The sequence below is a fragment of the Streptopelia decaocto genome (genome assembly GCF_964273445.1).
Source record: "Streptopelia decaocto genome assembly, chromosome: 5".
In the NCBI taxonomy this organism is placed as follows: domain Eukaryota; kingdom Metazoa; phylum Chordata; class Aves; order Columbiformes; family Columbidae; genus Streptopelia; species Streptopelia decaocto.
Window position 1 is genome coordinate 2,968,346 of NC_138659.1, and position 139,578 is coordinate 3,107,923.

The 139,578-nt window shown below is 49.2% G+C and overlaps 7 protein-coding genes across 12 annotated transcripts; 4 read left to right on the top strand and 3 right to left on the bottom strand.

Moving 5' to 3' along the window:
- Positions 1-19,998: 19,998 nt before the first annotated feature.
- On the top strand, positions 19,999-30,233 carry FAAH (fatty acid amide hydrolase). Of its 2 annotated transcripts, none has more exons than XM_082053223.1 (15): positions 19,999-20,260; positions 21,486-21,599; positions 22,322-22,465; positions 22,782-22,915; positions 23,953-24,159; positions 24,581-24,621; positions 25,421-25,545; positions 25,779-25,904; positions 27,065-27,162; positions 27,541-27,640; positions 27,930-27,970; positions 28,623-28,662; positions 29,235-29,343; positions 29,658-29,803; positions 29,895-30,233. In XM_082053223.1, exons 1-15 carry the CDS (start codon positions 20,093-20,095, stop codon positions 30,021-30,023), a joined length of 1,722 nt encoding a protein of 573 aa, XP_081909349.1. In that variant the 5' UTR covers positions 19,999-20,092; the 3' UTR covers positions 30,024-30,233. The 2 variants fall into 2 exon arrangements, with proteins under 2 accessions (XP_081909349.1, XP_081909350.1); XM_082053224.1 differs by lacking the exon at positions 19,999-20,260 and adding an exon at positions 20,668-20,775.
- A 2,569-nt stretch (positions 30,234-32,802) lies between these two features.
- On the top strand, positions 32,803-44,023 carry LOC309439986 (vitamin D3 hydroxylase-associated protein; the record flags this gene model as incomplete). Its single annotated transcript, XM_082053225.1, has 15 exons — positions 32,803-33,027; positions 33,983-34,096; positions 34,511-34,654; positions 34,986-35,119; positions 35,445-35,651; positions 36,170-36,210; positions 36,658-36,782; positions 37,542-37,667; positions 38,435-38,532; positions 39,153-39,252; positions 39,823-39,866; positions 40,492-40,531; positions 42,643-42,751; positions 43,607-43,752; positions 43,895-44,023. The coding sequence occupies exons 1-15, from the start codon at positions 32,818-32,820 to the stop codon at positions 44,021-44,023; spliced, it is 1,767 nt and encodes a 588-aa protein (XP_081909351.1). The 5' UTR covers positions 32,803-32,817.
- Positions 44,024-48,297: 4,274 nt separating this feature from the next.
- Positions 48,298-59,076, top strand: LOC309439984 (vitamin D3 hydroxylase-associated protein-like). 3 transcript variants are annotated; one of them, XM_082053220.1, is made up of 15 exons: positions 48,298-48,642; positions 49,994-50,107; positions 50,412-50,555; positions 51,475-51,608; positions 51,993-52,199; positions 52,439-52,479; positions 52,706-52,830; positions 53,466-53,591; positions 54,635-54,729; positions 54,904-55,003; positions 56,067-56,110; positions 56,528-56,567; positions 57,039-57,147; positions 57,497-57,642; positions 58,243-59,076. In XM_082053220.1, exons 1-15 carry the CDS (start codon positions 48,433-48,435, stop codon positions 58,366-58,368), a joined length of 1,761 nt encoding a protein of 586 aa, XP_081909346.1. In that variant the 5' UTR covers positions 48,298-48,432; the 3' UTR covers positions 58,369-59,076. The 3 variants fall into 3 exon arrangements, with proteins under 3 accessions (XP_081909346.1, XP_081909348.1, XP_081909347.1); XM_082053222.1 differs by lacking the exon at positions 58,243-59,076 and having other exon boundaries at positions 57,259-57,501; XM_082053221.1 differs by lacking the exons at positions 54,635-54,729; positions 54,904-55,003.
- A 324-nt stretch (positions 59,077-59,400) lies between these two features.
- Positions 59,401-63,174, bottom strand: NSUN4 (NOP2/Sun RNA methyltransferase 4). The gene is made up of 6 exons (XM_082052857.1): positions 63,071-63,174; positions 62,005-62,408; positions 61,693-61,847; positions 61,379-61,533; positions 60,596-60,720; positions 59,401-59,823 (listed from the first exon to the last, which is right to left on the bottom strand). The coding sequence occupies exons 1-6, from the start codon at positions 63,170-63,172 to the stop codon at positions 59,550-59,552; spliced, it is 1,215 nt and encodes a 404-aa protein (XP_081908983.1). The 5' UTR covers positions 63,173-63,174; the 3' UTR covers positions 59,401-59,549.
- Positions 63,175-64,260: 1,086 nt separating this feature from the next.
- UQCRH (ubiquinol-cytochrome c reductase hinge protein) lies at positions 64,261-65,921 on the bottom strand. Its single transcript, XM_082053226.1, has 4 exons — positions 65,787-65,921; positions 65,656-65,679; positions 65,241-65,402; positions 64,261-64,524 (listed from the first exon to the last, which is right to left on the bottom strand). The coding sequence occupies exons 1-4, from the start codon at positions 65,826-65,828 to the stop codon at positions 64,492-64,494; spliced, it is 261 nt and encodes an 86-aa protein (XP_081909352.1). The 5' UTR covers positions 65,829-65,921; the 3' UTR covers positions 64,261-64,491.
- Positions 65,922-66,055: 134 nt separating this feature from the next.
- On the top strand, positions 66,056-75,860 carry LRRC41 (leucine rich repeat containing 41). The gene is given in 11 exon segments (XM_082053216.1): positions 66,056-66,235; positions 66,238-66,336; positions 66,417-66,503; positions 67,060-67,130; positions 68,427-69,576; positions 69,997-70,242; positions 71,425-71,589; positions 71,927-72,025; positions 72,509-72,631; positions 73,512-73,587; positions 74,943-75,860. Coding segments are annotated over 11 exon segments (2,400 nt in total). The 5' UTR covers positions 66,056-66,186; the 3' UTR covers positions 75,178-75,860.
- On the bottom strand, positions 75,443-95,318 carry RAD54L (RAD54 like). Of its 3 annotated transcripts, XM_082053218.1 has the most exons (19): positions 95,238-95,318; positions 95,072-95,149; positions 93,926-94,045; positions 93,122-93,182; positions 91,269-91,404; positions 90,443-90,512; positions 87,787-88,075; positions 87,188-87,312; positions 85,230-85,380; positions 83,314-83,440; positions 81,148-81,222; positions 80,587-80,717; positions 80,370-80,480; positions 80,105-80,228; positions 79,711-79,789; positions 79,430-79,609; positions 77,887-78,050; positions 76,556-76,760; positions 75,443-76,154 (listed from the first exon to the last, which is right to left on the bottom strand). In XM_082053218.1, the coding sequence occupies exons 1-18, from the start codon at positions 95,238-95,240 to the stop codon at positions 76,559-76,561; spliced, it is 2,226 nt and encodes a 741-aa protein (XP_081909344.1). In that variant the 5' UTR covers positions 95,241-95,318; the 3' UTR covers positions 75,443-76,154; positions 76,556-76,558. The 3 variants fall into 3 exon arrangements, with proteins under 3 accessions (XP_081909344.1, XP_081909343.1, XP_081909345.1); XM_082053217.1 differs by having other exon boundaries at positions 75,443-76,760; XM_082053219.1 differs by lacking the exons at positions 93,122-93,182; positions 93,926-94,045; positions 95,072-95,149; positions 95,238-95,318 and having other exon boundaries at positions 75,443-76,760; positions 91,226-91,279.
- Between the last annotated feature and the right edge of the window lie 44,260 nt (positions 95,319-139,578).

The following is a 139,578-nucleotide window of genomic DNA, read 5'->3' on the forward strand; positions in this document are numbered from 1 at the left end:
CAGTGGAGACCACCAAAGATGAAACTCTTCCCCCGAGAGATTATCAGCCCTAGACAGACCCACATGTGGAATTAAGGATGTATTTATTGCTGTGTCAGGAGGAGAAGCCTCACAGCTTCCTGAAGACCAGCCCTCTCCCCCCAATGTATTTGCTTCACCTCCCCATAACAGGTACCTTACAGGACCAAAAAAAACCCAGAGATCCACTCTGAAACATGAGATATCTCGCAAACCCTCAATAACATCTTAATTTCCTCTCGTGCTCTCTGTGCTGGAGACAATTACTCAGGCAGGAATGTTTCTGAATTAAGACAAAAAATATTACATTAGTGGGGAACAATGGAGGGGAGACCTGATGGAGCAGAAGAAGTGAATTAGTTTTGCCTTTGGAGACACCCACAGAGAAAAGAAAGGTGTCTTAGCTGTCTCAGAGTAATTCCTCTTTGCATGGAGCTCCTCTAACCGGCTTAAACAAAGAGAGATGAGAGATGTGCTTTTGATTTCAGCCCCGTTTCCCCAATTTTGTTTGTTTGCTTTGCTTCCACCTGCGTTTTCAAGTCCCTCCACCTCCCAGGACGTTTTCAGGGCTCTGTTACCTGCAGGAATGTGTCACGTCTCCATCAGGTCTCAGCACAAGAGTCAGGGCTGGGGGGGTGTCCACATCTGCCCATGTTCCTGCAGCTTTTAGCGAGGATGAGAGGGGAAAGGAAATAAGAGTGTCAACCAAGATGGAGCTCTCGCATTTTCAGAACTGGAAATTTAAGGACAAATTAACCTAGGGTACCCAAAAGTGGCAGAGAGGGATGCAGGGGGGAATGGGAAAGCAGGGAAAGGAGAAGAACTTTCACACAGGGAATCTGGAAGGGCTGAAATCCCAAGTAACCAGAATTTTATCTAAATGCTTGTTAGGTCCAAACAGATTATCTCATATTTTTCCTCATTTCACTAAATTTTTAACTCAAAAAAAAGGAAAATATAAAGTTTCTTTTATCACTAAGAAAATCTTGCTAGAGGACCATTTCTTATTTCTTTTCCCAACAATACCTGAAAAAATCACTGCAGTCCAGCCAAAAACAACAACAACAAAAAAAAAAAACAGAAAAACAAAAACAACCAAAAAAACCACCCTTATTTTCATTCACATTTACTTGAAAAAAATGTTGAAGTTAAGCCCTCAAAGCCTGAATTGGGACTTCAGTGCAGCCCCTCCAGTTGGCCTTTAAAACCCCGCTCTTTGGCACATCTCGGGGGGAATGAAGGGCTCCGATCTGCCGAACTTTCAGGCTGTCAGGCTGAACAAAAGCGAGCACGGCTCTTTTTCTTGAGGATGAAGTAGAACACACACCAGCCAGGACGTCTTGTACATTGAAAAATTCCTGTGCTGTCACGCTTAACTAATAAATCGTCCAGCTATGTAAACAGGGCCAGAGATGCTATTTATTTATTTGTTTAAAAGGGGGGCGCGCGGGGAGAAAGCGGCTTGTCTGCGGGTTGCTTGCCAAATGCTTGTCAAGTGGTGGTGGGAAGGAAAAATCAACACCAAAGGAGTTTAAAGACAAAATATTAAGAGCTCCAAATTGGGTGAAAATTGCTTTCTGACAGATATCACCTATTGCAAACAAGACAGAAATACAAGTAATCTTGTAAAATGAAAGCCAAGGACAGACTTGTACCTGCCTTAGATGAATAAGTATCCCATTATCTTGAAGAATGAGGGCCCCGGGCTGTGATTATGCTGCTATTGTATTCTAAACAGCGTGGTTTGTCAAATGGAATAAATCCTACCAAAATCAAATAAAAAAAGGGACCTAATTTAAAGCCCAGTGCAAAATTTATTATTTTGTTTAATGTCACCCTCTCGCTGTTACTGATTATTGGGCAAAGAGCACCATGTTTAAGCATGTGTTTAGAGTCGCCTGTCCCCATCGTGTGTTCCCAGCTGTCACCCTGACTGTCACCCAGTGCCGCCAAGCTGTTTGCTGCTGCCACTAGACACTGCTAAGCTCACCTGCCTTAGCCTAGGTGACCACAGGACAGGCCAGCATCATGGGCAAAGAAATTCAGTATTTGGGTTTTATTTGGATGAGTCTAACGGTGACTTGGAGTGACACAACGAAGAGCACTTTGCACAATAGTGGCAGTGCCAAAGCAACCAGGAGCCAATGGCAGACGGTTGCATCGTAAATTTATGAGGTAGAAGAATATTTCTCACTAATCTTTTCTTTTATGAATCTGGCATAACAGCCTATCTCCCATAAATGCTTGAAAAGGTTTCTCCTCTTTCAAAGGTACCATCCATCGTTGTGTGATGTTTTAACCTTGGTTTAAAAAAGTGATTAAAAAGGCTAAACAGATTATATAGATTATTAAGTGTTCTAGCATAAACACTTGGCATTGCTTTGACATGGCTTTGAAGGCGCTCTAAGTTCCTCAGCTGTGAAAGGAAGCTGATGATACTGCTTTTAACCAGCATCATCTACTCATCCTGTTTCCACTTGTAAAAACCCTTGAGTTATGTAAAAAACACTGACCAAGACCAGAATGGGAGGAGGAATATGTGAGTGATACAGTTGGGCATTGACCACCAAGCATCTTTTGCCTAAACAAGCCCTCATGATCCTCCATTCTGTTCTCTTAACTCTGTCTCTTTGTGCTCGCCTTGAATGAGGAGCGACTGTTCATATCCTGGTACTTTAACTGATTGAGGTTTATTGGAAACATGAGTTTTAATTGCAAAAATACAGCAGTTTTTCAGCTCCTTGAGACAGGAGCTCTTGTGGGGTGCAAGTAGATGGTCCTCACACAACAAGGATCGATGGTAGTGGGGAGTGACATGACCAAGTCCAGGAGTAATGGCAGGAATGATGGATTCAAAGAGCCAAAAAAAGGGCACATTTTATTTAGGCAAAGTTCCAATTGAAATCAATAAGAACGACAAGATGTAACCTTGTAGTTTGACTTGAAAGCATTATTTGTAAGCACTGTGAAAAACAGAGTGATTTAAAAAATCTATTTTACATCATTTTTTTGTGGGCTATTTAACTTTCCTGAACCCTATTGCTTTTGGACATGGCAATGTCATTCACTCCCTGTTTCACGCAAGTTCCACAGTATCGCAAATCACAAGCATCAAGAAAGTTACTCGTGGGTCCCTAAAATAATTAATGAGATTCTGTCATGTGGATAGAGGACTCCTTGACTGCAGCGTCTGGCTGTCAAATTTCTGTAAACCACAAGGGAGAAATGTATCTAAAAGCTGAGATGCTTTCGTATTCACAGGGTATCAGGATCGGGGGTTTAACCCCTTTGGTTTCATGCCCCTCACTCTCCAAATATTGCAGACTCTGGGGAAACTGTTTGTCTTGCTGAATTGCTGTTGCTTCTGCTGAGCGCTTGTTAGTCAACAGGTCTCCTGACAATTTATTCCTGATACTTTAAAACAGTGAAGGGCTATGGAAAAATGCAAACCCTCATTATAGAATAGCTGCATGTAGTCATGATCCAGAAAGCTGATTTGTTCCTTTCTCCAGCTATTTTGATTAGCTCAAAACTATATTACCTGCAAGGCTTCCTTTTCCAACACTAAACAGAAATGATGGCAAGGTTTGCTTTGTGTGAAAAACATTCCATGCCCACATAGTCTAAATGCATTAGTCAAAGGAAACCCAAATTTCCTTTAATGAATCTGAGTATCTCACCAGAAACAATTCTTTCTGATGAAATAGGTACATGGGTGCATCTGGTGCGTCCCATGTTGGGAAAGGTGAGGACACTGGCCCCTTCAAAATCTTCACTATTATAAGGTCCTAAACTGTAAAAAAACAAGACACAAGCATCTTACAGGTGGAAACACCAAAAGCCTATATGCCCTTAGCTTTCTGAAATGAGCACAAATCTATTTCCCAGGGGAATTTAATACTATTTGATTACGTTGCCCAGGCAAGCTCAGTGTGTTTGTGGTTCTGTTTATACAAAAGTAGCTTCAAAAGTTTCCAAAATTTCTTCTCTTTCAGAAGCACTTTTTCCTCTCTTGGTTTTCAAAATACACCCTTTTTTTTCCCCCCCTCCTTATTTCCAAATTCTTCTGCTTTTCTCGAACTTCTGTTTCCTATCATCTGGAACATTCAGAAGCAAACCCCAAATATTTCCAATTAAGTTCCCACCAGAATGCAAATCCCATTTAAAAAAAGGGAGAAAAATTAAAAACAATAACAACAACAAGAATGTCCAGTGAAAGCCATGAAATCCCATGAAAAAAAACAAAACAAAACAAATCAAATCAAGAAAATGAGCTTGGGACTTTCAAAAGAGAATCGTCTCCCCCTAATGTAGAGGTTTGCACCTTAAAATCCTCCAGACACTTCAGCATTAACCACCATCGCCTTTTTTATTATTATTATTATTTTTCCCAAGCAACGGGGCTTGCGAGAACCCACCTCCCCATTCAGGGCCACGATTGTCCTCTCCCTGCCCGGCTGAAAGGCCCGTGCGGAGGGGAGGGAAGGAGGAGAGAAGAATCCAAAGGCATTCTGGCACCCCGGCCCGATAAGAAACTTTAGCCCTATTCAGCAGTTGACAACCGCTTGTAGAATATGATCTTAATCCTGTTTCTAACATTCTTTCGCCCTTCGGCCGCCCTATTCCAGGCTGTATTCTTCTACCAGTCGCTTTAGCAAATCCCCCAAATAGAATTACTATGGGGGAGATGAACATCAAAGGGAAATTCAAGAAATCTACAGTAGGTTCACACAGGAGGGGAAAGAGGGGCAGGTGGGGGCCGGTGACAAGGGCTGGCTCTCCCCTTGCCCTGTGTCCTTTTCTGGTGGCATTCCTAAGGGCTGGCTCTCTGCAGAGCAGCCCCACAAACCTGCTCGGCAGCCTGGGGTTTTTTAGTATTTAGTTTTTATCCTGCTTGAGGCTTTTCTTTTCTTGGAAGGATGAGAGCCTGGTGGTGCAAAGTGCTGTATGTAGCTCTTGTGTGTGAAAATAAGCCTTTCCTCAGAGACATGCATCACCTAACTGGAGAAGATGGAAGTAGGAGAAGGAGAGGACATTTTCCCGGTAGGAAGCAGAAACAGGGAGACACCGAGGGACTTTCACAGAATCACAGAATGTCAGGGGTTGGAAGGGACCTGGAAAGCTCATCCAGTGCAATCCCCCCATGGAGCAGGAACACCCAGATGAGGTTACACAGGAAGGTGTCCAGGCGGGTTGGAATGTCTGCAGAGAAGGAGACTCCACAACCCCCCTGGGCAGCCTGGGCCAGGTTCTGCCACCCTCACCATGAAGAAGTTTCTTCTCAAATTTAAGTGGAACCTTTTGTGTTCCAGTTTGAACCCATTACCCCTTGTCCTATCATTGGTTGTCACCGAGAAGAGCCTGGCTCCATCATTACAAACATTAATGAGGTCGCCCCTCAGTCTCCTCTTGTCCAGCTCCAGAGCCCCAGCTCCCTCAGCCTTTCCTCACACGGGAGATGCTCCACTCCCTTCAGCATCTTGGTGGCTGCGCTGGACTCTCTCCAGCAGTTCCCTGTCCTGCTGGAACTGAGGGGCCACAACTGGACACAATATTCCAGGTGTGGTCTCCCCAGGGCAGAGTAGAGGGGCAGGAGAACCTCTCTGACCTACTGACCACCCCCTTCTAACCCACCCCAGGTACCATTGGCTTCCTGGCCACAAGGGCCCAGTGCTGGCTCATGGTCATCCTGCTGTCCCCAGGACCCCCAGGTCCCTTTCCCCTACAGTGCTCTCTCTTTCCCAGCAGCACACAAGAAGTCTGCTGTAGAAATTAAATGAGTGAACGTGATTTGGCAGCTCCCAGTAATTCCCATCAGAAGCAGAAGCCTTCAGAACTCAGAGACATGTAAGTCCTATGGCCTGCCCTAAAACAGCGCCATGTGCTGCATCACCAGGGATAAGGAAAAGGTAGGATTCTGAGGACAATGTTGCTGTCTCCATCCTGTCCCACTTCCGTCCTCTAGAAACCAGGGACTGGCTTTCTGCTTACTGTACAGTTAATGAAGAAGGATGAGTTCCTACCAACCCAAACTTCAGGTGCTGTCTAGCATGACCAAGGTGAGGTATGGACCAGATGTGCTCCAAAGACCCCTCCCAATCCAAATTATTGCTCTACATATTATGATTCAAGAGGACAAGAAGACTCAGAAAATTTGGATCATTAAAGAGACTTCATATAATCGGGAGAGATAAGTTATCCCCAGAACTGCAGAAGCATCCCTTAACTAACTCTTCCAGGATCACCATCTTCCATGCTGGCTCTGGTTCCCAGTTATGTTCACCCTAGCTCCATCAACACCTTCTTCCTAGCCTTTGCTAGCACCTGCAATTGACAGCTGCTCCAAGAAGTGCACAAAGGTGATGGAGTCAAACTTTTCTTGTATAAGACGATGGTATAACAAGGGACAAAAACCACCAGATGCAGCTTGGGAGGTTAGGAGTGAACATTAGGAATTCCTGGCTGTGACAGTTGTACAGACCTGAGACAGGACACCAGAGATGGGGGATCTCCGTGCTTGGATGACTTCAAAACTTGGCTAGACACAGCCATGGTCAACCTGATCTAGTGTTGGTGACGGCCTTGCTCTGGGTAGGAGGTTGGTCTGAAGAGCCCAGAGATGCTCCAGCGCCATCCAAGCAAGTTCCTCAGTTGCCTGTGGGCCAAATGTTTAAAAAGCAGTTTTATTCTGAAAAAAAAAAAAAAAGAAGTTGTTGCAAGAGCACTACTGTGAGTAAAAATCTGATCATCTATACAAGAATAGAGAGACCTAAAAATAGAGCTCCCACCACCCACACTAAAGGATTAATTTCATTTAAGAAACAGAGCAGACTTGACCTTGAGCAAGTCAAAGATGCCCATCTCACTGCTGTCTCCACTGCCCTATTATGTGTGGTTTGGAGAAAAGGCTTCGCATTCTTGGTTTGTCAAAGGAGGCTGCACATCATTGTATGTTCATTGATGCTCTAGATTCACAGCTCTTCAGATTGAAGCCAAACCTCAAGAACCCAGCTGGATTGCAATGGATCATGAGAGTATGAGCTATAGCAGAGTCTTTACAGTTCTCCCCTCTTGCACTTACATGTCAAAAAATGTTTTAGTCAATGCAGAAAAACCTTCGGATATAGCACACTGATGAAGACAGCCATGTTATATTGGTTATTTTGCTTTCTTTTAACTCATTTTGTGGTTTTAGCATCTCACCACCGCAGAGAAAGCTGCGTGGAGGGAGGAGACACATTCCACGTTTTCATAACACTCAACAACAGGCAAAAATCACCAACGAGTGTGCCATTTTCTGCCTACACAACTGCTGTCACAGATTTTCAGTGTAGCTGCTTGATTTAAGCCATATGATACTCATGAGGTACTTCTACAACCATGGAAGACTCCGATAGAGCCCATAGGACCTGGGGATGCACCTTCTCTCTGCTCATCTCTGGTTAGACCTGAGATGGAAAATTGTGTCTGGTTTTGAGCACCACTTCAAGAAATATGTGTATTAGCTGGAGAGAATCCAGAGAAAAACAATGAGAAAAACCGGAATACAGCATCCATAAAGAAAAATTAAGACGATTGATGTTGTGTAACCTGGAGAGAGAAAAGCAAAGGGAGCTTCAGATATATACCTGCTTTAACTACAGAAAGGGCTGTTATAGAGCAGGAACAAGTCCCTTCACTGTGTTGTCAGAAAACAGGGCAAGCCCAAGGCTTCAAAATACATATTTTTTTAATTTTGCTGATCAGAGTATATCTGAGGTTTTATATCCTATGAGAAGTTCCTCCGTCTCGTGTCTCTTTGGGATACATGCTCTCTCTCACGCCATCTGATATGTTGGGAACAGTTATCTACTTCTCACACTCTGTGCGGCCTGGGGAGTCAGTGATTGCTGGACTGGTCCCCAAACCTCCATTCCAGCTTCATAACCTAGTTTTTCACCCTGCACAACACAAACCAAAGGATTTTGGTGAATTAACTCCCCCTTGAAACCAGGAAACCGTCTGCTGGTGCAAAGTCTGCCAACAAGGAGGTACCCCCCAGCTCACCTTCAGCAAGCAGTTACTGTGGTTAATTACCCTCACAGTCCATGTTAATCTCGCTATGAGATCCTAAGGCTCCTACCTCCTTCTCAGGTTGCTTGAGATTTCACCGCTGATTGCTGATGGCATCCATAGTCCTGCTGGTTATGAAAAGCTCAGCTAGATCAGTTGCACAGGGAGGCTTAAGTGTTTCCAAGACCATAATGAAAATTCCTTTCTGCAGAAACTGTGACCCAGACATGAAACCCAACCCTCAGCAGGAGACTTCTAATTTCACAGGAGACAAAAGCCAAGCACACTGAAAAAAATTGTCACTCTCTTGGAGAATGGGGATTTATCATTCAGGTGCGAAGCGCTCCATCAGCCTCCACACATTGGTTTACTTAGGGATGTTTTTCTTAGGATTTATTTTAAATCAGCAGAATGGGTTTGGGAGCAGTTTGTGTCTGACATGTCTGGACAATGGAACAACCAAAATGTTGAGCGGTTTTCAGCATCCAAGGCTCCTTTCCTGGGGACTTTTCTGAAAGTGTTTATTTGGATTTGAGGACTAGTTTGTTGAAGATTTGGGAGATGGGGCACTCACCTAGATGGTGTCACTAGGCAGAGAAAATATCCGAGGGGAGCACATCCTATCCAGAGAGATGGGGTATTCAGCCACCTCAACCATCAGCTCTATGTGTTGTTTATCTAATGGCAACTGCATTCACCAGCGACTGTTCTATATGTCCTAGAAGCACCTCCATGCCTGGCTTGATGTCAGGATGAACAAGCCCAGCACTAAAACTTCCACCACATGGAAAAGAGTAAAGATATTTGGGTATAAATTGTTATATTTTTCATCCATGGCAATGTTAGCTCTGGTTTACATTTAAGTAGAAAAATATGCCACCAAAGTCTGTGCCTAAAGTAAAAAATACCTTGTAGAAACCCCCACATTCACTCCCATGAGCTCAACAGACAGGAGGAGAAACCAGAAAAGGTGTGACATGGTACAGTCCCTGAATTGACACCGCAGCTTTGTGTTTTAGAGGCCCAATTCACTTTTCTTCCATGTGTTTGCCTAGTGACCTCTCCAATATACCCCTTCTCAAGTGGGGCAAAAGCAAGAACACGTCTGTATTCAAAGTGCTATAGAAAGAGATCATTGCAAAATTGGCTTCTGGGTGGACTCTGCTTCTCATTTATTTCTTCTGGGCCTGTCCACGCTTCCTCCCTATGCAGCTTGCAAAATTTCAGTTCATTCTTTGAAAAATCCCAATTAAATGGCTTTTCAATCAGTTCGATGGCAAGTGCTCTTGCCAGAAGTGCAGCACACCCATGAAATCAGGAATTTCCTGCAGGACAGCTACTTCCCGAAAATAAATTTGGATTTTCTCTTGGAAAATGATCAGTTCAAAACCAGAACTATTCAGCCTTGTAGCCAACAGTTTCCTTTTTATTTCTTCCAGAATTTGGAGTAGATTCCCTCCCCCTGAAATTTTGTTCTCAACAAAGTATTTCATGGATAAAAAGCAAACCAAAAGCACTCTGCCCTGGCTCAGAGTTCAAACAGGCGGGAATTTTCGCACAGCCCAGACCTGGGGCTTGGAAAGGCTCTGGCTTCTTGGCAAAGCCTGTTCAGTAAAGCAGTTCAGAGTGCCCACGTTTGTCCAAGGCACATTCCAACTAGTTTAGCGCTGGGGAGGTGCGACGGATGCACTCAACGCCCCTTGCGACAGGAGGCTAACCCAGTTCAAATGATTTCTAATATAGATCTGCTGAGGTTTTCCTTTGTAGTAAATAACTATTTTTTGTTAGCGACAGCTACCGAGAGACATACTTTCAGGGTTGGTTCTTTCCCCCTTTCTCAGCTTCTGGAGGATCAAGTCATGATTTTATGTGCATCATGTTTTTTCCCTCATTTGACACTCACCAGTCCAGAGGATCACTGTGATTTATTTCAGCAACAAGGGCGCGCCCGGTGTTTATTCACCCAACCAGATTGCTGCAAGACAGAAGAACTGGGCTGTGCTCCCCCCTGCTCCTAATGCTGAGAGATTAGATGGGGAAGCCAGATAGCCTGGCTCTGGCAGCCAGCAAATGAGCAACCCTAAATACCTTCCTAGACCCAGTGACCGTAAGTCCTTGGCGGTGACTGGTCCTTGTGGGATAATGCCAGGAATAGGCATATTAAGCACATGAATGTTAAGTCCTAATTCATCTCTTTAATGTTGTACAGTAGCAGGACTGTACCCCCCCGCTGTGGTGTAATTTCACGCTGAGGAGTCTGATGGGGCTTCCTGCAGACTGATCCTTTATGGATCAGAAAATTCACTTTCTCTTTGTGTTAGAGGGCCCAGAGATTATCTTATTAACTACCTCCATGCCAGCACAGATTAAACACTGGACTCTGCCTCTTCCGAGGACTTTTTTTAATGTTTCTTTCCCCCTCCCATCAGTTCACATTACAGAGGTGAGGAACATCCAAACCTGAACCCTCTACCAGCAGGTCCCACACTTCTGTGAGCAGATGGGCTATTTTGCATTTTCTTAGCTCAAGGGCAACACTGGCCTTGCTTGAACCCTACGTCAGTGTAAACAGCTTGGTGCATCCACATTAGGGCTCCTGTATCCCCTCTCCGAATTCTTCTCTCCTTTCCTTCCCCCAAAAGAGGTGACATGAAGCTCCTTCAGAGTGATACCCTGAAGGTACCCCCAGCCCCAGAGCTGCTAGCTCAGCTGCAGGAGTGGGTCCACCTTGTGGGCAGGACCTGGCAAACTGGAGGAAGGGCTTCTTGCCTTCGACCTTCTCCATCCACCAGATTCCCGCCCTGAGTCCACACACCTCCAGACCACGCCATGGGGACAGCAAGATGTGGCCGTGACTGGTTAGGATGTTCCTGTAGCCTCTACAGGTGTCAGGCACTGCACACAGGTCAGGGAGGGGCTGCAAGAGAGAAGGCAGAAACCCAAATATGTTCTCCGATGCTCCTCACAATGGGGGATTTTCCAATCTGAGGAGACAAAAGCCTTCTGCTTTCACCACTACACCATGTCTCCCTCTCTGAATGATGCCAGAGGGCCACCCTGTAACCATGTCTCAGCATGTAACAGGGGATGATAGTTTATAATCTCATTTTCTGGGCTGGCTGCCCCTCTGGTGCCCCTCATGCTCCATGTAAATCATCTGAAGTTCATTTTCTTTGGCTTGCAGGGCTGTTCTTCCCTCATCTGCTTCTAACAGGCTCCTGGCTAAGCAAGGAGCGAATTGGTGAAGAGAGTCCCAGGAAAGTCCCACAAAAACAATTGCAATTCAGTCTTGATTGGACAAAATGCTGCAGCCAGGGCCAGGCTCCCATTCACACACAGTTTTGGCAGATTGGGAACAGCTCCAGCATGCCCCCATCTCCCATTCAGTGAGTATGCACCTCCCTGTCCATCGGTACCATTTCCTGAATTGGGATTGTCCCATCCCTTTGTTGCTTCACCCGACACACTTAAAAAAAGCAGTTCAACACAGCCCTCGGTGGATTTCAATTATTTTTAGGGTATTTCTCATATCTGCTCATGTTCTGCAGAGCTACAGACCCAGTGGCATGTTTCGATGCCACCAACAGCCTTTTTACAGCTAATGAAAAATAACCTGCTTTTTATCTGCAGAAAATAGCATCGCCTGGGTCTTACCATGGCAAATTATTTAATGGCTCCCCAAGCATTAAATAGTCTTTACCTGTCTATAAGGCTGTATAAATCTCTTTCCAGCTGCTATTCTGTCATGTTGGTGAACACCCTGACTTGCAAAGCAGAGCCATACGCTACAGCCATCACTATCCCATCCCTCCAAGCAGGGATTCAGCGTGGCCCCTCGCAGCGCTGGAGGCAGAGGGGGTCACAAGCCCACTCCCATGTCCCCAGCTCTTCTCCACCAGCGCAGGTCACCTGTCCCCTGGAAGGATGCAGGACAGCAGGATTCTGGCTTAGGGAGAGAAGTGCTGCTTGAGGACACAGCAGCATCGCAGCGAGATTGCAGGACAGAGGCAGGAGCTGAGCCTGCAGCCCACTTCTGCTGGGAAACAGTGAAGCACAGAAAACACCAGGCCCCCAAACCTCAGAGCATCTGGCTCCCTGTTGTTTGCAGAGGAGGAAAAGCCCTGATCCCCTTTGCAGCTGCCTCAGTCAGTGTCACAGTGGCACACTCAGAAAAAAGGGACCTGCCAGAGGGGAATTGCTAAGTCAGGAGCTGTTTTTAAGAGTTTGATCATTAACAGGGTGGTTGGGTTTTCTTTTCTAATGCAGGGAGAACAGGGAAGGATTTGTTGTTTTAATTGCAGTATTATTCTTGCTCTTATTTTATCTTTCCATAAGGGAAGAAACAAACCCCTCTGTTCTACCCCAGCTCCACTTCAGGTACAGCAATATGGCAAATGGACAGCAATTAGAAACCTCTGCTCAAATTCTCCAGGAGAAACAACTATTCTGTGTTTTTTTTCTCCAAACAACCTGTTTAAGGTCCTGGCAACCTGGGCCATGCATACGCTGGTTGGGAAGCACAGCTTGCAGCCCTGGGCCAGGCTCTCCAGGCACGGTAGCTGAGCTAAAGCCATCAACAGCAGAGAGAGCTGCAGGTTATGGGTGAAGCAAACCAGAGAGGCAGCTCCACCAAGGACGTGTTAGAGTGACCTGGTGGGTGCAGAGCTGCTCATTTGCTGTAGGACTGGAGCAAAAGCCGTCAGAGAGCTTCCACCTTTCTGCATGGCAGGAGTGGAGCTGCAGGTCCCTGTGCGGCTGCTGCCCAGGCAGCCATGGGCAGAGTTCGGGGGACAAGGTGGGAAGGCAGCATCCCTGTGGCACGGCCCTGGCAGCTCCTTCAGCCCGCAAAGGGGAAGATTTTCAGCCTGAATAAATGCAAAGCCCCCTCTTCTGCCTAGCACAGTGGGTTTCCCTGAGATTCGGCCCATGCCTTAAGGACGGACCCTTTCCAATCCGCGAGCCGCCAGATCCTGAAGCAGAAGGGAGGACTGTTTGTTTAGACCTATGTGGGTTAGGCAGCTCAGGCTTTATTCTTGCACTTTGATAGGTTCCTTAAATGAAAATCCAATAACATTTTAAGCAGAACGAGTTCCCATGAAAGTCATTTCTAAATCGCCTGGCTGATCCTACCTGTCGGCTGGATTCTCCATCCCCACTGGCCTAAGCCTGGTGTAACATCACTGGTTCCAGTGGCTTTACTCCCGGGAGCTGAGTCTGGCCCCACCGCAGAGAGCACCCGCTGTCTCCTGCCTTTAATGAACATGTAAATAGACGGGAGGCTTCGGAGCAGAGTAGCCCTGCAGTCAGAAAGTTCTCCAAAGCAGCTCGGGAGAAATAATACTTTATTCCTGGCGGTGCAAATAAGTGATAGGGACTGGCTAAGAAGGGTTCATGCAAATACTCCCGAATTAAGCTCCGTCTGAAGTTAGAAAGGAAAAATGATAAACACACCCGGCTTTAAAACTGCAAAATATGCTTTGCAGGCATGAAACCGGAGGAGTAACAAAACTATCTGACATCATATTAAACAGCAAAGCATTTATTCTCAGGGCTGCAGTTACCTAAAACCAGAGTCCCATTAAAGAGTCCTAACTATTATTTACACTTCTAAATCTTAAAACCATTAACAAAAGCCACTTAATTCAATTACTTTCCCTGGGCGCTGATGTTATTACATTATTGTCATGAAGCCGAGTTTGGCTCCGGTTTTCTCTTTTTTTCTTCTTGTAGATTCATTCTTCTTTTCTCCATGACAAGTGACTCCCTCCAACCTCCCCATCTTCCTCTCCCCCGATGTCATTGTGTAGAACTAATGGGGTAAACTGAAATGGTATCTGTCCTCATTGACAGGTTTATGAGAATTTAATAAAGCGTGGCGCGGATAAAATGAGATATTACAAGGCCACACAAAGCTGATTGACTTCTCCACGTCAGCATTTTTATTTGGTTATTTATTTATTTCTCTTCAACGCAGGGGTGATCTCACCAGTCCTCCGGTGGTGCCAGCCTGGGAGAGACGAGAGGGGGTGTGAAATCGTGGGTGACGGGAGGGACCGATTGATCCATCGGCTTGTTTGCTGTGAGCATGTGCCATGATGCTTGATGACAGACAGGGATCCCCAACACTGCCTCTGCATTCACGCCCCTCGTACCTCCGCAGTGTTGGGGTGACCCCACCAGCAACAGCTTGCCCACAGGTGAGGGGTCCCCACTGCTTCTACATCGGGGGTTTTGAACCATGGACAAACTACTGGTTGTGCAGGATGCTGCACAGACACTTGGCATGGACAGGGTAGCAGGTGCATCGGTGATGCACAAGTTGTGTGTCCCTATAGGGGTGACATCGGCAGTGATGTTAAAACAGCCCCCTCATAGCCCACCTGGTGGACCCACCCCAGACCACAGGGAGCTTTACACCGATCAACACAGCAAACACAACCTGCAGTAGGGCCCAGGAGGTCTTCAAGAAGAAGGATGCCAGCAACCAGCTCCCACAAGGCGTGGGATGGCTTTGTGCCTCAGTTTCCCCTCCTGCGTGATGCCCATCCTGCTTGTGTAAATGTAAATTGCAGGTCAGCCAGGGGCCTGCACAGTTCAAACCTTCCCTCTGGGAAAACCGAAGTGTGTATTTAAGTGTGTTTGCTCCCATCCCACTGCAAACAGGGAGAGTGTGAAACCTGGGCTGTGCAGTAACTGTCTGTCTCCCTCTTCTGGCTTGCTGAGAAAGCAAAGCTCACTCTCAAAACTCAGGATCTATGTGGTTTTTTACAGGCAAGACAAATCACAGTACCAGTGGCCAAGGAGGTCAGATTCAGCCCAGTCACACTCAGAGATGCACAAGGGCTCAGGACCCTGCTGCAACTCAGGATCCCACTTAAATTGTGACCCCTAACCAGGCAATAATATTGCTTTGGGGGAAGACAGTCAGGATTAAACCTGGGGCTGCCCCTATTAGCCTCAAAACCTGGCCTGCTGGGCTTCAAACCCAAATAATACAAATTGTTTTCCTGTCTCTGCAACATGTAGATAGGGTAGAGATGCCCTTGAGCATTGGAAAGCACAGGCAGCCTGCCAGGTTTGAGGCACGGTCCTGGGCACCACAACCACCCCTGGCAGCAGAAGAGCTGCAGGTCTCCTAAACACTGATGGTTTCCAGGATCAAGCCCAGCTGGGATGTCCTCCTCAGTAAAATCAACCCAGGCCAGATGGACCAACAGCAAAACTCTCATCAATTTGTAAGAGCCATTAAAACCACCTGAAATCTAAGCACTGCTCCCAACAAAATCTCAGGTACTACCACGACCCAAAGAGCCGGAAGAGGGCTTTCTGCTTCGTTCAACGTTCCTTGAAAGTTCAGAGTATATATCGCAGGGTTTTAGGGTGCAAAAGCCTCTGAGCGGGAGATTTCTGCGAGTCGAGCAGCTCAATCCTGCTCTCTGGTGGCTCATACCTGAAAGGCCAAACGCATCCAGCAAAGTTACCTTCTCAGAGCACTGAGATCTCCACCGCACCTTGCCCCGTGTTCCCTCATGGGCTGGAAAGGGTTTGTGCTCCTCTTTCTTAACTAATTGAGCTCTAAATAGAGCTCAGAAAGCAGCTGTGCACAAGAAGGTGGAGATTGTGAAAGGTTTCAAGATTCTCTGCTTGAGCAGAGCATGGGTTCATTGGTGGAGGGGGACCGTGGGCTCCATAAAGGGGCTGCAACCCACCTCCCCTCTAAGTTCTTTGCATTGTAGGAAACATCCTGCTGCTCTGTACAGTGTGCTCACAACCCCTGCCACAGCTTCTCCTGGGCTGCCCCAGTCTGTAAACATCCCCCCAATATCACATCTCTCTGCTAAAGGCCCACAAGGTGTGGAGCAGCCAGTGAGTCTCTTCTAGATTTCCTCACCTTGTCCTCACTGAGATGCACCCAGTGTCCCAACCCCAGAATGGCAGGCTCACTTAAAGCACAGGGCGCAGCAGATGTCCCTTGAGGACACCTCCTGTGTCATTCCCACCACCACCGGTGGTGTCCCAGGGCTGGGCAATCAGTGCCTGTGACACCAGGAATGTTTTATCAATTCAACACACCATGAGGCAGCATCCTGTAAAGCCTGGGCTTGTCCCTTGCTATTCTGAGGAACATTTAAACATCTTCTCCATGCTGGCTTCATGCTGTAAAGATCTAAACACAGAGATGACCCCCTACTCTTTGCTCTGTAATGCACAATAAAGACAAATAGGGCACCAAACTTGTCCCCCCCTCACCAGCTTTGCTGCCCTGGCTCCCCAAGCCCCAGAGCTGCTCAGTGTGTAAATGTATGTAAATCTTTGGCACTACCCACAATAGCCCCCACATCCCCTGCTCTCCTTCTCTGAGAGGCTGGAGTAATTACAGTGCAGCAGGGCCAGCACGAGGCATTTCTGCTGATGAATGCACTCAATCTAAGCACAGTTTTATGTATCATTAATTCCTTTAGCATTCAAAAAAAAATAACTTTTTTGATGGCAGATAATACTGTAATCACTCACAATTGCCAATACAATTATCTTCATTCAGCTGTGTAAAACAACTACAGAAGTAATTTTAGCCATTTAAATTTTCTTTCTCTCCTTTTTTTTTTTTTTTTCTGTCTCCTTATTTTTTAATGTTCACATGAAATGCAAAGCTGTTTAGACTTTGGTTGCTGTAACACAGGCACTACTAGAGATGAGTTCCCACACCCCCATTTGTATAGAGAGGAGGTTTTCAAGCCTGATCCCAGTGCTTACAAGGTGCACTATTCATTTAAGGGGTCTTCAGCAATCTTAGGGGGTCTGCCAAAGGTCCTCCACACGCTGGGGACCCCACTGCTGTGACCTCTTCAACTTTTCCTTACTCTCCATCAAGATACCACACAATATCTGCCAGGTGCACAAGGAGCAAAAAGAGCTTGCGCAAGTGTAAGTTGCACATGGTCCACTTCCAGGTCATCTCCTCCTCCACTTTGCTGGTGTAGGAAATACGTGAGCACTCCCTAATCTGCTCAGAGCAGAGTCTACAAAGCTGGCACAAACTATATGTTCAATCTGCTTGCAGTAACTCAGATACTCCAGCTTGAAGCAGATTTGGGACCGACCAGCCCTCCCACTGGCAGAGCTCTGGAGCATAATCAGTGAGGAAAACAAGCACCTTCTACAAGCAGAGGTGACTACAAAGGGAACAACAAAGGTGCCACCAAGTGAACAACTTGGCTGAAACATGCCATCTTCTCGCAGGGCCAAAAGGAATCACTCCAACATGCACTACCTCTTAACTGAGCTGCTGGACAACCACCCCCAGAGTCTCTATATAGCGCTCAGCTTGGACAAATTTTCTCTTCATCGGGTCCTTCGTGGCCCAGGTGAGCAGTAGTAGGGCTGCTGTGGAGCTGCACACCAGGATGGAGACAGAGCAGGGGTTAAAGTCCAGCTCTGAGAGGAGCTGCCTCCTCTTCTTGCAGATCACGTTGAAGAATCCCACTCAAGAGCCAGGAACCTGCAAGGAGAGGAGAAGTGGAGCAAGATGCTGTAAATGAAGCTTGGATCCTCTTCCAGAGGGCCAGATCCTGGGAGAGGGGTGAGCGGCAGCTGGTGACAGGGACAAGTAGTTAACCTCCAGGAAGCAATCTAAAGCAGTAGGGTGAAATGGAGAAACAGAAGTGTAGAAATTCCCAGGTGAACAGCGAACAATTGCTTATTGCCTCTTCTGAAATAAGGGGCAGCAAATGAAATCAGCTGAGGGCAGCAAACAGGAGATGTCACTTCCCTGTAGAACATGGATAAACTGTGGATCTCCTTGCTGCAGGACATTGTGAGTGCCAGAATCGGATTGCTTCACACCAAAAATATTTGTGTGAGCACACAACTATTAGTCACTGAAACCTAATCTCTGCCTTGAGAAGCCGCAGCTCTCAGGATGCCAGGAGACAGCATTAAGGAAAACATTGCTGTGTGTTTGCCAGGCTCTTGGCATCTGCTCTGGTGTCAGAAGAACATGGGGTAGCTAGTCCTTCAACCCAAGCCGGTCCGGCTCATTCCGTGTGACGTGTCATGGCTGGAAGAAGATTATGGCTTTCTGCCTCTGCTAACCACAGGGTTACAGCATCTCTGGGGTGTGGTGGTACCCACCCAGCTGCAGCTCTGTGGACACACAGGGGTGTGAGCAATGGGAAAGGAAGATTAACAGATCCAGCTGATCCTTTCACTTGCCCTCAGCCACAGGCTCCAGCCCTGCCAGGCAGTGCAGGGGCAGGTTCCCCCCTCATTTCCAGCACCCCAAGAATCGAGCCTGCTTTGCTGCAATGTATGGGCAGCCGTGTGGACATAACAGCAGAAAATCTCCACTTGCTCATCTGGCAAGGACAAGCCAGTGTCCCAAAGCCTGTGCTGGAGCCCCCCTGTCCCATTTCTGCTGGCAGCTGGGTCACAGCAGAGAACTACTTCATTTTGGGGGTTCCCATGTGCTGGGTTAACCTCCCAGAGCTGGCTGGCCCCTGCAGAGACCCTGCCTGATGCCTCAACCTCATTTATTCTCCCCCAGAAGAGGTGATAGTTGGGGTCTGCAGCAGCAGCTCCTGGAGGTGCAGGTGCTCCAGGCACAAAGCTCATATTTTGGTTTCTTCCCTTTGACAAGCTGAACTGCAGAAGTTGAAAATTGTTTCTGCATGAGACATCTCAAGCAGGGTTTAAACTAGGGGGAAGAGAGTTCAAGAAGTAATTTTCTCTTCCACGAGAACTAGTTTTTAACTTCTGTTTCTCCAAAGTTCACCACCTTTCTTGTTCTCTCCTTAAAAGACTTCAGGTGTCCCTGGTTTTACTGCCTGCAGAGAAACACCCTTGTTTTGACATTGTGCTGCCGTGGGGTGAGACCAGTGCAGGTGAGGAGAGTGTGAAGGCTACAGCAAGAGAAAGAAGGAAGGAGGAGATCAGGGATGACACCATCTCCTTTCACGAACCTTGATCTTACAGAGCAAGAAGCCACAAGCCACAAGTTAAGTGGGGGCTGGGTATTTCCAGGGCTTCAAAACCCTTCAGCAAAGACAGTCCCATGAACAGTGCTCCGGGAAAGCCGGGCTCTGGCACAAGCCGCTCTGGTCCTGCCAGAGGAGCCCTGACGGCCTGGAGGTTGAAGTAAAGTCAGTGGCCTCAGTGAAAACACCAGGAAAATCAGGTCTGGGGGCATGTAACTCTTCATCACGTTTTCTAGCTCAGCATCTGCCAGGGACAGCTCGGGCACAGCTTGTCCTGCTGGGAGGTAAGGAGAGGCAGAAGACATCCTAAATCATTCCCAACAGGTTTTCCACAACCTTAGGGGCAGTATTGAAGCTGGCGATCTTGAAATATTTGCTCATGAACTTTTGCAAGTGGTGAAGGGTTTTTAAGGACAGACCCCGTGTGGAGCTGGTGACAAGTTATCTTGGAGTTTCCCTCACGACTGCGTGCAAGGGTCCAACGAGCACTCCTGCCTGAGCAGGGATGCCAGATTTCCATCGCTGGAAGCAGCAGCACATCGCAAAGCACAGGCACAGCCATGCTCTGCCAGTGATGAACTGGACTCTGCTGGGCACAGGCTGGGGCATTTAATGTTTCTTTTTCCCACGCAGCTGCTCAGCCTCAGGAAATGCAAAGGAGCCGGGTATCTCTGGGGCTCCCCCCGCTGCCTCTTTGATGCTCCTAGCCAAGCCTACCCCCAGAGACGCTGAAAAATTACGGGGAGATCAAAGCCTCAATTACAGAACAGCACAGCAACATAAACAAACCTTATCAAAGAGGGACCACCCAGCACGGAGAGAGCTGAGCTTTCATTCAAGAGTTTTTCCTGCTCTCAACTCTCCTCCTCCCCACCCGCGCTGCTGCTCGTAAAGCAGCAAAAGGGTTAAATCTATTTCCAGAGAGCCCAGCCCTCTCCCGCCCAGGAATCCTCCCCAGGTTTTGCCTCCCATCAGCGAGCGGTTGCCCTTGAACCCGGCCGGGAGCGGACGCGGGAGGAGCGGGGCGGCCGGTCGCAGCCAGCCCGGCCATGCGGGTCCCGCTGCCCGCCCTGCTGTGCTGCTCGGCCGCCAGCCTGCTGCTGCTGCTGCGATGGCGGCGGCGGAGGGGGCTCTGGAAGAAGGTGAAGCAGGCTCAGCAGAGGCAGGAGCGGAGCTTGGTGCAGATGCAGATGGCCGTGCAACGCTTTCGGGAGCAGGTGGGTGCGATAAGCCGCGCTGCTCCCTTCCATCCCCCCGGGGATGGGGGAGCCGGCTCCGCCCGGTCATGGCCTCACTCACCCCGGCCCCTTCCCTTAGCGTAGCCCCGGGGAGATCGGCCGTGCAGCTCCTGCGGGCAGGGGGGTGTCTGCCTGCAAGGGGCAGCTGCTGCGCTGCCAGGCGGCGTCCCAGCTCCTAATATGGAGTTATAGGGATTTAGTTTGTTTTGGGTTTGTTGGCTTGTTTTCCTTTCTAAATCTATATATACATGCACACCCTCCCCCCCCGCCCCCCCAGCAATGCTGCCATCCCCTCTGTAGCGGGGATGGGGAGGAAATAGGAAACGCCTCCGGTGCGGCGGGGCAGAACGGGCAGCGGCGCAGGCGCCAGCCAACAGTAACCGGCAGGGAGGGGAGGAAAAATCGCGACTCCCCGTCCCGAAGCTTCCCGGCCTCTTTTGCCGTGGTTGGAGGCTCAGCCTGGCTGCTGAGGAGGCGCTAGGAAAAGGCAAGAGGTAACGTGCCATCAGCCGAGGCCAAAGTGCAGCCGCCCGCTCCGAGGACGGTGTCCCCGGGGGTGGGGTGCGATGCCACATGTGCCGACCGTGTGGAACCCCCTGCGATATTTGTCAGGCTGCTCGACCTGTGGCTGGAGTGGACTCGCTTGGGTCAGAGTCCAGCTTGGGGGATGAGGTTTGAAGCTTTTATCATTATGTTTGGCAAGTGATGGGGAAATCTCTGCTGGCCAAAAAGAATGATGTGTCTGCTGTCAGCCAAGGGTCTCCCTGTTTTGTGTGCTTCTCTGCAGGATGCTTTGGTGATGCCAGAAGAAGACCTGGTGCCAGGTCCAGTTTAGTTTCTTGCTGAAGCAATGCCTGTAACGATGTTGCCAATTCTCACTGTAATTCAGCAAAGAGCATTACACCAAGCAGTTGCCCCAGGCCTGGCCAAGACCTGTCTGAACTAGGCTGGGCAAAACAGCAGGTGCTTGGTGAAATCAGTCTGGCCAAGAAGGCAAGACTTTAGAAAGCCTGGGTTACTACTGGCCCTGCAGGTTTTACCCCATGCTCACTGGTATCAGGGTATGAGCAGAACTGCGGTCTTGAGGCAGATCTTGCATTTGGTCACCAAATGTCAGGTATTTTTAGAGTGGGTGCCAAAGGGAGAGGAATTGCCCACCAGCTGAGGTAGGGGTGTCTCATTGCCTGTTCAACCTTTCCCTTAGCATCCTTCCGTGAAAATGGTCCCCATTCTCTCTCTGCCTTTGCCGGAGCTCTCCAAGAAACTCCGGGATGGCTCCCTCCCTCCGGACCACGTCTTCTACGCCTACGTGGGCAAGGTGAGGACTGAGGGTGGTGGGGCAGCATCTCATCAATGGTGGGACTGGCTTTCTGGGGAGAAGCTCAATACAAGGTTCAAATGCTGGTTCAAATGTTGCTGAGCTGTCACTGCTCGCTGGCTAGGGCTGGGCCTTTCTGTGCATTTCTGTGAGCAAGAAGAGAGCTGGTTGCCTGGCTGCCATGGCTCTTGGATTGGTTTGGAACAGAGGGGAGCAGCAAGCTCAGCATCTGGAGAGCCCATATTTTCTTAGGGGAGCCTATACCTTCCCAGGGGCAGGTATAACTATAGGGAAGTTGCCGAGTGCTGCTGTTGTCTCCCCTCCATCTCCAAATGGGTTGGTAAATCTCGAAGACTCAGTGTCCGCTTCCATTCTCTGCTGCTGCCAAAGTGCCCTGATGGCCTCCTGGCTTCATGTTTTAGCGTTATCATTTTATACCACCCCAGAAGCTCAGTCAAGAGAACAGGTTCTGCTATTCTACTGGGCTCAGTGCCTCACTCCATTATGGACCAGTCGGTGCTGTGGCCTCCCTGTGTCCAGACAATGTTTTGGAGTTTGATATGAAAATGTCTTGGAAAGGAACAGGAAGAGCTGCCCTGATACTGACTGCCCAGATGGGGAGGTGGAAAAGGGGAAGAGGCAGGTGTCCTTTGCAAAGCAGATAGCTGTTGTGCGACGCTGCAGGCTGTGTCTCACCTGCGTGCTTACCTGCTTTCCCCAAGGCCCTCCAAATGGCTACAGAAACCAACTGCATCACAGAGTATCTGCAGGAAAGCGAGACCCAGATCCAGAAAGCGAAGCAGACGGAGAAGCTGGGTTTGCTCTATGGGGTGCCTGTCAGCATCAAAGACTCCATCAACTGCCAGGTACCGCCAGCACGATAATGTGTGTACCCTGAGATTACTGTGGGCTGAAGTTCAGCAGCGGGAGGAGGTTTGACCTCAGCTCTAGTGAACCTTGTCACAGCTGATGTGAGATGGCCTGCTCTGTCAAGCAGTTGGGTTTGCTGCCTGTCTCCTATATGAGCCAATAGAAAACTGGTCAGATTTACTACCAGTAATGTGTGCGTGATGGATGTGTTGTTGGATATGCACGTACATCCTTATATATATAGATAAAAATAAGGGGGGCAGGGGGAATTGCAATCCTCTGTTTGGAAAACTCATTTTTGTGTGTTCTCAGGGCCATGATTCCACGTTAGGGTTTATAAAAAACCTCAATAAGCCTGCAGCAGAGGACAGCGTGGTGGTGCAGGTGCTCAGGAGACAGGGGGCAATTCCGTTTGTCAAAACCAACGTTCCCCAGTCCCTCATCAGGTAGGTGGGCGCTGGGCGCTGTGGCAGTCCTCCCTCCCTCAGCTCAGCTGAGGGTTTCTACCAAGTCTAATTCTCAGTACCCACTTCTTAAATAACAACACCCAGTGCCCATTCTTAGCGTCTGTAAGTTTTACTTAAAAAAAATAAACACATTTACACTAAGGATGAAAATTAACTCTAGTTCCAAATGAAATAAAGAAGCGAAAGAGGAGGAGAAGAAGAGAGAAATCACTGCCCTTCTTTCCTGTGTTGGATGTTTTAAAATCACTTTATTTTAATTTACCCTTTGGGTGGGTATATTAATGGAAGACATATTAATGGAAGGTGAAGCTAGTTAGCTAAGCTAACAACCTTAAATTATCCAGCTCTGAAACCTCCTTCTGTATCTGGCAAGACCACTCTTGACATCATTGGTACAGAGTGGGGTCAGGTGTGCTCTGCTGGCAGCAGGTGTCCCTGTGTTCTGACAAGTAAACTCTGGCAAAGCTCTTCCGTGGGTGTGTGAAATGCATCTGTAAGGTGACATGGCAATGACTGACCAGGTTTTATAAAAGCCACACTAAAGGGTTGCTCCAGGCTTTATCAGATTTTGCACCAGTTCTTGGGAGCATCTGGTGTTTGCATATCACTGCAGCTGGCATTTGGGCTGTTCCCAAGCAGAGGCTCAGCTATTCCCTCCTGGGGTGGGGGAAGCTGGACCTGTTCCAGGTGGGCTGGTTTGGATGTCCTGTGGCACTCAGGACTGTGTGCATGGACAGCCTTTCCAGGAGGCTTGATGTACCTGCGCTGTCAGAGAGTCTGTCTGGGGAAGGCTTGGTGACACTGAACTTAGCTGGCAGTGAATCCAGGTCCTAGGACCACCATGAAAAGGCTGGTGGTCTTCATGGGAGCTTTGGGAAGCTCCCGCAGACTAAGTGATGTCAATGTAACAACTAGTGAATTACTTAATTACCTTCTGAAAGTCTGTCTGTAGAGGCTGGGGTCCACACCAACAGATACCTACATTCCTCTCATTTCCAGTATATCTCTCTCTCTAGCTACGACTGCAAGAACTTGATCTTTGGCCAGACCTTCAACCCTCTGCTCTACACCAGGACCCCCGGAGGCTCCTCTGGTGGAGAAGGGGCACTTATAGGAGGAGGTGGGTCCATCCTGGGCTTAGGAACAGATGTAGGAGGGAGCCTGCGTTTCCCCGCTGCCTTCTGTGGGATCTGTGGACTCAAACCCACCGGGAACAGACTCAGGTACTGTGAGTAATGCAGGGATGTCTCTGGGTGAGACCCAGCCACCAGCCTACCAGCTGCTGTGCTGAGATGCTCCTGTGGACAAGGGGAGACTTTGGAGGAACTGGGAAGGGCTTGTTTCTCTCTCCTGCACAGCCTTTTTTGGAGCCTGTATGGGGGGAAGCATCAGTTCCCCCAGAACAGAGACAGGGAACCTTCTCCATCTGCATGCTAAGGGGGTGATTGTTCCTGACTGACAGGACATAAATCATTCTGGCCTAGGTTGGGTCCCTCTTGGGCTTCCCCTTGGCCCTTCCTTCTGCCAACCTCTGCACTGCAAAGGGAGGGCAGCGTTTTCATTACCCCTTGCTACTGCTTAAAGCCTTTCCCTTCAGTGGAAACTACTCAGCTGATGTGTTTCATGTGTCTCTTTTCTTCACAGTAAAAGAGGAGTCGTTGCTGGTGTCCTTGGGCAGAAGGCAGGTAGGAATTGATGGTTGTCCTCCAGGGAGAGCAGTGGGGCAGGGCTGAGCAGGACCCTCAGCTGGTTGTGGGAGATCCCCAACATGTTCAGAGAGAGAAGCAGGTTCCCTTTCAGGGTCTCTTTCAGAGAGCCATTCCCACATATGACTCCTGAGAAACTGGAACATGCATGAGCTGAGAGGAGCATGTTGTATAACATATAAACCTCAACACACCCTGTAAGCCCCAGGTTGCTGCACTGTCTGTCACTGCTTCATGGGAGGAGAGGTTAGCAGTCAAAAGTGGTGTATTTTCCACTTAAATCTGAGAAAAAACTTCTTCTCAGTGAGGGTGGCAGAGCCTGGCCCAGGCTGCCCAGGGGGGTTGTGGAGTCTCCTTCTCTGCAGACATTCAAAACCCGCCTGGACATGTTCCTGTGCGACCTCACCTGGGCGTTCCTGCTCCAGCAGGGGGATTGGACTGGATGAGCTTTTGAGGTCCCTTCCAATCCCAAACATACTGTGATACTGTGATACTGTGTTTTGTTGTCCTTGTGTCGTAATCAACAAAGTTTTTTTGTTTAATTTTGTAAATCATGAAATGGAGACATCAGGGCACATATTGATGGATTAAAAACTCTGGGTCCATAGCAAGGGGCCTGCTGGTGGGAAAGCACCTGTAGGCATCCACAGCTCAATTCTCAAAGAGGATCTGTTGCTGACACTAGATTAAGTCAAAACGATGCTGAGAAGTCCTGCTTTTGCAGGACATACCCTTGAGAGACGCTGAACCATGAATGCTTTCTTCTGGTCTCTTCCAGTGGTTGCTGCAGTGGGGCCGATGGCAAAAGACGTGGAGAGCCTGGCGCTGTGCATGCGGGCGCTCCTGTGCGAGGACATGTTCCACCTGGACAGCACAGTGCCCCCCCTTCCCTTCAATGAAGAGGTAAAGGACCTCAAAGGGGACAAAGGGTTCTGAGAAGAGCTGCCATTGCTCAGGCTGAGAGTGCTAGTGGCTCCTGAGAGCCTTCCACGACCCATTCCAACCCGCCAAATGCTGCAGGTGGACACGTGGGCACAACAAGTGCCGCTTTCCAGACTCACCCTGCAGCATGGGCGTGCTCTTGGCTCCCGACGCCACTGATGTCCTTCCAGCTGGCGCTTTGCCCTTTTCTGCAGGTGTATTCCAGCACACAGCCGCTTCGCATAGGCTACTATGAAACCGATTTCTTCACCATGCCAAGCCCTGCCATGAGACGTGCCGTTCGGGAGGTGAAGGAGCTGTTGGAGGATGCTGGTCACACGGTAGGGTGTTGCGTGAAACCGGTAATCGTACTGCATCTATTCTTCCTTCCTACCGTGTCTTTGGGATCCATGGGTAAACACCAAGCAAATTTGGCAAGGAAAGTGGGCCTGGAATCCACTCAGCTTCCCACAGCTTTAATGAAAGTAGACAGCTGCTGCTTCTGGAAGTGAGAAATTCTTCATATTGCAACTTGATTTCTCCTCTCAGCAGGATCTCGGTGCTCTTTAGGTGCTGGTGAACACAAAAGGGAGCCCACCCCAACCCATAACACACGCTGGGGAGCAGATACACTGCTGTATGACTTGTCTGTGGTGGGGGTGCATTTACTCACACCATGGCTGAGATCCACATTGTGTTTGGTGCTGTACAACCCAGGTCCTGAGGCAGGGTCCATGTGGAGCTTACAGTCCTGGTGGTGTGTGATTGCTGCCAGCTCAGCCCGTTTCCTGGGCCCGATGGGCCACTTCTCTTCAGTGGCTGTGACAAGCTTGTGTCCAATTACTTTTTTAGTCTATTCTCAAGCCAATTTAATTTCTTCTGCATCATAGCCTTTGGCAAGCAGTTCCACAGAGCTACTGCATATTGCATGGAAAGCCGCCTCCCCTTTTTTGTATCTGGAAACAAAGGCCTGAGGAGAAAGTAAAAGGGCAGTTGCAGATGGCAAATCTTTCATAGCAAAGGAGCCCCATATTAACCTAGACCTGTTTCTAGGGTCTCAGTTTTTGGGGTGCAGAGCAGAGGTGGTCTCCTTCCTCCTCTCTGCCATTTCAGCAAGTCACCTCCTGTGCATGAGGCATGGTCGTGGCTGCAGCATTCCCCTTACCCCTGCACAAGTGAAGTGGGGAGCACAGACTCCCCACTTTTGTCACCTGTTGCCACGTTTGGAGGGACATTTGTGCCTTGGGGCTGCTTGGAGGTCAGGGGGCCAAGCCCATCCTCTGTCTTTCAACTCATCAGTTGTTGCTCGAAGGGAAAACAGCGTTTTCAGGGAAGGATGGACAGGATGGGGAAGAGCCGGTGCCCTCAGATGCTGGAGGCTTTTCTGAGGGCTTGTCAGGAAATCCTCAGCCTAGCTCAGCCTGTTGCCAGCCCTTGATGGCTTATCCCACATAGGCTGCTTGTGCTTGTGCCACTGACTCCTCTTCCACTGTCCTTCCAGCTGGTGCCTTTCGAACTCACCAATGTGGACCGTGTGATCTTTAATTTCTGCGTCAGGGGGATGTTTGCTGATGGGGGCTCCTCCTTTCTCAGGAAATTGTAAGTATAGCCTGCAACACTTTGCTGTGATCGGTGCCTTTATGAAAATCCTGCCTAGGGTCTGGCTAGCACCCAGATACAGGCAGCAGATCTGCTGGATGTAGATAGTGGTTGATATGTACTGGGATTTACTGGGGAACTTACCATCAAATGATTGAGATGAACCTTGGGTCTCTTTGGGATTGTTACCAGCCTTGACAGACAAAAGGAAACTGGGCACTGGTACCCTCTGGATACTGTGAGAATCAGAGGAGCCCAGAGGAATGGAGCAAAACTTTGTCACTTAGATGTGCTGTTTAGAGGGGTTGGCCTTGTGTAAGATGATCTACTGTGATTGCTTCCTAACACTGCTTAGCTAAACACCCTTTTCTCTTTCAGCAAAGGAGAGCTGGAGAGCAGCAGCATGGGCCAGTTGTTCTGGTTGTTGAAGTCACCAAGCTGGCTAAAAACTGCCCTCTCCTGGATTGCCAAACCCTTCGTAAGGTCCATTTCTTTCTAGCGTAGTTTAAGTTAAGCAATAGGTGAAGAACAACTTATCTCCCATGGCAATAAGGCTTTCTCATAGAGAAGTCTCTAACTGTTGCTGCCTAGCTGTGCTTAGACACATCTCCAAACAGGAGTGATGCTATTTCTGTTCCTCCCCTCCCCACTTCGGGTAAAATCCATGAGCCCTGTCTGATCACAGAGCCAACACCTTGTATTTGTGACAGTTTTCTCAGAGGACAGGGCTGGTAGTAAAGTAATTTTTCTTTCTTTCTTCTTCTCAGGCGCCTCGATTTTCAGATATCCTAAAAAGTATGAGAGCAAAGTGAGTAGATCTGAGCCTGAGCAAATGTGTGAATATTTGGGTTTCTCTTTTGGAGAGCAGCAGTGTTTGCTGTGTTAGGGACACTGCCCCATCTGCATGCATCTGAGATAATATAAGGCAGAAAACACAAGGGTGGGAGCAAACTGAGAGTGATTTATGTCAACACCATAACCCTGTAGGGTTTGGCAAACTGTTCTAGTGCTGAGGATGGGAAGGAGGGTGGGGACTCACAGCGTCTTGCTTAGGAACTGGATGAAGCTTGGGGAAATGAAATAGGGTGTCACCTTCAGCACTGGTTAATGCATCTGTCATGCCATGAGGTGGGGGCCCCGTAAGACAGAAGAAAGGTAAATGCCCAGGGAAGGTTTGTTTCTCCTTGCTGCTGTTGGGCAGTTAGTGGTGAGAAAGGACTCAAATCCCTGCACTGATCTGCCTTTAGTCTTCAGCCCTCCATCATGGGCAGAAGCAGATGTAAGACCTCCAACGTGTCAGAGAAAAACCAGGACTTTGCCAAAGTCCTCTCTTCCCTTGGCTGCAGCTCCAGGAGCAGAGCCAACCTGTGCCCATCTGCTTTTTGATGCTCTTCCCTGCCCCTGAAGCTGCTCTTTGCAGCTTTCATTTGTCTTTCATTGTTTGTTTGTTTGTTTTTCAGCACAGTGGATGAAGTCTGGAGTCTTCACTGTGAAATTGAGGTAAAGTATTGCAATTTGGGCTTTGATAGTTTTTGGTTTATTTCTCTTCGGGAAGAGGCAGATTCAGTACCCACCAAGGTTAGGAGATTATCAAGTCACTGCTGATGAGAGGTAGGAACCATAACATCATTCCTCAGCAGATCTCCCTTAGATGTGTAAGTTCTCAGCGCATTTAAAGATCAGGATGACACACAGACATATTCATGATCCCAAATCAGACCTGAATTTTTTAGTCCTACCCTTGAAAACACTGGCCATCAGCTGCAGCAGACTTGCCTTTATTTCCATTCTGGTTTCCTCAAGACCCATGCCCATGTCCCGGGTTGCTATGTGCCCCCACATTCAATCCACACCTCCAGCTTTAGCAAAGAGGAGGGTGCTTTCTAAGCTGGGAGGGCTGTTGGCCAAGCAGCAAAGGGTTGCTGGATTTTAGCAGGATCTGTCCTGATGTAGCCTGATGGCTGCTCCTGGAGAAGGGCCGAGAGCCCAGCTGGGCACCCAAGGAGAGCCTCAGCCAGCAGCCGTGGGACAGAACATCCACCTCACTGACCACCCGCATGTTTCCTCCTCAGGAGTTTTGCCACCAGTTCATCGCCCAGTGGAAAAAGTTGAATCTGGACGTCATGCTTTGTCCCATGCTGGGCCCGGCTCTCGGCATCGGCTACCCTGGCAAGCTCTCAGGTAGGACCGCCGATGGGGGGCCTTTGCCTGCAGTGTGAACCTGCTGTGGCACTCCACCAGTATCGATGAGAAATGTTCCTCCTCCCCTTGCATCCCCAGGGCACTGGCCAGCTGCACCCCAAGGCAGCCCCAGCCCATGGGGTACACCCAGCAGAACCCCCCTGGGACATTTGGGAGCCAAGGGGCAGGTTTACATCCTGCAGCCCTTGAATTCCCAGTACAAACACCCAGGTAGCTGGGAGGTCATTTAGGCAGAGGGGGGTGAAGGCTTTCCCTGCATCAGGCTGGTGATGCAGGCTCCCCCTGTCCCGCAGTGGCAGTCAGCTACACCATGCTCTACAATGCCTTGGACTTCCCTGCCGGCGTGGTCCCCGTCACACTGGTGACGGATGAGGATGAGGAGGAGCTGAAGGGCTACCAGGGGTACTTTCGGGACTGGTGGGACCGGACCCTGGCGAAGGTGAGTGGCGCCAGGTTCCCCAGCGGCACGAGCATCCCCATCCCTTCCCATGGACGTCCCCCTGCCCTCTGCCCCTCTCTTTGTGCCACAGGCTTTCCGCGGCAGCGTGGGGATGCCCGTGGCCGTGCAGTGCGTGGCCTTGCCGTGGCAGGAGGAGCTGTGCCTCCGCTTCATGAAGGAGGTGGAGACCCTCAGCCTGAAGAAAAACATGATCGTCTGAGTCCCGCACACTCGCCCAGAATGGGATCCAAGCCAACATCAGCGCAGGTCACCTTTTGGTCTGCCTCACCCCCAGGACTTGTGCTGCCCTCCGCGGGGACACGGTGACACCTGGGCTGGCTCTGGGGTGCGAGGGGAAAGCGGGGCGAGCTCCGCAGTGGTGGAGCACTTCCAATCATTGTCCTAATACAGCATTTTTTGTTATTGGAAAGTCTGTTATTTCAGGTCTGTGTTTGTGTGAGGGATAGGGGTGGATTTTAATAGCCCTCTCAACACCTTCCAGGAAGTCCAAGAACTTCTAAATGGGGAAACTGAGGCACGGGACTGGTTTTGTCTGAGTCGTTCAGCCTCCTACTTGGAGTGCTCTAGGAAAAGGGATTTTCCCCTCCATTCTCAGCTTCCTGAGGACAAAATGTGGTGTTTTCCCTGCCGCGGAGCAGCAAGCTGAGGTCAAAGCTGTGCCTGCCTGCGGGCTCCAGCAAGCAGGGCAGGAGCTGGATGGCTTCCCATGGCGCAGGGCTGCTGGCACCCGGCACACACGGAGGGGAGATCTGAAGTGATCATTGACTCCTGTCTCTGTAGGCACCTGCTTTCCCCAGAGTAGAGATACAAAGTGCTTCAGTGGGCAGTATTGCATGTATAAAGCAGCATGTCAGGGCCCTGTACACCCTTCTGTTTGGCGCAGGGGCCGCGTCAGGTTTTCCAGTAGGATTTTCCAGACGCTGACACCAGGATTGGCAGCAGCACCGGCTGCTCCCGGCATCTTTCCAAAGGTTCTACAGAAAGGGATTCCACTATGCAGAAGTGTTTTCCCAATGCAGCAATGTCACAAGCGGATTGCAACAAAGCTCTGGCAAGATTTGTTTGGGTTTGTTTTAATGTATTGGTTTTTGTTTAAACCAAAGTCATTCGAAAGCATGAGGTCTTTTCAAGGGCTAGGCAGAGAAGTTTGTCCCAGCTGAGGAGAAAGCAGCCCCCACCAGCCTGATTCTTTATCAGCAGGCTTTGAAAGAAGGAGGGAGATTGTTCCAGGCATCCCAGGACTGAATGCTATGTAAAGTTGAGCTCCGGAAGAGCTTGGGTGGGGCTTTTCACCAGCTGCAAGTGCTCCCTGCCCACACACAAAATGTTGGACAGGGTTTATCTGCTTGCATTTAAAAATCGAAGCACGGAGGAGCTTTTCCCAGGCAAGGCAATGCCACCCGTGCCCACTGCGTCACTGTTGTTTTAACCTCCCTCTCCCTGGCATGGAGGAGAGCGGGTCCAGGGGTCAAAACCATGGAGACACCGCTGGACCTGAACCAGTAGATGCTCCTCACTGGAAAACCTGAGTGAAGACCATGGGACGCACGGGACAGTGCACCGGGCTTGGCCAAAGCTGCTGTGTAGCTTTGGGGACATAAGGCTGCCAAAAAGGGGCAGCTGCAATCTGCTCCCAGCCCAGCCCGGGCAGAGGGATGTCAGTGTGAAAAGCCAGGACAGGGCGATGACGATCAGTCCCCAGAGTCAGCAGGGAGAGGTTGGTGACATCGACGTTGCTTCGCTCTTTTTGGTCGCCATCCTGGCCGAACAGGGAGGATTCTCCTTGCCAGGCAGCAACAAATTTCTCATCGAGGTCTTGATTATTCCCAGAGCTGCCTCGCTGCTGCCCCAGGAATAATCCCATGGCATGTGTCTGTACGTAACGCGTCTGCAAGGTAACATGATCGCAGCATGAGCACTGGCTTTCAGCCCCAAACAAGACCTCCATCAGAGAGCAAAGATCACCCTGGCTGCAGCCTCCTTACAAGCTCTGCTACTCTAATTGGAGCAGTGCCAGCATTTCTCCAGATATGGCAACACTGCCTTGCATCTTGGCAATGAATTTTCAGAGACATCTGTTGCTTCCCCCTAGGCTTGTAGATCCTGGAGGGTTGAGAGAAATTTGGCTGTTTTTTTTCATCCCCTTCTTATACTCCTGGGGACAGTCCTGTGGGTAGGGAGCAATGTGGCCAGGGGCAGCTTCTGGGGCTGGCAAGGCTGCATGGTCCAGCTCCTTTTGCATTGTGCTGGCTGGAGTATGGCTTAGAAACAGGAGAAGAGACAGGATGCTGGACCCCATCAGAGGGGATTTCCCAAAAGTGCTCACGCCCTGATCTGAGTTGCCAAAATGCTTTTCAAAGGGGCTTGGTTTGAAAATGACAGGGGCAGCCCTAATCCTCGAAGGCATCTTCAGAGAGCTCCTTGCAGAGCCTTTCCAGAGTCACCGTGTCCTGCTTGCACCTTCATACTCTTGGTTCTCCTGAGCTTCAATAAGTGCAATTTCACCCCTGCACCAGGTTTTCCAGGACAAGCAGGGAAATGTCCCAGGCTCAAAGGGCTGCATGTGCTGCTGCTGGGGGACAGAGGCGATCACTGAGCACCTCCCGTTGATGGGTTAAATTAATTATTAGACATAGTAGGGATAGTCCAGACCTGGGTTTTGCAGGCATTCAGCTTTGTTAATCATCTCTGTCCCCTGTGTGTAGCCAAGTAGAGTAGCCACAGCTGTGTGGGGACACCCCCCAAAGCCAGTGTGAGCTGAGCACGCTGCTTTGCAGCCCGACCCACAGCGCTTCTCCGGCAGACAGACCCTTTCAAAGTCCATGGTCTAAAAACTCCTTTTCTGGACTTTGTTAATGCAAATCTGCTTCGGAGCTGATCTTGCACAGCGGGCGATTGCACAGCCTGCATTCAGCAGCGCTCCTTAGGAGAAGCTGGGAGACTCAGGTCCTGTCTGCATCTGGACCAGAACGTAAAGGACTGGGAGAGAAATCATGACCCAAGAGCAACTTTGGCAGGTCCTAGATCCATTGTGGGGAGACCCTCGCACCCTCTCAGCTCTGCTCTGCAGTTCAGCTGCAGCTGTTGTGCTACTGAAATGGCTGGAACGTCGGCAGATCCAGCAGAAGATGGAGGAGGCAAGGGGGGCGCGGGATCTGGCCCTGGGGCGAATGGAGAAGGCAGTTCACAGGTTTAAGCAAGAGGTAATTTGGGGGACTGTTTTGGGGAGGAAGGGTTTGTATTTTGGGTAACCAAAGAAATGGGGGAGTGCTGATCAATCCCCCTTAAAATAGTGGTTAGGGCATACACATGTTGTGGATCATTACCAATTTTTCTGAGGGTCACCACCCTCCATTGTCACAAAAAAACCTCCTGTAAAGACAGCATAAAGAAAGCATTTCTTAAGACATATCTGTTGAGGGAATCCTGAAGATTGGAGTTTGGGACCCTCCAAATCAGATCAACCCAGACCTCCCTGTCCCCTTTTCTCCTCTTCTGTCCCTGCCACCAAGCCTTTCCCATCCTCCTTACTTCTGCCCCTCCATAGGACCCTGTCTGCCTCATCTTCCTCAAAGCACAGGGGGGCTTCACATCCCTCCAGCATCAGTGACCAAAACCCATTTCCTCCTGCACATGCCCAAGTGAAGAAGTGCCTGGATTTTAGAAGGTCAGGTCCTTGGATTTGGGATTTGTTTTAAACACATAATAAATATCTACTGCTGTTTTTTTCTTGCGTGGGAAGATTGCAAACAGCACACACTTTTCTTTTCCCCATGTTAATGATAAATCTAGTAAAACTTCAGCTGGTTGAACTGCTACTCAACACATTGTCTATGAGTTAGAAGGGGGGTGAAGGCTTGCAGGAGAGTAAATGGAGACACGTTGAACCTCTTTTACAAGTTCAGGCAAGTCTCCACTCAAGAAGCGGTTTTCTGCCTGGTTTTGTTCTGTTTTTATGAACTAAGGCTCAGCAAATTCCCCGTCAGCAAATTCCCCACTCCAACACATGCAGTGTCATGAGGGTTGCCTGCATTTCTACAGGGAATGTCTCTTAAAACTCTCCATTCAAGGTCATTTCTGTGCAGCTGTTAGAACTGAGTATTTGCAGCCTTTTCTGTCGTTTTCTCCCCTCTGTACCCGATTTCCAACCCTTTGCAGAATCCAGGCACCCAGCCTGCACATGTCCTCTCGCTGACAATGGTGGAGCTGGTGGAGAAGCTGAAGGAGGGGTCCCTATCCCCAGAAAGCGTCCTCTACTCCTACATGGGCAAAGTGAGTGATACCTCCAGCATGGGAGAGATGCTGTGGGGCTCTTCTGCAGTGAGGGCTTTCAACTTCAATACCAGCTCATTTGCTGAGAACTGGCAATGCTGGGGATTATAATTTGTCAGTACGAAGGGTGGCTTGTGGGCAGATAAGTAGGACAGAGATCCAGGGCAGAAAATAATTCCAGCCAGAAGTTTATAGTAAGGTCTGAATAATGAATGCTGGAGGTTTGAGGAGATTGAATTTTCAGCTTGAATACTCAATTTAAATACTGTTTCCTTCCTTCCTTCCTTCCTTCCTTCCTTCCTTCCTTCCTTCCTTCCTTCCTTCCTTCCATCCTTCCATCCTTCCATCCATCCATCCATCCATCCATCCATCCATCCATCCATCCGTCTTGCTGCTCTTCTCTGTTCTGGAGAGGCTTTGGAGGTGACTCAGGAGGTGAACTGCGTGACAGACTTCATTCATGGCTGTGAGGACCAGCTCCAGAAGCTGAAGAAGCAGAAGGAGAAGGGGCTGCTCTATGGCATTCCCGTCAGCATCAAGGACCACATCGACTGCAAGGTACATCCCAAATTCCCCTGCCTCTTGGCCTGGGGCTGGGAACAGGACAAGATGTCCCATTCTCATGAGGACTGGCCAAGAGTTGCCTCAGACTAGGGTGTTCTGGACCAAATATTGTGGTACTAGCAAACCTGCCTTTTCTTCTGCTGAAAATTTTGTTTCCTGCAGAAATTTCTGACCTGCTTGGATCTAGTTTTCCCTGAGGTAGTCAGGTCCTTTTCTGTCTGTGAGAAAAGTTAGGTGGGAACTTTGCCACAGGAGGCATCAGGACATTGTCTGTTATTGTCACAGCTCTCCTGCTATCTAAAGACTTTTGCTTCCCATTCCCAAGGGCCACATCTCCTCTGGAGGGATGGTCAAGTTTCTGGGCCAAGTGAAGGAAGAAGACAGCGTCATCGTCCAGGTTCTAAAGAGCCAGGGGGCAATTCCCTTCGTGAAAACCAACATCCCACAGACGATGATAAAGTAATAACGTGTTCGCCTTCATGAAAACACTGTGATGTGTGACTCTTGGTATCTGAGAAAGGGCTGACCCACATTCACAAGCTCCAACCCTTGTTCAATCATGCATGTTGAGTTAATTGTCTCCTTGTTTCAATCTGAAATTATTTGTCTTGCATTTGATGCCTCTTTCTTCTTAAATTCAGCTGTCCCAACAAATCTACTCCATGCTGATTCTACCTGCTGGGATTAATTCCACGCACATCCCTGCACGGATGCTCTGTGCCCTGTATTTATGGTTTGCAGAGACCGAAGTACCTCACTCACCTGCTGTTCCTCTTCTCCCCAGCTACGACTGCAGCAACCTCATCTTTGGCCAGACGCTGAACCCCCTCAACCACCAGAAGAGCCCCGGGGGCTCCTCGGGAGGGGAGGGAGCTCTGATCGCAGGTGGAGGCTCCATCCTGGGCATCGGCTCGGATGTAGCCGGCAGCATCCGCCTGCCCTCCAGCTTCTGCGGGTTGTGCGGGCTCAAACCCACAGGCAACAGGATCAGGTACATCCCGACATCTGTTTCCTCTTTCCACCCACCACAGATACTGCAAAGTGTCCCGCACAAGTGCATCAAGACTTTGCAGTAGTGTCTGTGGTTTAAGTTATCCCCCTAACCTGCCTTTTTCCTTGTGTCAGCCAGCCTAAGGGCTCTATTAATGACATGTGATGACCTCCATCTGTTAACGCAGCAAAGACTTACTCAATTTTTAATAGCCTGGCCCAGGAAGCAAATGCTACAGGGTAATCTCCTTTTCAGATGCTTTGCTTGTAAGAGTTTTCTGTTTATCAGAGATGGTTTGTTCACAGATGAGGAAAAGACCAGGGAAAGGAGATAATAAAAACTGTCTCTAGCCTGTAGCAGCTTACAGACCATGGAAGTCCTCCTGGCCTAGAAAGTGTCAAGGACCTTTTGCCCTCCTAGATGTTGACTTGGGGCAAATGGGGAGTCTGCAGCTCAGCACGGTGACCTGCCTTACAGTGAGAGCTGCTGCTAATCTGTTTCTCCCGTTCTGTTCCTAGCAAACTGGGTGTGATTTCTCCCCTGGTAGGAATGACTTCAGGTAAGTCCATCCTGTCAAACCCTCTCTTCTTGCATCTCCTTCTCTTGCTGAAGTGCCAGCAAATGTGCTTGCTCAATTATGTGTCTCCTGGACAGTTAAAACCAGTGATCTATTAGACCAGGGTCCGCCTTGTGCTGTTACATTTTTGCACCATTGATTCTGTTCTGGATGGTGGTAGGTGTTACCTGAATCCAAGTGGAATTGAAGACCTACCTGTTCAGGTGATGCAACATGTATTTGTGAGAAATGAGAGTTGTGTGTCCCAAAGGCCTGGGATATTTCACTGGAGGTGCTTTCAGGAGACTCTGCGGGCTTCAGCTGCTGCCAGGTGGCATTGCTGTGGGCAATTTCCTGGCCTGATGGAAACTCTTCCATGCTGAACCCCTACCAGGGACTGAGCCACCACCATCCCATCTGCCTGCAGTGATAAGACCTTCGTTCTTGCAGTGACGGGGACGCTGGGGCCAATGGCAAGAGATGTGGACAGCCTGGCCCTCTGCATGAAGGCTCTGCTCTGCGAGGAGATGTTCCGGCTGGACCCCACTGTGCCCCCCATCCCCTTCGATGAGGAGGTAAGGCTCAGGCAAACCCCTGTCTCCATTTGCCCAGCAACAAAGTGAGACCTTGGGAGTTTCCTATCTGTTTTCATGTCTCAAATGACCCAGGGAAGCAAGCATCCTTCTGAACAGAGGACACTCAGCATCAGCAACCACAAGAAGCAGCCACACAGCAGAGTTGGCAGGTCCTTGTTGGGTTCCCCCGATAAGACCTGTCAGACACTGACCCCTTCCCTTCCTGCTGACGTCCAAAACAAACTTGTTGTCCCCATCCTGGCCCAGTCCCTAAAGGAGCTGATTTCTACTGACCAGAGGAATTCACACCTTTAGTCAGAAAGCCTGGTTTAACAGTCACTGACCCAATAAATCATTGCCCTTTGTCATTAGCTCTCTGCTTCAGCCATCCGATTGTGTCTTTCTGGCTCAGGTCCTAGGATCTATCAGTTGTCCCTGACATGCAGACAATACAAACTGGTCACTTACCTGGAGGAACGGGCCCCTGAACTTGGTCCGTAGCCAGGCACCCCAGGCATGTGGTCTGTGCAGGTACCATCACACCTGCTGTCCCAGTGTTGGCACATGTTCCCATGGCAGGAGGTCAGAAAGACCAGACCAAGGACCACTTCTGCAGACCTGTGCTCTGGACAGCACTGCTTTCCACCAGCCCTATTGCTCCCATCATTCCAGGAGACCTCAGCTGCTGCCTCCCTGAGTCCTGGGAACGGTCCAATCTTGTGTGTCTGTGTGTGCAAGTGATGGCTCCTCTTCTCACAGGTTTACACCAGTTCAAAGCCACTTCGGATTGGGTATTATGAAGGAGATGGCTACTTCCAGCCCTCACCCAGCATGAAACGAGCTGTCCAGCAGACAAGGAAGCTCCTCCAGGATGCAGGGCACACGGTGGGTTTTCATGCCTGTGGTTGCCTGGAGCTGTTATCCTGCTCCTTCAGAGTTTGAAAAGTCACTTCCCGTCTCCGCTTTTACTGCTTATAAAGCAGAGACCACCCCTCCCTACTGCAAGGATCACCAAGAGGAAGGGAAATACAACAGTTTGTTTCCCAAACCAGTCTTGCTAATATTCTTGGCCTGGCAGATAGGAGAATCGCCTTCAGATAGCTCCAAGTCACCTCTTTTCTAAAGCTCCAAGTCACCTCTTTTCTAAAGCACCTTTTTTTTCTATCATGTTTTGTGTTCCCATAAACATCAAGCCCACAACAGTTTCCATGATCCCTCAGCTATTAAAAACAGTTTACAAATTTCTCGGTGAGTAAAGGGGAAGTGAGTTGGAGCAGTTGACCCTCAGGAACCTCTTCTAGACTAAATTATTCTGTGGTTCCACCAGTGGGGATTTCTATATGGGAGCCGTTCCAACGATGCAAACAAATTAAAAATACTTGGTGTGTTGAAACCTCTAAAAATTCTTCTCTAACCTGTGGAGGATTGGAGCCTGTGCCAGGTCACAATATGCATTAATGCCTTAGAGATGGGAAAGGACAGTGGGCAGACGCTACTGACCCAGGTCCCTGTGAAAATGAGGTCTTGCTGTCCTACAGCAGCAAGGAGGGGCTGAGCTTCCCGCCACTTCCCACACATCTCACTAGCAGGTCATGGAGGTTTGCAGAATCATTCATCTCTGTTGCCTGTTGAACAGGATGCTTTTCTTGCAGCTTGTTCCCTTTGCACCACCCAAGATTGACTACGTGGTAGACGAGCTGTTCACCAGAGGGATTTTCTCGGATGGTGCTGCTCACATGGTGGACTGTTTGTGAGTAAAACCCTCATTGCAGTGTGGGCCGTGAGACTTGACACTCTATAGCCAGTGGGCGCATCCAGAGTGTTTATATCCTTGTGAGCGCAAACTGAATAATGGGCAGCAGAGGAGCAATTTTTGGAAGGATGAATTTAGTGTGAGCAGCAGCTAATTCACAAGAGCAGTTCACACACATGGATAATGCAGAAGGGTAATAAGCTACCATGTGTCAGCAGTGCTGTGGCAACTGGTTTTGTGGGTGTGATTAGTCCATGGCCCCTGGGAAACAGCACATATTCTAGAAGTCCCCGTGGAGGGGCGGTGGTTTAGCCCTGGCTGGCGGCCACGCAGCCGCTCACTCACTTCAAGGTGAACCATGGCCAGAGTTGTATGTGGCCCCACCAGAGCCTTTATGGCACTGTCAACATTGGCAGTAAAGTACTTTTTTCTCTATAATTTCTGCAGTGAGCGTTTACACCTGAGCATCTAAACTCCACATGAGCATCTCTTATTCAGCATTTTGGATTGAAACAGGCAGATTTTGTCTTCTAGCAGCTCCCCTCTAAGACAAGCCCTGCTTTGGAAACAGCATAGGTGGCTTGTCCTGACTTCTCCTTCACTCTCTGCCCTTCCAGCAAAGGAGACATCGTGGATCCCAACCTGAAATCCCAGTTCAATACTTACAAGCTTCCTGCTTTGGTGAAAAGGATCTTTGCTATCCTCTTGAAACCCATAGTAAGTGTGTGGATGCGTCTTCTCTGTGTTATAGGAAATCTGCAAGGTGGGGAGATTTCCACGTGCAGGGAGGGAAGCTACTCCTCTCTGGCAGTGCTTTGCTGCTTCATGTTAAGTGCCTGATGGGCTTCATAGTGACATACACTTCAATACACTTAGTCCCTAAACCCAGGCTGAACTTATCAAGGGAGTCTGACAGCCTTTTGTGGGTGTGTTGCCTGGGAAGGTCAAAATATGATCCATTCTCAGGAACCCATGAGTCACACTGCTCATCCAGCAATGGGCATCAAGAGACTGGGTGTTGCTAGCAAGGATCTAAACAGCATCCCCACATCCAGAAGATGCTCTCCAGGGCTAGCAATGTGGTCTAGAGCCTTATTTGCATGGGTTGTTGTGATTAAATGTACAAATTCATGTGGGAGTAAATCTACTTCGCTGGACTCCACGTCTGTTCTTCAGAGCCACTTCTACCAGGACAAGAAGTGTGGCCAAAATGCAACCACCTGGTAGCCAGCTATTTCAGCTGCATTGTTGTTGACTAATCCAAATTTTTCCTCTTTCTTCCAAAAGTACCCACGAATCGCTCGGGATCTCAGCGCTCTCTGTGGAGTGGGGTAAGATGCACCAAAGTAGCTCTAGAGAAAGGGGATGCACATGGATGTGTCCACCAGGTCATGCAGGTAGATGCCAGCTCACTGTGCAAAGCCATGTCACGGGGCACAGGCTGGGCCAGACCAATATGGGCTTAGCACCACCTGGGCTTAGCACAGTGTTATCCAGGGCTGTGCAGCCAAAGATTATTTTAAGAGCTCAAGGATGCTCATCACAGCAGGGCTGTCTCTATGGGAATCAGCACAGAGAGATACAGACTACCTTCCCCATCAGGTGGATTCAGGTACCCAGATCATCACGTCATGTTAATGCAGAGATGCAGCACGGGGTGCAGTACCTGCCCCTCCAAGAGAGACAGACACACACCAAGCTGGGAGCAAGTGAATTTAAAAGTCTCGTGATCCTTGTCGAGGTGCCAGAGCACCTAGAGCTGTTGGCATGCTTTTACTGTAAGCTTTTTTGCTGTACCTGTAGGCACATGTGAACACAGCATAATCAGCTGGGTGAAACTAGAGCTTGTTCCCAGAAGGGTTGTGTGCTTTCCAGAACAAGGGGCTCTCTGTGCATTCTGTTAATTGCTTTTTGTTGCCACAGTCCCAAAGCTGATTAATTCTGCCACCTTTCCAGGTCTGCCAAAAACCTCTGGGATCAGCACGGAGCAGCGGCGGTAATGTGATTTTTTTAAAATTATTTTTATTTTTGTTTTTTTTTAACAAATATAGTGAGAGATCCCTAAAGTTTCTAAGCAATTGCTTTGAGCTCTGTGATGGATTCAGGGTTGGAAATGGATCATATGGAAATAAAGCAGCTAGGCTTTTCTTTGAAAGTCAGGCTTCGCAAGAAGTGGTAAGAGCTTAAGGCAATAGATGTTTATGTGGAGGTCTCTACTTACTGAAGGATGGGGAAGAAAGATTATCCTTTGCCCTATATTTGCTAAGCAGAAATAGCATATGAACAGCCTCTAAAGATGAGGCTTAATTTTTCCTTCCTTCTGTCTCTTGGTTCAAATCCTTCATTTCAGACATTAGGCACTATTGTCACATGCTTGAACTGTCAAGCAGAGTCCTTAGGAGTCAAAAATCGTGGTTGTGAGCTCCTTGGCTTCTGTGGATTTTGTCTGAACTCATTTGGGATCAGGAACATAAGGCAGGAAGCGTTATTCTGGACAACTGCGTGCTGCCCCCAAACTGATCAGGTTCCTCTTTAAAACCAGTTGAGTTTTATGCTCGTATCTGTTTTTATTGGCCAGTTCCTCTCCTCCCTGCTCTGATGGTTGGAAACCTTCATATTTCCCGTGCTGTTTATTCACTTCCAGCGTATCCTCATTTTATTCCTGCCCTTGAGCTTTAAAAAGCACCTCTCCTTTCTGATATTCCCACTGCCTCCCTTGTCCTTGATCTATTTATAGAGAGCAGTTGTATCCCCTTTCAGCTGGTGTTTCGCAAGGCTGGAGAAGCTGAGCTGTTTTGGTGTCCTCCCATAGGGCAGGATCTGTGTTCCCTGGGTGTCCTGGTCTTTTTGTCCTTAAACTCTGACACTGGGACACCCTCAGGACCCTCCCTGAGGAGAAACGTGTCCCCAGCCCACACTATGCAGCCTCCATCAGTGCCAGTTGCTCGATGGACCAACCCGCCTGGTCACTGGGTTGATTGGAGTGTTTGGAAGGAAATGCGCTTGTTCGGCTTTTTTTTCCCTTGAAAACAGGTTCCTCTCCCCCCTGCAAAAAACACCCAAATGAAAACTCTTAAAAAGTTTTGTTGGCCTCAGAGATCTTTTGAATTGTTTTTCTCCAGTGAAACCATATTCACATTTTTTTTCATCTCCTGCAAACAAGAGCTGATTCAAAACTTCTGGCTAGTGACCAGATTTCCTCTCAGAAAAAAAAAAAATCAGGTTAGCTACACTGACTGTTTTTCCTGGAAACACATCTCATTTGTTACGCTTTCTAGAGGAAGGATGTCAGACTGCAGACGGAAATTGAGGTCAGACTGAAAAGCAGCCTCATAGCTGGGTCCTTCGTGAGAGATGGACAATGTACAGAAAACCTGGAGTAAGAGAGTTGTGTGGAACAGGGGCTGGACTGATGAGCAAATGTGTCCCTGTGACCAGAATGTGGCTGCAGAAGCAGCTGTGCTGTGGTCCATCTGCATCTATTTACTAAGACAAAGTGGAACATCTCTTTGAGGACGGATTGATTCATTCATTGTCTGATGTTCAGGAAAGCTGTGGTAAACCAGACTACAAATCTAGGTCTCTCTTAGATCTACAGGGCAGGCCTAAAGCTGCCTCCTGCATTGTGGGGGGCAGATCTTGGGCTTGTGTAGCTGCCTCTTGCTGCTGCTTTTTCTTACCTGTGTCCTGATGCAGAATGAAGGAAGGTTTTCTGAAAATACTTGAATTCATGTCTTCTAGATTCATGTACCAAAACAACCAAAGCTTTTAGGAAATTTGACTTTTTAGTCAGCTAGATGTAATTCTTCAAACTACCGTTGATCTCCGTTCAATAAAACTCAAAGACAAAACTGTTCGCGGGAAGAAATCAACTCTGAAACATCCATCTAGCATTTATGTCCAGGTCGTGGCAGCACATGGTTTTCTGACAGGAAACCTGAGGGTGAAAGAACAAAATCCATCAGCTCTTTCAAAGCACATCTTGGGTTTTATTTGACTTTTTCAGTTGCATCCAGGAAGGTTTTTTCCTCCTTTTCCTATGTTGTAGGCATTGATCTGCCACTGCTGTCCAACAGACATTGTTGTATCCTCCGTCTTTCCTTCTAGGCTTACCGCACTGAATTCATTGCTAAGTGGAGGAAGCTGAGACTGGATGTGATTCTTTGTCCCATGCTGGGTCCAGCCTTTAACCATGGCTACGCTGGGAAGCTATTTGGTAATCTCCATTGAGTTGTATCTGTGGTGGTGCTTGTGGGCAGAGCTGGACCAAGATCTTTTGGACATTCCCTAAACCATGTGCATTGCTTGGTCTTCCTTCTGGGGAAGAAAGCAAAGGACAGGTCTCCTCTGGGTGGGTCTTCTCATGCCCCCACCTCATCTGAGCTGCAGATGTTTGGATAATTATGGGGCAGCAAATAGTGGCACGTATGTCCACTCATTCATGGGTGAGTTTCCCTCACACCATCTGTCCTGTAAACAGCCCAAGAGCTACTCTTGCAGCTGTGAGGATAGTTGTCAAAGAGCTGGTAGACCTTGCTACAAGGCCAAGCTCTTCTGAATGTGGCCATCGTACATTTCCCAAGACTTTATAGAGAGCAGAAAGACTCATTGCCTGTGATTTGCAGAAAAAAGGCATTTTTTTAATAGCTTCCAGCAAACAGTCAGGGTCCTCCATCTCTAGCAATGGCCCTTTGGCTTCCAAGATCCCCAAGATGGTGTTTCAAAACTGAGCATATGGATTATCTTGAAAAGCTAGCTGGGATTTTTCCCTGGGGTATGGGAGACATAGATGCAGACTCTGAATTAGATCCCATCCTGGTATCTCTCCCCAGAGCAGATCTAACCTGCACCTGACTGACAGCTGAAGGCATGGGTCTCTCTCACATCTCGGCAGCCACGTGGCCCTCAAAGCTCTCCATCAAAAGCCCCTTTAAAAACAGCATGTTTTGGTGGTCTCTTCAGGTCCAGCAACTCCAGCGTGAGATCCTGCAACCCAAATTGTCATCCAAAAGTCATTGCTGGCTCAGCGCACTAAATTTTACCATTTTGCTCTGTGTGTGATCTTTTCCAGCTGCAACCTCTTATACCAATTTATACAATGTCTTAAACTTCCCTGCCGGGGTGGTGCCGGTCAGCACGGTCACGAGAGCTGATGAAGAAGAACTGAAGCATTACCAAGGGCACTACAGAGACCCTTGGGATAAGAGACTGAAAGAGGTCAGTGGGGAAAGCACCTAAGCCTTAGCAGAAGGTTATGACTGGCACAGTGGCACCTCTGGCACATTGTCCCAAGGCTATAATGTCAAAAGACAGCGTTCTCTCTTGTGTCTCTGACCTGGCCCCATGCTTGATTTTCCAGGCTGTGACAGGAGCTGTGGGGCTGCCGGTGGCCGTGCAGTGCGTGGCTTTGCCATGGCAGGAGGAGCTGTGCCTTCGCTTCATGAAGGAGGTGGAGACGCTTACCCACGGCACAAAGAGAAATGTGTGATATTTGGGAACCTGCCTTCGCTATGATTCACTTCATTTTGCACTCCCTGCCCTTCCCTCCAGCCACCTGATGCACAAAGCAAAGTAGATTGTGATTTGCAGACTCTGAATCACCGTTTCGATAAATTGGCAATAAATACTGTTTAAAAATAGTTAGCAAAAATCTCATCTCTGTCCAAATTGTCCTTCTTTGTTAGAGTTAAATTGTGTAAAAAAAATTAAAAAGCAATAGAGTTGATGCTGGACCAAAGGAATCTAATAACTATAGTATAACAATATCTGTTGCATGATATGAGGCTGAGGAGCTGTTTACCCCAATATTTTAGTTCCAACAGCAAACAGGAGCAGATGTTTATGGGAAAACATAAACTGGTAAGTGTAAGATTCCCTCTCTGGCTGTGCCATGGGTTTGCTAAGAGGCTTTTCTGGCAAAAACTTGCAGTCAGCGCATCATTTTTAATAGCTGCCCAGAAAGCTCTCCTTCGTGAACTTGTTGGGCCCCTTTCTGAACTCATTTACTCTCTTGATCTCCACACAGTCCGGTGGCAGCGGGCTCTGCAGTTTAACTGTGCGGTGAATAGTGGAAAACTTAATTGTCTTTGTTTAAGCATAAGCTATGAGAAGTGGTAAGTGTGGTAAGTGGTCTGTCTTCACTCTTGTTCCTCATTGTTTCTTCCAGCTAAGGAATAGGAAAAGGAGACTGGGGATTCTTTTTATTGCCTATGAGCACTTGAGGGAAAACTGAGTTTAAGCATTTCTGTGGCTGCATTTAGACTGTTTGCACTGTTTGGTGCTTCCAATTATGACAATTGTGTGCTGTTTCTCAACCCATCATTCACACTCCAGGTGGAGGAAGAGGCTGGAAGAGAAGGTGGGAGTGATGGAGGAGACCAAAATGCTTTAAATAAGCAAGTGTGCCCTGAAACAAGGCATCAACCTTAGCAATGATCCATGTCTTCTCCAAGCCTTTGTATCTCCCCATGCACCAGGGCTGGAGTCAGTATTTCCCCAACAGGAGGAGAAAGCCGCTACCCAAAGGGTGACACCGTTCTTGTCATTTACCTGCCTCCCTGGGGCTGTGCGGAGATGCTGCCATTATCCAGCAGCCCTGCAAGGTCACAAGCAAGTCCGAATCACACAAAGTCCTGGCTCCTGAGCCTGACTTATCATGTTCTGCTCAGCACAGAGCAGGGAGCAGGTCCGTGGCACAGCCCTGCTCCCAGAAGATGCCCCATCTCTGCAGGATGCTGCTGGTGCCACCAGCCACAGAGCTCCCATCTGATGGAATTCTGCCAAGCAACCAGGGCTGTCTTAGGCCAGGAGCAAAGGATTTTGAGCTGGGACCTCATTGTTAAGCAGGTAACCCACCCAGGTAGTATTCCTGGCTAGAACTGAGCATGCACAGACCTTGTTTTGCAAGGAAAGGTGTGGTGGTTGCAACCCGCCCCTAGCCATTTGAGCACCTGGATTCCCAGACAAACATGGCATGTTGTGGAAAACAATTCCCATTACGTAAGTGCTGTGAGACAAAGCACTGAGGCCCCCCCTCCATGCTCTCAAAATTCCTGTTGTATGGGAAAAGACCCTCCTCCTGCCTGAGAAAGGTAGCAAGGACCAATTACTCCTGGAAACCTGCTACTGGATCGTAGCCTGAGCAGGACAGTACAGAACTGTACAGCCTGAAAAGTTCTGGACGTAGATAAATGGTGGAAAGCACTAGAAATTACCTCATCCCCAGAGTCAGACTAAACTCAATAGGTCTCACAACCCTATAAACAGCGATCCTAAAGTGAGACCTGTCAAACTCTATGGTCTGCCACTTTGCATCTCCCTCTGGCTGGGATGTCCCCAGAGTCACCTCGTGACAAACTGATGCCACGAAGCCATGGGCAAAGACAGATTTCTCAAGACTCAACAATTTCCCATTGAGAAGTGATGATGCATTAAAAGTGACTAATTTGCTAATCCAAAGTGAGAAATTTTGGCATAGGTGTACCTCCACAAATATTCAAGTATCCATGGATTAAAGTGTGTATGTGTGTGTTGATAGATTTGTACTTAGGCTTTTAATCATAAACCTGTGTGTGTATACGTAAGTGGTGAAGAACTAACAGCTCTCTGCAGCATCTTTGCCCCAACAGGGTGAGCAATGCAAAAAAAAAGCATTGATAGAAACAGACTCTCATCTCTCAGCTGATATTGTTGGTTGTTGGAAATGTGCAGATTAAGTAGTTTCTTACCAGCTTTGAGTGTTGGTGGAGCTGGACTGGAACTGAAGAAAGTCTCATGCTTCCAAGAGATATTCCAGGCTGAAATGAGTCAGAAACTGGACAATTCCCAGAAAGCTCTTATTCAGTCCTCTGAGCCAACTGGAACAACTTCTTTAGAGGGGACCAGCTCGTTTCACTGTGATTTCAGCATTTTATAAAACGTCTGTAAAATTCTTTCAGAGCAGCGTGGTTAACATACTTCATTTTGTAAATGAAGTCAGGTGAGAAAAACACGGCAAAAACTTTGCACTTGGCCTTGGTTATTTAGTGCACCCCGGTGCAACGTGGAAGAGTGAACACTGATCTGTGAGCTGGGCAGGCCCACTTCTATTATGGACTTGAGGTTTGACTTAGGACATCCCTTTGCTTTCCTGACTCGGTTTCCCCATGTGGTCTCCTTCTCAGCAGACTTTTCTCCCAAGCATCGCTTGCTCCCCCTTGCCTAGATGTGGGTCCACACAAACCCACCCACTGTGACCATCTGCATCCACGTAGCTGCTCACCTCCATGGCAGAGACTCTTTAATTTCATATGGCTCTTGGAGTGCCTCAGCAGGTCTACCTGGAGGGTGCAAAACTGGCTTGGATTTTGAAACCATCCCAGTCCTGAAGGTGGATTCAATCCTCCTTCCTTTGGGTTTGGCCAGCTGTAAACACAGCTGTGCCTGCTGATAGATCTGCCCTTTGAAAGGCGAGGTCAGGCCGGACACAGCTGGCTCTGGCTCCGTCTCCAATAAACATTTGCTGAGTGTCTAAAGGGCAGGATGGGAGCGCAGGTCCCCACGCACACGCAAATGTGGGAAGCCAATGCTCTGACGCTTCCCAACACAGGGAAAAAACCTTCCCAGGTCTGCTCAGCCCATTGTAGAGGCTGTGTTGCTGTCACATAGGAAAAGAGCCCATCTCTGCCTTGGGAAGCCCTTGCATGGATTCCTGGAGGCTGGGAGAGGGCTGGGTGTTGCTGCATGCTAGACTGTGTTCACATGGACCTTCTGGAGGCACCTGCTGTGGCCAGCACCACGGGGTAGAAGCTGATGGGCTGCAGGAATGTGCCCATGTTGCTGCTGTTGTAAAGCCAGCAGAGCCTTGGCTGAAGAGGCAGCCTCTGAGCAGGGATGCCACTGAAATGGAACACAGTAAAAGGCCAGCTTAATTTGTTACGACATAGAAAGTCAAGCATTAGAAGACTGCCTCGCCCTGATGGGAGAAGGCTCTTCACCTTCCTTTCCATAGCCGGTTCTACACTCTGTAGGATCAGGTTCTGGGCTTCTGACCATCAAATGCAACCTTGCAAAGTCTTGCAATGCACAATCCAGCTGCCCAACAGCTGTTTTCAAGGTGGGACACATAGGAGGACCTACCATCCAAAACCAGCAGAGAAGATCACAGACAGACCACACCATTTTTTTGAGGCCGGGTTGTTGCTTTCAGCTCAGTGTGCTTGTAGTGAGCAGCATCTGTGCTGGAAAGACCTCAGGCACCAGTTGTCCCCATGTCTGTTGGAAACAGCTTGCTTCTGGGCTGCAACCCTGTGGGATTTTCCACTCCTAAGGCAACACCAGCATGCTCCGTCATGGAGTGGACCAGCCTCTCCTTCTGGTGCATACAGACATGGTGGCAGTGCAGAGCAGCATCTCATGGGCCTCCTGAAACAGCCTCTGACCACCAGGAGACCAGCATGGGCTAAGGGATTTGGTGAGTGTGTGCCCCACAGCTATGTGTCCTCTTGTCATACCGTTCCCCATCCTCGTGCAGGGAAGTCTTGTGATTTCAAGATGTTTTTTCCCCTTCCCCCATTGTCCTCTCAAGCTATGCAGGAAATAGAAGCCATTTCCTTGCTGCTTTTGTTCAGCTGATCCTGCAGCCCTTCCTCTCCAGCACAGAACTTCCCGTATATCAAGAAGCCTCTATAAACCCATCGCCCTATGCGTCACTGGCCAAACTTCTCTATTTCCTGGTCAATCATTCACCACTGCGCACTCCACCGACAGCAGCTTTGCAAGGGTTATCTTTGGACTTACAAACTGTTTGCTGACCCGAAGGGGTGGTGCTGGGAAGAGGAACCGGTCTGGGGAGGCAGGAAAGGTCTCCTGCTTTGCTTTTCTTTCTGCCTCTGTCCCCAGAGACCCAAGGACCACATTATGATCCAGCAACAACTGAGACAGCTGCTTCCAGAGAGGGAGGTGAACCCTTCCGCTGCCCTCGCCCTGCTCGGTGGCTCGGCGGCGGCCGTGGTGGTCTGGAAATGGATGCGCAAGAGGCAGATCCAGAAGAAAATGGAAGAGGCTCGGAGGAGCCGGGATGAGGGTTTGAAGAAAATGGCAGAGGCTGTCCAGCAGTTCAGGGAGCAGGTAACCTTTCTTCATGGCAGGGTCTGAGTCCTACCAGGTTGTCTGCTGATGTTGTTCTTCAGCTCCTCCTTCCAGCTTGTGCCTCCATAGCTTTTATAAGGAGGAGCCCAGGGGAGATGTGCCAGCAATCCTCAACCAGAGGAAAGGCTGGCTTGGGAGGAAGGGAGATCATGGCTCTCCTCAAGCTGGATGAGATGTGGTGGGAGGCTACAGCCAGAGAGATGTGAATTACTCACTGGGAAGAGGTTTTGAGCAACAACAGTTGATGAAAACGTGGACCTTTATTGATCCAAATCCAAGTTTGTTAGGGATCTAGAAATGTCTCTTGCCTCTATGGGTAGAAGCAAGAAAGCTTTTTCTCTTCCTAACTCTAAGTTTACACATTTGCCCACACCCCTATATCTTTGTCCCTGAAACCTAGCTTCTGGATGGTTCGGGGAGAGTCTTCCAAAGAGCTGTCAGTAGGATTCCCAACAAGTGAGACCTCCCAGACCAGCAGGCTGTACAGAAGATGCTTGGCCTAACTTAGCACTATTGAAGACCAAGGCATTTGGTGTCCCCTGGGAGCAAACAGGACATGCCATGGGGACAAATGAGGCAAGCACCCAACCACCATGGATTTGGCCCTGAATTCCTACTGCAACAGTGTTTTCTAACTGCGTTTCCTCCCTGCTCCATTTTTTTCTGAGTAGGTACTTGTTCAACCAGCTCATGTTTACACAGGTAACATATCTGGAGGTAAAGCATACAAGCTACTAGTGATGCATAGCTTTATAACATTTTTTTTCTTAATGCCACCACCTTAAACAAAGCTGGTGGCACTGAGAACTGTGTTGTCTTTGCCTGAGTAGACCTTACCTGCCTGTGAGTCACTACTGGCTTCTTTGCTGGGCGTGAGCTATGAGATGTTTGTCATCAGACCAGGCCAACCCACAGTGCCTGTGCCCATTCTGAGGGGTGAAGGGCCAGCCTAAGGCTTGTGTGCAAGGACTTTGGTACCTTCTGCCCAGGCTGGTGTTTGCTCAGCTGAGAGTGGTCAGTGCGTGAGTCCCACAGTGCCAGAAGGAAAACTCCAATGTGACGCATTGTGTGTGTAGTTGCTGCAGGGGATGGGTGAAGCCCTTCTATGTCTTCAGAGACAGCTAGGCTCCTGTGTTTGCATCATGTTCATGAGACCCATGGAGTGCACAGAACAGTGGAAACTCAGGATAAAACACTCAGCAGCTCAGGGTCTGAACCTCCACATGAAGGATCTGCCTTTCCAGCAAGCTCTGTTGATAATGTCGGCAAAAATTAAGAGACTTATCCCCTCTGATCCTGCCCTGGCATCCCCTTCATCTTCCCCTTGCAGGTCCCCAGTGCCCAGACAGATGCCATTCTGTCCCTGCCTCTGCTGGAACTCAGCAAGAAACTGCAGGAAGGGTCTCTGTCCCCCAAGACTGTCCTCTACACCTACTTAGAGAAGGTGAGTGCCTGTCCACAGTGTGATGGGCAAATCGTTTATATTCTCCATGCTGTGGTGTGGGGGCCAGTGGCTGAGAACTTATTTGAGCTGGTGATTAGGATAAGCCTTTAATATAGCAGATATTAAAAGGCTGGGATCTCTGTCTCCTGGGTCAGATCCATCACTGGACAGTCCTGTGAGATGGTTTGAGCTGGGATGCTCTGGGGAGGGGGGTCACTATTCATGCCGGGCCGCTAGCCCTTGTTTTAAAGATCTAGGTAGCTACCAAATGTGTAATGATGTGCTTAACTAACTTCCCACGAAGGCCCTGGAAGTGACCCGGCAGACAAACTGCTTGCGACATTTTATCCCAGAGTGTGAGGAGCAGCTCCAGGAAATACAACGGCGGGGGGAGAAAGGGCTGCTCTACGGCATCCCTGTCAGCATCAAGGATCACATCGGCCATAAGGTGATTCCCTTTGTGCCCGTGAAGTGTTCCTGTGTGAGCTGGGCTGGGTGGTGAAGAGATGGGACACAGAGAATGGGGAAAGGGCCCCATCTCTCCCTGTGTACACCATGGGAAGCTTGGCTGGGTCTGAGGCTGTGATTCCATATCTCATGGCAGCTGCAACCCTGGCAGTTAGAAGCCTCTATCAGCAAAAATATGTGAATAGTTACACACCCAAATGATTTCCTCTCTGATACGTGAGACAGCACAGGCTGGGCTACGTGGTTGTTTGGGCCATAATTCAGGTTTTTACTCAGAGGTTTGCTGTATCAGGGATAAGAATGTGGCTCAGCTTCTAGAAAGTCATTAGTAGCAGGAACCATTAACCCTGAATCCCTGTTGTGCTGTAGCTTGGCCACTGAACCCCTTGGCAAAGACCCTGTGCATGAGATGCACCAGGGACCCCCTCACAGACAAGCCCCAATGAGGACTGACCACACACTCCTGAGCTGAATTTGTTAGGCAGTCTCCTCCCTGTTGACTCACCAACACAGTTAAGAGGGCTCTAAGCCCAAAGCAAATCTCAAACACCAAGGCTAACTGAAAAATGATCACACTGTGTTTGCCAGGGATATATATTCCCTCCCTGAACATCCACTGGTGGCTTCACTTGGACAGCAGGGTACCAGGTTTGATCCTGAGCTACAGCCCCTGTAGAGTTGTGTCTGGGTCAGGGGAGAGAAACAACGTCGAAAAGAGCAAGGACAGCTTCAGAAGCCTGAACCTCTCCCAAGGGTGGAAGGAGAATCCTTGTCCCTTCATGCAAGGGCTTGCACGGGAATGGCTTAGTACCCCCACCCCAAAGGGGACACCAGACATCCTTCCAAAACCACCAGTTAACTGCACTGACTGTGTGTGTTGTCACTTCTCCTCTCTGCAGGGACATCTGGCAACCTGTGGGCTTGTTCAATGTCTGGGCACCCCGATGCAGGAAGACAGTGTCCTAGTCAAGGTTTTGAAGAGCCAGGGGGCCATCCCGTTCGCAATGACCAATGTGCCGCAATCCCTCTTCAGGTAACATCCATCATTAGAAATCTTTTCTCTAGTTTTGTTCTTGAAGCTGAAATGCAGCCTGTAGGTTCCAGGACAGGCTCCTCCCTGTCTCCTGAGAAGTTGTCTGGATGAATCCCTCTTCCATCAGCTGCCAACAACTTCATTTCAACTGAGAATAGCCTTCAGATAAGATTAAGAGGAAAAACACCTACCATGACATAAGAGAAATCAAATGTGCTTGTGCATGGGAGGGAGAGCAGAGTCTCATGGGAATGAGCCCGAGGGATTTACGGGATGGAAGAATGGGGTTAGTGATGCCACACAGGATCACTGCAAGAGAGAGACAACAAACTCAAGGCATTAGGCTGTTCCTGATAGACCGATTGCTGGTTTTCTTCTCCTCAGCTACGACTGCAGCAATCCCATCTTTGGCCAGACCCTGAACCCCCTCAACCACCAGAAGAGCCCCGGGGGCTCCTCGGGAGGGGAGGGAGCTCTGATCGCAGGTGGAGGCTCCATCCTGGGCATCGGCTCGGACCTTGGTGGCAGCATCCGCCTGCCCTCCAGCTTCTGCGGGTTGTGCGGGCTCAAACCCACGGCCGACAGGCTCAGGTAGGTCCTGCGGTCTGCAGCATGTTTTGTTAAACCAAAACTAAGATTTGTTGGGGTTTAGTGTTTTGGTTTTTATTTTCATTTTGACCAAAATTTTCCATTTCACGTGACTTAAATACTTTTAATAACTTCCTTCTGGTTCAGGTTCTGACTTGAAGACTCCACTATGCTATTCAAACGTATCGGTAATATCTCACCGTTACTGAAATGACGATGTATTTCTTTTTGTTTTCTTGCAGCCTGACCGGAATGACCGGCCCAGTCAGTGGGATCACGGCAAGTACGTGAATTTTTAATTGCTTTTCTCTATGTGCTGTGAAGAGTCTCCTGTCTTTCTCTAGGCCTGAGAAAAGCCTGAGACAACCAAGATCTGTCCAGAGTCCATCTGAAACACACCACCTCATTGCCTGATCGCTCCGTGCAGCCAACATGGCCATGCAGAGGATGGCCCGGTGCTTGGTGCACCCATTCATTTGACATGGATGTTTGCTCTTGTCCCACACCAGTTCCTTGTGCGCTGGGGCCGATGGCGAGGGACGTGGACAGCCTGGCCCTGTGCATGAAGGCTCTGCTCTGCCAGGAGATGTTCCGCCTGGACCCCACCGTGCCCCCCATCCCCTTCAATGAGGAGGTGAATCCTTTAATCAGCAAACCCTGGTTCTTTTGAGGGTTCTGCACGCTCAACGTATGCATTCTTTAAGGGTCTGGTTATCTTTACAGTACTAGTTTCTAGTGTAATAACTTGATAGCTCTTTTTGAGGGCACAATTTGTAGTTATTAGGAAAAAAAAAAAAACGGGTAATAAGTAGTTATCCTTTCTGACTTCCCTGTTAGCATGTAGCTCAGCAGATCGAGACACCCTAGAAAAGAGAGTGGAGGAAGGCAACACCGGGAGCAAAATGCTGGAGATTTTTAAGAGGAAGATGAGACAGGATCAGAAACCCCTGCAGCAAATCTCTAGACTGAGGACATTTCCTTTCTCTCTGCAGCAACTGAAGCTCAGGAGTTTTTTCCACCTCCATCCTTTGTAGCAATGGTTGAATCTGCTGGTCTTGAGTGACTGTGGTCTATCAGAAGGGAGGGATGAAGGGGAGACTGGAGGTGGGAGTGGACATTCAGAAGGGGTAACCTATGGAAATTATAAGCAGCAAGCCAGAAAATTAGTTCCTCCCTAACATTTGGAGCTTTTATCCCCTTCTGCAGTGGGCTTCGGCGTGGGGCAGTCCCACCCCAGCAGGGTTGATGATGCTCGGCTCTTTGCTCCAGGTGTACTCCAGCTCTGCTCCCCTGCGGGTCGGGTACTTCGACACGGACGGCTACTTCCCGCTGCCCCCCTGCATGCGACGGGCGGTGCAGGAGACCCGGGAGGCTCTGCAGGCGGCCGGGCACCAGGTGAGCATAACCACCCCATGGTCTTCTCCCCAAGGTGGCCCCAGCTTTGCTCCTCGCTGCTGAAATCATGCTTTAGAAACCAGACATAGTCCCCAGCCAAGTTATGGGATAAATGTCCTCACAGAGGTATGGGATTAAGTTATTACAGCCACATATGCAATGCAGACGTGTCTACAAGGGGTAGCAGCACAGGTCATTGGGAAACAGCACCAGCAATCAGCAGACTTGTACCTGTAAGGAGCCGGGGTGGAACATATCATAGAATAGTTTGGGTAGGAAGGGATCTTCGAAGGTCATCTTGTCCAACCCCCTGCAATGACCAGGGACATCTTCAACCAGATCAAGTTGCTCAGAGCCCCATTCAGCCTGGCCTTGAGTGTCTCCAGGGATGGGGCATCTGCTACCTCTCTAGGCAACCTGTGCCAGTGTTTTACCCCCCTCATTGTGTAAAATCTGGTTTTGCTCTCCTGGTGGCTGTGGTCCACAACAGACAGCAGCATCCACCAAGTGCCATATTTGACCCTGGAAGGTTGCCCCAGCATTTTCTAGGTTTGTCCTTCCCAGCCAGGCTCTGAGAGGTGTTCTTCTCTTTCCTCCCCAATGTCCATGGAGACCTCTGTCTTTCCTGGACTACTGAGGGAAAAGGACCGTGGCACATGAGATGGGAAATGCTGTTCCCTCCATCTAGACCTACCTGTGGAAACATGCTAGTGGTGCTTTTCATAGCAAAGTGAGTTCACATCTGAGATATGTCAATTCTGCTGGGACAGGAGGGAAACTGGTGCAGTTTCTGGGTCAGTGACTGCCTGGAGCAGGATGGAGGAGGCAACAGCTCTGGGGAGATCTCAGAGCTGAGCCAAATGGCTGTCACGGAGGAATAATCCCATCGGGAGATGCCTGGGCTGGTAAAGGGTTGAACTGGGGCCTCTGTTAGCATGTGGAGCCCAGGGAGGTGCTGCTCTGCCTTTGAAATATATCCGCAGTCATGCCTTGGAAACTATTCACATCCCCAGGCTGCCACGTAATCTTGTGTTTCGGTGCAGCTGGTACCCTTTTCTCCACCTCGGATCCATTATGTCATGGAACTGTTTATGAAGACCTTTTTTGCTGATGGAGGCCGTGCTTGGTTGGACGTGTTGTAAGTAGGAGACCTTTGGCAGCAGAGCTGTAAAATACCTCCATCCCCGCACCCATGAGCACAATGCATGGGCGAAACGAGCCCGTGTCTCCCACTGCAACAGGAGATACTTGGGTTTCTGAGAAAGGGCAAACACCTTCTCTGGCATTATCCCCTCCTCTTGTTGTCTCTCAGCACAGGAAATATTGTCGATCCCACTTTGAAATCACAGGTGAATTCCTGCAAGATCCCAAGGCTGGGGAAGAAGCTGCTGGCTCTAATTCTTAAACCTCTGGTGAGTCCCTGGCCTCAGGCTCAAAGCAGAGTGGTGACAGCAAGACCTTGAGATGCCCAAAAGTGTGACGTTACTGGGAGACACCTTTAACTAGAGACAATGGGATTTCTTTGGAAGGTCTTTTCTAGACCCCTGCAGGGATTTATCTAGTGCAAAAGGGAAATAAAAGCAGGACAAGCCAAGAGCTGCAGAAGATTAATGCAGAGCCCACAGCAAGTGGTTCTTCAAATGCTAGACCTAGCAGTGCCCAGCTTCCTACAGATTCACCATTGGGATCACTGTGGCAGAGGGACTTGAAGTTGAAGCTCTGTCTCAGTGTTGGAGGCCTCTCAAAGATCACACCTCCATGGGGACTCCTGGTGATTAACAAGGGCTGGCCCCCAGTGTAGCCTTTTCACCACCTGAGCATCCTTTTGCTCTTCTCTCCTCCATCCTCCATTTTCTCTGCCTCTGTCCAGTTCATAGAATTATAGCATCATAGAATCATTTCAGTTGGAAGAGACCCTCAGGATCATGGAGTCCAAACATAGTATGTCTCCACTGTAGTTCAGAAGACTGAGTAGAGATGTTTTAAGTCTGAAGATGATGTTTAAAGCATGAGGTGCAAGCACCAGTACAGGTCTGGGAGATGAGCATGAAATCCAGGCTCACAAGAGATACCTTCTCCCTACCATGGGATTTGTCTGGGTTGTTCTCAGCTGACATGATCAGAAAGGTAGCAGTGAGTGAGAGGCAAACCAAGTGCTTGTAGAGGTCTTGTTTTTGTGAGATAACAAGCTAAGAAATGTTTGATTTATCAAAAATAACGAAAGGTGATTTGGTTCAGGTCAAGACGTTCCCCTATGAGCAGGGAATACTGGGCTGTAAGAAACAAATTGAGCACCAAAACCCAGAAGTTGAAAGTAAATTTAGAACCATGAGGAGCATTTTTAACCATCATCATTCACCCTCAGTGCAGCATCCCAAGGGATACAGACAGGACAGGGTGGGGGGGTTTCCTGGGATGGCACAAGTTACTGCACCCCCAAGTCATGTCCTTAACAGGAGCCTCTTGCCTTTCTAGTTTCCCCGCCTGGCTGACTACCTGAGCACCTTGTGTGGAATGAGGTAAGTTGGCATCGTCCATGGAGATGAATGGTACCTTCTCTAAGTGTCTATTGTGGGGGGAACTGGAGTCACGACAGGCTCTTACCTGACCTCTGCAGGGGCTGTCCCTCCATCCTGGACACGGCTTCAGCCTTTAGGAACACACCTCCCCAGTGTTGCACGGCCCTAGTGATGTCCTAAGGTTGTACAGGAAGCCTTTGGCACTAAATCCAGGCTCACAAAAGAAACCTCTCTACCACTTCCAGACACTTGTTGCTTAGTCGCTTGACCAAATGCCAAAGGAAACTTGAAACAAATAGTGAAAGATGTATTGTTTTAAATAACTGCTAAAATCACTGGGGCTTATCAACCTGGAGGATTATTCAAGCAATTCCTCCTCTTAAAGCTTAAAAACGTTGCTATGATTTCCACTTGCAGGTCAGTGAAGGAGATGTGGAATCATAACCATGAAATACAGGTATGTTCTGAGGACTTTTCTCTCTGGTGTCATGATACAAGTTGAGGCTTTAGGGCAAGTGTGGGGTGAGAAGGTTATCAGTTCGGACAGGGATTGTGCAGGGGGCTGCTGGGGAGGAGACAAGATGTGAGGAAAGGCACTAAAGAGAGATGGGAATGGGGTAGATGGGCTCTTAGGCCAGCCCAGCCAGGACGATATTGGTTGCCCACAGTTCTCATGCCCAAATGCCCACATTTGATGGTCCCAACACAACAAAAGTTGTCCTGGGAGTGGGGATGGCCAGGAATTGGAAAGGTCCCTCTTTGGCCACATGCTGTGGAGGCAGACACACGCTTCCCTGCTTCTTATCTCGAGCACAGCTGCCTGCCCCTGCCTCCTTGGCCATGCCAGAGCCTGGTGCACACCATGGAGAAGCCAAGATGCTCCAGGCATGGACGTGGCCTCCATGTTACTTGCCCTCTCCTCCCCAAGGTGTACCGTGCTGAGTTCATCGCCCGGTGGATGGAACTCCAGCTGGACGTTGTGCTGTGCCCTGTCCTGGGACCTGCCTTCAACCCAGGATATGCTGGGAAACTCTTGAGTGAGTCTGGGACCTTCCCGGGAGGTTAGAGGACCACAGTGGTTGAGACTGGACAGGAACATCCACTACTGTGGAGCTTCACCACCCACCTAAGCATTTGATGTGCACTAGGGAAGGAAAAATACCTACCATCAAGCTACCGGAGAAGATGGAGACAGACCCATGGATGAAGTGACCTGATGACAGTTGCTTTTTGCAGTAGAACTTGGACCTGCAGAGGACCAGCCCCGTGCAATCTCTCCTCCCAGCAGCCACTGGTTCTCAGGGGCTTCGGTGAACACGTAATGTGTAAATTTGAAGGAAGATGTGACACTGTGACTACCTACCTTCTCTCTTCTGCTTCTCCCAGATGCCGTCTCCTCCACGATGCTGTACAACTTCTTGAACTTCCCCGCTGGGGTTGTACCCGTCAGCACGGTGACAGAAGCTGATGAGGAAGAGCTAAAGCTTTACCGAGGGTGCTGCAATGACCCTTGGGACCGGGCGCTGAAACAGGTATGTGACACAGAAAGTGGTGGAGCAGAGACTGCTGATGGATGTTCAAGTAATAGTTTCATTGAAATCAGGGGCTCCTAAATGTGTCCATCAAAAAAACCCACAACTCTTCTTTATATACCCTTCACAAATCCCTTTTCTCCCAAGCCTGAAAAACCCTAAGTCACTAAGTTTTGGGGGGGCTACAGGAGCACCCCCAGGCTGGATTATAGGCTGACACCAGAAAGGAGCCACACAGCAAGGCTGCCTTGAGTAGGTCCACAGCACCACACTGCACTTTCCTCCTGCTCCATGGAGCGTGGAACAGCAATGAGGATGCTGAAGGAAAAGGGATCTGGCTGCCAGACAGCTCCAAGCAGAGCTGGCTGGGACGGGTTTGGGGTGTCTGAAACAAGCTACCCAAGATTTGGAAACTATTTCCATCATGAGAACAGCAAAGCCTTCCCTCTGCCCCAGCGTGCTGGTGCTGCTCGAAGGGCAGGGCTCAGCCTCCAACCTCCCACTGCCCAGGATGAGCCACCTGCCTAAGCCGAGTTTCCAGAAGCTGCTGGAGGTCTGAGCCCCCCGGGTCCCGTCTCACCACGCGTGTCCCCGCTGCAGGCTGTGACAGGAGCCGTGGGGCTGCCCGTGGCCGTGCAGTGCGTGGCCTTGCCGTGGCAGGAGGAGCTGTGCCTCCGCTTCATGAAGGAGGTGGAGACCCTCAGCCGTCAGAGGAGAGCAGCGTAGCGTCCACGGTCCCACGCCTGCAGGGCTGGGGGAGAAAGGGACAGCGCCGCAGGATTTCTCGTTTGCAATCGGAAGCACGAAGATGATGGTGAGGAGGGAAGGAGGAAGGAAAAGCCATTTCCTGACCACGCTCCTTGCCAACGAGCACAGATCCTGTACAGAATCGAGACGCCATGAAGACAGCATGACCAGCTTCAGCTGGGTTCAAATGCTGATAAATCTATGAACTGCACCTTCCTGTAAGGATGGACATATGGACTAGGGGGGGTTGAATTTCATTTTCATCTACACTGCCTCTTGCAGCAGCAGAATGATGCTGAGAGAAAAGAATTACAGCAGCTCAATGGTATTTTCTTGCTGGCACTGGAGTAACTTCATATGGATATAACTATGGGCTGCCCTGCAAGGAATACAGCCACATCTACCCTCCCCATTGCTGTATTTTGCTCATAAAAATAAAAATGTAGCTATTAAGCACCTCCAGTAATCCTTCACTGCTGGCTGTGATGATAGGAACGCAGAGTTATTAGTCAAAACAAGCAAACACCTTCCCACTGGACATTAATGTAGTACAGGAGTGTTCACACCTTCCCTCTCAACCACAGCTTTCCCCTCCACGAGGGATGGCAACACTCACCAGCCTCTCCCCAGCACCAAACTCTTTCCACCACCAGATCTCAAGCACCCCATGCACATTTCCAACCTCACAGCAGGGACATTCTTAGGAACCTCCTATTTCAGGACCTCAGGCTGCTCTGAAGGGAGGAGAGAAGCAGAGACTGACACAACTCAGTTATACAGATGGTGAGATCCGGGACGGAAAGGCGGAGATCCCCAGATGGTGTTTGTTAACCTAAAGCTGCTCACGTAGGATCAAAGCAGTCAGACAGGAGGGAGAGAGCAGCATCCACACAGGGCTGTTTACCCCATGCCAAGACAGGTGGATACCTCACTCCTTCCAATAAGACCTCTCTCTCTTTCCAAGATTAAACACCTCAGTATTAAACAGATAAATATTTAGGAGACTCCACAGTGAGTCTTTCTACTTTATTCTCTATGTCTGCAGTAAAAAAGCAGATTTCCTTCGGGACATTTTAAAAAGAAAAATAAATATAAAGCAGTTTTGCTTTCCCTGGACATTTGGGGTATTTCCTGATAGCCAGCATAGTCTGCCACTCCTCCTACATCCGACATAATTTGCAGAAATACATAGGTCCAAAGTTGGCTGTGAGGTGAGGCAGAACCAGCTCCCCCAGCCGGCAATCTGAGAAGAAGGAAAACGTGTCCTGGAAGAGTGTCCGAAAGTGGCTCAAGTCCTCAACGCGGAGAGCGATGTTAAACTCGGTTTCTGCGATTTCTATCGCTCTCTCGACCACATGCTCGTTCTGCAGCGGGGAGAGGGAGCACGTAGAGTACACCACCTCTCCTCCCGGCCCGGTGGCGAGGATCCCGGCCCTGCAGGCAAAATGAAACACGCACTGTTACGGGAAGAACAGGACCCTGGGGGACACCAGCATTCCCACCCACAGTAACTCGTAGGAGGAGAGAGACAAATCTCCTTGTGCTCCAGAGGCTCGGCAGTCCCACAGTGTCACGGCAATGTGAGGACTGTTTTAGACCAGGGGAATATGAGTCAAACAGATGCTCAGATTGATAAAGTACTTAATGTGGGAGAGACACTACTGGAGAGCAGCTGGAAGGCGTAATCCTGCACCCACCCCCAAGGGAACGGGACAAGAGTATGGACAGGGGAAGAGGCTCCTCAGTTCAAGCACTGCCATGGGACTCTAATCTGTGTCTTTACTGCCCCAGTTCGCAGTCAGTCCATACAGCCTTCCCAGCAAAATGGGGTGATGAAGCATCCCCATGTCCTCCTGCATGCTGGGAGATGTGGACACTCAGGAAGCCTCTGTGAGCACCTGCTGGGACCTTGGAGACCATCACACAAAAGGACAACACTATATCCATCCTGCTCCTCAGACCCTCCTCCCCACCTCCTATGGCTACAACTGGGGACAGGAAAGACAACTGATCTGACCAGGAACATTTGCAACTTCTTACACTTATTATGATTTGATACGTTCAGCTACCGTCACACCATAAAACTGCGCCAGGTTTCCCCATTTCCCAGCTGGGGACACAAAGTAAGACGAGGTTTCAGTGCCAGCCATGGAGAGCTGCTACCATAACACCAACAGAATCAAAACACAGCACAGAGCTCACTCACATCAGTAGCTGCAGCTGCAGCATGGGCAACATTTGGCGCTCCTTGGTGCGTCTCTTGTGGAAGATGTTGTTGTCGTCCTCCATGACGGAGTGTCTGTCCGTCGTACAGGGCACGTCCACCAGGACCTGCAGCAGCAGAAGTTCCTGCATCAGTCCTGGGCCCAGGTCAAGCTCAGCGAGTCTCCCAGTGCAACCTGCCCCTTGCCCAACTCCTCTGCCCCCGCCACCCACCCACCGTCTCTCAGTACCTTCCCTAGGTGATGCTGCCAGAGCATCGCTGTGCGCCCACACTGAACTCTAACTGCTGGGAATGTGCCATCTGCATTTTGGGAACATGCACACGGACAGAAATGGTGCAGGTAACAACACATTCTCACACGTGTCCTCGTTTAACATTTCTACTCTCTGCATCTTCCTGGCAGGAGTTACTGCAGCACCCATGGGTGCAACCACGCACGGGCAGAGCTCCTGCAGTGACACCTCCCGGAGCAACAAACCCAGGTCACGCAGCTGCAGGTGGCTGAGAAACACAAACTATCTTATCTTCACATTTAACCCCTTCCGGGTGATGGATTAGAACAGGATTTTTACAGGGTATTATTAAATCAAGGTACAATTCTCGATACCCATATACACCAGATCCTGCAGGAAGGGTACAGCAGGAGCAAATATTACTCCATATGTGGCTCAGTCTTCTCTCTCTGCATTTAAAATGATGGAAAACTATACAATTATTTGAAACAGAAGGGAAGTGAACTAGGTGGGTTTATCTCCAATCACCTACCTTATGGAAAGTGCCACCTTCCAGCCGCTCCCAGTCCCTTCCATCGCAGGACGTGACGCTCACCGTTTCCCTGATTTCTTTGGGCACGTAGCTATGGAGAATCTGGTGCAGCCTTTTTGTGTGGGAAATGGAGATGTCATTGGCTGCCAGATGCCCTGAGAAGACAAAACAGGCACAATGGGAATGTCACTCTTGCAAAAATACACCTGATTCCCAACTCTTATAACCAGAAATGATTAATGGTCAGACATTCATGGGCATGGCAGACCTTTCCAGCCGTGTTTCACAGCTGGGAAAAAGGAACACCCACTTACCACAAGCCCCAGTCTGCAGCAGAGCTAGAGTCTTGCCACCTGGAGCCGCGCAGAGGTCGAGGACAAAGTCATCGGGCTGCACGTTGAGCGCCAGGACGGGCAGGAGAGACGCTGCATCCATCAGATAATAGTCGAGGATACCCAGAGTGTCGGGCCTGGAAACCACCAGTTTGGGTAAAAAAAGCAAACGTGCGAGGGGAAAAGAAAACAGCAGGTGGAAGTGAGGGTGGGGATGTGCAGAGCAGCGGGTGCTCACGCATGTCCGGCCCCCAAGGCAGTGACAGCGGGACACCCGTCCCAGGGACGTCTCACCGTGCAGGACGAAAGCGCGTGATGTCGCCCCTGGGGAAGGTGTAGCACTTGATGTTGGAGCTGATGGAGGCACGAAGCGGCGGTGACATCTCTGCGTGTGTCGTTGTCTCCGCCTGCCTCACCATTCTGCCCTCGCTGCTTTCCCCTCTCCCCGCTTCCTCCGCAGCTGCAACACTCCGCACCTTTTTGGTGGCTTCGGAAACAAAATCGGTGGCGTTCAGCAGTTCCAGCTCTTGGGTGACGTGCTCAGGGACAGAGAAGTTGTTGAGGAGGGCGCCGTACTTCTGCTCGCAGAGCAGGCCAGCGCGGACAGACGGCCACAGCTCCTTCAGCTGCAGGCTGTAGTTGACGTCGAAGTGGTGCAGGGCCAGGCGCGTGGGGGGGATGCGGGGGGCCGTGGCAGCCTTGGGGGAACATAATGTCAGAGATATTAAAAGACAAAATACCTCAACATCCCAGTGAACCCCCACCAGCCTCAAAAGGTTTCTGGGAGAATCTAACGCCAGGTTCTGCGCTGCCAAAAGTCTCTGGGACCTTTCTGCAGCCCCCAAAGGTGACTGTGCCCACGACACCCATGGGCTGGTGGTCCCCTGGGGAGGGTTCAGGACTAGGAATGGCTGAATGGAGCTGGAGACACAGGGTGGGCATGCACGGAGGGGAATGTCTGCATACGGAGCGGTGTAACAGGTGAAACGGGTGAGGGGGTGCTATAGGGTGCAATGAGACATGCAAATGAAGCAATTGCAAAGCGGCTGGGGTGAAATGGGGAGGTAGAGGGGGTGCAACGAGGTGTGGAACAGGGACAGAAGAGGCATAAGTGGGAGGAGGGAGATGGGACAGGGTGCAGCAGAGGTGTAACCCGAGTGTGGTGGGGAAATGGGAGACAGAGAGGAGGGGACAGCGGGAGAAGGATGGGAAGAAGAGCACAGGAGGGGCAGGGGAGACAAGGGCTGCGACGGGCTGCAGGAGGGGAGCGGGAGAGAAGCGGGTGCAGGGCAGTGCGGGGGGTCGGGACGGGGTGCGGGAGGGGAGCACAGAGCCGCCCCTGCGGCGGGGACCCGCTCACCCACTTCTCCTTGTACCGGTACCGCCGCGGCCCCGCTCCCAGCCCCGGCAGCGGCCCCCGCCGGAGCAGCGCGGCCCCGGCCCCCCCGCCCAGCGCCGCCATGGCCCGCGCCGCCCGCCGCCTTCCGGGGCGGCACCGGGACCGGCACCGGGACCGCCCCCCGGCACCGCCCGGCCCTGCACCCCGAGAGAACGCACGGGCGGCGGGGCGGGGGCAGCCGGTTCGGGCATCGGCTGCTGATGCGGATCCGGCGACAAAAGGGGCTTCGCAGCGGGACAAACAGCGCAGTTGGACCCGCCCCCAGGGAAAGGAACATGTGACACTGTCCACAATAGAGCTCCGTTACAAACCTCTAGGGATAAACTTGGGGAGGGGGAAACAAGAAATAAACAAAGCAAAACCAAACAAGCAAAATTTAAGATAAAAAAACACCTTGAAAGCAAAAGGATTACAGACTGCTCCTGTGATACAGAACACCCAAATTTATCACTGGAGACATTCTGGATGGGGCTCTGAGCAACCTGATCTAGTTGAAGATGTCCCTGCTCATAGCAGGCGGGTTGGACAAGATGACCTTTGGAGGTCCTTTCCAATCCAAACTATTCTATGGTTCTATGAAATCTGAATAACAGCCAAAAGAGTATTTGCTACCTTGTGAGACATCCTGCTTTACCTGCTACTGAACATCCTCCCTGAAGCAAAACATTCAGAGCGTGAACTTGACCCTTCTGCAGGACAGTCCCAGCTCAGCACAAGGGGCTTTCGCTCCCCCCGGTGACCATTCACGCTCTGTTTGGGGTTTGAGGAGGTGGAACCACCACTGTTCCCATCTAGACAAGAACATGAAGCCAACCCCAGCCAGAAGACTCTTCCTGCAGCAGCAGGTGACAGTGAGAGACAGCTGACTTGTCTCTCCTAGAAAAGGGTCACTCCCTTTAATTTAATTTAATCAGAACTCAGTGTGTGAACAATATCGGTCATGTAGGGCTTGGAAATAATCTTTGTGGCTCCAACAGACAAATTCTTCCCTGTGGGATGGGACTCCAGCTGCTGCACATCACAGCTACACATAAAGGACATTCCCACAAGTGAGGAAAAGTCTCCCCCCACAGACTAGGCCCCGACATCTACTTATTTCACCTTAAACCAGTACAAGTCAGAAGCAAGAGAACTAGCACATATGCAGGAGGTATTTTCATGAGAACTCTAAAATGTTTAATATGGAAAATGACAGAACAACAACATTTTTTTTGCGTGAACGCGCATCTTCCATGAGAACAGACACAGCAATGCGCTGACACTCGGTCACTGCGAAGAGACCATTTCATTTATAGTTGGGCGAGGAACGGGCATGGAGCGGTAGGTGAGCCCAGGAACCACCGACACGGGCTGCGGGAGCTGGTGGACAATCACACCCGCCTTCACTTCAGCTTCTTGAAGAGTGTGTGAGCAACCTGAGAACAAGCAAAGCATTTGGTAACTCATAGTTTAGAGCTGGACATCAGCTGGGTGTTACCACCCACTGCTTGGTTTTCTGGGCCGTGCAGCCTTCCCTCTTCTCACTGTTTTGCAGCAAGTCATTCAAGAAAACTAACAGGCTGAGATTTCTTACAACATTTCACAAGATTTGACTTTAAAATGGCAAAAACAACACTGAAACAGCAAAGTGCCATTTGCAGGGCAGAAACAACATTCAACTTGTTTCATTGTCTAATGACCTACCAAACCCCAGCTGGAACCGTTGTAATAAGGAGGAATCAAATATTTAACAAGAAAAAGCACCAAGGCTCACAGTTCCTCAGTTTACTGTGACTGAGCTGGGATCAAGCTGGAACACAAGAGGTTCCACTTAAATTTGAGAAAAAACTTCTTCTCAGTAAGGGTGACAGAGCCTGGCCCAGGCTGCCCAGGGGGGTTGTGGAGTCTCCTTCTCTGCAGACATTCCAACCCGCCTGGACACCTTCCTGTGTAACCTCATCTGGGTGTTCCTGCTCCATGGGGGGATTGGACTAAATGATCTTTTGAGGTCCCTTCCAATCCCAAACATACTGTGATACTGTGAGCAGCTACCACATCTCGGACTTGAGTTGTCTATGCTCAGAAGCGTGGCTAAAGGCAGCCCTGCCCCCAGCGCCAGCGGGGATGCTGCGCCCACGGGTGCTGCACTTACGCAGTGGTCCCTGGCGTGCAGGAAGTCAAAAAGCTCCTCCGTGCACTGCTCTTCTGTCTGGGACCGGGCGGACACCCGCGCGTCGCACTCCTCCAGCCGCTGCCGCGCCTTCACGCATTCCTCCAGCTGCTCGCAGTGCTCCCGCACCGTGGTTAAGGGGTCCTGCGGGGACGGGGCTGCCGTGAGAACGGGGACACCCGACACGCCGATCCCCCGAGGCACCAGCTTTAACGGGCCGCACCCCCGCAGCGGGGCCCGGGCTGCGGCGCCTCGCCGCTGAGCTCCGGGCACAGCACAGAGCGGCAACGGCGGCCCCAGCCCCGACAACCTCTCAGTGCCGAGTCCCCGAGCCCCCGCCGCGGCCCCACCAGCTCCCCGGGCAGCGCCGGCCCGGGCCCGCCGCCCCGCTTCTTACCACCAGCTCTTCCTCCTCCTCCTCCTGGGGAAAGACAGAAAAGAAAGCACCGCCGTTACTGACCGCCCGGCGGCCCCACTAGCCCAGCCCAGCCCGGCCCGGCCCGGCCCGGCCCGGCCCGGCGCCGTCACCTCGGGCTCCCCGGCGTGCACAACGCGGTCCCGCAGCCCCATCGCTCCGCTGCCGCCGCACAGAAGGACTCGCCAGGGTCACCCGCCGGAAGCGCGGCTGCGCGCCCAGGAAGCGGAAGCGCGCACGCAGCGCGCTGGGATCGCCCCCTAGAGGGCGGTGCTTCAGGTCTCCGGGCGCTTCCCTTCCAAACATGGCGGCCAGCGGCGGCTGCGGCCGTGACCGTCTCAAGCTGGCTGCGCCCCGTTCTCGGCTTTTGATTTTCTCTTCTTACCGGGGATCGTGTCCTTGGAGCCGGCACGGTATGGCTGCCGCTGCCAGCTCTTCGTGCGCCGGCTAGGAAGGGGGCGCCTCTCGACGCGACCTCCCCAACATGGCCGCCCGCTCGTTCCTCCTCCCGCGATGGCGGCGGCGCGCGGGGGGGGCGTGTCCCTTCCCAAGGTGGCGGCGGCGCCGAGGGGGCGATGGCGGCGGGGGAGCCGCGCAGCCTGTCGGCGCTGAGCGCGGCCGCCGTGAGCCGCAGCATGGGCGCCCTGGAGCGGGACGTCTGGGGTAAGGCGCGGGCGGCGCGGGGCGGGGGGGCCGGGGCTGTGCCCGCACCCGCCGCCATGTCTCCCTCTGGCTCTCCGCAGCGCTGCCCGGGCACCTCCTGCGGGGGCTCCTGCCGCTCCTCAGCGTCTTCCACCTGGAGCGGGCCGAGGCCGCCGCCCGCAGAGCAGGTGACACCGGCGGGAACGGCGACAAAGCTTTGGGGGTGCCCCCGGGCGGGAGGGACGAGCCCCCAAAATGCGGGTGGACAAACCCCCCCACACACCGGGGGGATGCGCCGGGCTGGGGAGGTGGCACCGGAGGGACCCAGATGGAGAGAGGAGCCTGAGCACGGGGAATGAGCCTCTCCTGGCTGGAACTGGGGGCGCCGGGCCAAAGGGGTGAGACCCCCAAAGCGGGGGGGGTACCGCCCTGCCCCCAAACCCTCCAGCCCTCTCCCAAACCCAGGAAGGTTCACACAGCAGCGCAGGCCCGTCCGAAACTCTCCTCCTTTCGAGAACCAGCGAAACGTGCTGTTTTGTAAAGTCACGTCCCTTGAGAGGTGGGGGTCAGCCCCTTGCCGCAAAGCACTGTCCGTCTGCCTCTGGGTCTGTGCCCCCCAGGGCTGCCCCTTGTCCCCCAGAGCTGCTCCTTGCCTGCCCAGGAGCTCCCTGGGGAGCACTCGGGGCCGGGCAGCACACGGGGAGTTGGGGTGAACGTACCCGGTTGATGATTTTCCCTCCCCAGGCCTCTCAACACAGCCCGTGTGGCGCCAGCTGTGGGACGATGTGATGAAGACCAGGCCGCCCAACGCGCAGGTGAGCGGGTGCTGGCAGCGGGAGAAGGGGCGCGACACAGGTTTGTGTGGAAGCCCGATGGTGCTTCACGGAAAGAATACGTTTAAGTCGCACCTATATGTCATAAGCAGCGCTTTTGTCTAAGGTAACAAAATGTCGCAATGCACTTGCCTCAGTTAAAGCTGTAATTAAAACTTAGAGTCTGCAAAGCATTCTCTGCACTTCCCTGTCATTCTCTATACTTCCATGCTAAAGTAATTTCCTAGTTTCTGCATATGTTGGTCAACTTAATGTCATACCTTACTCTACATTAGCAAAAGGTACCAGTCTGCTTACTAGAAAACACTACTGCTTCTTTTGCTTTGAAACTCTGGACTTCTATCAACTTCAAAAAAGAATCTTGATTAGTATGACATGAAAGAAATATATTAAGAGATAAATAACTAAATATGGAAAACTAAGAGGCAGTTCTTATGGCTGATTGTTTTTCCTCTTTCAGAGTTGAGGTACAGAACTATAATTAAGCAAAAACCATTGTGTGTGAGTTGGAAGAAAATCCCCCTCTAAAAGCAGGATTAAAATACAAAAACTAGTATTTGAGTGATTGCTGGTGCTTGATTATAAGTATTCATAGAGCTCAGGACTGAGGCATGACCCTGGAATGACAAACATTTTGGGAAATGGGGCTTGTAAAGGGAACTGGAATGTACAGCCACATCCTTCATCTCACAACAGCAAGTTTCCCAAAAGAATAAATGCTGACTATAGAGATGTGGCTCTTAGGAGGATAAAAACAGTGTTAGGTATCTTGCGTACACCTCTGCTGGCAAAAAAAAAAAAAAAGTGCTTAGAAAGTGCTAGAAAAATACAGAAAACTGTGAGTTTGGAAGACTGGTCTTACACAGGAAAACTGAAGCAGCTCCATTGATTGAGCATCCCAAAGGAATAGTTAACAGCCAACTTAATTACAGCCTATAAATAGACACTTGGGAAGAAAACTCCTGATGTTGTTTTTAACAGGCAAAAAGACAGCTGAGCTTCAGACCACTGAATATGTTTTAATGAGGCCAAAAGCAGGATGAAGAGACGAGAGTAACTCAGTTTTTCAACAGGTACCACAGGGAAGGATGTTAAGAACGAGGCAGGTAGTCTCAGTTGTGCTAGCAGTAGGTTTTTCTGGACACCACATGTACTAGTTTAGCAGGTAGCAATAATTTAACTTCAAAAGAATGAGAAAAGTTGTGGCTGACTTTTTGTTAACAGGGTCCTGTTTGAGTAGGTTTAACCATGATTGACTCTAAGGTACTTTAATTGCAGAATATAACCTGTTGGAGGAAGAAGTTCCTTGAAACATTCTTCTCGAATGTTCTTCACGGTGTCTTGGATGTTTCCTCTGACCGGCGTCTCAGCGACCCTCACTTTTCACCGCTGCTCCACAGCTCCCCGCACGTTTCCCAGCTGACCCTCTGCAACACGCTGCAGGGTGCGCTGGAGCTCACTGCTGAGCACAACCAGAAAGTGCTGGAAAACCTGGCTGTCTCCCTACGGACCCTCAAGTTCCAGCACCTCCTCTCCTCCGACCAGTCGGTCAGGCGTTCGCTGGTTTTACTTCTCCACCGGCTGATTCACCACGGCTCTGTCAACCAGGTGTCCATGTGTTCGTGGCCTGTTCCTGACACGGTTCTTCTCGTCCTCATTTTGAGCATGAGCGCTGGGTTTTGCCGCCTGGGAAATGCCATCACCTATCGAAGCAGCCCGTGTGGCCTTTGCAGAGAGGAGGAGAAAGCCCGAAGCCAGGAGTCAGCACATGAGCAAGCAGAGCGGGGCTGTTGCGATGAGAGGGAGGGGAGTGATGGCAAGAACAAGGAGGCCCCGGCGGAGGCTGAGACGGAGGTGAATGGATGCCAGGCTGACACTGGCCTCAACTCTGTCCTCTCCGCACCAACAAGTCCTCTGCAGAACCCAGTGAGCGAGGAGTCAAGCAGCAAGGTGCCCTGTGACCCCACCAGAATTCAGGGAGGGTCTTCTCGTTGCATTTTGGACCAGCTGTCCTGTCAGCGTGTTCTTCGAAAGAAACGTAGACGGCTGAAACCTGCAGTAGGGAAGAAACGTCGCTGCCTCAGGCAAAGCAGGGGACCACAAGCTGACCCAGAAGACCTGTATGATTTTGTTTTTACTGTTGCTAGAGAGGATAATTCAGGGTTACTTGACAAAAACAGCACCACAGAGGGAGAAAACGCTGAGAGCTGGACTAGTTTGTCCACAGGATCTCTGTGCACTGGCCATGCTGGCTGTAAGAAAAGAGGAGGATCTGCTGGGATCTTTTCTCTGAAAGCTGCTAAGTGCTTCCGAAGCGTGTCCACGCTGGAATTGTTCTCCATTCCTTTGACAGGGGAGACATGGCGGACTCTGAGTAACCTCCTGAGCTCCTGGGTGTCTCTGGAAAACCTGGTTCTGTGTTACAACGGTTAGTGATGTGAACAGGTTGCTTCCCTCCAGCCTTGGTCTCATGATCTGGCTTATTGCTCAGGTTTACCCTAATTTTATTTTTACTGGAATGGGCATTGTAAGGGTTTTGGTACCCAATCCCGAGTATGGCATTGTTAGAGATGTATTATGAGTGTGAGACTTGTTTGAGGGAGATAATGAGGCCCTTCTGCACCAGAACAGCCCTGGCCTTGTGCTTAAATGCCACCCAGAGAGGGTGAAGGGAAGAGCCAGATCTTCATCTCCCAAATACACAGCCTAACTTAAGAACGTGTGGATAAATCAGTCTGTGAGTTTAGGCTTTGACTTAGGTTGCTGGGCTGTTGGTGCAGCTCCAGCTGCCTGTGGTGGGTGTCCGTAGGGGCACAGCTAATACGTTTCTGTACAAATGCTGTTCCAGGCCTGGATGCAAACATCTCCTGCATCCTCTCGGCGCTCCGGGCCCTCTCCCGCCACCCGGACTGCCAGCTCCGCGTGCTGCGCCTCAGCGACGTGTCCTCCCACCTGCCCTGCGTGGAACTTGTTCGCTGCATCCTGAGCGCCTTTCCCCGGCTCCACACGCTCTCCGTCAGCTTCGACCTCAAAACCCACCTGGAGGGGAAGAGGCCAGAGGGGAATCCAAGCTGCAGCGAGGCAGAAATCCCAGGTAGGAAACAGATTCTGAGCGATGACCGGGAACACAGAAGGCAGAGCCATAAAAGCTTGGCACGCAGATTTGAACTCTACGCTCTTACAGCGGTGTGTGATTTAGCAATTACAGCCTCACCTCTCTGATTTAGATGGTGTTGCAGTTTGTCATTTCCAGTCTATGATGATGTGCTCTGTGGAGCCTGAGTCATGGGCAAAGCTTTTTATTGTTGGATGCCAACCTGCTGCAACGTCAGCTTTGTGCAGGAACAGTCATAACCTGCCAGCAGCGACTGTCCCACAGCCCACAGGGACCATATCCTACCAGATCTGTAAACTGGTTGTGAGTTTCTGCTCTGTCCATCCTATTGCTCGGTATAACTACCTGAAAGGAGGTTGTGGTATGGAGGGTGTTGGTCTTTTCTCCCAAACAACAGGACGAGAGGAAACGGCCTCAAGTTGCACCAGGGGAGGTTCAGATTGGATATCAGGAAAAATTTCTTCACGGAAAGGGTTGTCAGACATTGGAACAGGCTGCCCAGGGTGGTGGTTGAGTCACCATCCCTGGAGGGGTTTAAAAGGCATGTAGATGTGGTGCTTAGGGACATGGTTTAGTGGCAGGGTGAGGTTATGGTTGGACTCGATCCTGAGAGTCTCTTCCAACAGAAATGATTCTATGACTCTGTTGCCTTTGAGGCTCTAATTTTTGGACCCTTAAGCAGAGGGAAAGCATCTCCTGATCATCACAATACCACAGGTGATGGCAAAGCACTGCCTGAGCCGCTGGATTAGAGTCTGGAAGCTACGGCAGCATGTTCTCTGCTCACAGGTCTCCTGTTGCACTTATTAGCCCTTGAATGACCAGAAAAGCAGTAAACAAAGCCTGAGTGTGGTCACTGAAGAGCTGTACTCTGGAAAGACACTGACTGGTGACCTTTTCTCAAGCACTGTTTCACCACAGGAGAAACTGGGGGCCCTGTGGTCTGGCAGGAGTCCTGAAATGAGCCTGAAGTGATTTACATGACCACAGGTCTGAGTTGTCACGGAGCTCTGGGAGGTGGGCACGTCACACAAGCACTTCCTACCAACCTAAGTGAGTCACATCAGGGACACAGACTTCTTGCTGCTCTAGGGCCTGCTGCATTGAAGATGGGCACTCCAGACCAAACTCTTTCGTTGTTGTTTCTTTCTTTTCCCGTAGAGAGCTGCCTGGAGCAGCTGGAGATCCGATTCCCCAGGGAACCTCTGCACACCGCATTCCTGCTGCCAGTGCTCAAGGCGTCCAAGTCTCTCCAGCAGTTGTCCCTCGAAAGCGCCACGTTGCCTGGTCCTGAGGAGCTTGGGCTCCTTTTGGAGGCCCTCAGAGGTACTCTGCTGACCTGCAGGTAGCATTGCTGTGACACACAGAGCAGCTTCTTTGCTGTCGTCTTCTATCCTTGAGCATGATGCCAGCTTGTGTAGGTCCATTTTTTCAGTGTGGACACCCTCAAAGTCTCCTGAGAAAAGGAGATGGGTGTCAGCCAACCCACTTTCTGTTCTGAGCATGTGAATGATCCTGCACTGCAGGATGGTTCCTTTTTAGTTACCCACAATCCAGCACAGATTATCCACAGTCCAACTTGTTTTCTGGGTGGTAGCTGGATCAGGGTCTTTTTACCTGAAGGACATATGGTATGTTATCTGAGAATTTGTTTTGCTTTTAGAGTGTAATCCACATTTGAAGAAAATGGGCTTTTATGATGTGAACCTGGCTCAACACCAGAAAGAAGTTCTGCTTTTGCTTCAGGATCCTGTCCTGCAAGGTACAGCAAACTCCTGGGTGCTGGTGCCTGGAAGGAGGCTGCAGGTGGCTGCTTTTGGCCGGCTGACGTTTAAGAGATGATCTTCGGATGTACAAGGTTTAGTCAGATGTCATGGGGGCAGATCTGTAGCCATTGGCAGAGTGGGAACATGTCTGGTTCTTTGTGCCAGGAGGGCAGAGAGAGGAGCAGCTGCAAAGCTGGCATGTGCTGCCGAGAAGTCTGTATTTCTGGCTATAAAACAAAGGTTTTTAACCTGCAGAGCACATCAGCCTTTCAGTGGGTCAGCTGACAAAGCCAATTCCCTGGGTGGAATCTCTGCCCTCTCCCTGTGACAGAGCAGTGGTGCTGTTGTACGCGATTCACTGCTGGGGAAGCTTTGTTCTTGCACATGGGTTAGGGGCTGGAGCTGTCTGCAGGATGTAATTACGGAATAATGAAGCGCACAGGGAGTACTAACGTACTGTCAATCCATTTCTTCTGTAGAAATCACATTTTCTTTCTGCCGGCTCTTTGAAAGCTCTACTGCTGAGTTTTTGTCAGAAATAATCAATGCAGTGAAAAGAAATTCATCTTTGAAGAGCCTCAGACTGCCTGGGAACCGCCTTGGTGCGTATTGTGGGTGTTGCTGTGGGGCTCTGACCTTGCACCAGCTCTCTTGGAGATATCGTCAGGGTTGGAGTTAGGACCAGCGCTAGTTGGTGCTGAATTTAACACATGCATGAACAGAGCACATTCAGCTCACAAAATAAGGAGCACCGAGCTCATTTTTCAAAGGCACAATTTCAGTTGCATTCAGCAATGTACCAAGAGCTCGGTTGCTGTGGGCGCATTACAGTTGTTTTTCTCTGCAGCAAATGACTGTCAGCGTGACTCCGGATTTGAACACAGATCCGCTTCAGACTCTTTAACAGTAACACATCGTGCAGCAGATGCGCTGCCTCTCATCCAGAAGCACAGATTTTGCCTGTTTGGGGATTTTGTGCCTTAAAAGCTGTTGGCAGCCACTGGAGGGATGGGAACAAGTAAAGGGAAGAACTGAATTTACAGAAATGACAGGCTTTTTGGATCACAGGCAAATTAGAAATGCCCAAGAAATAAATTTCAGGTAAATCCAGAATATTGTTATTTTAATGAATTTAAAAGGGAAAGCTTGGGATCACCTGAAATACACTTGATTTCTAAGGTTGTGTTTTTAGCCATTTTTAAAACAAAGCTGCATATTGACTTCTCAAACAAAACCAGGATTTCTCCAGTGAAACGAGCTGCCCTATCAGCAAATGTTTCCAGTGCCCTGAATACTCTACTCAGGGGCGTGAACTCACTTTAGGCCACCGAGGGGGATGAACTGCGGGTGCAGAGATGAGCCCACTGTGCTGCATGCATGCTCACAGCCTGCTTCCTGCGCTGTTATCCCAGCCCTGTGGTCATTTAAATATTTGCGACAGTTCCCAGTTTGCTTCTAACACCTCCATTTCTCCCCTCGTAGGGAATGACAGGCTGGTTGCCCTCGCAGGCATTTTCTCTGAAGATTCCTCCTCTTCCCTTTGCCGGCTGGATGTCAGGTACTCTGCTGCTCTAAACACGTGGGATTTCTCCATTTTGGGAAGGCCAGAGCTGATCTGGGGTGACAGCAGGAGAAGCCTGAGCATGGTTTTGTCCTTTCCTGAAGGGAATATGTGCCCAGGGAGAGCTTAGAGAATGCTACAACGGGCACATACAACCTCAGGGACCTCATGGTCCCTTTTGTCAATGAGTCAAGCTCCATCTTAAAAGCAGCTTGGGTTTAGTGCTCCCTTGGGAGGCTGCTCCAAGCCCTTCCTGGGCTATAGGTTAGAACTAAGATCCCTAGGTCATTTTTTTTCTTTGATATGAGCATGAATAGCTGTTATCACAGTATCACAGTATCACAGTATGTTTGGGATTGGAAGGGACCTCAAAAGATCATCTAGTCCAATCCCCCTGCTGGAGCAGGAACACCTAGGTGAGGTTGCACAGGAACATGTCCAGGCGGGTTTTGAATGTCTCCAGAGAAGGAGACTCCACCACTTCCCTGGGCAGCCTGTTCCAGTGCTCTGTCCACTGCCCCTGTTGAGGGAGAGAACAGGACAATTCCCCTGTTGAGTCCGGTGGATGCCCCTGCAATCCTTTAATCACCTTTGGTCTCCAGCCTGAACTGTTGTTCTCCTCATGAACCTGAATGGCCATAAAGATAGGCAGTGACCTTCACAAAGCATGTGGAGGGTGGAATTTCTGCAACACTACTGCCTGTTTTGCTTTGATTCCTACCTCACTTTACATCTTAATGGCTCGGGTTGCTGAGAGGACACAGGCTTGACAATTTATTATCCATGGCCACTCCTCCAGCAACTTGGAATCCTGATTGTTATGTAACTTTTACAAGATTAAGCACAGTGTGCAACTTTGTATTTATTTACACATTTATGCAGGGGAAATGACCTTTTAATCTGCTAGAAACACCAGGACCTGACATGTGCTCTCCAGATCTTCTCAGAAGGAAGAGATAAATGATCACTTACTGCTCAGGCTTGCGCTGGGACCTGTAGGTTGGGCCAGGCCCCTTGGTCAAGGCCACTGAGAGCTGCTGTGAGACCAAAGTGCTCCTGGCACTCTAAGGCCACAGCTCAGTCTACTTAAGTCAGCAGTAACGAGGCCAGGATAATGAGTTTAACGTGTCAGTAGTTACCCCCTTAGCTTTAAGAAGCTTCCAGCCATTCCTATTCCTGTGCTTCAGTTTGGTTTTTCATGGAAGTTAAAAGACTATTCCTACTTTGTACTGCTGAAGAAAGTTGTATTTTGCATTGAAACTTCCTCAAGGAACAGTAATTTAAACTGCTCAAATTATAGCCTAAACTTAACGACTCTCTTTGTTTTTGTTTTTCTTCCTTTCCTTGGAAAGCTCAAATTGCATCAAACCTGATGGGCTCCTGGAGTTCACAAAGAAGCTGGAAGGTCATATCCAGCAGAGAGGGGGACAGATTCAATTCACACACCTCTGTCTCTTCCAAAATTGGCTGGACCAGGATGCTGAAACAGCTCAAGAAGCGCTTCGGCGTCTCAAAGCCGTGTGCACTGTGGTGAGCGACTCGTGGGACTCGTCCCAGGCCTTTGCTGACTATGTCAGTGTCATGTGATGGATGCGGGAGTGGGAGAAAACCCATCAGATTAAACCTCAGCAGTTCAGTCCCCGGCCAGTAAGATTTAGTTCATAGCACCCGGTTCAAGCAGGGTACAGCTGTTCTTGTCACTTTGCTATTCATGTGAAGAGGTCCCGAAGTGAAGTGACACGCAGGACCATGTGAGTCAACAGCTGTACTTTCAGGTGATTTAACTCAAAATATTCAAAGAAGATGGTAAAATAGGACAGGTATCAAATGAGCTTCTATAACTTCCTGCAGATCTCTGGGCAAGCAGTTATTTATTTCACTGGGGGTGTTACAAATTGCATGTTGTTTCAGCCAATATCAATAATTATCTCAATCATTGGAGAGACTCAAAAACCAGCTCTAGGTTACCTTGCTTTTGAGCAGGGGCACTGGACAATACGCCCTTGAGGTCCCTTCCAAACTTCAACTGTTCTGTGATCTGTGAAATCAGAACTCCTCCTGCCACTTAAAGGGAGTAGAAAACAAGCTAAAAAAATCCCCAGCCTTGACCTTTTGCATTTGGAAAAATCTGACTTTATAAATTATGTCCCAAGGAGCCTGCTGTTTATTTGCAATCATGTTGCCCCCTCCCATATCTGCAGTAATTTTACAGAGATTTTGAATAGTTTATTCTTTTAGTAACACTTTTTATAATAAAAATATAATTAAGACCCATAATGTACCAGTGTGAGTTTTATTGCTGCCTTGTAATATGATCTAATTAAAACACTCTACTGGACCAGGGGATCCTGCCCATAGCAAAGCAAGTGAGTTTAGAAATGGAGTTACCTTAATAGAGCCTGATTTCTTACTGCATGCATGAGTTTTCAAGCCAGATGTTCAAGAAACACACTGAAATTTTGTTCCCTTGTACAAATCCTCTTGTTCCTGAGTAATCAGCAAGGTTCACATTTCACAACAGAAATGGATCCTGCAAGTTTCTGCTCAGCAGCTGCAAGCCACAGCTGTCAAGGAAAACAACATGACTATGCACATCAAGGGCTATAAAACTGCAGGCTTAACTTAAACCTGAAGACAAAACTTGGCTGAGTAGAAGGCACAGACACCAACAGCACAAGAACCAGTGCTGAATCTGATCAAGTTCCAGTTATTCTTAGTTGCAAAAAGGCTGCCTTTCAGGCACACAATAAATAAAACAGCAGAGAAAAAGCCACAGACTCCTTTCTGTTGCAGCAGACTGAACAGCACCAAGGGCCTTCCAGCCTCTCGGAAACCAGGGGTTCTGCTATTCCACAGCCACACAACAACCCAGCGTGTTGGTATCTACCGCCCCTTTCCTTGAAAGGGATAGAAGTGGGGCGGGCTGCCACAGCAGCCTGCCCTTGCCCCCACAGGGGACAGTAACCTGTTAGGGGATCCCTCGCTGCTCCTCGTGGGAGTGATGGTGAAAAGCGAAGGTGACGGCGGCGTCCCAGGCAGCCTTCAGCACCGAGTCCTGCAGCCCCCGCTTGTCAGCACAGTGGTTCCACTGGGAGAGGTCGGAGGTGCAGTCGGAGCCTTCGGGAGGCGGCCGCACCTGGTGGCCGTTCACACAGCGACGGCACTTGATCCTGGAACAGAGTCAGCGCAAGATGAGTGTGAGGCTCCTCCACTGCTCTAGCATACAGGTGGTTTAAAAGTGCAGACCAGTGATGTGGATTAACTCCACTGCAATGGTGGCAAGTGGATTTTTCAGTCAGGATTAATTGCTACCACATTTCATTTAAACACACAACCACGTTCTGGCATGTGCGACAGGTAAGGAACGACTCCCACAAGTTTCTAATGGCATTGCCCCTCCATGTGCAGCCATGTGGGAATGGTCCAGCAGGACCCAGAGGAAGTTCAGGAGGAGTTTCCCTGACAGGTGAGCAATGTTGCTTCGAGCAGATCTTGAGTGAACACCCCCACCACTAACACATTCTCAGCACTGCATAAGGTTTCCCAAGTTCAAGAGGGCACAGCACGCTCCAAACCGCTCCATCCTGCTCCTACCACAGCAACCAGGTTGTGCTCAAGCTGTTTTGGAGATGTCCTCCTGAGCTGCCACACCAGGAGCTTTTTAAAAAGCAGCAGCAGTCTGGCCAGCAAGGCTTATTACCATGCAGACAAGATACCTACACAGAGCTAAGCTTTGAGTCAGCTTAAAACTAATCCTCTTCACTTCTTGCCTGAACTAAGAGTCTTAACTTCCAGTGTGAGGCATTTTCCTGCACTCCCTGTCTTCTTTCTGATGGCTACAATACCACAGGTCTGAGGGCTGGAGGAAAAGGGCAGACAATGGAGAACCAGTTTCTTTTAGTCCCCAGAAGAGCACTTGGGTTGGCCTCATGAATTCTTAGCAGATGGAGTAGCCCTGGCAGTGGAAGCAGCTCAGCATTTGGAGATCAAACCACCAGTGGCAAGGAAGGACCAAGTTGGGCTCCAACAGTCTGATAATGGATCTCTTCATTTCCAAACACGGGCAGCAACGAGACAGTTTGCTCACTGGTGCAGTGAGTACAGCTTTTCTAAGACAACAGAAAGGGAGGACAGCAAGAAGTGCTCATCTGTAGATGATTAACAGCTTCAGAAGAGACAGCTAAGGGCCTTCCTCTCTGAGCCACCTCCTGCTACCTGAGGAAACCCCTGAACCAATAGACCAAACTGCAGGGGGTGTGTTTTTCTTTCCTGATTCCACTCATTCAGTATACTCACTTGTCATGGGTGTCACTGGTGGTGGTCTCATTCAATGTGAAGAGCTCCTTCAGCTCCCCAAGTGAGAAGTGCCTTTCTACATCCTGCTCTTCATCCACCACGCAGCTGCTGAGGGCCTTCTTGTGGGTCTGGCGCTGGAATATCTTCTCCTCTATCGTCCCTGTCTAGAGGAGAGAGAGTGAGAGCTGAAGCACAGCTGGGACATGGGTGTTAAAGGAGCACCGTGTTGGGAAAGTGTCACAGATCAAATGGCAGTAAGATGTCAGGACCGTGCAGCGCCTTGCCAGACCAGTACACACAACAGGCAGGTTTTACTGGCCTCCAACCACGTCCTGTTTGGTTGCTGATCTAACCCAACATTGGTTCTCTTGTCTTTCACTGTGGCTACAGAAGTGGATCCAATGGAGATATGGAGAAGGAGGTGGAGCTGCCACCTGTGGCTGGAGCTCATACACCGCACCGGGTTGGGTTGATGGGAAGGAAGGGGAAAGAGCTGAGCAGCTACAGCCACTCCCCCACAAAAAAACAACCAACAACAAAACAAAAAAACCTCCACAACCCACATAACACACCAAGCAGCAAAAGAACCATCAACAGTATCTGCTGGTTCACCCACACACAGATCAATCACATCCACTGTCTGGAGGGAGATGACTGCTTCTAGAACTAATGTGCAGAAAGCCCAGTATGCTACGTTTGTAAGGCAAAAATCTGAAGAGCAAAATGTCTGTTTTGTAAACAAATGTAATAGAAAGGAGGGGGTGATCAGTCATGGTTTGCAGATCAGTTTTCTAGCTCTAAAAGCAAAAGACCTCCATGCTTCCAGGTGCAGCCAGGTCAGAGAAAAAGTGGAACACCATAAGGAAGAGATGGGCAAATAACATCTGCTTTGTCAAAGTAAAATAATAATTGCTCAAGGAAGACAAGCTCACAAAAGAACCCCCACACACTATCAAAAATCAAACCAAAAAGCCCAAAGTCTGAAGTATCGAGAGGTGAAGGTGAACAAGTGCAGAGGGGACACTTCTGAGCAGCAACCGCTACTGGCACTGCTGGATAATGTGTTACAGCAGCCTGACAAGACCAGTCTCCTCTGTGCTTTTCCTTTACAGAGCAGCTACTCCACCTGCTAACTGGTAGCCCCGTTCCAAAAGCTGCTGTAATTCTGGGAATGTACTTGCTGTTTATTAAGTACACGTACACCCAACCAAACCAGACTGCAGCCAGACTGAAAAACAGCAACTTCGGCATCAGACGCCCCATGAAATTAAAGAAGTCAGATGCCTAAATGACTTCAAAGCAGCATCTTATCTAGAAAGCTGCAGCTGTTTATTCTCAGAAGCCAGTCACCATTAGAAACCAAGGCCTGCAGTAATGACCCTCCGGCTTGAACCTTCACGGTTTTCTACAGCAACACATCTGAGGGTAGGAAGCAATTAAGTTCCAATCAATTCTGGTCACCGACACAAAAGGGTTCTGCCCCTTCTGGTCCCAGTCACAGCAGCTGCAGCAAGAACTCCGAGTTGAGAGGAGTGAAACTCACGGAAAGCAGCCGGTAGATGTAGCACGTCTTCTTCTGGCCATCCCGCCACACGCGAGCCATGGCCTGCTCGTCGTTAGCTGGATTCCAGTCTGGGTCGAACATAACCAGCCTGTTAGCCCCGATCAAATTCAAACCACAGCCGCCTGCTTTGCTGCTTAACATGAAGATAAACTCAGGGCTCTGTGGAAAAAGGAAGGTTTGGATTAAAAACCAGCAGCAGCCATACTCAGAGCATTCTGAACCGGCAGGAGAGCTGGTTGCATCTGGCAGGTGCTACTTACTGAGGGGCTGTTGAATCGCTCCACAATCTTCGCTCTCTTTTTAATGGACATGGTGCCATCCAACCGGACATATAAATACCTAGAACATACAGTATTTGCTACAATCAGATTGCTGCGACCTTTAGAACATCCTATTTGAAAGAGAAAAAAAGTCTTTCACAACTAAGTGAAAGGGTCTGGGCTTTAGGAGCCTTTGCAGAGGACCAGAGCTTTTCTGAGTGACCCCGGAAGCCCAAGCACGAGTCACATTAGTTCCAATTCGGGAACATCTGAAGTAAGAAACAGATCTCACAAGCTCCTGCTGATAGAAACTTTAAAAATAGCCAGTTTCTTTTACAGTGTAGGCTGCAAGTGCAGTCTGGAGGGATTAAACAAACTAAGCCCAAAGACTAACCTTCTGTTCCTGCAGAGCTTTTCAAAAAGGTCCAGTGTCTGAGTGTAGTTAGACACTAAAACCACCTTGTCATTACTGGTGCTTTTTGTAACAGCAAGGATGTAGTCCAAAACCAGCATCTTTCCTGGATAGAAAGGAAATAAAGAAAGCTAGAGCAGAAATTCCAAAATTCCAGACCTTGGAAGGGCACTTGATAAGATGCTAAATACAGTCTCACGGTTGCCTGCGTCAGGCAACATATTTGTACTGTTGAGTTCCACAGTACCTGAAAGCTGGGGCTCCACAGATTTGGTGCTGTAGCCAGCAGGGAACAAGTCCAGGGCTCCCATAAAACCTTCTTCCTCTTCCACACACTTATCATGGATAAGAGCAGGATCTGGAGAACGAAAAGAGCTCAGACACTGCAGAGTGCACAAAGGAGGCCCCAAAACCCCCACCAACGGTGCAAAAACCATACCCACTGCATGAGTGGGATAACTCACGATTGCAAAGCTTCTTCAAGGAAGTGATGGAAGAGAGGGATGACACACTGATTTTGCCCTCCTTGAGCTCCTCCACTGGCTTGGCTTGTTTCAGGAAGTTCTTGTACAGCTCAGCCTGCAGAGGTGTCAGTCTGAAACAGAACAAGAGCTCAGAAGTCTCAGCCTGTCCTCATGTCAACCCCAACCTTCCTCCTCCATCTACAGTGGGTTCCTTTTAGCTCAATGTTTTTAGCTCCAGCAGAGACAGCCTAGAAATGCCTCCAAGGCTGGTGGTAGAGCACTGATATCTCAGGCCAGAGCTGGAAGAGAAGCCTGCAGATACCCTGCACAGCCCAGGGCTCAGGTGTACACAGCTGCACAGAGCACACAGCTGGCTGGCAGAACCCCTGCTTGAGGGTTGTTCACCCCTGCTTCAGGGGGAAAAAGCAACAAATTGCTATTGGCTATAGCCTCATTCCTAGAGGGAAACAGTTGCCACAAGCATTTAAGAGCTTTTTGCAACTTTTTAGCCCTTCCTGTAGTTGCTCCCATTTCCCAGGCAGAGTGCAGGCATTGTGGTACCTGCAGCAGACCACCTGCTCAATCTTCACCGGCAGGTATTTGGACAGGATGTCTGAAGTTCTTCGGATTAAACACCTGCAGAGAGGCAAATGAAGAACAAATGCTAGGATGACATCTAAACCTTGTTTTATCACTATTATTCCTTGCGAGCTCAACACAAAGCCCTTTTGATAGCTACAAAAGTCTGTGACAGCCCAACACACAAAGGCCAGATACCCACCACCCACGCTAAGTGGCTTCGCCAGCCCATGCTATATAGTCCAGTATAACCCACTGTCTTTGTGAGGCTTCCAAATGTTGTTCATGAGGTTTGGAGGGATTGGGCATGATTCCACCTAAGACAGCCCAGTCCCTTACAGGAGAAACTCAGCTCTTCCTCAGCCTGTCAACAGCGTTCTCAGCTTGAGCTACAACACACCAGTGGCACAGACAGCAAACAAGGGTAGGATTCAACCACCACATACTATGGACATAACCCAAAGTACAAGCAGGCAGCTCCCCATGTAATAACTCAGTAGCCATCCTCAGCCAAGATGGGGTTATTGTCTGGCCCAAGATTTCAGCAAAAGACAAAATCCTTTGGGGCTCTAGAAATGCCCCATGGAGCAGTTCTGTCACACTTTAGGAAAGATGAGATGGACTAGAAAGAACAGTGAACTGAGTAACCAAAATAAGAAAGAGGTGCAGAAACCCAGTTCTGCCAGGAAACATTGAAAACATGATGTTATGAAACGTACAGAAGAACGACAGCAGAGATATACAACAGCCCTGAAATCTGTCAAAGGAAGGAATAATCTGGTCTCCAAACCCATAAGCGGTAGGATGAAAAGTAACAGGCTTAAACTGTAGTAACAAAGATTTATGTTACACTTTAAGAGCATTTTGTAACTGCAAAGACAGCGATGCCCTGGAAAAGGTGTCCTGGGAATTTGTAAGGTTTTTGATGCTGGGTGGGGGTTAAGTAAGGGATGGTTTAGGTCTAACACCTTCTACCTTGGGACAGCAAGATGGATTAGACACCTTCTCCAGAGTCCTTCCAGCCTTATGCCTGTGATTCCACTTATCTTTGCATCGCTTTATCATTTTTAATTCCTACCAAATTCAACTGATTCATCTGATATTACTTACGTGCTTCATCTTCCCTATTTTTGTATGGTGACTTGCACAATAAAGGACACACACCTTGACACAGCCAGGCACAAGCATTCAGAACACACTTTTACACCCCTTTTCCATCAACCATTAAAAGAAATAAATGCACCTCAAGAAGGAATAAGCTCTTCTCCTCCCAACCTTTCCTTTCTCTTAGGCTTCTGCAAGCTGACCTAAGTCAAGGTCAGGGCTGTCTCTATAGAAAGGCTGTGCTTGGTGTAAAATTCAATTTACCACGTCTATAAGCCACCAGATTGTATTCATGATAGTTGCAAAAGTTCAGATAAAAGCAAAAGAACCGAAGACAGCAGCAACACTGAGAATTCAAAAGAGTGTCTAGAAGGAGTTCTTACAGAGAGACAAGTGATTGCCAGCAGATGTGGATAAATAGGTTGTATTCAAGAATAGAAACTGGGTTTAAACAAATACCAAAAAAATCAACCAAAGGGAAACAAGATGACATTTTACATCACAGAGGTGCTACTTGGGAGTCAAAAGTCACATCTCTGACACTAGGGGTCCAGTCTCATTAGCTCTACAGAGCCAACACAGGTATCAAAGCATGAGCTGGACTCTTGTGACTTCAGCAATCAACAGCACAACTGAGCGATGTTCCTTATGCTCTCTCTGCCCACCACTCAACATCTGGGCTGGATGGATCTCAAGTCTGACCCAGCCTATGCTGTAGTCACCTTAACACAAATAAAAGGTTGCTGCCTGACTAGTCAGATTCCCAGAGAAAACAAACTTAAGAGTCAAATCATGATTCACAGTATCTGGGTACATTTGCTGGGGGTGACTGCAGATAACTGTACTGTTTCAATGTGCTAATTTTTCAGTCTAAAGCTGCACGCTATGTGGATTTCTTAGGCAATAAATACTTGCACAATCACTTGCTGAATAGATAGAGCTGGCAAGAGCACTCATTCCAGCTACAACCGTAATTTGGAAAGATACCAGCACACACCAAGGGTTTATGCAAAAGCTCTGCAATGAGAAGGGGATGAAGTTCACCTGTTCACAATGCTGATGAGCTCCTTAAGCCTCTCTTCTCCTTTGTGGCGCTCAGCTTCACTTGCATCCGCATCTCTGCCTTTCAAGATGGGAATCTCAAAATGTCTTTTAAATTCCTGTGCGGTCCCTGTACAAAACAGAAGCGAAAAGGTGGCAATTACTACCAAATAAACTTTGATCAGTACCCCGCAGCCCCAGTTATCATCCTACAATAATGTGGCCTAGCAGATAAAACAAACTCTCAACCCATCGGTATGATTTGTTTTCCTTTCTAGCCAGGAAAGATACAAACAAGGCAGGCAAATCTGTACAACAGCAAATCATTTTGTACTCCAACAACAATGTACTGCCAAAGGTCAAACAATTTTAGTTAAATCTGAGTCCTGTCAGGCATGTACTGGTTTTGCTCACATTCCAGCTATGCTTTTACTCCCAGATTTTGTCCTTGCAAACAACAGCACAAGCATTAGGTGTGCCTGTTCCAAAATTACCTGTAATCAGTTGCTTATTACTGGTCACAGGCTGAAAAAGGGCAAAATGATGACAGCAAGCATGCAGCTTTGCTGGCGGTAGTTACAGCATTAACCTCACCTCTGAGAGAACGAACTGCAAGTACAGGGAGTCTGGTCTTGCCTGAAGCACAAATCCAGGGGGGAAAGGGAAATCGCATTAGCTCCCTGTAATAACCACCCAAAATGGAAGCACATGGAAAAAGTAGATGTAGAACATCTACCAGCCCATCCCATCCTTTCCTTGAGAAATTCTGGGAGCAGAACATACAGAAGATAGAACCCAAATGCTGTTTGTAAGACTAAGAATCTGATGAATGGTGTTTAACTAGTTGTGCATACACTAAAATTAATGAGCAGCCTCTTGGAGTGGATACCAAGCCATCTGAGAAAAACATGGGTGACAAATTGGTTTATTTTCATTCCTCGACAGAAAAACAAGTGACCTCCAGTCTCACACTGGAACACAGAAAAGCTGCTTCCAGCCCAGTGATGCAGCAGAGGATGCAAAGACTACTTTGCTTTTAAAATGAAAACAGAGCTTGCAGAGCATAGGAATCAGAGACAGAATAGTTCAATAGTTCAGTCTGACACCAGCAACCGTAGAAGGTGTTTGATTCTGAAAACACACTAATCAGTATCTCTCCTCCAGACTCTTTTCTTTCTATCCCAGATGAAGTTAACTCTGTGTTCACAGGCTTCACTTTCCTTAAAAACAAGAGCAGTCTGAACTCTCAGATTATCTGAAAGCGGGAAGGCAGAGTGCCAGAAGTTCAGGCTTTGCTGCCTGCCTCTGCCACAAGGTCCATCATCCTGCCTTGCACCAGTCACCGCAACCCCTGGTTCCAGATGGATACACAAGAGAGAGCAGGGAAAAGCCGTCTCTTCTGAGCTCAGCGCAGCTTCTGTGCTCAGCGCAGAGCATGTCACATCGAACTCTCCTCTCCACGGAGCCTCTCCTACAAGCACATCATTTCTGGCTTAGACTGCTGGATTTTCTATAGCCTGAGAGTGTTGTGGGAAGTACCATTACCTGCTGGCTCTTCCTGCCCAGCAGCTCCTGCAGTATCTCCAAGGGCTTATTGCCAGAGGAACTCACAGACCAGCTGGACATTTTGGTTGACCAGCATAGCTACACAACATCAGCCACATAGTACTCAGGGTCATAGATTCATTTCACCTTGATTAATTCCCCTTTCAGAACACTTGTTACACTGGTGTGCTTTAAATTACAATCTTATTGAAACAGAGCAGACCCCAATCTAGAATTTCTGGATATGAACTGAAGGAAAATAAGTCTCCAACCTGTACCTGACCTTTCCTCTCACTAATATTGCTGCTGGCGACTGGGGAGACCTCGCCAGCAACTCCCCCATCCCTCACAACTCTCACACACTCACGTCTTACCGAGGATGCCTGAATTGACGAAGTGCACCAGGCTGAAATATTCAAGCAGGTCATTCTGAATAGGGGTGCCTGAGATAAGGACTCGTCGAGGTGTATTTAAGCTGTTGAGAGCCTGGTATGTTTGGTTTTCAGAGTTCTTCAGTCTATGGCCCTTTGAAAAAGAAAAAAAGGGAAAAAAAAGGAATGAAGCTGATAAATCCAGTGGTCCTGACAGGAAGCAGCTTGGAGATCCTCATCAACACCGACATGCTGCATCTCCCACAAGGCATCTCACCACTTTTCCCATTCGTGGTAGTGGATTAAGTGTGTACGTGTTCAATTGTCGGGTCAGACTTCTTACAAAGGCAAGAATTTGGTGGCAAACCCGAAGCTATTATGTGTGGAAACATGTCATCACAAGCATGTCAGACTAGGAACATCTGAGTCACACCCAGGTAAGAAGGCCTACCATGAAAATAACCACCACAAAAATAACCACCACCACATGGTCCAATTATAAGAAGTTTCCTGTTCAAAGACAGGGCTGTTTTTGGCTGCCAACACTGGGCACTGAACTCTGGACACATTGCAAGGTCAGGATCACAACCCAGTCAGGCCGCCTACATCCAGGCCTGCCAGGCCTTTGCACACTAATGAAAAGAGGTTCTGCACCTCTTACAGGGGTAACCTGAATACAGGCCCTGTTTCCCATGCCTGGGAAAAGCAAATCCATTAGCACCCAAGTGCTATGCTGTAGGATATGATGAGACACTTTTTACAAGTGCCAGACCATTGCAGAGCTGAGTATTTATGGGGAATATATGGAAAACACTGGGGCAAGAACCTGCATTTCCAGTATCCCCAGCTGCTGGCCCCATCCCAGGGGCACTGGGAGTTGTGGGAGTTACACTTGTGAGGATGTTCGTTCTTTTCAAGCTTTTCTCAGCACTGTTTGAGCAAACACAAACCCAAACCACTGGATGGCATCGCTATTTAACAAATCTCCTCTAAGTGGCAGCAGAGGACACCCCAACAGTGGCTCAGGCCCCTGGCTCGATGTTTCAAGGAGGCAGAAGACACTTGTTTTATTTCATCCTTCAGAGCATCTCTGGCTCCCACTAACTATAACCACAAGTAGAGAACAATAAATGAAAAAATAACTTAAATTCAGCCATGTGAAAGCAGAGCTTGACAACACAGGCTTGGCAAAGCTAGATCCAGCCATCAGTGAGCAGAGAATCAAGCCAGGTCCATCTCTTATTGACCAAGAAATACGCGAGGCAACCCCTCAGCCAGCTCTCCCATGCCTGCTCCAAGCAGGAGGTTACAGAGAGGGGAAGAGGGTCCTGCCATGGGAGTGCCCTTCAAACTGTCCCCCAAGCACAGAAAGAGATGGTCAGATTGAGTGACTGACAGCAGCCCACACAACACACAAGAACACGTCAAATTGCAGAATCACTGAAGCTGGGAGAGGCCTCGGGAATCTCCAGTCCCCTTGCTCAGAAGAGAGCCAAGTTAAAAACTCCTGAGCGGAACACGAGGCCAGGCCAAACAGAAAGTACTTCTCACTTTAGCAAAGACAGACACAACCAAATGAGAAACAGATCGGTGAGACAGGGCACTACCATCCCAGAGACAGGCAATGGACCTTCTTCCTGCTACGTATTTCACACTGAGAAGACCCTCATAGGTATCTCCACCCTGCCAAGGAGCTATAAAGTGGCCACAGTTGCCACCACCTGGATTTTCTGCCCATCTCAGCTCTGTAAAACACCCTCTCTTGTTCAGGCTCACCCAAGATGGATGAGCAAGTTATCCTGAGCCTCTCAAGCACCAGAACTCTCAAGCACAAGAACCGTGCTGTCTACAGCTGAACCTTGTTTCCCACTGCCCACTCCCTTTTTAAGAAAGCAGAGCCGGTTTTGCCCAGATCTCAAGAAAATATCAGGAACAGATTCTCCTTAAAGGTTCTCCTGTACCTCATCACATATGACAAGCCCAACGCTGCCCTTCTGTAAGGCCTCGGCGTGGAGTCGGAAGGTCTCATAGGAGATGATCAGGATGGGTGAAGGCACTCTCAGGCCACGCTGGTTCATAAAGCCAACTGTGCATGGAATGAGGGAAAAGGAAAAACAGGGGGATGAGAAAAACTAATAGAAAAGGGTTCAAACTCTGTAGTCAAAACTTTTGCCTTAAGAATCTAGGAAAACCCGTCAGTTTCAATTATTCTGTAGCATCCTTTCCACCCATGTATACCCGTGTTCCTTTCCCCAAAACTGACCCCATTTCCATCCCACTCCCATCTCTGCCCACTCCTTTCCTGGATTCTGGCTGGAGCAAAAAAGAGGCACTGAGACTGCCCTAAATTGAGGACATGACTGGACTTGGATTATTCCAAAAGATCAACCATTACCAAACATGCAAGGGCCTGATCTAAACATCTAAGTGGAGAGACTTTAATCAGTCTCCAGAGCTCTGGTGACAGCTCAGAGATGTTCACATCAGCTGCCGTGGCTTCTTCCAATGCAAGATTTTGACCCAACCCAGCCAACGGCACCGTTTGCAAACATTTCCGTACCTAGTTTACGGTCAATCTCTTCTTTGGAGCCTCCATCGATGGCCAGCGGCTGGATCCTCCCCCCGAGCCATTTCTCCACTTCGTTGTACCAGTTTCGCACCAGGCTGGAGGGAGACACCACCATGGCTTTCTCAATTTCGGGCTTGCAGTCCGGGCTTTGCCGGAGGAGCGTCCACATGAGCGTGATGCACTGCAGGGTTTTGCCCAGCCCCATTTCGTCCGCCATGATACAGCCGTGACTCCCAGGGATCCGCCGGCTTGTCACACAGTCCCAGAGGAACTTCACTCCCTGCCAAAGAGATTGTTCGCTCAGAGCAGGACGGGGACAGCAGCAGAATGACAACTTCATTACCACAACGCACACAACCAAGAGCAAATCTGTGTAGCACATCCCTAGGGACATGCAGTGTTCTAATGAGACAGAGGGAAATCACCCGAGATGCAGCTAAAATGCAGCCACATCTGGTTTGGAATAACATCACTGGTGCCAACACATACCTCAGAACACGCACAGTATCTTACTGCATTTTAACTGTACAATTACAACCAGCTTCCTGACGTGAATTCCCAGAAGTTTCTACCCTTGGCTGCATTAGGCCATCAGCTAAGCTGTGCCAATCACTGCAAACAGGTTAATCATCTTCACACCACCCAATTAGGTAGTTTGAAAAACATAGAATCACAGAATGAGCAGAATTGCTTCTGCTGCCTGATTCACTGCCAGAATAGCCTCAGCAGCCCCACGGCTTCTGCCTAGAAGCGCAATGACTCACCTGGGGACTCAAAGCTTAAGGCAGATTTAGCTTCAGAGAAGACCCAGGGCTGAGGTTATAACCCACGTCACACCGTGGGAGAAGAGCTCAGCCCGGCATTAGGCTCTGACACATCACCAAGACAGATAAAAGAAGAAAAAACATAAAAAAAAAAAAAAAAAATAGACTCTGCAAAATGTTCCTCTATCATGTGAGGACAGGGAGTCAGAGAAAACTGGGGCATTGTCCTGGGGATGTACAAGCTCCTTGCATTGTGCCAACAGAGCAGGGAGTGAGGGACACAACCTAAACACACCTGGACACATTCACTCCTCTGTGCTCAGGACTGGAAGACAGAACGCCTTCACTTGCGCTTTCAAGTCCTTTTCTTTCTTTCTTGGGCCCTTAACAACAGGTTAATTAAGCTTATTTAAGCCAGCTGAACAATTATGAAATACATTACTGACTTAAAGAGTCCTGGGGATCCAGTTGAGTGACTTCCACTAAGTGGGCAAAAGACACAACAAAGACAGAGTGAAGCTGTACAACAGTCCGGGAGCATCACCTGAATAAAGCAGCACAGGAATCTTAGCATGCAAAGACTTATTAGTCAGACTAGAACATACAACCGCTTTATCAGAGATATCTAGCTGTCAAAAACCAGACAGCATTACTTGACAAAAGCACCAGCAGGCAGTATCTTACCCCAAACCAGAGTGCCTCTGGCTATGCAGCACTGGGTCAGAGGTTCAGTACCAATTCTGAGATAAAAGTACAAGCTAGGAGCAGCCTGCAGCGCTCTCAGAGCCATCTGAAGATCTCCCATGCAGGGACAGATCCAGCTTGACCTGCTCAGCCTGCAACACCAGCAATCACAGCTTCCATCTGTGCTGCCTCTAGGCTTAAATGATAATACGCCATATCTGTGATGAACTTCAAACTGTCCAGATACCTATGTTAGATATTTGGAGATTAGTACCCACTGCGTTCATATTTTGATGTTGCACATATTTACGATGTAAAGTGTTTTTCAGCACGCTCCACTGGTGAATTCCAAGTCTATGGAGGTCAGACAGCTCACACCTACAAAGGGTAGCTTCCAAAAAATCACAATGAAGTACAATCTACTCTACACTGTGTTGGGAACCATGGTAGCAAAAAGAAGAGCTCCAGTGTTTCCCAGCTCAGAAACTGCAGGTCAAATTAATTCTGCTGCCCAACAGAACACAGCGGTGGACAGTCTGCCCTGCCCAACTCAAGACTGGACTGCAACATCATTTATTTCAACTATATCGCATCACCTTCCACAGTGAGTTCCACTCAGCAGTTACTTCACGCTAAGGCTGGACTTTCAGCCTGGACTCTGTAAGATCGCGTCTCCCCACAGAATCTGTGATTGTTTTCTAAGGTACCACTGGTGACACAGAAGTCAGCCAACGTGCTTTCCTAGACCTGCACAAACAGACACGGTCACAGAAACCCCCCGGTTTCCACCATCAGTTGACCTGACCTACAAAGACGGAACACACCTGAGCATCAGGCAGCACCTGTTTAGGCTGGGAGTGCTCTGACCCTGCTAGATCAGAAGCAAGAGAAAAGAAAGTTCATATCCACAAGAAAGCAGTAAATTTTCACATTTTTAAGGACAAACAGGACTGTTGTAATACTCCCACCATGTCCTCTTGCTTAACACAGGACAGAGAATATTTGCAGCATTCAGGCTTTTAAGAGGATGGTTAAAACAAACATTTCACTTCGCATTTGCACCAGACTAGAGTCTGTCAGTCTGTGAGGTCTATGTAGACCTCAGAGCTGGTGGGTAACCATTCCAGCAGAGGAACTGGAGCTTTTTGAAACGCATCAAGTCCTCCAGCCATACCCTCAGGTCCCAATTGAAAACTTACTTCTCTCTGATGGGGCCGTAAGACACGGCTGAGGACAGGATCCACCACAACATGGACAGGTGCTTTGTCCCTGCAGGAGGCAGCCAAGGAAGAAAACAGTGTGGTTAATGAACTCTGCACAGCATATGTTTAGGTTTTCTTAAAAATCTCACTGAGGACTCCCCAGCGGCATGAGGGAAGCAACTGCCAACAAGGAAGTGAAAAATGGATTAATTCAGTTTTGAGAATGAAGTCACAGGGGCCCGATCTGCAATCTAAAACATCAGTGAAAACGTGTATTTGGGCTGTGGTTCAGAGAGATAGTTAAAAAGTAATTATTGTTTTTCCTGTTTCAATAATAATATTGTAACTGCATTACTGGAGAAAGGAGCCCCTTCCTCTGTCAATGAAGATCCAGCTGACGGTCCTTTTAAGCTATAACAGCACAAAAGGAACTACTTCAGAATAAAAACCATTAGGCAGCATAACATCTGACTCTCAGTCATCTCCCTTTGCTTGTCCCAGATGCTGATTGTTTCTGACTAACAAATAAGCCATAAGATTTTCTGAGCAGCTTCTAAACATGTGCACCTTCATTCCCTGCTACAGGTTTAAATTTTTGATGAGCAGGAGATAAAACAGCCTGTGGAAGAATGCAAACAATCCAGCATCGGTATATTCCTTCTTTGATTGTTACCATACCCGAATCAATTCAGAGGCAGAATCCTTGGAACCAAACTTCCCTGGATGTTCAGACCCCAGCTCAGACACATTTGGGAAGAAAACACACAAACCTACACGTACAGAGAGGTCAGAGCCGAAGCATTTGCGCCGGGTGATGACTCACTTGTCTATTTTCAGCTGGTCATGGGCGCTCAGCAGCGGGGGCTCATACAGAACCAGAGCTCCTTCTTCAAAAGGGTCATGGAGAGGACTCCTCAGTCCTGCCCGTTTGATCCCCAGCGCGCGTAAGCCCAGTGGCCCTGAAAGCAAACAAAGGCACAACTCAAAGAGCAACTTCCTCCTGGAAGACAGCAGAGCCACGCAGAAGAGTCTGATTACATTTAGGAACAATGAATTAATTGGGTGCTGGAGCGGAGGTGCAGACAGCAAACCCATGCAGTGGTTCGGCATCACTCTGCCAGCACACGGCAGGTAGCTCTGCAGCAGGAGAATATAGAATGAAGGAGCAGAGGCACAGATGGAGCAATGGCAATGCCCACCGCACTGGCTGCACCAAAACGGGCATGACTGTGTGTGGCAGATACCAGGAACATTGGCACACAACAGTACAATGTGTCTTGCGAGGTGACCGATGGCTTCAGCCCAGACCTGTGCGGCAGGTATCCAGCCATAAACGGGCACAATGTCTGCCCCAGCCAGCTCTTGGCCATCGGAGCTACTCCCAGCACCCAAAGGTGGCTGTTCTGGCATTTTGAAAGACAAGCAGGATTCTAGAATATATGTCTCAGCAGCTCAATAAATACATTCCCATATACATAGCATATACTGGGTCAAATCCTCGTTTTGAATCAGCTAACACAGACTTAACCAGAGCTGGATCTTTTATTTAAGGTGGGGAACTGATCTTTAAAAGTTACGAAGTTTTACAGTATCACTGGCAGCACCATATTGCCATTATCTACTCTATTATTTTCTCGCTGCTGAGCAATAGATGTTTGGCCTTGGAGACATTTTCTGTGAAAGGCAGAAACCAAGGATGAGTTTCTTTTCCTAGTATTATATTTTTGTCACAGTTTTGGAATGGAGATGAACATAAAAAGAACATGCACAGAAATCTTTTTTCCCATCAGCACTCAGGCAACTGTGTTCCCACGTTTGATTTTGCTTGAGAAAGATTCAAGCAAGGTCAGTTTGCTAAGGATCCTTGCAAAACAAGAGTGTATCTTAAGCTGAGGCAACAGTGCATGCACACCAAGAAAAGAGCACTTGAAACAGCCTCATCTCCCAATTAAGGGAGGAAGATAACAGCCACAGAAAGCAGCTTCCCCATTACAGTTCTGTTTCAGCCTCCTGACAAATCTGCTTTTCCACAAGCTGACTTTGTCAAGCGCTTTTAAGGCTTGACATTTCACAGCCAGTGTCTGCCTACAAACATATTCCTATAACTAAAGTTTGAGTGAAAATGGTTGATCTGCATTTTTAAATTTTCAGCTGAAGGGGAAAAAGGGGACAAGCACAAGCATATTTGGTTTGGAGATCTTGTGTTTCACTGATTCAAACCAGCTGAGGCTTTGAACTTCAAAACTGTCTTGCTTTGAAGATCACCTTGAGACTCAACACACCAAACCAAGCAGAAAGAAAACTGGCACATACTGTCTGTTTCACCTACAGCCTTCCGTCTGTTAGTATCACGGGTATTATTTAGATGGTAAACCTTCATCACGTGTATTTGCGATATGGTGTACAATCTCCTGGCACTACATCAAATACATAGCAGTAAGAATACAAAATCCAATTCTGAAATGTAGGATTATCCAAACTAAACACTAGAAAGAAATATGAAGGCTTTGCTAATGTGCCAGTATTTTTCTTTGGGAATTAAGTCAGGATTTATAGAACACATGCATCAGTGCAAAAAATAACAATAATCCTCACAGATATATTTGACAGGCCTGAGCATCATCTGTTTTACTTGAGTCACTCAACACAGACAATCCTTAAACCTCCTCATCTTACCTTTATAATTTGGAATGGGGACTTTGAAGGGCTTGGACAAAATGCTGCGGATAAAAGCCTCCTAGGAATTCAGAGAAAACACACTTAAGAAGACTGAGATCAAAGACTCCTCAAGAAGGCAAGTCCAGGACATTTTTTGATAATTCAATTGTGTCAAGCGTTTAGAGTCCCTCTATTCAATCTACTTAAGCTTCAACCCCAACTATTTTCAAAAATAGCCAAAGGGAAGAAAGTAACAAACCAGCATGATTCCCCCCACCAACTCTGCTTTTCAAAACTATTTTCCTTTGTGTTTTCTAATGTGTGAAATTGATATTTCATAACTCCCGTCTTCTTAAGTCCACGGGCATTATTCACTTTTTTAAATGCTATTGCTTCCCCCGCCTTGGTAATTGTCGGGCAATCAGTTCCCTGTAAATGAGCTGGGTTATCAGCACCCAGGCTGGATCAGCCAGTCCAGCGCCTGGTCTTCTGCAGTGGAAGCCCAGAGAGAAACAGGCAGACAACACTTGATCCATCTGTGTGAAAAGCTGCCCATGTCCCTTGGCACTGTCCTTCATGAAGAACACTCTCTTACTCAGGATTTCCACTATAGAAAGCACCCCAACCACCCGTGCAACGTTAAATGGTTGGAGCTAGCAAAAGACCTCTCCTAAAGACTGTGTGTGTGGCACTTTGATAACACCTCTGGCTAAACAGGTCCATGGAAATTTAGGGAAATTTTGCCCTGCTGGGACTCCCTTGATGAATGAGCTCCACATACAACCCACCTGCTCTGGTGTGCTAGTGGAAACACCCACTTACATGCTGACTGCTATCCAGGCAGTGAGGCCTGTTGGTCAACTGAGCCAAGGGTTTGCGGAAAGGAGACCTGTAACACTCTCCGCTCTCTGTCTCGCTGACAGGCTTCTGCCTCTTCCGAGTCTGAAAAACACAATCCGGGCAAAACAACTCAGGGGCACCTGGTGGGACCAGAGGGCAGATGCGTCGCTGTCACACTCGGTGAGCACCAAACCACGCAGACAACCCACCCGGCCAGCTGAGCATCTCTGAACACACACACACACACACACACACACACACACACACACACACACTCACAACCATCACTCACCACCAAAGGGCAGAGCCAGCAACAACACTGAGGTCTCCCAGGCCCTAATGTTTAATCTGCATGAGCGCTAATAATACTCTCCTAATTAAAAAAACAGCTACCACCTTCCAACCTGCAATGAAACGGGCTTGTCTGCTTGTGGCTGCCTCCCCACCCCAAAAAAAAGCAGAAGGGGAAAAAAAAAAAGGAAGGATCAATAGCATGGAACAAACTACATCAAAGTCCCCAGAGGCTCCTACAGCATCTGCTGTTAAGCAGGTGAAACGCCTCACACTGAAAACTACATTTCAGGTCCTTAGGAAGGCATGAAGGTAAATAAGTCATTGATCTGTTTCCTGATTTAACTCCTCCCTGTTCAGGCTGAGGCATGGCTGTAACCACCTGCCGGCTCAGAAAAAGGAATTTGACAGGTAAACCACTAGGTGAGACTCTTTGACCTGTAGGACAGAGCCTAAGATCATACCATTCTGTTTTGTTTTAAACCCCTACCTAGTCCTGGTTACCAGCCCCCCGCAAGCTTTCCAAGGGACAGTTTTCTCCATAACCACGAAGCATCATCTACACACAACCATGTTGTTTTACCAACTACATGTCCAGACACAAACCTCCCCTCCAAAAATGATGAAAACAATGTAAATCTGGGCCCTGATCCTCGACCCCCGGAAGGCGGCGGCGGTAACACCCTCCGACCGGGGGGCGGCAGCTCCGCGCCCCCCGCCCCACGGCTGGGGAGGCAACGGGTGTCCCCCCAGGCCGAGCCCGGCCCAGCCCGCGGCGCCGAGGGGCACACGGGCGATCCCCACCCGGCCCACCACGGCCCGGGACCCCTCGCTCACCGTCGGGGGATGCCGCTCCTCCTCCTCCTCATCGCCCGCCTTCCTTTTGGCCAGCTGGCTGGGGGCCAGGCTCCTCCTCTGGAAGAAGGCACAGCACACGCACGCTGAGGGGGCGGCGGGGCCGGTGGTGCCCACAGCCCCACAGTCCCCGCAGCCCCGTACCCACCATCGCCCCCCGGGGAAGAGCGGGAGCGGTTAGCGGCCCGCGCGCGCCGCGCCGGTGGCGGGAAAGGCGTGGGGCAGGCTCCGCCCCTCACCCTCGCTGCCCCGCCCCTTCTCCAAGGCAACAGGCGCGGCCAAGCGAGCGCCGAGCCGTATCGACCCGCTCGGGGCGCGGCTGGCGGGGGAGCGGTGGCACGACAGACAGACAAACTGATGGACAGAGGACCGGCTGGATCGATGGGCTGAGGCTAATTGTATGAGGTTTAACAAGGCGAAGTGCTGGGTGCTGCACTTGGATGACAACAACCCCAGACAGCGCTACAGGCTGGGGGAAGAGCGGCTGGAAAGTGCCTGGGGGAAAAGGATCTGGGGGTGTTGGTGACAGTGGCTGAACATGAGCCAGCGTGTGCCCAGGTGGCCAAAAAGACCATCAGCATCCTGGCTTGTATCAGGAACAGTGTGGCCAGCAGGACCAGGGCAGTGATTGTTCCCCTGTACTGGGCACTGGTGAGGCTGCACCTCGATTCCCGTGTTCAGTTTTGGGTCCCTCACTACAGGAAAGACATTGAGGTGCTGGAGAGAGTTCAGAGAAGGACAACGAAGCTGGTGAGGGGTCTGGAGCACAAGTCTGATGAGGAGCAGCTGAGAGAACTGAGGCTGTTTATCCTGGAGAAAAGGAGGCTGAGGGGAGACCTTATCACTGTCTGCAACTGCCTGAAAGGAGCTTGGAGCATGGAGGGGGTTGATCTCTTCTCCCAAGTAGCAAGTTATAGGACAAGAGGAAATGGCCTCAAGTTGCACCAGGGGAGGTTTAAATTGGATATTAGGAAAAACGCCTTCTCTGAAAAGGTTGTCAGGCATTAGGGCAGGCTGCCCAGGGAAGTGGTTGAGCCACCATCCCTGGAGGTGCTTAAAACACATGTAGATGTGGCACTTAGGGACCTGGTTTGGTGGTGGAGTTGGCAGTGCTAGGTTAATGGTTGGACTCAATGTTCTTAAGGGTCTTTTCCAACATAAATGGTTCTATGATCCCAAGCTAAGCACCACGTTTGGAGGCAGAGCCCTGTGGCTGCAGTGACTCTTGGCAGCAGGAATGAAATTACTGTGTGTTGTGACAAAAGCAGCCGGGTCACCGCTCACATGGAGTAAAGAGAGTTGTGGAGAGGGAGGTGAATTCCCCTCACAATCATGTTTCAAAATACACTGACACTTTGCACAATTTTATGTTATTTTCTATACTTACCTGTTCAGAGTATGGCTGACCCTAAAGCCTTGATTATGGACCAGCATCAGTTTGTGCACACACAGAACAAAAGGCCATTCCCTTTGGTACATCCTAAATGGCATTTGAGGGGTTCAGGGTGAAAAGCAAACTCAGAGCAGCAGCAATTTGAGCATAGATTTGTTTTTCTTGAAAGAGAAGGGCAGGCTAGTCCTCAGAAAAGAGCGAGGCTGTTCCTGTTCCACAGATCACAACTGACATGATAAATGGGGACTGGTGCTCACCAAGCCATTTCAAGGACAGTCTTTTTACAAATTGCAAAACCACAGCATTTTGGAGGGACCCAGATAAATTCTCATTCTGGCTACCCAGGGGAAACCCTAAACAACTCCTTGAAATACGTCAAGTCCTCTGACCTGTGCAGTAATTCACCCAGCAGCAGGCAGGGAGGGCGCCCTGAGGATGAGATTCCCAAACAGCCCGTGGTACAAGATGTGCCTCTGGTGGGACTCGGAGCACGTCCCATGGAGCCTGTGGGTTCCCAGGGGCCTCAGCAGCTGGCAGCCTTCATAGATCTTGGAAAACTTCTCAAACCTCCAGATGTGTCCATGGAGCACATGGGGGCAGGCAGGGAGTGAAACGTGGCCCTCAGTGCAGTCCAGCGGAGCAAACAGGTCAACATGTATCACACTGCAGCTCTTAAAAGGACTTTGCCTTTCCTTCCTCCTCCAAGGAAGCAAAGAAGGGCAAGAATGGATTTCCAGCTTTGCTGGTTGTTTCACTGGTAAACTTGGGAGATAAATTAAATACAAAAACACTTTGGTCACTTCCAGTTGCACAGCTGACCTTCTTAAACATCAAGAAACACAAACAGCCCCTTTGGCAGTATCCCCACCTCAGGTTACACACTATTTCTCTGCTTGGTTTATTAAACATCTATGTTAATACAGTTATGCATCTTTAAAACCTGGACCATAAACCAGAGTGGATATAAGACAAAGCCAAATTCTTACATCTTCAGGATGTGAGGTGTAAGTGGGCATAGATTCCCTGCAGCCATTTACACCTCCTGAATATCTAGTACCTGAACTTTACTTTTTCCCCTGTCTTTAAAGTCCAAATCCATTTGTCAGTATTTTATTCCCAAAGTGCTTTCAGAGTTCAGTGACGAATGTTAGATCTTGCAATTACTGGCTCACTGGGCAGAGAGCGGTTCTATAGGAAGGTAATTGGCTATTTTTCCTGGCAAGAATAATATTCACATTAATGGTCTCCCTCACCATGGCTTTGAGAGCAATTCTGCTGCGGGCATTTTGCCTGCAATGGGAACAGACACATTTTCTGGCCCAGGCCAGGCTGGGTTTAATAATAACAGGAAGGGGAGGCAAAATGCTACAGCAACAAGATGGGTCTCAGTCATCTCGCACCCAACACAGAGCCACTGAGGACTCCATCCTGCGACAGCTTTTCTCTTCAAGCCATTGGTGACAAGTCCCAAAGGGAAATTCAGGGTGATGCTAATGCCTGAGCATAAGCCAACCACGCTGCAAGCCTGGGGCATGGTGGGCATGCATGAAGATCCCTTTTCGTCCCAAAGAAACTGGCTAAGAGATCCAGCAGAAAGTAATATTTCATTCTTTCTCCAGCTGAGAAGACCAAAGGGGTTGCCCGAGGTGGGAGGAGCAGCTGGGGACGAGGTCAGCAATGTCCCTGTTGGGTGCTGTGGGTCCCTGCGCAGACACTGCTTGGTGCTCTCTGTTCCACCTTTCTCTCCAAACTGGCACCTTCAGGCACAGGTTAAGTCCTTCTCTCTTCCCCCTTTCTAAATTACACAGTTTACTCCTTTTCTAGCTGTAATCAGCTCCCATTTATGCAGCCCTGAGAGATCACAGGATAATCACCATGAGGAATAATGCTGTGATTTCCCTTGCTGGCTCTGCAGGGTGCTGAGTCCCTCCAGCACCAGCAAGGTGAGGACGCAAAACATCTTCCTCAGGGACTCTACAGGATGAGGCCAAAAAAAACCAACAAAAAAACCCCAAAACCAGTAAAAAGAAAATCATCAAACAGAGCCTATCTTCCAGTCACCACCACGGTATGAACTCATGGCATTCCCTTGGTGTCAACACCACACCTTCTTTCACACCCCCTTTTGTTTTTATTGAGGGTCCCTCCTTTTGCTGGGGAGCACAGACCCTCCCCAGCTCCCCACACAAACCATTAATAACTGCATTGCAGGAACTGGGGCCTCGTATCCAGCTCTTTGCAGGCAGGAAAAGGTTCAGGTCCTGCCCAAGAGAGCTTGTGATCTTTTGTGGCGGGCAGAAGACAGAACAAGAGAGAGAGAACGTGAGAAAATGTCTCCTGATGGAAGGACACCTCAGACTTTGCCTAACAGCTTCACCCATTCCGTAATGAAAAGTGGAGGTGAAAATCTGTAATTGTGCCAAGGGCAGAGCTACAGCTTTAACAAAATTCGGTGGCGCCACCTGGATCCTCTCAGGTGAAGCTCTGAAGGGACCAGGACTGCAGGATGGAGACCCCTGCAGACCTGCATAGCTTGGCCGTATTCAGCTGGGGAAGTAATTAGTTAAGTATCCTTCCAGTTAATTCCTTTGCAAACCACGAGAGGGAAACTGAGTATGATCAGACCAAGTTGCTGTCAGCTGGAGTTGAGGTCTCATCACCGCCAGAGACAGCTCAACCGCCCTTCCATCAAAGCCGCTCATTGAGAGAGGAAACATTAAGTGCTTTAAAAATATTAACTTTGGGAAGAAAAATCTTCCTTTCTGGAGGTCAGGTGCCATTCAACATGCAGCCGGGCTGGGCACTGGATGGAGGCAGAGGTTCAGCAGCCAGGATCCCGGCTGTGCCGCTGCTTTTGGCACGTTTGTGTGAATATCACCCAAAAGAAAACTTGACTCGTGAGCCCAGGCTGAGGCTTGAGCCCTTTCAGATGTGCCCAGTGGCAAAGGACTGTGGTGCTGACCCACAGCCCATCCAGCCACCCCTGCAGAACCCCCCATTGCAGCCATGGAGCACCCGAGCCCACCTGAGGACACAGCGCTGGCGTCCCGCAGGGGCTGGCACAGCGGGGTGGCCACTGCCTGCTCTGGTCTCGGAGCCCTTCGCTATCACACATTACAGACTATACTTCACAGGGTTTTTTTGATTCCTTTATGACTGCTGTCCCTTTGGCCCCAGTGGTACCTCATCCTTATTACTGTTAGAAGAGAAAAGATCAATCTTTGCTAATCTTGTTTATTTACCAAAAAAAAAGACACACAAAATCCTATTTCCTTAAAGCAGCAAAGGCAAAAGGAGCAGGGAAATAAATCTCCACAGCTGGTACTCCAGTGAACTCCGAGCCTCAGCAAGGCTGCACACCCGTATCCTTCCTCATGGGTTTGTGCATTCCTCTCCAAATCCCTCCTTGCCCCTGTGCTGGAAATGGAGATGCCCTCCCCACGAGGGCAGAGACCTCCGCACCGTGCTGAGCCACACGCCGCGGCTTGTGAGCCATGAGGTGGAGAAGGGACCAGAGCCAGGTCCAGAGGGTCCAGAGACAGGAGGAGGGCGTGGGGTGAGCAGGGAAACAGGAGGGGTGACCTCCAGGAGATGCAACAACCTCCTCCAAAGACAAAGCCCTGGGCTTTCACCATCAGGCTTGTTGCATCCAGCACTAGTCACAATCTCTGGCACTAATGTGACATTAAGCAGCTGATTCCTCTTCAGGCTCATGGCACTGAAGAGCAGAGGCTCACCCACCAGCCTGGGTTTGGCATTCCCCCCCTGCTCCGAAAAACCATCAGCAGCTTGAGTGCTCCAGCTGCTCCCCACTCCATGGGGCCGCTTTCAAGAGCCAGCCCTTCATTCAAGAGGAAGGCTGGCCCCATGGGGTACTTCTGCCCTGCACCACATTTGCTTATCATTTCTCTTTTTTTTCCCCAAATGTTTTTAAACATGCATGAGTCTGACTCAGCAACCCAAAATATTTCATTTGATGCAAAGCAAAATGTTCTGTTTTGTTTGCAAGCTAATTAGCTAGTCTTGTCTCCCTCACCTTTATAAGCACAGGCAAGGCAGCAACGCAACCTGCAAACATTAAAAAGCCTGGGTTTAGGAAATGTCAGAGTCAAGCTGTGTCGGCACTTCCAAAAACACATCCCCTGTTTCATAAGGGGAGGAGAGGAGGCTGAAATTACTTCCCAAATTCAGCTTGATTTTGCAAATTGGTTTGGCCCTGCTGAAGGTCCATTTTTGCGAGAAATTTACAATCAGTTGCAATTTTCCTTGCCAAGCTCAGACATTTACAGAGCACTCAGAGAGCCGCAGAACAAAGCCAAGGGCAGATCTCGGCCTTACGGAGCTGGGACAGCCCCCATCCCCTTGAGTCCTCACCAACCACCCAGCACCACCACCAGAATTATTAGGGACTGCATTCAGGGGTGCTGCTCTTGGGTATACGTACACCTAGTACACCTTTATGCAAGACCAGTTGCAGGACCAGGTCTGAAATAAACAGGATTGCAACCATCTTCCCAAACATCTACCTCCACCACATCACTTTTGTGATGTACACAGAGACACTCACCATAATCATTTGGTATGGAAGTTAAAAGACAGAATATGTATGAATGTATAAAATATATACACGCACCTTCGAAGCAGTTAATCCACAGAGCACCCTCCACCACATTTAAAAATATTTACTTATCAGCTTGCATGATCAAGAAAGATTTATCTGCGAATGGGTTTTTCTCCAGGGCAGGAGGAATCACCTCCCTGCTGTCCAAGCTCCACGAGGACCAAGTGCTGATGCCTTTGGGAGAAGAGTTTGGCCCCTACATATGATTTCTGTGATTCATATGACCCATGAGGGCAGGAGCAAGGCTGGCTGGCAGCAGAGGTGCTTTCTACACTGAGACCTGGGTTTGAAGAAAGCAGCTGGATGGGTGGTGGAGGTCCATCTCTTACAATACACCTCTGACGTGTGCATGGTCCCCCCACACTTCAGCTCCTCTATTTAAAGTAGGGTGGAAAAGGTTGATTGAGCATCCCATACAGGCAACAGGGTTTTCAAATTACTTTTATGGCAGCACACAATCTTCCCTAGACCTTCCCACCACAGCACTAAGTGACCCAGGACCTGTATGGCTCCAATGGGCAACTTGGGAGGTCACAGCATGGACCATCCAACCTTAAACACCCCTGGCGTGATGGGGCGGGCAGCCCATCACATTGCTCAGCTGATAAGGGATGTGTCACCCCTACCCGCGTGTGACCGCTCTTCCCAACCGCTTTGCCTTTACTTAGAGAAGCCCTTCCTTTATTTTCTCTGCCCCTGATTAAATCTCAATAGAAAAAACAAATCTGGCTCCTATAAGCAACGGTTCAGGACAGAGGAAGCATAATTTCATTGGGGCAATTAGCACAGTCTAATTAAACCCTAGTCTTCTGATCAGGCTCAGCTGATTAAGTGGGTTGCAGACACTCTGGATTATATTAACAAAATGAATCAGTTAATTACGTGACAATCAATAAGAAGCAAAAAGTAGGACAAGCAATTTGCCTTTAAATGACCATCTAAATTCATCAACATGACACATGTTTGTAAGTGTTAAGGGAAGGGGCAGACATGACGAATTTCTTAGGCACTGAGATAATGATTTCTGATAGCTACAATTCATGAAAAGCAGAGAATTTACAACATCTGCCTGAAAAAACGATTACTTTTCATAATAGTTTACAAAACAAGCTCTTTAATAAACTGAAAGTCTTCATTTGGAGTTTTGACCCAAAATGACATTGTGGTCAGAGACATTGTGGCCTTCAGTGATTATCTGACTTAGAGCTCCCATCCAAATTGAAAACCTGGGTGAAGTGGGAGCCGGAAAATGACATTGTTAAAGAGGCAATTTTTACCCTGAAAAGCTTACGGCCTGAATGGAAGGACTTAGGAAATAAAGGAGGAAAACTATCTTGTGAAAAATACAGAGATATCTGTTGTTCTCATTTTGCAGGGTTCCAAACAGGCAGACTGCAAGGGATTCTCAGCATTTGTAATGAGTGCTTTTAATAGCTTTTTTTTTTTAAAAAAGGGGCATTATGAAGATGGCTATTAGAATTTTTCCTGTCTGAAAGCAGGCTTTTCAATCAAGCTAAAAAGCTACAACATTTTCAAGAAAAAACAACAAAATCACTGAAAATGTCATAAAAAATGAAACATCTGACAAGCACAACAATCTTCCCAGCCTTGAAAAAAAGGGATTGGGTATTTTACTTTTCACTTTCTGCTTTCTGATTTTGACTGGCTGGCTGATGCATAATTAGGAAGACGACTCTTCCTTCCTCCAGAGATGGAGACCTGAGGACCAGAAGGATGACTTGTGCTCCAAACCATGCCAGCAATCACAGACTCACTGAGGTGAGGAGGGACGTCTGGAGGTCTCGGGTCCGACCCCATGCTCCAAGCAGGGCCAGCTTCAAAGATCAAAGCAGTTTGCTCTGGGCTTTGTCTGGTTGAGCTTTGAAGATCTCTGAGGTGGGCACTCCAGCACCTTCATGCCACTCAGAGAGAATCTGCACCCAAGTTTTTAGCATCCAGGTTCAGTGCCCTGATGACAAAATGTCCTAAAGCCTCTCACTGCATTGGGATTGTCATGGAAAAAATCCAGGAGGGTTGGCATATGCAGTGGTGTCTACGGCCACAGGGGAAAAGAGCCTAGAAAAGGAAGAGATGTGGACCAGAGCTTTTTGAAACCTTCAGGCTCCGTCCAAAGCCTTCGGTAGGGAGATAAGTGATCGAGTCTGGGCGCTCTTCAAAGCAACCTCGTCCAAACCAGCCGTGCTGCAGACACTCACCTCCAACAAGCTGGACTCCAAAGCTGGGATACCTGGTTTGTCACCCTTGTTTGTTTCCTCCCCCTTTCATTGTGCTCCCAATTGCATTTCGGGGGGCACGGCGCTCATTTGTGAGTCTCTGCAGCAATAAAACACAAAGGAAGAACCTCAATGACACAACTGGACTGCCAGTCAAGGAATTTGCTCGCCATTTGTGAGCAATCATTTGCCACCCTGCACGGGAAGTGGATCGAGCTACTGGGGAACTTTCAGCTCCGAAACCCACTCAATAAAACCTGAAGCTGTCAGGAAGCAGAGGAGAGCTATTGCAGTGAATTGCAGTGAGACAACTCGGCTGTCCCAGCGGCAGCTTTTACTGACGCTGAGAGCTCCGGGCTCCTGGAATTGCTTTCCCAAAGTCTCCCCAGCTGGTAGAGCCTGCAGAGAGTTGAGGCAAATGCCTTTCATCTTTTTTAAGCTTTATTTCTGAAGGAAGCAGAATTATGCCCCTGCTCTCTCTTTTTTTTTTTTTTTCTTAATGACTTTTAAATCCTTCGGCTGCTTGCACCAAATTTTTCACAGAGGGACCAGATGTAGTTCTGACGAGTCTGGAATAAACAGGCAGCTGGGGAGAGGAGAGAGGAACTCTGCTAGAGCAAAGTGCTTCTTGCCGACAGTCACACCGGAGCATGAAACATCCCATTTACTGGGCACTGTGGAGCCCCAGCAGAGCTCAGCCCCCAGGAATAACTGTGGGAAATGGGCTGCCCTGGTCCAGCCCATTTGTCTCCCAGGTACGTTGTCCTGCTTCACGGTGGGGTTTTGCAGTTTGCTCTGAGCAATGCTCGTGTTCAAGCGGCAATTAGGAGTTGATTTCCAGAACGGGAGGAGGTTGTGCTCAGGGCTTCTTTAGTGCTGAGCTGCTGGAGCCACCCCATGTGCTGAAGAGCTCTGCTGCGCCCCGGGGTGCATCACCATAAGTCATCAAATGCATCAAGGCATCAAAGCATCCTTCTTCTCTATGCAGCTGCAATACCGTGCCCAGCTTTGGGTACCCAGCCGCAATGTGTCAGGAGGTGAGAAGAGTGACCAGCATTATCAGAGCCCCTGACAATAAGAAGTGCAGAAGGAGACTGAAGAGGCTGAGGTGGTTTTAGTCTCACAAAAGGGAAAGATGAGGGCGATGTGCTAATTCACAAGAAGTTCTTGTGGAGAAGGGAGTCTTTCCGTGATCACAACAGGTAGGAAAGGAAGCCGTAGGGCTCAGTTGCAGCCCAAGAGGATATGGGTTAGAAATTAAGGAAAATCTTGCCAAGAGGGAAAATAATCCTGGCTGAACAGGGATGGCGTTCCACCTTTGCAGTTTTTAAGAGCAAGCAATATACCCTTCAGCCGGGTTTATGCTTCGGGTGGAGGTGACCTCCCTGCTGACCTAGTTTCTAGTTTTCCATAGGGAAGTCACCATCACCGAGGAGACCATTGGCAGCTTAATGCACTGCCTGAGATAGATGGGCAGGATACAAACCTTAGATGGGAGGATGATGATTCGTCAGCTTGCCCGCTGTGCTTGGTGCTGCACAAAGCCCAGGGACAACTCCTGCCCCATTGCTCTGGACAATAAGGATGCTGCAAATTCCATGTTTTCACTATCATTCCTGCTTAAATTTCCTATCTGTATTCAGGAAAACCTTGGGGCTTTCCTCCATGCCACAACTAAACTGCAGTGAATTAACATTTTAAAAAACTCTGCTGAATCTGTATTCAGTAAGAACAATGTGACTGTTGCTAGTTTAAACTCGGCCAAACCACTATCCCACTATATAGTGGAGAACTTCAGTCTAGATCTGGACTTTGCCGTTTCTCTCCAGGACATTTGACTGTCTGAAGTAAATCAGCACTTGCAGCTTGAATGGTCAAACTGCACACCCACAGGCAGCACCTATCACACTGACCGAAAATCTGCTTGCCAGAGCAAAGAGGTCACTGCACGTGTCCAAAATAGATGTGCAGTCCATGTAGAGGCACGTGCTGGACACCACCAATGCCCCTCCGAACATGGGGAAAAAGGCTTTTCCCCTCCAAAGGCAGCCTAATAACTTGTTCTGCTTGGAGAGGCTCTTTCAAAGGCACAAGGACCCCAGGTCAGCTGATTGTGCCACACACAGTCTAATCAGCAAACCTGGCACGTTCGTGTGCAGAAAAGGGAAAAACACTACTTGCCTTTTACCTTAACCAGGCTTGCCTTGATCTCACGAAACCCAGGGTGGTTGGAATACAGAGACACAACTTCAAAGAGACAGCAAGAAGTTAATCTGAAAGCAAAAAGTGCTCTTCAGGCAGGCGGGAAGAAGTAATTAGAAAGCATAGCTATTCCAAAGCTTCAATAAATGACATCAAGGCAGCCATTATACACTCACTAAAGCACAAGGCTCCTCCACTCTTGACAATCAAGGAAAAAAATACAAGACTGTAGACACATGGGCCAGACTGCAAAGGAAGGAGCTGGTAGAGCTCCAGCCACCCACTTGAGGAGGTGAAGGCAGAGACTCTGCAGGTGAGGCAGCTTCAGGAGGCCCATGTCCGGCAAGGCTCTTTTTTTGGTTTAGTTGTGCCCCTCCTGCACCCTCCACCACCACCATCCACTGTTCTTCATGAGCTCCATGAAGCTCCATGAGCTTCAGCTTTCCGTAGGCAGTGTCCCATTTTGGTGTTACCCACCCAAAACGTACTGACTTCTTAGTTCAGCATTTTAGGTTCTTGCCTGTAAAGCTCAACTAATCGTTGTGCAGCTTTTGTCTGTTGAGGCTGTGAGCTCTTGGGGGCTCCCTAAGGACACCGGGTGTGAGAAGCCCCTCTATCAGACAAACAGAAGGTGACTTGTCTGAGCTGAATCCAGGCAAGGCTGGCAGTGAGAGATGGCATCTTTTATGAGAAAAATCGATTCACAAAAGCCAAGAGAAGTGGCTTTCTCTCCAGCAAGCAACATAAATACACACATATGGATCCAGAGCTAGTTTTTCTTTCCCACAGCATTTCACAGCCCCCATTTCAACGTCCCTCTCTACCCCTGTCCCACAGCAGCGTGGCATCCACACAGCTGCTCCCCAGCTCAGGCTTTGCACATCATGCACGAGGCCTGAATCCCATCTGGCGGTGATGCAAACCCCGAACCTCTGTCCTACGCCAGATGTGTGCCAGCTGCAGCTGGGCAGCACGAGCTGTGACCCCCCGCTCAGCTGCCTCTGGCTGCAGGAGCAGGTGCAGGTTGTGGTACCCAACTGCTGCGGAGGGGAAGAGATGCTGCTGAGCAGCACAGCATGTCCCTTCTGCAGACCAACAGCTCCTCGCTCCTTCTCCTCCAAGCCCAGGAGTCACCATCCACATTGTGCAGCATGTGACTCTTCTCAAGGGCTTGGAGGATCACTGGGACACTGAGCAGGCTCCTGCTGGAGTTTGGAAGATGCCTGTGTGAGTGTGTGATCCCCGCTGCCACCCTCTGCTGTCAGCTCTGCTCATGGACAGATCTCTCTAAGCCTCCCAAGCCGCTGTGGAGCTGGGGCTGCTGGCAACAGCAGGAGCCCTTTCCCCTGCCGTAAGCACTGATCCCTCCTAAAACCTGAAGCAATTGCATTAATCACTTTGCTTCGAAGTAGGCCATGCTGAATGTGGTTAAGCCCGGCTGATAAAATGGGGAGTGGAAGAAGTGCAAGGAGATTAGAAAGGAATCGTGCTTAATTTGGGAACGTCTCTGAAGATTTATTCCAAAGCATGAAAGCCATGGAGAATGCTCCCGCCCAGAGATTAAAGATGCTCTGACTCACAGCTCTGAGGCCTGACAATAGCTTATTCAGGAGAGCTGCCTGCAGCCACGAGACAGAGGATACAGTTTTCCCAAAGCATTTCAATTTTCAAGTGAAAAAGAAAAAGACTAGACTTCATTAGTTTTATCAAATAATAGGAGAAGCCGTGGTCCCCATCTCTCCTAAAGCTGGTGACAGATCCCTGCCGTTTTGTCGGCCTGAGAGAAACCACGGCCAGCGGTTGGTAACAACTTCTGAGTCACTGCTTTCTGGAATTTCCTTTTGCAGTTGACCTCCAAAAAAAGCAGAGCTAAGGAGCCAGTGGAAGGCCCTTGCTAATTGGGGGGGGAAAGCTGCGGTCATCACCCCTTGCCTCCTGTGCCCCTTCGTGTCTCCTTCTTCCACAGAAGTGAAACCCAGGGACTGAAGGTGTTCAGCTGTTTTATCACAGAATCACAGAATCAACTGGGTTGGAAAAGACCTCAGAGATCATCCAGTCCAACCCTTGGTCCAACTTCAGTCTATTGACTAGATCATGGCACTAAATGCCATGTCCAATCTCAGTTTAAAAACCTCCAGGGCCGGTGAGTCCAGCACCTCCCTGGGCAGCCATTCCAATCCTGACCACTCTCTCTGCACAGAATTGCTTTCTAATCTCCAGCCTCAATTTCCCCTGGCAGAGTTGAAGCCCATGGCCCCTTGTCCTATTGCTGATGCCTGGGGGAAGAGACCAATCCCCCCCTGGCTAGAACTGCCCTTCAGGTAGTTCTAGAGAGTGCTGAGCTCACCTCTAAGCCTCCTCTTCTCCAGACTAAACAAGCCCAGCTCCCTCAGCCTCTCCCCATAGGGCTTGTGTTCAAGTCCCTTCACCAGTCTTGTTGCTATCACGTCGGACTCTTCCAGGGCACCTGGTTCTCCCTGTTGTACGGCCAATTCTGTGAGCGTCACACAACCCCCAAGCAAGTGTCCCCATTCTGTGATCCCGAGGGTGGCCCACTGAACACTGGGAGCGTGGCTGATGCCAAGACCTCAGCATCTCTTTCCCCACAAACCCGTGATGGCCCCACTGTCCACACCAACTCCAGGTGAACATCCAAGGGAAATAAAGTGGCACCTGCAAGAGAGTGCGTGTAGGAATTGCTCTTGCATTTTCTGCGAAGGGATGGTGCAGCAGGTTGTCTTCAATACAACATAACAGACGGTCCTTTCTGAGCAGCTGCCACTGCTGCTCCTTGTTGTGTTCTCCAAGGGAGCTGGAGCAGAGACAAGCCCAGACCCGTAAGAGGCTCTGCAGAGTTTGTTTTGATCTTTCTGCTGATGGAGTAGGACAGCCAGAGCCTGCTGAACAGAAAAGGCTGTGTACCAGCTCTAGGCGTCCAGGTAATTGTACTCATCTCCCATCCATCATCCCAGGAACAGCAGGCTCTGTTGCCAGACCTAATGCCCTTTATGCCATTTCTTTCATGGAACTGGCTCAAAATTGATTTTGAAACAGAAGCAAGAGGCTGTATCTATTTTCCCCTCGGAGGTGTGACAGTGTGTCTGCCTTCTGCCAGGTTAGGTTGTTTTTGTTCTCTGCTGTATGTGTGTGTCTCTGTTCACTGAGGCTGGTAGAAAGGAGCCCATCTCTCCGAAGTCAGGGTGTGGAGGGGAGGAGGTGACCTGATAACATGATGTAGCAGAACAACAACCACCCCACACATCGTCCTGTGTCCATCACCTACACCCTCACCAGCTTGGTTTGCCAGGGGAAGGGCTCAAGGAAGAGACCTGAGGCAGATCCGTCATCTACAGCTCAGTCAGCCCTTTCCAAATCATTAAATCCATCTGCCAAGCCATGGAAGGAAACTGAGCTTAAAGGCTAATGAAAAAGGGTTCCTCACCTGCAGCAAGGGGACACCACCAAAGACACCCCCAGATTTCTAAGCAGTGCAAGGTCATAGGATTGCTTTTTTGTTGTTGTTTTTTTTAGATTCCTGCTTTAGAAATTGTCTCTCTAACTGGAACTTGTAGTGCTAAGAACATGCAAAGAGATGACAGCCATGCCCAAAGGTCCCCCAGCTCTTCTGCACCTGTGCAGCAAGATTATCATCTCCTGATTGGGAATGAAGTTGCGTGGGGATCCAAAATCAGAAAGAGGGCAGATTATTGGGTTTTTTGTTTGTTTGTTGTTGGTTTTTCCACATCTCTTTTGGTTTAATTATTAGCAGAGTAATCAAGACTTCTCCCATTCTTAAGCAGAAATCTTACAGCGCCATCTGATCTTGAAGATTCCTGTTAACAGCCCAGAGTCATTCAGCAAACAGAGCTGCCAGGTCCGGTCCAGCGGCAGTTTGAGACACTGCCAGCTGGTGCAGACCTGGTATGAAGTTAGTCCTCTCAGCTCCAGCCAGGATCTAGACAGGGCTGGAGGAACCTTCGCAAGGTTGGTCCATCCTCCTGAAAGTGTCTGAAAAGATATTTACTCAACCTGCCCTTTAAAACATCCACAGAATCACAGAATGGTTGAGGTTGGTGGGGACCTCTGGAGGTCATCTTGTCCAGGTGGTTCAAGCAGGGCCACCTAGAGCTGATTGCCCAGGACCATGGCCGTCAGTTTTTTAATATCTCCAAGGACAGAGACTCTACAACCACTCTGGGCAACCTGTTCCAGTGCTCTGTTACCACGATTTAGTGGTGGTGCCTGGGGTAGTTCCTTCTCAGGTGCACAACTTTGCATTTCTTGTTGAAGGTTCAAGGTTCTTCACAAGGTTCCTGTTGGGCCATTTCTCCAGCATGTCAAGGTCCCTTTGGATGGCCACATGACTCTCTGGTGTATCAGGCACTCCTCCCAGCTTTGTATCACCAGCAAACTTGCTGAGAGTACACTGTGCCCCAACATCCAGGTCATTCATAAAGATGTCAAGCAATATTGGGCTGAATATTGACTCCTGGGGTACAACTGCTAACTACTGGCCTCCAACCAGACTTCATGCTGCTAATCACCACCCTTTGGGCATGGCCATTCAGCCAGTTTGCAATGAACCTCACTGTCTGCTCCTCCAGCAACAGGGAGGTCTTGCTTTTGTCAGCAAATCTGTTGTCACGCTTCATTATCATTCCCTATTGGAATGTTTGTTTCTTCCTCACTGCGTTTTGAAGCTGGCTTTCAAACAATCCCTGCTGGCACCTGGCTGAACCCTGGTGCCACCACCAGAGGAACGTGGGGAGAGATGCTGCTTTCCATGATTTGCTCTGTCACTGAAGGGAATAGCCCCGGCTTGTAGCACAGGCTCGTTCAGCAGCGTTTCGTGTCTGTGCATCTGAACCTCTTGTTTTCAGATCACTCTGGGGCTGGTTTTATTAGTGGTTGATTGAGTGGTCTCAGCATGGCTGTTGTGGAACACCCACATCTTCCGTTCACCACGGGGCAGATGGAAATGTCCTCAGTGAGGCACGCATGCATATGCAATACCTACAGAGGAAAACATCTCAGCTCTTATTGCTGCTGCCAACAATGCCGCCCATCAGCTTCTGGGTGAACTCAACTGATATTTATTTGGGCAGTATCAGAAAGGTGCATTGGCGGAAAACTCCCCAAGTTGCATAAAAACGCCATTGATGCTCTGGTAGAAAACCTTCAAGTGCTGTAAATACCCTATTGAAATGGCTTGAGTGCAATTAATAAATACAAAGGACTTCTTTCCACTTGAGTAGCCCTTTCTACCTGCTGGAGTCTTCTAGGTGAATGACATTAAGGTATGAAAGACTTCAGGAAGCAAAACCACCAGTAGATTCAGAAAGGACAGAGCATAAACAGGAGTGCAGGACACTCACATTTGGGATATTCTGGAATTGGCATTAAGTCATTTTTGTTCTGCCCAGGGGTTATAAGGCTAAAAAAGGACATTCAAAGCACTTCTATGATTAGAGTAATGATTTGGCACCCTCACGTTAGGAGAAAGGAGGGAGCAAGGAAACAAGTGGAACTGCTCTCTCAGCAGCTGGAAGTGGATGCTCATACACCTGCACAGCAGAAACACCTATGGATTTATATGTGTGGCTGAGTTCTGAGCCTGTGTATTCCAGTTTGTCTGTAACACAATAGACCAGTTCTCCTCTCCCACCTGCTGTTATTAATTATTGGATTATTTTAAAAACAAACAAACAAACAATAAAATAGGCATGTTTTCCATCAGTCACATTCATTCTCAAACCACCCTCCTGGATCCAGATTGTCCCTCCACAGACCACAAACATGCTACAGTCAAAACTCCGCTGTTCTCAGCAAGACCCCGAAGCCAGAAATGTTTCATTTCAGTAGAAATCGAGCTTCTCTTAATATTTCACAGGTAGACAAGTTTCTCTAAGTGCTGTCCTGAAGCCTGTGAAATGCTGAATGGCCGAACAGTACGGCACTGGGCTCAGGCAGTTGCTTGCATTGATTAGCTGAGCCCTGACTGATGCGTGGATGCTTTATGCTTTTTTCTCTAATGTACTTTCAGCAGCACTAATAAAATTTCCTTTGAACAAGCGGGAACAGGTGATCACTCAATTATGTGGGTCTTGTCTGTCTGGATGATTCAGCCTCATGTTGTTGTCATAGCAGCACGTCCCCATCGCGGGCTCACACACCGAGGTAGGGCTCTTTTGTATGTGCTGGTTTGCAATTTGCAAATAATAAACAAAACCCGGTGCCCTGCTTTGATAGAAGAGGATTTGCTGTGTTGGTGCAATTGTAACTGCATTTAAGTGTGGGAGGAAAAATGGAGCTGATTGTCAACACCCTTAGGACACCTCTGTAAGGATTTCCAAGGATGATAATGAAGACTAGGTCTGAGTTTGATTTTGTGAGTCAAAGGGAAGAGCTGTTAAACTTGTTTCTATATCCTCTAGAATGAGAGTCGGTTCCCTCTCCTTCCAAAGGATGCATCCTCCTTGGCAGTTCTTTGTCTTTACTCATGTAGCGTGACCCAAGGAGCAGGATTTGGGTTATTTAACCAAATAAATCTCTCCAGCCCCTGAGCGATGGGTCCATACCATGCTCTGCGCCTGTGCTGACCACCAGTCATCCTGACACCAGCATCACGAGCTGGGTCCTGAGTGGGATGCAAGGCTGTGGGGTGTGATGTCACGTAATGCTGTCCCGATCACACTCCAGCTTGTTTGCTCCTTAAATTTGCTCCATGTCATGCTGGCCACACAGCAAGCCATGTAGGTCTGGAAAGGCTCCTGTACCTTTCAAGCCTGTCTTTGTGTATAATCACAGTCCAGGTTTCTAAAGGCGAGTTAAACCACCAGTGTGCCAATGACCCATGATAAAACACACCACAAGAACTGAGCCTATTGAAAAGACACATTTCTAGCCTTAGTCGTAGAAGCAGACAAGTCTGAAACCTGTAACTCTTCCATTGTTTCCCACGTGCACAAAACAGGTAAGGAAAAGGAGTGGAAGTCCTTAATGAACTATACATCTAGGAGCAATCTGAGTGCCACTAATTTTCCTTCTTTCTTTGCCCTGGCAGACAGAGCCCAACGTGATTCAGGTATCTAAGGAAATTTTCAATCATATTTAAAGAGAGTAAGAGAGGGAGAGGAAACTAGAAAATGGGATGGGATTGCACCGCGATGCTGTGACCTGTCTGTGCCCAGAGCTCTGCATTAAACTGGAAGAAAAGTGCCAATTAATCCAACACTGAGGAAGGCACAGGCAACAAAACCATTTCATGTCTGCTCATTTTCCCCCATGACATGTAGTACCCTCCACCTAGCTAATTGGAGGAAACTTGCTAATAGCTCTCTGATGTGGGTTTAATTAAATACCTTTTGAATGCCTTTGAGCCGTCAGAAAAGATGGTGGAGTCATTTCAAGTCTGACACACAAAGGGACGGCTTCAAATCTGGGGCTCCTCACTTCATCGCCAAAAAAATACAGATGCTGTGGGAGCAGTGGATGATCTCTAATAACAACAGAGCTAGAAACTAGAGGCCAACAACCTCTGGCTGTGGAAAGGAGGATCGTCCACATCCTGACAGTTCTTGTAATACTGAAGAGAAGATGCTTGGCCATCCTGTGGCAAAGGAAGGGCTCTGAGGGAGGGGAGACACCTCGCAGGGGATATATGCAAGGTGAGGATGGTGCTGCTGTGTCCCAAAAAGTGCTGCACATCCATAAAGGGGGTGGAGTAGTGAAGGGTAAAGAAGAAGTGAGGAAGAAGTTGTGCTCTTGAAGGGGACAGCCAAAGAGGAGCAGCAAGCACCAGGTGTGTTGGAGAAGTTGGCGGGTGTACACGGGTCTTTGTGCATTTTCTGAAGAGAAGCATTCCCAGCTGCGAGTCAGGGCTGCTGTGTGCTGAGACCATTTGTGAACCTAACTAGGAGGGGAAAGCATCATTGATTTGATGAAGAGTGAGCTTGGGCATGTGGAGATGAAGGGTGACCGTGCCACGGGTACCAGGTAGACTGTGGACCAGGTAGATGCCCTTGCGGTGAAGCCAGACCCTAAGCCAAAGTCTCAGCTACAACGCAGCTTTTCCCATTTCTTTAAAACACCCATTTTCTCCCCTCCCCACGGCAGGAGGAGGCCGGGAGGGCTGGATCCAGACCGAGTGCTGCATCCAGACCGAGTGCTGCAGGAGAGAGCTTGCAAATAATCCGAGAGCAAGAGAAAAAATTTCAATGAGACTTTGAAAGAGTCTATTTGGCTTATCAGAAAGGAGGTCAAGAGGTGATTTGATTACAGTGCGTAAGTACTGTCAGCGGAAGAAAACACCGGCTTTTTAATCTATCAGAGAAAGCCGGAACAAGAGCCAGTGGCTGAGAGATGAATCCAGACAAATGCAAATAAGACATGGGGAGCATATCTTTAGCAGTGAGGGAGATAAATGGGAAGAGCAATCTCAAGGAGAACAGTATTAGATATCTCTGGGTGCCTTCAACTGGGAGCTGGATAGCAGGCTTAAGACAGAGAGGAGTTGGGCTGGTTCAAGGTGGCATTTAGGAGCCTGTGGTACATGGATATAAAGTGATCTGATGCTTCTTTGTCTCTTAATAGCAAGAAAATCCAAGTTGGTTGCTCTTCTGGGGACAGAAAAGTGTTGGAATACAGGCTTTGGGCAAAACTTGGTTCGGTCACCAGGAAGAGCTCGGCTCTGTGTTCACAGTTTCTAAGTCAAAACCGCATCCTGGGGGCCTGCGCTTCCCATCTGAATCCCTCCTGTTTGATGATAATAGAGAGTTTCTAAGTCTGGATCATCCAGGGATGTTTGGGCAGCTACCTCTTTACTATTGCCATGTTCTCTCCTTTTTCTCTTACAGCTGTGTTCAATAAAAGAAAACACCTAATAAAGAAACCAAGGAATCCCTTTTTGGTGCAGGGGCTATTTGATAGTGAAACCAGTATTTAAATATTTACCACTTGGATGTGAAGGAATTTGCTGGGTTGTGCTGTCTGGCAAATAAGGCAGCCTATTCAGCATCGAGTTGAAGTTCTGGTTAAGTCTAGGAGATAATTTCATATCAGTAATGTGAGGCAGTAAATCCTACCAGGACCAGACTCACCTTCATTCTCCTTAACTCCATGAGCTGTCGTAATGAGGGTCCATCTGCAGGTGGGAAAAGTGGGCGAAAAGTGGGTCACCCTGCCAAATGTTTGCCAAGGCCTGCTGAAGGCAGCTATTTTGTCTGAAACAAACAAAAACACGAAAAAGCACTTTGATTCAGTCCACATTGCTTCTTTTTTAATAGGGCTCTAAAAAAAACCTGTTTCATACAGCAGCGGTTTTTTAGAATGATTTTAAATTTAATCAATTTAATTTATAAAATAGAAGTTCAAATGAAGGTTAAAATAAAACCTATCGGATTATCTAAAGGAAACTTGCTACTCAACCCATGCTGAGAATTAAGCAGTTTGGGAGTGCAATGAAAGTCGATGTTGAACTTTCCAATCCAGCCCATGCTCAGAAAGATTGTTCAGCTCTTGAAAGGTATGTCAGTTGTGACAGCTGTTTCCTCTGTTTGTTTGGGGGGGAAACTGCAGTGAATAGTCCTGCCTATTCGAGTCATATAGAGATATATGGCCATTTTCTTTACTGTTTGTTTCAAAACAACATGTGCTGAGTTTCCATCTGAAAATTAGACCACCAATTCCCAGCCAAATTAAGTCTCGGTGTTGAGGAGTTTATGGTGTGTATACACAGACCAAAGACTGATAATCCCGTCTCACCAAGTTTTTAATAAAACCCAAAGCCTTAAAAATTGGAATTTCTTTCAGTAAGAGTTAGAGAGCCTGTACAGAACTTTTCTTTGATTTTCTGAGTCCGTTTCTACCTTTGAGTAGATCATCCTTCCTACAAGAGGCAAAATAACTTGTCATCCTGTCCCCACGGCACTCACGCTGTGTTGACCATCCCTGTACCAGCAACAGGATGATTAATTAAACAATACATGGCGTTAAAGCCTCCAAGATACAGGCTTGTCCTGCTCTGGGCAAAGAAACAACCTATCTTGAGTTTCCTCCTTTTCTTTACCCCAGAGAGTGAATGTCAAGGGTTTAAAATACACTAGCCTGCGTATTTTGTGCCTTTAAAAGCTAATGATCCAGTTTGCTTCAATATTTCTTTTTCCTCTGATCCTTTTGAGGCCATCTGACCTCATTTCCCAGTTTCAGTCTTCTTCTCCCATCACTGTGGAGCTGTAAAAAGCAAAGTAGAAGACAAGATGGGAATTCTCAGTGCAGCCCATGACTCCCTGAGGCTTCACCCCAAGCAGCGGGTTTCATGAGACCCATGCGACAACTCTCAAGGAGGAAAGCGCCAGCAGCCACAACACGACAGCATCCAAACACCCTTCATCACGCCGCCGTGGTTTGCTTTCAGCTGCTTTTAACCTTTTCCAGGCTTTCTCATGGAACACTGTGGATCCTCCTGTGGATTGGAGAGTTCAGTCTCCCTCGGCAGACCGTGGACTTGGGCATTAACTAAATAAAGGGCTGAGTTTTTGGGGATATTTTTTTTAATGGGTGCTATTAGTGTTCTGGGAAGAGCCTGGACTCATTAAGTCTGCAGTCTCCAAAGTATTTATAGAGAGAAAAAGAGCATAACTGGCTGAAATCCTTATTGTAGCAAATGATCAATGCACTTATTCACAGGGCTGTAGTGTCTGTGATTAATTCATAGCCAGAAATAATAGCAGAGGACCTGCTGCGTTGCTATTACCTTATCTCTGCCTCACTGGTTGATTCTCAGGTACAAGGGAAACCAACCCTTAATTACTTGGTTAAAAACCTGTTGGCTGCCAGGGAACAAATGGAATGATACAGCCACCTCTGCTGCTGCACTTCACAGCTCTCAGAGATAATTGAATGGAAGGTAACACACTTCCAAGTCCCCCAAGAGCCAGCACTGACAGTAAATACCTGGACATGTCCCGAGGAATGCTCAGGGACTGGGGAATGGCCAGCTGGAGGGATGACCAGCACTGGGAGCAAACTTCACACACTGGTTTAGAGCTGGCTTATTTGTATCCTGCTTTCAGGAGGACTTTTACCATCCCATTCAGATAGCTGTCACATGTTTTAGTTATCTGTGCTGTACTTCATTTTTTAGAGAGAAGATGGGGCCTTGAGACACTCCTGCTTTGTCTGGCCTGAAACAGGAGTACCAGCATCTTCAGGCATTTGTCCCTGTAACCCTATCACCCTGCTTGGTGCTGCGGTTGAACCCGCTCCCCCTCCAGACAAGACAACAGGCAGCATTGCCCAAGCCCAGGCAGCAAAGCTGGAGGGTGACCAGCCAGCACCCATCACATCTCCGTACTAGCTAGGGAGGCAACGAGCATCCCATGGCCTCCACCAAGCAGATTCAGTGGCAGCTCTGTCCTCTGAAATCTGGTACTCCACACGAGCTCCAGAGAGGCACGGGAGGACTCCGACCCTCTGTCTAGTGGGACGTATCCACCAGCAGGACACTGAGGCAGATATTCCCAGATGTCCTCCAGTTGTGGACATCCTTGACCATTAACACCAGGACTGTATCCCTCGGTCTTGCTGGTGTCATGCCCAGACATGACTTGTTCATTGGGTCACAGAATAATTTAGGTTGAAAGGAACCTTTCTGGAAGTCTCTGGTCCAACACCCCTTAAAGCAGAGCAAATTTAGATCACGTTGCCCAGGGCTTCACCCAGCCAAATCTTGAATGTCTCTAAGGAATGATATTCCCCCACTTCTCAGGCCCCTGGGCCAGTGACCATCCTGACAGTGAATTTCTTTCCTAATGCCCAATTGGAATTCCACTGGTCACAACTTGCATCCATCCTTTCTCTTGGCATCTCCAAGAAGAGCCTGGCTCCATTTCTCAGGATTCTCCCACCTGAATCAGTGGCCCTCTCCTCAAAGTTCATTTTCATCCTCTGTCCCTTGCTGCCTACACCAACATCAGAACAGGCATCTCGTATGGAGATGTGCTAGCACAGTGGTTCTGCAGGTAAGTTAGGGCATCGTCTTAGAACTCAGGCTTTCAGGGCTGTGTGATCATGGAGAAGACATTCAGACACCCTTGACCAAGCAAGCAGCCGGGCTTGTCCATGCTGCAGTAGGACACTGCTGTGGGATGGATGTTATTGCTTCTGAGCTGCTCTCTTTAAGAACACAGGCAAATAAAAATGCAGGGGAAAATCAGCTGTGTTACATGGCGATGCTTTTAATTGCCTTGGCTAAATGGGAAATTAAATGCCGGAAACTTCAAGTCCTGTTTGATGTTTAGTATCCCCACTCACGGGTTCTCCGGGCATGGCTTTGGTACGCCCAAGAAGCGTGAAATCACTTCCAAATTGCTCAACGTGTACAGTAACTGGCCTCCATTGCCTGAAACGCTCTGGCTGCAGATTAGGGAAGCAGACATCATCTCCTGACTGGGACAAACTCAGAGACACCATGGGGCTGTTTACATGGCACCTGTGTGCCTGGCATTAAGGTCTTCCTGTCTGACTGGTGCAGAGACCATCTACCACCTCTCCAGAGGAGCTCAGTACCTGGCAAGCTTGAGGAAATAAGTCGCTGAGACAGAGCAAGAGAGAGATTTCCTATCATCAGTCCTGTGCCGTGCACTTTCCATTTTCTCCTTGTTATGCTCAATCAAGACACATTTGATTTCAGATTAGGAAGGTGTCAGAGAGAGATTTATTTCCTCACTGAAAAGAGAAAAGGTCTCAGGTTGAACATGGCATGTGTCAAAGCTCACAGAGAAGCACATGCTCGCAAAGACTGCCATGCTTGGACTTCTTCTCCTCCCCAGCTGGAATTTTTGTTCTCTCAAATAGGATCCACGATAACATCTCACCTGCCAGTTTTGGTTGCCTGGTGGCCATTTCTGCCCTTGCCAGCTCTTTGATGAGAATCTTCTGCCCATCTGCAGTTCTAACACTACGGACTCTGCCCATCTGTTGAGAACAGCGGACACGGGGTCAGCCAAGGTGCAACCACAGCGTGCAGCAAACACTCTTCAAAGCCAAACACAGTCCTGTCCCCCTTGCTCTTTGTAAACACACATTGCACACCGCTGGCCATCCTTGCTGCCTCTCCCAGTTCTGCCATGCCTTTGGAAATGAACGACTTTGAAACACAATCATGTGGATTCATGTTCATGGGTTAACACAGGCTCAGAGACATTCCCTGCTCTGTTCCTTTGTCCTTTCCTAATATCTTCATGCAGCAACAGGAGAGGTCACAAGAGTGCTTTGCAAACATGTGCAACTCCCCATGGCCACGGAGAAGGGTTGAGATCCAGTCCCAAGCTCACAGGCCTAACTTCAGCAGAAGTCATTTCATGTTTCAGGACCATCTCCCCACAGCTTCTGTAACCTCCAGAAGCCCCCAGGGAAGATGCAGCAGCTCCCATCCTTCCACACTTCTCAAAGGTGTCTCAATAGCAATATTCCTGGGTGCGACCTACTGTCAGGCTATCAGAAATCTTGGCAGGCTCATGAGATGTCAGGGTTTGGGAATCAACACAACAGTCCCTTTCCACACACCTCACCCCTATGGTTTGGTGCTCTTGGCCTCGCCTTAATTTTCACTCTCCAAATATTTGCTTAGACGTCAGGACCAGAAGGATCAGAAGACAACCTGCAAGACCCACACACTGCTGTGAGTCTTTTGGCAGGAGAAAGGCACTGGTTGCCTTGAGAGGAGTTGCTCTCCTCCAACCAAAGGAGAAAGCGATATTCGCAATCTTGGTTTTATTTTCTTTTTCCCCACTCTGGGTGCATAAGGCCAAACTCTGCGGTAAATGTCTGGAGTTACATTAAAACCTGTTTATAGCTGTTGAAAAAATTCAGGTCATCAGATTTTATTTTAGTGGTTGATCATGATTGCATTGGTCGTTAGGAGAACAGGGGAAGGATCTTTGTATCAGCACACAGAAGAATGCAAGGGGGGACCTCTTTATGACCTCATTAATGTTTACAAATATATAAAGGGGGAGTGTCAGGAGGATGGAGCCAGGCTCTTCTCAGTGACAATCAATGGTAGGACAAGGGGTAATGGGTTCAAACTGGAACACAAAAGGTTCCACTTAAATCTGAGAAGAAACTTCTTCCTGGTGAGGGTGGCAGAGCCTGGCCCAGGCTGCCCAGGGGGGTTGTGGAGTCTCCTTCTCTGCAGACATTCCAACCCGCCCGGACACCTTCCTGTGTAACCTCATCTGGGTGTTCCTGCTCCATGGGGGGATTGCACTGGATGAGCTTTCCAGGTCCCTTCCAACCCCTGACATTCTGGGATTCTGTGGAAGGCGTCCTGAGAGATCAACCAACCACCCTTCCCTGGTGTGCTCTCATGACACATCCTCAGTGCATAAATCCACATCTCTGGGGCACAAGAATTAACTTTTCTGTTCTCACTACTCCCTTAATTTGTCTCTTTACATCCCTGCTCCTTGGGATTCATTCTCTAAGCAGCTTTCCTCAAAGGGGAGCACCTTGTCACCAGGCTGAGTGGAGGAATGAGCAGGAGAAGCCTTCATTCACCTCCTGCTCCATCTGTCCCTGGGCAGGTAGACCTCTGTCCCACCAGCCCCAGCTTGGGGAGACCTTCCTTTCCTCATGCCAGCTAAAAAGAGAGTTGGAGTCAGGGTGATTTACCTTCTGGTTTACCTAGTCCTGACATCAAACCGTAAAACCTGGGGATCTGCAACGGATGTCTGCAACATCTCCTGCCCTTTAGCAGGGCCCACACCATGCACACCTGGTAGCAGCGTGTCCTATATCCCTTCTCCAAAAATTTTAGAGAAGGCACATCCACCTCCGCCCCCAGGAGACAGGAGGCATCAGTAATCACGGCACTGGTGGGAAAATACAAGTTAACAGGCAGCGTGGGCTTGGCACATAGAACCCAGCTGCTGGAGGAAGGGGCCTGGCGCTGGCAGTGGGAGGGAAGTATCGGAACAGGGATGCACAGCACCTGCGGACACCACAGCACCTGCGGACACGGAGCACTCCATGTGCAAATTGCTTTTGCTGGCCAGCGGGTAAGATGCACTGGAGGCAGCAGGGTTTGCCCAGTCCTTCCCCTCACCACTGATCACCTCAGCTGATTTCAGCGGTGATAAAAATCACCTCGTATAACGTAGTTTCTCTGATCAGAGCGGTGATAACCACCGAGGGGAGCTCACCTCCTCCGCTTGCTCACTTGCTTATTTTGGAGGTTTCTTAATATACCAAGAACCAGTGAAACTAGTGCTAATCCACACCCCCAGCAGCATCTTGGCCAGAAAAGAGATGTCACCACCACCATGTCCATCACACATTTCCAAAAGCTCATGGAGTTTTTTTTTCTTCTCTTTGATTTCTCCCTCCTCCTCCTTTCTTTTCTTTTTGTGGTCTCAGGTGAACAGAGGATATTTCAAAGAGCTCTCTTCAAACACTGAAGATTTGAAGCCAGCTGGTGAAGCGACCTCAGGTGACATGGAGAAGGAGCAGGGCCCGGCTGGGTGTCTTCCCAGGAGAAGTGAATCAAAGCCAGAAGAAATGACAGCACAAGCTGATCTGACTCACTCTGGCTGGGGGTTTCTCCCTCCCTTTGTTACTGAGCCCAGCCCAATGGCCCTTCCTGGATTTAAATCAGGAAAGCTTTGCTAAACTTCAGATTAAGTTGCTGGGTCACCATCAGAGATGGCCTGTAGCAAAGCCCTGGATTTTATCTTTAATTATCATCAGGACTATTACAGTCTTGCAGAAACTTTGCTGATAAAAAAGCCAGCAACTGTGATCCCTGCTGTGGAGCTGAGCATAAGGGAAGGTTGGTAATCAGGAAGAGAGGGGTCAACAGAAGATGATCTTCTAAGTCTTCCTATATAGACTAGACTGAAAGTATAATATATTTACTTAGCCAGATGCAAATCCCTTTTACAAACTCATAGCACTGCTGAGTGCAAGTACACGCAGAAAATTAACAAAGCTGGAGCAACCATCTGTCATTTATCACCAGTACGAGACTTCCAGTGTGTATGTGGGAGGAAGGAAAATGTTCTCTCCCCGGTGTCTGAGGAGAAGAAGCTGAGCATCTCAAGTTCTTAACCAAGAGATCCTGCCCAGCACCTCGCTGCTTCCCTCCTTCCCTGGTCTCCTCCTGGGCTGCTGCTTCCTTGGGTCCCCAGGGTTCAAGTCTTGCCCTTGTCCATACCCAGCAGCAGAGTTTTTCCACTGCCGGTGAACTTGCTAAGGCAGGAGATCTTTCGAAAACCAGTAATGGCATCAAGCGCAAAACCATCTCCAAGCATGGTCAGGAGCAGATGGAAGAGTGTAACAGAAGCCTGGTGTATAGACCCCTCACCCGGGTATCCTGTCCCTGGTGAAGACAATCCTGCCTGCTCCCACCTGCTGCCTGGAGGTTATTTTCCTTGATGTGGACTAGAAAAGCATCCCAGTGACTACTCTGCTGGATTAGAAACCTCTCATGGCCACCTTATTGCCTAATGGGGTGAGGGCAAAGCGTCACTTGGAAAGTGGGGACGCTGTGGCTGTTTGTGTATGTCCGACCTACAATGGAGAAGCAGGAGGAGCTGGAGGCCAAGCCAAATCTTATTACAAGGTTGTGGAGGCAGCAGAAATTCCCCACATAGCATCTTGTACTGGGCGGGCAATGGTGTGGACTGGGAGGCAGCACAGCATGGGCTGAGCTGCTCCCAGCACGGACACCCATGGGTTGGGGAAGGTCACTGCGTTTGGAATTTATCTTTCCACAGTTCATTTTTTTCTCTGCTCTTGACAGAACATGCGCGGGTCTATGTGTGGTGTGTCTCAGGTTCAAGGTCACCTTGTATTCAGCCCAGCACAATAAAACCTTAAAGGAACGGAGTATAACAAAAGAGCCAGATGGCTTTGAGCCTCTCAAGGAGTGATGGATCTTGAAATAGATCACAGGTACCTGGAGGTTAGAAAGCCCTATGTCCATTGCCTTTGTGGGCTGCTTCCTAAGACACCCTGCTCCCGTGGTGCAGAAGTCTGGGGATCCCCTCTGAGCGGATGGTGACAGCCAAGGAGGAATGAGGCTGGCTTAAGCAGAGCTTGTGTAATGCCACCCCAACCCCAGCCAGCCAGGTCAATTAAAAAATAAAGATGAAGCCGCTCGGTCCGGGTCTGCTGTCCCCATCAAATTCATTATCTCCCCCGCCAACAGGAAGAGGGCAACTGTTTGCATAAGACACAGCTAATAATATCTGAGTACAGGACATTGCTGCTAAATTACAGGGAGGGCTTGCGAAGGGAAATTAGTGTCATTTGCCAGCCCAATAATAGGGGCTGTGCGGCGTGAATGCCGATGTGGGAGCGGGCTGGAGGAGAGCGTGTGGCTTATGCAACTGTCCCCATCCCCACGCACCCCCGCGGGCAGAGCCGGGCAGGCAGGGTGCACCCTGCGGGGCTGGGGAGCAGGCTGGCGGGGACGAGGGGCCTTGAAAGCCAGAGGCAGCTAAAAACAACGGGAAAAGCAGATACCGCTGAGGGTGAAGGCATTGGAAGCTGCTGCGGGGGGAAAAAGGCTCATCACATCCCTCCCAGCTGAGCTTTGGCAGAGCACAGTTTAGGGGTTCCCAGAGCAGCAGCTACCAGGGATGGGAGGTCTGGTGGGGTCGACTGAAGGACCAGTTCTGGACAGCTTCTAGGAGCAATCAAACCCCGTGGGGAAACTGAGGCACGGGGACACTGCACAGCCTGTGCTGTGGCTTTAATCTTAAGGCAATTCTTGAGTGCTTCTTGGTGATGTGAAATGCAGTGCATTCCTGCAGCTAGCAGAGCATTTCCCATTTCAGATTACAGCCACATCTTGAGCAAAACTGTGTTACAGAGCAGCAGAAATGCTCTCTGACCAAACCTTCCCAGGCTGCTAACAAACCTAAAGTACCAACACCAGGCTCTTGGTCATTTGTGGAGTATCTCTGGCTCCAAGCTCAAAATTCACACCCCATCGACAACCCAGCAAACATTGCACACCTGCCAAAGAGCCCCCACTCTGCAGCCCCACCATGCTCTGTGCTGACTCGCATAGACACTTGGTTCCTAATCCAGGGAATAATTTTACAGCAACATTATCAGGATGCTTAAACAAAAATAAAATGGAGGAGCTCTGTCCAACATGTGCAAAGACTAGTGTTCCCTTCCTCCCTGCTGAGTTATTTCTCAAATTCCTCGACCTTGGACCACTCTCCAGGGCCCCTCCTGAAGCTGATTAGGAAATGCCCCATTCCCCTGATGAATAAGTGAAGCTCTGATTATGTTAATCAACTGCTCATTAGCATTACTTGGCTTCAGCTGATCATACATCAGCCCCATGGCACACAGCCACCTCTGACACCAGGGGATGTTGAAGCTCCTCAAATCTGTTGCCATCCTCACCTGGTTTTGCCCACAGCTGGAGAAGGGCTCTCCAGCACTTTGCCCCTGGGTCTCAGCTAGGGAGTTTCAGACCCTGAGAGGCTTCCAGGGGACAGCTGTCACCAAAGGCTGGGAGTTGTGCAAGAGGTGCTACAGATCTCAATGCACTAAGGCAGAGCCAGGTCTACAAGAACCACTTTGTTTACCTACCAGCGCAGCCTCCATGGGGCACCCTCAGCCCAGCCTGTAGAGAGCTGTAGACGGCCACAGAGCCAACAGCTCTAACCCTAAAAGCAGCCAGCAGAGAAGCCAGATGATCATAGAAGAGCAGCATGAGCACCATCACTTCCATGGCAGCTTTGAGTCCAGCCCCCCAGTGACAGTGCAGCTGCTGCAAACCAATGTTGTTGGAAACAGAGAGTTTTGCCAGTCAGCAAAAATAAAAAGCCAGCAAATACTTTACAACCTGTCCAAAACTCCCTTTAGGTCTCCATGTGTCTCCTGTTTCTCACCTCCCTTCCTGGTTCACACATCCTGTCTCGTCTCCTCTTCCATCTTCAAGTCACTCACAAACACTTTGAAACCAACCCCACCTACCTCCATGGCAGCTCGGCTTAAACAGCCCTCCGGGCAGCTGGTCCACGTGGCCACCACCTTGCCTCTCCCACCACCAGCCTTCCCAGGTCTGGGATGGAATCAAAGCTGCTCCAGAGTGCTTGAACCCCAGGTCTAACAGTCTGGCTGCAAGGAGGGGAGCCAGAAGAGGATCTTCAGAAGGCTGAGCCAGGGGCTTATACTCTGCAGGTGCCATCCTTCCCCTTGTCCTCACACCCCCATGTCCTGCCAGCCCCTGCTAATTCACATGAGATAATTAACAAGTGCTGCATCAGCTGCTTTCACGTCTCAGAAGAAGGCAGAGGGATATGACACAGAGCACCTGTGTATTACCATCTCAAAGTCAAGCAGTGGGACAGAGCCTGAGGAGAGCATAGGCCCCAGCAGGTTTGGTGGGGGAGGCTAAGGGACGGTAACACAGGTAATTTGCCTGGTGCACCACAAAACCTGGTTGCAATGAGGGGACCCAGACACCCACTCCTGCCAGCAATGTAGTGGGACACCTCTGCTTGCATGGGAGATCTAGAAGAAGTTTTGGGATGGGCACTTGGAGAGACGTGACCCCTCGGCTGGAGGGAGCAGGGACCCTCAGTGCTGGAGCCAGAGGAGGCTTTAGCTGCTGTCCGTGTCCCTATGGATGTGGCAGCTCCAAGAGCCAGGCCCTGGGCAGGCAGAAGAAACACCACTGGTCTCATTCCTCCTCCTTCACAGATGTGACAAGGGACAAAAATCCCCCTGCACTGCCTGCAGTCCCCGGGGACTCCCTGCAGAAGTCACTGCTTCTCCCTCTGGGTCCATCACCCTGACAGCTCTCCCTGGGGAGGTCTCAAAACCAAGACCCCAGCCCAGCAGGGTGCCAGGGACACATGCGCCTCCGTGTCCTGGCAAGTCTCAGCCTCCTCCAGCCTTCCTCACTGCAGGCTGGGGACAGGGCTGTGCTCCCCCCCTTCCTTTTCCTCTCTTTTCCATCCTGTCAATCAGGCTCTGGCTCAGAACGGTTTCCTCTCACAACAGCTACACGGGTTTTAGAGAGATGCAATTAAGATGAAACCCACTTATTTAAAGCAGCTCCTCTCCCATCACCGCTCTAATGTCACCTTTGATCACTGAAACCAACCCAGCTCACAGATTGGCAGGGATGCGTCCTTTCATTTTGTCCCTTTCTCCCTCTCTCTATTCAGCCAAAACTCATTTCTGTCCTCACTCAGCACTTCCCGCTGGTGCTCTGAGCATTCTGCAGAGCAAGGGACCTGTCATTTTTTGCATTGGCCAGTGGGAAAAACAGAGCCAAACACCCCGGCTGTGACCCATGAAGGTCAGAGAAGTCACATAGACGATGCTGCATGTTGGGCTCAGTTAGGCTTGGCCCAGATGCAGTGGTGCAAATCAGGAGGGACTGCAGGAGGGCAAGGACCCCTGTACTAGCACATCTGAAAGGAAATAACCTGAATTTATTGGGGGAGAGTAATCACTGATGGGCGAGGTTGGGTCATCTACCCCACTTACAATGGCCAGTTCTGCTTAAACCATCACTTAAGCATAGGCTTAGCTTTAAACCCCCCAGCAGGCCCTGCTCTCACATGCGTACAGGAGCTGCTAGATCAGGACCCTCTCTTCAGCATTCCCCATCCATACACACACACACACATTTGATCGTCAGACATTGAAACCCCAAATCTCTTTGCTGTGAGATGCATCCATCAGGTTGCATTTTCTATGAGACTGGAGGTTTCCTGGTTGTCAGCACTTCCACCCACACAGGCGGCTCTCTCCTGAACTCCGTCTCGCTGCCTCCGAGCCTCCCTGCATCATATTTTCTTTGGAAATGGAGAGCAAATACATTAGTATATCCCCCTGCTCTCCCAGGGGGGTGGCAGAGCAATTGACAGGGTTTCCTGGCTGAACAGGCTTCATCATTTTAACTCTTTCTTCAGTCTATTTTGACCTGCAGGAGAGATGTCTCTTCCCACAGATGGAGAGAAGAGAGAGAAGCTGCCCCATTACAAAACACCAGTGTTTCACAATCCATTACCAGCCCAGGGCCAGGTGACTCGCTGCTGCCATTGCAGGGTCGCTCTTTCCTCTATTGCTTAGAAGCAGAAGTTGTCAGGCCAGAAGTCTCAGCGCTGAAGTTACAGGTTCCTTCTGATCTCTCCAAAGATCTCAGATTTAGCAGCTTCTGAGGATTTCTGAGCACCGAGCAGGTTGCTGCCCTACTGAGGTGACAGCCTCAGGCCCAGGGTCTGGGTCCTGGTGGGACCCTGTGGGGAGGGACCCCAGCCCCTGGATGAGCTAAGTCGTTTGGTCACCCCTCACAAGGAAGAACTGGTCAACTCTCAGCAAAAGATACGGTTTTAGAGGGAAGCTAGCCCTGTACCTCCATGAGCATCCCACTCCAACAGACCGCTGGGGGGCTGTACCCCCTTTTTCTGCTTTAGTTAGGAGCTGGGGGCAGCAGGCTAAGATTAAATGATCCCCCTTCTGGTCCATGATGCTGCTGAAGCTGGGTACTAAGATATCAGAGAGGTGTCAAGGATGGCTTCAGGGATGACAGCAAAGAAACCAGCAGGTGCTTCTTCTACCTGCAAGTCAGTCCAGATGGGCCATCAGGAACCCGCTGAGAGCCGGGTCGTCCTCAGCGCAGCTTGTGCCGAGAGGAGCTGATCAAGTGTGGCAGGGCTTCCTCAGCACAGTCTGCTGCTCACAGCTGGGGAGGGTTAACCACGAAGCAAATGGTTTCTCAGGAACACTGCAATCTTTACAGCACAACCCCCTCTTGCCCATGGATCTTGAACAGCGACTGCATGAGAGGTTGTCCCTGCTGCCTGCCTCCTCCAGGTCACCCCTCCTGCCCTCTCACCACACAGAGACCGGCTTTTGTCCCTTAAAGGTGTGATCAGGAAATGGAAGGCTTTTAAAAACACTACTATTAAGAGCAATAAAAATAATAGAGCAGGAACATATGTCTCTCTGCAGGACCATCACCTTCTGCTTGCTTGGATTGAAGTGTTTTGCCATCAGAGCGCGACAGCATGCTGATGCATCCCCAGAGCCGCAAAGCCACTGGCTTTATTACTGTTATTAACTAGGTTTTCTAAACAAAGGCAACAACATACCACGTGTAACTGCCTGTGTGTCAGCCCACCCTTGGCACTTTTGAATCGGTCAGCTAATTTCAACCCACGCAGCTCAAAAGGTGGAGGTTTCCAGAAGACTCAGTTTGTGCTTGTGCCACTGGAACAGGATGAAGCAGAGCCCCAGTGACCACCCCGTTGAGATGGGCTGTAAGGAGAGCTCAGCCCCTTTACTAGACAACAGAGAGCACCCTGGGAGAGGTGCCATGCTCCAGCTCATACCTTTTAAGACCCCAGGGAAACATACAAAAAAGCAGAGTGTGTTCTTTGTTTGCTTGTTTGAAGCTGTGCAGCTCAGGGAACATCTTGCTGGTTTTCTGGTCTGGGATGGAGCCAGCATCAAGCTACAAGACCCAGGGGAGGCTGGAGCTCAGCCCTCTGTCCCCATTTGTCCTGCCATGGTGCTGGCAGCAGACAGTTCCCAAAGCCTTGGTTAGAGATAAGTACTGACATGTCCTATGTCCTAGAAAGACCCCTGAGGTCTTCTTCAGGACCTCTAGATGGGGCTGGCTAAACAGAATTACTGGTCACCCTAACCCAAACGCAGCAGCTCCTCTCCAGGTACCCAGTCCTGGTTTGAAGAATTGAGCAGCCATCTTCATGGCCGTTCCTCCAACCCCACGCAACTCAGCCCCACTGCTAACACCACAGTTCCCAGTCAGACCTATTTGGGCACTGGTTCTCAAAGGCTTTCCATAGCATCCCTCCATATTCTTCAATTAATTGTCTCCGAGGACAGTCAGTTTTCTCATGGGCTGCCTGGGGAAGCAGGGAAGCAGTGGGGAGGTCCCCTTTGACAGCCCAGGGGATGAGCAGGGAATTGAGCCTTCACACACAGCCACAGGTGATGCTGCACACCCAGAGGCGCAAGACCAAGGTTTCCTTGCCTGGGTGGCATCCAAACCACTATCCATCACCCCAGCGCTAACCCAGGCAAGCAGCCAGCCTGGCAAGCACAGGGAGGGTTTCCCATGGAAAGCTGAAGTCAGTCCAAGCCACGGTAACAACTCAGCCAAGAATCCTTGTTCCTCACGCTGCAGAACCCTGAGGAGCTGGGAGATCTCTCCACCCATTACCTGGAGCTCACATGTGTGTTAGTCTGTCACTTCAGCCCGCTCCCACACAGCTGTGACCAGGTTTCTCACCACGGAATCACTGTTTAGCAATATGCATACAGAGGCTCTTAGCTAAACAGCAGGTCTGGAGCAGTTTGTTCTTGCTCATATTTTATTCCTTCATTACTAAGGCAAATAATCTGGTTAAATAAGCAGAAGGCCATTGCTCTTTCCACTTCACATGATTCTTGTTGAAAGCAAGGTTGCCCTGATGCGAGTCTGTGTGAGGCAGATTAAGACCTTCATAACTGCCCCTCCTCTAGTAAAATCTCAGTTGTTACTGCCATGATTTCACTCTGTCCAGCAATTTAATCCCCGACCCACGTCAAATTGCTGTGTGTTGTGCACAAACAATAGTGTTCAAGGATTAACCAGCTTCCTTATGGTGAGAAACCACAAGTGCCCAAATAACCTCCCAGTACCAGGCTCTTTGGACTGGCAATAAACAGCTATAAAGAAAAAGGAGTGGAATCTAAAGATCAATCCACACCAAAGGCTTAAAACCCAGCTGAACTTCTGACCAGGGTTTAAACATCACAGCAGCAAGCCCTTAATGTAAAGCAGCAAAAGAAATGAAGTCACCGATAACACTCACACTCCCAGCATCTCCAAGGTCAGGATTTTCACACCTCCCTCTCCTGTGTGCTGGCTTTGAGAGTCCATTTTTCACAGGTACAAACAGTCACAAGCCTTTGAGAATAAAATGCACACCAAAAGCCGGGGAAGTGACTTCAACCGTTGTCATTCCCTGTCTCCCAGCAACAACCCTGTCTTCTCCTCCTTGCTGCCCTTCCAGCCTCTCACAGCTGGCAGAGATCTGATGAACAAACAAGGCTCCCTGCAGCGAGGGTTGCCTGGGAAGGTCTGATGCTTCAGTCTAGCGTGAGGATGATCTCTTCACCTGCAAAGGTGATGATTCTCGGTTTACTTCTAACCGTCAGCTCTCAGACCCCCGACTGTGAAGATCCCCAGCCCCATTCCAGCGCTGAGCAGCTGGTGACAGTGTCTGGGCTGATGCCCAAGTGTCAACAAGGCAGGTTTACACCCAGACCTTATCCTGGGAGGGGAGATGGAACGTGTGAGAAGACACTGTGACCTCTAACCAGTCACATTAACGCCAGGACAATTTCCCTGCGCTTCTGTTATTAGTAATGCCTGAGCTAGGCTGAGGGAGGGCTTCCCAGGGGGGGATTTTGCTCTAAGAGACCTTTCTGTGCATGTCTCAGAAGGGAAATTAGCAGCCTGAGCCACCTCCAGAGCTTTTCCTTTTTCCAATTAATACATGAATAATCAGCATAATTTCATGCCAATTGCTTTGTGTTTCTACACCACAGAGGTTCTCTGCTTTTACATCACCCAACCCTTCTGCTCATTTCAGTGAAATTAAGTGCTAAACCACAACTTCTACATCCTCAAAATCATTGACACAACTGGTGTTGCAATAGAGCTGGGCAGAGGCAGAAGCTCATCCTGAGAAGGCAAATGGCATGTTAAAGTTGAGCACAGTGTTTGAGGACTTCCAGGAAAGACTTGTTGAGATGGGGTTGTGGCTGGACACCTCTTCTGAGGTGGCTCTGAAAGGACTCCATCAGCTTACCCACATGTGTGGTCATCCACGGAGACAGCAGAATTCGACACCTCTGTAGATGTGTTTTCCTGGCATTCTCAGCTGTCCTCACTGTGGCTATCAGGAAATGCCCAAGGAAGGACAATTTACTCTTCTGGCCTGTGCTGAAAACATTGCCATCAAACACTTCGAGTTTCAGATTGTTTGGACTGCCTGCATGCTGGGGAAATCTGGTTGCTCTCTACTGTGTCACTGAAACCATTCCAGAAACATATTGTGGGTGTCCATCCATTCCTTACTGGTTTCAGTGGTGATGGGGACCAGAAAGTTTTCTTCAGAGCATTCATGTGGGCTTTATGCCACCCCTTTGTCTATCCTAGGCAGAAAGTAGGAAAACATGCTCCCCATGCCATGAGATTTCCTCTAGAAAATTCCAGGCCAAAAAAACCCATAGTCAAGGGTAAAAAAATATCCTCGAGTAGTTAAGTCCCACACAGCCATTGAGGAACTCAAGGACTTCAGTAGTTACCAGGTACACATGGCCAAAGTCAAGATGAATGTCTGTATCTCTGAAGGCAGACCTGTCTGATTGACTGTTGATATTACCACCAACCTTGGTCCCTTTGTGTGCCACCGTCAAGCAAATAAAGAATAATAACTATTAGCACTAGTGATGCAGAGACTCAGCCAGAAGAAGGACTTTAGGAGCCCTGGAGAACAGGGGAGCAGCAGCAAAGTTGTGTTCAGAGGAATTATGATCCATGCTGGATTTAACCAGGGGAGCTACAAGGATTTATGGTCCATCAAAAATAGGGGATCATATTTGAGTTTACTAACTCTGTTTCTATCCCAATGACATATTGTGCTTCGCTTCACAATCTTGCAGGGAAAGCAGGTTGGGCCGTGCTCACACCATATGTGAGCCATCTCTGGTAACTCAAGGAGACCTCTACATCGCTGTCCAGGGATGCTGGATCAAGGCTTCCATAGATGCAAGGCTGCCAGGAGGAGGTCAAGGGCTGTGAGCCAGGGCCCAGATCCAGATCATGAAGGATCTCCAGTGGCCCAGAGCCACTTACAGGCACAACAGGTGTTTTGAACCTTTCCCTCCGAGTGCAGATCAGCAGTAGAGTTATTGAAGCACCAGCTGGGCTGGCAAAAAGAAATCTCTCAAATCTGCCTGCAAAACCTGAGTGGTACAAGATGACTCTTGACTTCCTTTTGGGTGCACCCCTGGGCTCTGGGGCACCTGCCATCCTCCCTCCCACATGTGTTTGTGGGCATATCCTCAAGCTGTGTTTACAAAGGGATTTCAGGCTCTTTTAGGATAACAGGTTGCTATGGAAACAGCAGATAGGAGATTGAGCTCTACTGGGGGAGGGTCTGGACTCTATTGGCTTAAACAATAGGAAAGCCCATCAGGGGAATACATCTGGCTTGAGACTGAGTGTGGAGCAGTCTGTTTTAATAAACACATCCTTGTTTTGGGGGAAAGATTGAATTTCTGTCACCCTCTAGAAGACCAGAGTATTTCCAGTGCAAGAAGAAAGTCCACTACACATGGAACACCAAGAGACCCTTGAGGTGGGATCTGGCCTCCTACCAGAGACTTGAGCTCAACCACCCTTCCAGAAAGCTTCTACCCAGCTGGAGCCTGGGCTTATAGCTCAACACTGTTGTCCCCACTTAGTGCCTTTGGGTGGTCTGCGAGCAAGCAGATGGAGGTGTAACTGGTCACAGAAAATGCAGAGGAACTGAGTCAGGATGCAGTTGGATAAATTAAACCTGTTAAAACAGACCAATGAGGACAGAGCCAGGAAGGAACCTGCATTGGAATCACTAAGAAGGTGACTGACCAACTCTGATCTGGATGAGAGCCATCCCAAAATGCAAGCTGCAAACCAAGAAAATAGTGAGTCAGCCCCAGGGGCACATCTTCCCAAAGAAGGAATCTGACCACAGAAATCAAGCCAAGACATTTGGCCACAGGTTGGTGACTGCTCCTTCTCTCGTTTCATCCTGCAGCCAGTGTGGAACACAAGGGAAAAACAATACAAAACACACACACACAAAATCACACACCACCCAGAATAAAAACCTTCCATAGAAAAAGCTCAATGCAAAACACAGCCAGGGCTCATCAGCAAAAGGCCATGATTAACTGCTGAAATAGCAGAGAATTTCCATTTCCAAAGGCAGAGCTATCGCACAGCCCTGAGAAAACCCCTTCACAATCAGCCTGTGTTGAAACAAACCCAATCAGTCAGTCTCTGAGAATGAGTGTCCCTCCATGGATCCCTGCAGGGAGCTGATCTGATTATAGAGTGAGCTGGGGAGCCACTGGAAAGCACCTGGTGGGGGATAACAAAGAAAATCAGAGAGGAGTCTCAGACCAGAGAGCCTGTGAGCAATAAACTCAACTGAGTGCAAATAAGAGACAGTGAGGACAGAGTCTGACTTGAAAAAATCTGCAGATCCTCACATAACCTGCCTACTGAGGTGGTAGGCTGGGAACAAAAGAGCACGAGTCTGATCTTCACGGTGGTCTTTGTGGCCTGAACAGCTGAGAACCCAAGGAAGGAAAGCTCCAGCCTTGTTAAAACCTGGTGACTGCAGCCCTAGGAAGAGAATCTTTCTGCACCAAGAAGCCACACGATGAGGTCTGCAGAGCCAAGAAGCACTTCCTACACTCCAGAGAGTGGAAGCCTTGACATGGTTGAAGGATGGAGATAACAGTTCCTTACCCTTATGCACAGGCAGGATAAGGCCAGCAGCCAGTTCTCCAGGGATTATGCCTCAAGCAGGCAGCTTGGTCACCCCGCACCTGGCAGGCAACGGGGCTCAGATGTAGCAGTCAGCGGTCCATGTCCCACAAGCATCTCTAAGGTCAGCTCCAAGGAGATGCCTTCAGGTCATTATGGGGACTGAAATGACATCTGCTCCTTCTGAGCCTCTTGGGAAGCAGCGCTGGAGCCAGGGCTTGAAAAAATTCAACCCCACAATGCATGGAAACCAATGTACCACCAACTGACCCGAAGCTGAGCTCCTCAGCACCACTTGTATGTTGTCACTTGCCCCTTTCCCCAGGACTTTTTCCCAGGCAGACAGAATTTGCTTCCCCAACAGGTGGGTCAGACAAAGCCTGCCAAAAGTCATAGCCCACCCCCAAAAAAGGCAGAACTTATTCCCCCAAGTCACCCACTTGTGCTGCCAGTGAGTAGGGTCTGAACTCGAACTCATCTTCTAGGAGAACCCCCAGGTCTCTTCAAAAAGATTTGGACCCACTGTTCACATGCTTAGAGCTAAGCTCGCGTGTAGGACAGGTGCTTTGGATGGGGTCCTCTGTTTCACCATGTTAGATACACTCAACAGCAGAAAGAGTTGGTGAGTCAGAGCCCACCGACTACCACGTTGCACAGCACAGTGCACGGTCCCTCCTGTCACACTGCAGCTGGGAGCTACGAAGGACCTTATGAGACAGGGACCAGAGGGAAGCCACGCAGAATAATCTGCAAAGCAGCATCTAATCATATTGCCAGATCCCTGTAGGGAGCGAGGAAGGGAAGCAACCAGAAACGAACTGTCAAAACAATACACTCCCTGGTCTGGATAGGGAATGGGTTTCTCACTAGGTGCCAGAGTCACTGGTTTAACCTTTCTGCTCACTCCTGTCTTCTCACTTTAAAGTAAAATGCTTATTTAACAGCAAGAAAAAAGAAGAGCAGAAAATGGACTCCCAGCATCCCCTGGAAGTGGGGATCAAAGGACACAAGGGGATGTCAATAGACTTGAGAGAAAGGCAAGTGCTTTGGGGAGGAATGTGGGGAGAACCTCTTGGCTGGGACCAGCTCAGTTTGCATTATACATAGGGGACAGTTTGGGAAGTTTCAGTTAAGAAAAGTGTCAATTTAGGTTTGGAGTGTAGAAATATTAAGGGCTTTTCAGGATAGTGGAAAACTAAAGACTCAATCCAAATGTGTGCAAGCGTATAGAGGCTCTGACCACAGCTACACCCACGAGCACAGCGGGGTGTGAATACACAAAATGATTTCCCCAGGTAGAAGAGGAGCATCTGTGTTTCAGTGATCTGTCTCCTAACAAATCAGCATGGCACCAAATACTTTAAGAACACCAAGTTCTGGGACAGAGGAAGCAACAATCAGGCTGCCAGCATGGACTATTTGTACAAAAGCTGTGGAGGTCAGCCTATAACCTCTTTCCCCTGCCTTAGCGGGCACAGAGCACTTTGGGCCAGCTTAGAGCTCCATAGCCCCAGCCACAATGTTTGATCCCAGCCTAAGGCTCAGTGGAGAAAACAGGAGGTTTAGGAGTCATGACCTTCCACATCCTGCAATCCCAGGCACGCACCCACTACCATCAGTCCAGGAACACAATCAGGCTGGCCCCATCCCACACTTGATTCTAGAGGAACACTGAAAAAAATAAGTACTATCAGCTCCCAAAGGAGAATAACGAGCTTTGGAGATCAAAGTCCAGCTCCTGCTCCCAAGGGAGGGGCAGGACAACACACATTTAACTGACAGAAGGGGCTTAGCTAGAGCTATATCAGGTAATGGGATAGAAGCAGCCAAAGAAAGAGGAGGTGGAAGGACACTTAATCTCTTCAGTAAATACTCAAGCTAACATTTATATTTGTGCATTTTGCCAGTCACAATTCAGTTGGAAACAAGAGCAGGCTGGGTGTTGGGGGCAGCAAGGGAAGCAAGAGGTGGCCCTCAGAGAGCAGGCAGGATGGCCCAGCACCTGAACAGAGCAGGGTGCTGGTGACGGGTCCATTGACAGCAAAAGGATAAATCAGGCCCAGAGAGACAAGTAAAAATAAATCTAAAGTAGCAAGGGGTGTTTCCATATCTTTTCCTCTTAATAGCTTGTTGCCAGCCAGCAATAAAAGGAAGGGAAGAATTCACTTCTTATCATACCTTCTCAGAGGTGATGAGTAGGGTAATGAAATAGAAAATCCGTTTCCTAGATACATTTAGGCCTGAAATCTGAGCATCTTTCCCCGGGTGGCTGGGAAGGGAAAAAGAAATAAAATGTGACCACCAATCTGCCACGGTCAGGGCAGAATTTGATGTGTTTGTTTAAACAAACAAAACAAAACACACTAAACGAAAACGTTTGGGTTTTATGGAAGAATTCATCAATGGGGGGCTGGTCACACTGACACTTGCCAGGCAAATTCATCCCACGGGAGACTGTGGCAATGAAAGTAACTGCAGACTCTTTGTGGTTTAGCCACTGTTTGGAATGAAATACTGTATTTGGGGATTCAGGGTGATACCATCTCTCAGCTGCATTAAAAGCCAATGTTCAGATGCTCCCATTGCACAGCCTCTATAGACAAAACATACTGCCTATCTGCCGACTTGGAGCGAGGTGCAAGCAGCAAATGAAGCATCTGTCTGGGGAATATCTAGAGAACTTTGCCTTCACAGTCCTCTTGCCTGACACCTCTCCGCTGAGGCCGAAGGTAAGAGGAGCAGGTGCGGTCCCTGGGAACAGCAGCTCGTGCTGCGCTGCAGTGACAGCTCAGAACTGGAGCCTGGGGTGCAAGATCCTCAAAGCCATCCAGCCCTGCAGTCTGGAGCAAAGCTCCCACAGGACCACAGGAAGATAGGAGATGTACTACTGAGCCCATGTTTGACAAAGCTAATCCCAGTCCTTTTGCTGGCTATGAAAAGAGGGTCCCGCTAACAAGAAACCTGAATTTATACAAGCAGATCTTTGCACTCAGTGACAATCCCCTCCTGCTAGCCGCTGTCACCAGAGATATCCCCAGACAGGGCACTGTGCACCCCAGCCCACAAGCACTGCCCACATCACCCTCCTTAGACGAACCTGGGTAAAATTTGTGATGATCTGGGAAAGCCCAACTCCTGCCAGTCCCTTCTTGTGCCAGACCAAATGTCCTCTTGGTGCCCTGGCTGACTGCAGGGACACTGCTCTCCCCTGTCCCTCTTGGACAGTCTTCACCCTTTGGTGCTTCTCTCCCATTTCATGCTATATTGCAGGTTACTCTCCTGCTGAAACGTGCTGAAAAGCCCATCTGTCTGCCTGCAGCTCCTGACAGATGTGTTGCCAATGTCCACACTTCCCCATCACTCTCTTGTCTGCCACTGCCTCTTGGATATTAAAAACCACCTGGAGCGATGATTCCTCATTGCTCTGTGCTCCCTCCTCCAGTCTGTCACCACGTAGAGCCACTTGACAGGTGATTATTCGGTCACTGAAGCCAGGGAAGCCGGGCCGAAGGAAATGAGTGTCTCCTTAAATAGACACGCAGGCTGAATTAGACAGGGGTTCTCGCTGGACAAGTAGACTATTTTGGGATCGCATCACTAAGCTGCATTATGGCTTTGTGGATAGACTCTGGCTCTGTGCAGCAGGCCTGCTGGACTCTTTCGCCACGGATGGTCACCCCTTGTTCCTCCCATGAAGCAACAAAGCGCTGCTTGGCCTGAGTCATGGCCAGGCTCCAAGGACTTCAACTGAGCACCCAGAGCATGAGAGCTGCCTGTGCTGACAGCACAGCTGTGTGGTTGTTACCAGACCAGCAATGGACTTTGGTTTGGCTGCTTAAATGCACCCAAGATGAGTCTATAAAGCTTCGGGATTTATTCGCTTTCCCAGAGCGATGCCAAATCTCTCAGCACTGTGATGGGGTGGCCCTTAAAAGCAGATCTTGAAAAGCTTCTCAGTTATGGAAATTTGTTGCCTAACCTATGTAGAAGTTTCTGTTGGTCTGTTACCTGCATCTCCAGGAACTGTTCAGAGTAGAGCTTAGGTTGAGTTTAGACTCAGACACCACAGCAGGAGGTCCCCACAACGAGATCAAGAGCAGTGTGGGACCATCCCTGTGGTTGGTGAGCACCTCACTGGCTTCAAAATGGTCATGAGGAGCCATGAAAAGGTCACGTCATCCTCCATTTCCTTGCTTAATGATCCCTCCAAAAGAGATTTCACTGGGAGACAAACACTGGTTATGCTTCGCCGAAATCCCTCTACATTCCTGGCTGCCATTGCTCTGGCAAGGCACCCTCTTCAAAGCCATTCCTCAGAAAACCCACATAATAGAGTCAAGAAGAATCAAGTTCTGGGTGTTTTTTTCAGGCAGTTTGGCATTTAACAAGTGTGCTCTACAACTTGAAAGGTCAACTAAATCCCTGCTATTGCTGTGGCACCTTGTTATGTATTTAGAAAACTAATTAGGAACATGGGTACTACAGAAGGATTCTCTACTGCCCCCATGCAGCTTAATTGCTTGTCCTTTAAGACAGTAAGTTAAAAAGAGACAGGGAGAAGGTGGCACCTGAAAGAGTAGCAGTACAAGGTTGTGCCCCCATCTGCCCATCCCAGTGACCGGTATTAATGCAATTCTGCACGTTTCAGGTTCCACCTGCCCACAGCTTGTGGCAGGGACAGTGGGGTCACTGAGCAGTATCCACAGCAGGTCTGACACCCCAATCCTGCATCACTGAGGGAAGTGGGGACCGACCTTCTTCGCAGAAGTGGCCTCTTCTGCCCTAGTTTCATGGTGCAGGGAAACAATGCAGGTTGGGAAACATCACAAGACAGTATTACCAAATGCTTTTTTTTTTTGAGAATTCTTGAACCACAAGAAAAAGAAAGACAAAACCACCACTAATTTGTCAAAGATAAAATACTTTCACTAGCTGAGCCTCAAGCCTCTTTGCCTTCCACTCTGGGATCCTGCTTGGTTAGGTCTGGCATGAAATTCTGCTCACAGTCATGGCCCAAATGGCTGCTTGTGTGTAAATGAAGGCAGAGCAGCTGGGCATTCCCAAATGACATCTCCACAACAGCCACAGTCAACAGCCAGCTGCTTTTCACTCACTGCTGTCAGCCGAGTCACAATGGAAACAAGCCCTTTCTCATTCATCACCTTAAAAAAATCATCACTTAACGTCATCCCTGCCACAAAGATCATCTCATTCTCAGAACTAACGCGCTGGACCTTACACGAGCTGCAGGAGTGATGCTATTAGCAGGCAGCAGTGGGGGGGTGTGAGGCTGGACGTGAGCTGGGCATCCAGGCATGAAGCACAGCAGCAAGTCCTCCAAACCCACTCCGTGACAGATTATTCCCTGTTCCTCTCATCCTGCTTGAACCTGCCGAGCTGATTTCACTGTTTTCTGCACTGTTGTTTGTTCTCTCTGCTTGGCAGAATTTTCCTGTTTGATGGACATATTTAATTTCTTTCCAAACGACTGTGATATCTGCGAATGATCGTTTGTGTCAGGCAGAAGAACTAATGGCCAGGATTAAGGAAAGGGGTGGTGGGGCGAAATCCAGGGTCATTCACAGCTTGAAGCTCTGACCTGGTTCTCCTCAGCCATCTGCCTGTCATCCTCCTCCTGGCCTACGTAGTCAGATAAACTTTGCCCTGATACTGTCACGCAATCAAAAAATTGCCTTTATTTCCTCTGCCAAAGAGGTCTTCTTAAAAACCAGCCAGGAGAGAAGTGGGAAGTGGAATAATCAACGCTATTTTGCAGACCAGAGAATTCAAGACATGAAAAAGGGAAAGTGAGTTTCCAGAGGTCACAAGGGCTGTCAGTGGCAGAGAAGAAAAGGGACCATTGGACATGTGTCTTTCCAAGACTGTGACCATATCTTGCAGCCTCTAGGAGACAGACTCAGAGCATCCCAGTGCTTCTCTGACCCTGTTGCAAAGCATTTCCCTGCCAGCAGCTCACTTAACAAGGAGGGAAGCTGAGGCATGGACCCACAGCAGCACCGAGAAGCTGAGAGCAGGACCAGTGCCCTGTCTTGAGGTGTAGCCCATCCCCAGGAACAGGTTTCCCCGTGGGCTGCACACATCCCTCCCTCTCCTTCTTCATTCCTGTCCTGATGTTCACCTTTCCCATCCATCTTCCCTCTCTCTCTTCATTCCTGGAAAATCCAATTACTTAAATTGATGTCAAGCTTCTGCTAAGCACTGTTGCCTCTGTCCCTTGACTGGGTTCCGATTACAGAATCATAGAATCACAGAATCGACTGGGTTGGAAAAGACCTCAGAGATCATCGAGTCCAACCCTTGGTCCAACTCTAGTCCGTTTACTAGATCATGGCACTAAGTGCCATGTCCAATCTCAGTTTAAAAACCTCCAGGGACGGCGAGTCCAGCACCTCCCTGGGCAGCCATTCCAATGCCTGACCACTC

Excerpts from the sequence above, each read along its gene's own strand:
- FAAH (XM_082053223.1), top strand. The coding sequence starts at position 20,093 with ATGCGGGTCCCGCTGCCCGCCCTGCTGTGCTGCTCGGCCGCCAGCCTG. Across the intron at positions 21,600-22,321 it reads TCTACGCCTACGTGGGCAAG|GCCCTCCAAATGGCTACAGA; the intron begins GTGAGGACTGAG and ends GCTTTCCCCAAG. Across the intron at positions 25,546-25,778 it reads CCCTTCCCTTCAATGAAGAG|GTGTATTCCAGCACACAGCC; the intron begins GTAAAGGACCTC and ends CCTTTTCTGCAG.
- LOC309439984 (XM_082053220.1), top strand. The coding sequence starts at position 48,433 with ATGATCCAGCAACAACTGAGACAGCTGCTTCCAGAGAGGGAGGTGAAC. Across the intron at positions 53,592-54,634 it reads TGCAGGCGGCCGGGCACCAG|CTGGTACCCTTTTCTCCACC; the intron begins GTGAGCATAACC and ends GTTTCGGTGCAG. Across the intron at positions 55,004-56,066 it reads CTCTAATTCTTAAACCTCTG|TTTCCCCGCCTGGCTGACTA; the intron begins GTGAGTCCCTGG and ends TTGCCTTTCTAG.
- NSUN4 (XM_082052857.1), bottom strand. The coding sequence starts at position 63,172 with ATGGCGGCGCTGGGCGGGGGGGCCGGGGCCGCGCTGCTCCGGCGGGGG. Across the intron at positions 62,409-63,070 it reads ACCGGTACAAGGAGAAGTGG|GCTGCCACGGCCCCCCGCAT; the intron begins GTGAGCGGGTCC and ends TGTTCCCCCAAG. Across the intron at positions 59,824-60,595 it reads CTGCAGCTGCAGCTACTGAT|GGCCGGGATCCTCGCCACCG; the intron begins GTGAGTGAGCTC and ends TTTTGCCTGCAG.
- UQCRH (XM_082053226.1), bottom strand. The coding sequence starts at position 65,828 with ATGGGGCTGCGGGACCGCGTTGTGCACGCCGGGGAGCCCGAG. Across the intron at positions 65,403-65,655 it reads AGGAGGAGGAAGAGCTGGTG|GACCCCTTAACCACGGTGCG; the intron begins GTAAGAAGCGGG and ends CCGTCCCCGCAG. Across the intron at positions 64,525-65,240 it reads TGCACGCCAGGGACCACTGC|GTTGCTCACACACTCTTCAA; the intron begins GTAAGTGCAGCA and ends GCTTGTTCTCAG.
- RAD54L (XM_082053218.1), bottom strand. Across the intron at positions 91,405-93,121 it reads CCCCATTCCAAATTATAAAG|GGCCACTGGGCTTACGCGCG; the intron begins GTAAGATGAGGA and ends GTTTGCTTTCAG. Across the intron at positions 85,381-87,187 it reads GGCTTGTCATATGTGATGAG|GGCCATAGACTGAAGAACTC; the intron begins GTACAGGAGAAC and ends TCTTTTTCAAAG.